Below are 141,629 nucleotides of genomic sequence, written 5' to 3' on the forward strand. Positions count from 1 at the left end.
AGCCTCTGCTCCCAGCCCTGAGTTCATCAAGAACTTCCAAGTCACTTAGCAGGGCAACAGAACACAGTGAGTTCCTTGGTGACTTGTCAAAGTTTAAAGCTATTCATTGTCTACCTAGAGGTTCTTTGTTTTCCAGACGCTGTCTAAGTAAAAGGGACTAAAGGAATGCACTGAACTATGCATGAAAACTCCGGCTTCTGGCAGCATGAGTAGGAAACCAGAACAAGGCTTTCATCTGAACAAGAACTGCTTGGGAGGAGGGACAGATATCTTGCCATTTCAGTTACTGGAAGTTCATGAACAAGAGCACTTGCTACCTTGATTTAGGGCTAACTAAGCCAGCAGTGCACAAATGTCTGCGCACTTTTTAAAAAGGAAGTGGGACCAGACAAAGGCACCTTGACGGGTTACAGCGATGGGTGGACAAGGGCGCAAGCATCAGTGCTCAGCAAGAATCCCCAGACACTGTCAAGATTCACAAGACCTTTCCCTGCTGCTGCTGCTAGTAAGCAGCTCTAGGTCCTGCACCATACTTCACCAGAGTTAGCTCAGAAGACTCTCAAGATTTTCAGCATGACCCTCCAGCTTCACCAAAGGGTCAGCACCCTACTCACAGCAATCACATATAAGAGCATTGAATTCTGAAAATACCATGTAAACTACTTGGCAAGGAAAGATTGATGTTCACGTGCACTGAAGGAGAAACCAAAACCAGATAGAAACTTCCATTTCAGCAAACATCTGCATGGTTTCCCTGGTATTCAATTCAGTGCCAAGTTGCATTTGCCATAGGAATGTGCAAAGGGTCCCAAGCAGGCTCCCAAGAAGAGCTTTGAGAGCTTGAGCTGTCAGAAAAATAACATTCAGGTATTTTTCTCATTGTTTCATTTTTCTCATGTCTCTCCACGTCTCTGTCAGAGAAACATCCGGAGAGCACACAGGAGGCAATCAATCCTGATAGAACGCTTACCACCTTTGTAATTACAGACCTTCAATAATGCCTCATCCAGATTCTCCTCCCTGCCTTTACCTGGTCTCTACCAGCTGCTTGGAAAGGCCTCGTAGCTTCCGCTCCGTGCCTGGCAGCTGGGCTTCCAGGGCAGCCTTCTCTTGTGCCAGCACCGTTTCCTCTCTGCACACCTGGGACAGCGTGTCCCCTTGGCGAGAGGACTCCTGGAGCAGCCTCTCCAGAACCCTGGGGGACGGCCCCTGTGGGCGGCAAACCTGGAAGCAAGGGGGGCACCATTTTCCAAGAGGAACAACAACAACAACAACACAGTCTCGGTCTTAGCTTGCTGCCAGCAGCAGCATTTGGGGTGGTCTTGCTAGGGCGGCAGTCCCCTCTCCCACAAGTGCTGCCTAGGAATAAGGTGAGCGTACCTTTGGCACCGCCAGAGGAACCTCTTCCTTCAGCAGATCCCTGTGAGGCTGCAATTCCTCCGCTGTCTCTGCTGACGTTTCAAAGGCCCGGGCTAGCGAGGAGTGGTGCTTTCTCTCAAGGGCAGACAACTGCTCCCATCTACGCCAAGGGACAGACAAATAAGCCTTTAATAGCAACACAGTCTCCTTGCAAAAACCACAGCTTCATACCATGTCCCACATAGGGCAGGCTCAGGGGCTTCCAACAGCCCTCTAGTTCCACCTCAAGAGAATGCTGCAATGCCCTCCCTAGACCAGCATGTCTCTTTGTCATTTGTGCAGGTGAAAGAGTCTGTAGCAATGAGAAAGTAAAACCAGCTTCCAGAAGCCAAAAGCCAGGTACTTCCAGAAAGCTTAACAGCTTCCTGCCTGCTAGGTCTTATGCTGCTCTCTGATACAGTGGACTGATACTGGACTTGTAAAAGTTGTCTTTGGCTAAGACACGCTTGGCAAGTCCAGATGAGTGCTCTCACAACTACTCTTGCTTTCACTAGGGGAACAAGGAAAGAGCCTGCAAGCTACAGCTTGAGGAGGAGATGGGTACACATTTGCAATCCAATAATGAAGAGATCCCAAGATGGTTTAGGCCGGCAGGGACCCCAGGAAGCCTCTAGCCCAGTCTTCAGCTCCAAGCACTTGGTGTCAGCTATGGCATCTGGACAGGCTGCTCAAGGCTCTATCCAGCTGGGGCTTCCAAATTTCCAGGGCTGGGATCTGCACAAGCTCTCTGAGGTGCTTCTTCTGCTGCACGATTGCCTTTGCAGTTCAATTGCCTTTGCTGCCCTCAAGCCCAGCCTGGACCTCCCCTGCTTTTACTCTGGTCCAGTTCTCAGTGCTTTTTGTCAAGGTTCCAGGAGCCAGTCCCAGGAGGCAGCAATGCTCTAGGTGGCTCAGCAGCCGGACCTGCCCACGGGCTGCCCTACCCCGACTGTGCTGAGCAAGTCAAATGATGAGAAGCCAATTTGTTCTTTGACACGGGGACTCCTAAAGCCCAGCAATGCCCACCCCTGCCCAGAGATAGTGAGAAAGCTTAGCACACACCTGAAATCCCGGGCTTCGCACACTCTATCCATGCTCTCCTGCTGCTCCGCCTCTCCTGCCTGGGCCCAGCAGTCCTGACTGGCAAGAATCTCTCCTGCTGGGGCCTGCAAGGAATGGGCAGGGAAAAAGCACAAACAAACAGTAGGGAGTAGGGATGTTGGCTCCTGAGAGCTTTGAGAAGCAGAGACACAGCTCACGTGAAGACAAAAGCTGGTGTGTGGGGGTGTTGATGTGGGTAAGCGACTAAGCCTTGGCTTGCTCTGTAAGCGTCTGAAGAGAAGCAAGGAACATTTCCCTGCTTGCCTGTGGTCAACTGGCTTCCCCTCAGGATTTCAGGCCTTACAGAGCAGCCAAGAGGAACTGCATTGCAGACCTTCAGAGACAGACCTTGTCTCTGCCATGCACAGCTGCTCAGGATTCTTCTCAGCAAACTTGGGTCATGTCAAGGTTAAGGCTGTCCTGGAAGCAGTGACTGTGGCTGCCTAGCTAGGGCAGGGAGAGGGGCAGGTCCCTGCAGGCAACGGTGCCTCCTCCCTACCCCACAAGGCTGTGAACTGCGCCTTGGGACCACTCTGTGCGCTGACAACAGGAGCCTGCACAGACACTGTGCACAAAGGGGCTCACTTTCACACCAGTAGCACTAAAGGACATCCTGCTGCCGCTTATCTGACACCAAGGGAAGTTCACAGTGCCTGTCACAATGCCAGGAAAATGATGCCTGCGTGTGGAAGTTCAGATCCCGTTTCCCACCTGTCAGTGGACGGGCTGAAGAGCCAGGTCATGGCAGCACTCCAGCCCTCAGCATCTTCAGCCACAAAGGGCAAGTGCTGCCTGATCACAGACCTGCAGCTCTGCGCTGCACCAAAGCTTGGCACTGTACCAACCAAAGCTGCCACTTACTGGTTCCAGATGCTCCGGCCCTGGACTGACAGCACGTGCAGGTAAGTTGTCCTTTGCCTCTTCTTTAGCCTCTGGAGGAAGAGAGCGAGCCAGAGGAGGTTCTTCTGCTGGTGCTGTGGTGCTCTGCAGACAGACAGCAGCGTGAGGGACAGAGAATAACCTGGCGTTTAGAACCTTCTTTGTCCTGAGCTCTATCCCCAGCTGTGGTAAGGACAAGTCATGGATTTGGATACAAGTGGGGTCCTCAGTCATTAAAACTGAATTCAAGGGGGCTGATGACACTAATGTTTGGATGGGACTGCATATGCTTCCGAAGGAGATATTTCAGCCTGGCTACAATCAACGTACAGCCTCCTGTCTGCAAAACTTGACTTTCATTAGTTAAAAGCTCTTCAGCGGAAAAGGAGGAAACTGATGGAATGCTTTTGGTAGTGCTCATGCAGACATTGACGCGTGCTTCCTTTCAACCTGCCAGGCTGGCTCTCAACTACAACAGACCAAGCCCACAGCTTGCTCCACAATCCTCAGACACCAGGAATGTCAAGGGTGCCCATCCCACTCACCGAACCACGGCCTTGACTCCTTCCACCTCTGAGGCGACCTGCAGGTGGAAGGGAAAATGAACCAGGTGATGTTACAAAACTGTCTGTGCTGAGGAAGCCCACAGAATAAGATCACCCAAGCAGAGGGCATTTTCCTTTCACAGCATCCCTCCCAGAGCAACACTTCTTTAGCACAGCAAGCAAGACTGCAGGCCAATACCCTAGGCTGTGTCAACCTCTTGCCGGCCAAGTTTCTGTTAAGAAATTTGGCCGGGAAAATGCAAATTGTTCCTCAGCACTCAGGGCCTACATTGTAGCTCATTGTCCACGCTACAGCTAAAGTGGCTTGTTTCTCCTCTCTTTCCTGGGCTTTAATTTTCTTTTTGTAAAATGCATGCAGCATGTCCCTTGTGGTTGCTGTGAACAATTCCCCACAAAAGCTTTCTCCAAATGCCTCTTAGTGCTTGCAGTTCTGTTCAGACACAGCACAAGCCCAGCTGTGGGCTTCAGGCGCACACACAAGACGGCTTGGCACTCGGCCCTTCAGCCCAAAGCCAATGGCTCTTGTAGCACACAGAGAGGGTCCAGTTCAACAGGCGCATCCTTTAAGGATGGAGCACAGAAAAAAGCTGCTTTCCCTCAGTTCTGGAGAGAACCGCACAGTTTTTAGAAGGACACCTGCAAAGCTCTCCTAGCCTGAATTTTGGAAGTTGTCCACAGCCTGCTGGGCAAGAGACACCCTCTTTTTAGCCGAAGCTGTTGGCAGAAGCTCTACCAACACAATGGCACCTTTATGGCACTTTGCTCTCAATGTGCTGCCCCAAGGGATAAACTTCGACTTACGTCTCAGACCATTCAAAAATCTGCGGGATGACACTGATGAAAAAGCCCTGCTGACTGCTCTACGGACTCGCTCCATCGTTTCAGCAGGGCTGCTCCAGTCCGTGGGTCAGAAAACAAAAACGGAAAAAAAAACCCACTTGCACAAGTCCCCAGACTGCGCAAGGAAAAAGGGACACAAAAGGACACCCGTTGTAATCCACGGACTGTCCAAGAAAGAGGTGAAAACAAAAGACACCTTCCCAAGTCCCCAGACTGTTCAAAAAACAACGAAAATAAAAAAGGACACCGGCACGTGTCCGTACACCCTACAACCGCAGGGGAAAAAAAAAAAACAATGCCTACACAAGTCCACAGACTTGTGCAACAGCAGGCAAAAGAAACAGACTCCCTTGTCAGGGCACAAACTGTTGCCTGAGAACAGCTCCGTCAAGGCAATCCTCCTGCAACGAGCACGCCAAGAGCTGCTCTGGGCGCTGATGCCTTGCGTGCACCAGGGCAACCTCGTCTTGACAGCACTGTGATGTGGCAGCCCTCCACTGACATCACAATAGCAGCTTCTATGGGTTGCTCTGTGAACTTATGCATAGCAACCCAACCTCCTCTGATGCAAAAGAAAGCCCAGAAAGTTCTCCTCTGTCCCAAAGGAGCACAAAACCCCCTTGCAGTCCGTCACCCATAGCTCAGAGGATTGTTGCCCTGAGATTTCCTAATTTGCTGAGCGTACATATTAAAGTGGAAGTGTGCAGCTTCTCACACTCGTAAATGTAAACACAAGATCGTGTTTTGTAAATACTGCCCTTGTTATGGATTCCTTCTCCAAGAGAAGGGGAGGTTGAATGACAGCCTCCTTGACCAATGTGGGTGAGAGGTGGAATAACCACCCTCCAATCCATGGTCACCTTGTGAGAGGTATGTAATAGGAAGAATAAACTAAGGGTGGGCTCTCCTGCCTGCTGCTCTGTTTGAACCCAGACCTCTGTCTCCTGAGTGTCCTTATCTAGCTAGGCTCGCGGTGACAGAGGATCAAAAGTAACACAAAACAGACACCGAGCCCATACCCCCTGTATACCAAGCTGAACACTGAAAAAGAACCGGGATGTGAGGAAACCCAAGAAAACGTGCCCTTTGGCCACCACTGCTTCTGACTAAATTCAAGAACACTTGCTTAAATTCTCAAAGGGAAACTGTGCTTTAATAATATCCTGGAAAGTTCCCTAAATTGGAATGCCTGTCATTCCTATCCATTCACTGCATGGCTAACACCAACTAGCACACTGTAAGGCGTGCTGAAGGAAGAAGGATACCTTAGTGGGGAAAAAAAGCTGAGCAACAAACCACCCATATGTGTTTGTATGACACTGAACAGCGTTTGTGTGGTCAATATGGCAGGGACATGTCCTCTGCAGGGAGCAGTGCCCATGTTCTGTCCATGGTAGGGACTGCCCTTGGAGAGACCTTCACAGTGTGGATGCATCCATGGGCACATTTGCCCATTCTCTCTGCTTCCCTCAGCTCCCAAGTCAGCCCTTCTCTTGAAAATGTTCTCTGTCCAACACTAAGGTCCCAGTGCCTTTGCCAAAACCCACTGCCTTTGGCTTGGGGGAAACCTGCAAAGTCAGATTCCTCCATGCATGTGGGTTGGAAATCTCTATCCTGCCCATGGTGGATATGACGTGCTGCATAGCACTGCATTTTTCAGTCATTTGCTGCACTCTCATTTCTGGCTTGCAGGAGCTGAGTGAATTGATCCTGGTTTTCCTGAGCTAACTTAGTCTTGTCTTTTCTGGAGCACATAGCTCACACAACTGCAAAGTCCATGTCTGCTGCGGATAGTTGCAAGCACCAAACGGGGCAAACGATACCAAGTGCAGGTTCTGTGAAATTCTCCTCTGTCATTTCATTCCATACCTCCCCACAACGTGCCATGGGAAGGAGCAGACAGGTGCCAGTCTCACGGGGAACAGGAGAAGACAGCAGGTCAAGAACAGGACTTACGCCCATGGCTAGAGGAAGCAGAGGAATTTGGAAGGCAAGTGAGTGCTTGAGATGGCAGAGGCCTGCCAAGCTGCCTGCTCTTGTCTTGCTGCTGAAACCGAGAACTTTTGTGCTCTTGAGAACAACCCTTGGGCCTGAACCCCACTGGAATCAGAATGTCTTGGAGGGATTGGCATGTGCCGAGGAATGGCTTACACTGCTCATTTTTTTGGCAATTAACCAGGCCATGTTTTAGAAAGGAGGAACCCAAGTGAGTCTTCGGAGCTTCCTGGAAGGAACAAAGCCCTTTGACAGCAAGCAGCATTCCCTGGCTGTTGTCACAGGAAAAATCCCAACAAGCCGAAGACACCTGGATAAAAGGCTGAAGACAATTTGTGCTACTTTGGCCTGCAATAGCAAGGTCCTGGAGATGCAGGTGAAGGGGCACATAGTGTCCCTGTGTCCTGTTTCTGCATCCTTCTGGGAACCAGAGGAATCCTGCCTCCACCTGTGAGGAACTCAGCCTGGGAACTAATACTTCCTTTCTGCTTTGGCCTTTGTCTTTTTTCTTTCTTTTGGACAGGATTGCTTTGTAACACCAGCTGAGCCTGCCTCCAGCCTGGCTGACTGCACCCAGTCAGCAAAGGCACTGCAGGAAGCCTGGGGAGGAGGCACCGGTGCTCGAGGAGGCTTTGTGCGCTGGCAGCCCAGCGCAGGAGCGGCAATCAGAACCCCGAAATCCTGCACTCCATGGGAAGATTGCCTTCCTCGTCAGCCCGCGCTGAAGCTGTGCAGTGCCCCTGCTGCAGCTGATCCTGACGATAAGAGAGGGACTCAGGAGACATTTTCTGGGTTGTGAGCAGATCCGAGCAGGAGGCAGGAACCCCTGCAGTTTATTTACAAAGTAACTTATATACATCTTCTATAATGTCCATCCATTGGAGGACATTTCCCACCTCCTAATCACCACTGGTCAAACTGTCCATCACCTTTCTCCTCCCATCTAGTAATATGTAAACAATGGGAGACAGTTAGCTAAACATAGCCAGTGTTTACATTAACAAGCGTGAGAGAAGCTGCACATGCTCTTTCAATATGAGCACTTGACATACAGGAAAAAACCTCATGGCAACAGTGCCCCTGTTGCGAGAAAGGAGCAGAGCATCCTTTCAAACAGGCATCAATATGATTAGCTTTGATCTCTGCTGTTTATTCCTGGTATACTCCTTTTATCAGGTTACAGAGAGGAAAGCAAGCACAGCTAAACAGTTGGTGATTGGCTAAAAGTACATATACATATACATTAAATGATTGTTCATTGGTCCATGTTTTTTGGCATCTAGTTTACCTTTTGTTCTACCTTATGAATAGCATTCTGTTTTCTACATCCATGAGAAGGCCTAGCAAGTTGTTACACGTATTCAGCATCCGTGAGGAAGCATCCGTGCAAAGGCACACTAAATTATTACAATTGCTACTTTCTTACTAATTCAAGGTTTACGAGACCAGCACAGGAACAGTACAGACTCTCATACTGTTCCCTGGTAGCAGGGATTGTTCAAACCCCCTATCAATAAATCATGACCTCGCTCTTCTAAAAATTCTTCTACATGCCCCGGCGCTGTGCCTCACGCACGGACAGTCCCGTCACGACAGATTTTGTGTGTGAGGAGTAGGTTACCGTGGTTTCCCCAGCCACTTTTTTCATCACTAGTGCTCTATTTTCACTCATCAATGCTAGTTGTCACACCAAACACCAACATCAACCGTAAAAATTTAGTACACCACATGTGTTCCAGTGGGATTAACAGTGTCAGCTCCTTGCTGCAGAGCAGATCTATGAGGGGTTTTGCATGCTGAATTTCTATTCCCACAGACGTAAAATTTTCCATGTCAAAATCCCACGTGCCAAGCAAGCTTGGTGCTTTTTATGAGATAAGGTAAAAGGAAAGCTTGGTATGAGCACCCAGCTGAGATAGCAATCAATGGTTTGAGAGATGGCATACAGTAATATTTGCTTCTTGGTTCATTGTTCCAGCTAAACCTCACTCCTATGTCTGCCATGTGTGTACAAACATGCAGCAGCCCGGAGCAGGGCTGCAGTTCCCCAGCACTGCTGTCTGGCCTTTTCCTGGCACATGTGGCCCTGCAGCTCATGCAGCTGTGCTATCCCTCCCTACTGCTCCCATCACCAGCAGCTGGAGTGGGAAGCCAAGGTGCGGGAGGAATTCAGTGGCTTAAAAGTGGCTGGGAAAGAACGGAAATAGGCCAATATCTGCCAAAATGAAAACAACCAGAGTTCAACTTAACTCTCTGTGTGGAGAATCTGTCATTAAGGCCCAACCCAACATGCAAGCCAAAATCTTTTCTGATTTAATTTTGTTTATTCAGTTAGGCAGCTACTTTTCTAACAGGTTTCTTCAACCCATCTGAGATTCCATTTGCAAATTATTTTTGTGCTCCTCAGACTGTATTGCTTGGTCTGTAATACTTTTATTCTACTGAAAAGGTAATTTAAGAAACAAAAGGAAAATACTTGCACTAACTTACTACTTAAATTAAAAAGTGACATTTTGTGTGCAAGTCTCAAATCAGACAGGACAAAATGAGCAGGCAATTGATAGTCCAGGACCAGAATGTCCACATGCCAAAAAATTCCCAGGGTTGTTGTGCCACCTTTGCCCATGCACACATACAAACATAAACGTGGAAAGACACCGCCACAGCGCATCGCAAAAAGAATATTTCTCACCATTTCACCTCAGTCCTTCATGAAAGCATTCTGAAGCACCACAGCTTCGATCTGGTGAAGAGACCTAATGCCACAGGCAGCTAAGAGGGCTTACTGAAGTCATGACAAACTAATACCCTGTTTGGGTCTCTGGAATTCATTCTGACTTCCTGGACAGCAGAGAAAGATTCATCACTTGACAGAACAGCACTGATAGCAGTAGAGCAAAAAGGATGTGATAGGGAAAGTGTACTGACTAAATGAATTAGCAAGTTCAGAATATAAAATGGATTGTTGGAATCAAAAAAGGGTCAGGTGCACTTTGGATTTCATGCCTCTGTAGGAATGCACAAGGAATGGAAACAAATTCCTTGCTCAAAGTGAGTGAGAGAGGAATGTTTTCTTTTTAAGCACACACCCCACATGCACAGGGATATTGTACAAGCTGAAAATAACTGCACTTGGTGCGGTGGATTAGGTTTTGATAGTCCAGACACAGAGAAACCTACTTCTGGAATCAAAGAATTAGAAAACCAGAGAATCATTAAGTTTGGAAAAGATCTCCAAGATTGTTGAGTCCAACCTTTGACTGATCACCAACTTGTCAACTAAACCACAGCCACATCCAGTTGTTTCCTGAACACTTCCAGGGATGGTGACTCCACCAGTGCCCTGGGAAGCCCATTGCAATGCTTGACAACCCTTCTGAGGAAGAAATTCTTCCTGCCATCCAAACCTGAATGTCTGCAGGTGCAGCTTGAGGCTGTGTGCACTTGTCCTGTCACTGCCTCGGAGAAGAGGCCAAGCTCCAGCTGGCTACAACCGCCTTTCAGGTAGCTGATGTTGCCACTGTCATAGTCTCTGGCATTGCAATAATCACAACAGGAGAAAAGTTGGCATATGCCTTTTGAAGACTTTAAAGGATGGCAAAATGGATGGTCATGCTGACAAAATATTGGCAGTTCCCCTTCAAGTCTTTTCTGTCTGTTCCTTAGCACAAATGGGCTTGCTGCTGGTGGCAGTCAGCATGTTGGAAGGGGTTAACACAAATAGATTGAGACACCAGAAGGCTCTTGCCCCACCAGACCAGCAGGAAATATGTAATCTGTCCTCTGGGCTCTCATAACTGCTCATATCCAAAATAATATTATTTTGTCCAAAGTTGCTGGAAGATCTAATGTAAACCCTTCTGTGGGCTTTTTTTAGCAACATAAGGAAGGGATAGCAAATCAAAAAGGTTGGAAACGACATATCTATAGGTCCCACCAAACAAAAAGATATGTCCCTGCTGTCAAGAATTGCCAGAGTGGTTTTCCTTATTCCCTGGAAGCAAACTGTAAGCCAGCATCATGCACTGCAGAAAGTCTGTAGGATGTTCCCTGGGAAAACTGAGGACAAGCAGTTCATCTGAAAGAAAAAGTTAAAAGGGACCTTTTTCTCTAGGACCAGTTTTACTGGTCGGTACCGTGCTTCTCTCTTACACATGTAAGTGATGCAGAGTATTACAGAATAAAAATCCTGATACATAAAAGTGTCTCAGTTCCCTTCTCTCAGTTCACTTCTCTAGTTGTGCTCAGTGAAATGTTACTTTACTCTGCTAATTATTGGGGATGACTGAGAGACAGGAAGACTGATTCGGTGATCAGAGTTCGATTTTACTCAGGTTTCCCAAAAGCTTATATACTATTTCAAACAGGTTAATAATTTTTACTACAATAATCAGATTTAAAATCACACACAGAAAACTCACGCATTTTACAACAATCCTTTGCTTGCAGAAGTTGATTAAATCTTCTCTCTTCCCGTAAGCAGGTGTAATCCCATCTCCTGTAATTTTCACAGTTCTGTTGGTTCCTGCCATGGCACCTTGGTCATCAAACCAGCTATGCTAATCAAGTCTGTTTGACTCTCTGTCTTGTGTATTCCTAGATCTCCCCCTTCTGTATCAACCAAGAACACCCCCTTGATGGCTTTATTAATTAATCTCTGCACACATTGAAGCAAGCAAGGTATCATAACTAATACAATTATTATTACAATCATTACATGCATTCCTATCCTAAGAAAGTCTTTTAGCCAAGATGTCAGACCTTAGCCACTAAACAGGTTATCTAGCCAAGATCCAAATTTTACTTTTAGTTTAAATACACAGTAAAATATACGGAATAATTATAACAATACATAATATAATGCTTAATACATATAAGCTTGTTTCAACTAAATTTCTAATCTATTTATGGAGTCTTTAGCTTCTTAGGCGTTTATTCAGCAATTCAAATCTATCATCTGTTTCCAGGTTTTTTACACTTTTTTTCAGGGCTGAGGCCTCACAATTTTGCAACATAAACTGAATCTCTTACTAGATTAAAAAGAACAGAAAAATTTTGAAAAGCTCTGACAACAGTAGCAAGTTCAATAACTTGAGGGGATTTAAGTCTGCCACTGAACAATTCAAGACATTAAAAACATACAGGTCTTTGCATAATCTTTCAGCAGGAGTGTCCCCAGCTCCCCCCTTTTGTTGTACCAGAAGACGTTTGAGAACGCCATGGGCGCCGGGTCCGTTCTATAATTGATTGTCCTGTGGGTGAGTGAGGTATGCCCCTTTGGTGAGTGATAGCCCATAAGGAGAAGAAGTTTGCAGTTCTACAGGAAATGTATGTGGGCCATTATCTGTCTTAATCTGTTGTGGAATTCCTAAGGTGGCAAAGGCAGCAGCAAAATGACATCAAGTGTCTCTCCCTGTCTCTCCCGTGGGAGCTGAGGCAAACAGAGCACCTGAAAAGGCATCAATAGAAGCATGCACAAATTTCAAGCGGCCAGATTCAGGAATGTGTGTCACATCTGTTTGCCAAATCTGTAGGCTTTGTAGACCTCTTGGAATGACCCCTGTGTTCACATTAGGAAGGGAGCAATACTGGCAGTCAGGGCATATAGAAATGATATTAGAGGCTTGTGCTGGAGTTAATCTGAAAAGTCTTACCAAGGCCCCAGCATTTTGGTGAAAAAGGAGTGACTCAGTTTAGCTTGTTCTAGTTTGTTAGGCAAAACATGCTGCAATGATGTGTTGTGGTGTGGGTTTTTGCTTTGAGTTTTCAGGCTAGCTTTCTATTTCATTTGTGTGTTATGATTTAAATTATACATGCCATTGTGTGTCAATTCTCTGTATCCCTGCCTCTGTTGCTAGTATTTTCCTTGCCAATCTTCCCTCGCTCAATATATCATTTGCTGTTTTGTATCGTTACACTGCTTTTGCTATTCCCATTGGATTTCGTTCTGTATCCCTGCCTTGGACTCCTCCCTGAGTGCATTCTCATTGGTTGTTTGCTTTGTATTGCCCTGTCTATAAAATCCACGGCAAGACATGTGCTCCCGGTCCTTGGGGTTCAGCTTTTAGTTTTTATTCTTCAGTTGTACCTTTAATAAATCTCCTCAGTTTACCCCAAGACCCGTCTCGCCTCTGCTTCATCTCTGCACCCCAAAAGCAACCGCTGAGACCGTCGGAGTTCCTGAGCGGGGAGAAAGAGTCTCCCCGGGGGGAATGTGACGCACCCCAATGCTGGCAGCGCATCCTGGGAAACGCACACCGCAACAGATAAGGTGACCAAGGGGGCAATCCAAACCCCTCCAACAGAGCTTGGGGGTTTCTAGGATTTTTATTCTGAGTCCATCTCCAAGCTGGCATTGGAGAAGGAAATCCCGAACTGCTCCTGGTCATCTCCTCTTCCTCAGTTGCTTCACTGCAGCTTTCCTTTGTTTTAATTTGAAAAGCACCTGGAGTGGAGACTTACATGGCAGGGGTCCATGTGATCTGTAGAAGGAATAGTACAAGTACTACCAATCATAAAAACAACACCAGTATGAAAGCAGCCCCACAGCCAATTTCTCTGAAAGATTTTGTCTCCACTGGTTGGAGAATTTGAAAGGGGATCCAGGAAGCCAACTGTGCTGATCACTTTGGCCACACTAGCACACACACTGTGTTCACTGGGTCATTTGCTAGGTCACAGCCTTCTGTGGTTTGGGAAATCATCCCTGCTTTTGCCTTTCCTGCACAGGGAAGCTCAGGCAAAGCCCACCCACTCCCAGCTGCCCTCAGAGGCAAAAGGAATGCCCCACGAGCTCCCCGGCTGCACAACAACGGCTTCTGTAAGGAGTCCAAAATGTCTGTGTGAGACCACAGTAGTGACATTAATAGTGACTTTGTGACCCCCAGCAATGCTGTCCTAAGCAGAAATTTAGAAGGAGGATGAGCAAGTGGGAGAAAAGGAGATGCCACCTTTCCTTTCCCGCTCTGATGGCTGCCTGTTTCCTGGCCCCTCTCTCCTCAAGATTTCTTCCTGTCCTCAGAGGCTCTTTTCTCCAACTCATGAGGTGTCCTTGTGCTGCCTGCACTACTTTGCTGCAGGGATGACAGCAATCAGGCTGCCAGAAGAGGCTGAAGAGAGGCTCCGCTAATTTGAGAAATGGATGCTGTCCAAAGGGAAAAAACAAAAGAAATTGAAAGTAAAGAGCCAAAGGAGAAAGGAAAGCATCCTTTTCCAAACTGAGCTTCTATCAGGGTCAAGCTGGATTCCTCTAGCACCCAGAAACACAGACAGACACAAACGGCAGAGCGCAGATGGACTCAGCTCTGGCTTGCAGGCAGAGCAATGTCTTCCTTGGCATGCCCTTCCCCTCCTGTGCTGGCTGGCATCTTCCTTCACAGCTGGGACAGCCAAGGAAGTGGCCCGTTCACCAGCTCCTTGTCTGCCACAAAAACTGGCAGCAAAGCCGCAGAGGTTCTCATCTACTTGACCGGGCCAGGCAGCACATGCGGCTGGCACAAATCCTGCTCAGCTGTCCCTGTTTGGCTGGCAGGAACCTCTAAGAGTGGGCCAGGAGCGACAAGCTGGGTGCACTCTGAGGCTCACAGGCAGCTACACACAGCCCTTGCCTTGCCACAGACCAGTGTAGAACCGCTTGGCAGGGACTGCTTTCCTTGAGTTCTTCAAGCCCCACTGCAGGCCTCCACCCCCAGCACTGCAATAGTTCACTGCCTTGGCTAGCAGCTAAACCTGAACACAGCAGCCAAGAGCAAAAGGGGGCCTCAGAAATGACCACAAGTTGCGAGCTCTCCTCTGAGGATTACCTAAGACACTTGGGCTTGTTTAGCCTGCAGAAGGGCAAGCCCCAAGGAGACCTTTCAATCTTGGAAGGGGCTTAGAAGAAAGATAGGGACACATCTGTTAGCAGGGCCAATTGCAAGAGGACAAAGGGGACTGCTTTTAAGCTCAAAGAGAGTGGATTCAGATTGGCTCTGAAGGTGGAAACTGTTTTCCAGGGGAGTGCTGAAACAGGGGCACAGGCTGCCCAGAGAGCTGGCAGGTGCTCCACCCCTGGCAACATTCAAGGTCGGGTTGGATGGGGCTCTGAGCAACCTGATCTCCTTGAGCATGTCCTTGCCAGTGGCAGGCAGTTTGGACTAGATGACCTTCACTGGTCCCATCTAACCTCAGTCAGTCTTGGATCCCACTTGGTTTCCATTTGAAAAGCACCCAGAGCAGAGATCACTACAGGGGGCCCATCTGATGTCCTGGAGTTTGTGCGAGGGAAGAGCTGGTGGGCCTGCAGCCGCTTTGCATCGTACCTGCAGAAGTTCCTTGGCAGAGCCTCGCCTGTCCACATCCATCTGCAGGCAGCAGCACAGAAAGTCACGCAAGGCAGCGGGCAGCCTGAGCGTGTGCACATCTGGTGCCCCCTGCGTGCTTATCAGATACATAGCCTGAAGGAAAGGAAACATGAGAGCCTTCCTGTTTCTTCCATATCCTTAAATGCTCACCTAGACGCCGTATTTCAAGCTCCAGTCTGCAGTGGCAATTTTTTGCCTAGCAGACCATTAGAGATGAGCCTGCTCTCCCAAAAGACAAAAGGCTCTGGTGCAGCCCCAGTTATTGCAACCTGCAAGAGGCCTTGCCTTGACAGCTCATGAGAGCCCCAGGGACCTTTTTTCAAAGTGGGCCTTGGTGGAACCAGTTGAAGCTGTGGGCATGGGATTTTGTCTAATGGAGACAGACCAGAAGGACACCGGTACCTGAGCGTACTTGCACCTTACCCTGGCACTGTTTAGACGAATGTAAGGAGTCTCTCTTTTGGCCATGTGTATTCCTACGATGCCAAGGGACCAGATGTCCACTTTGGGGCCGTATGGCTCTCCTCTCACCACCTCGGGTGCCATCCAGCGAGGGGTGCCGACCACGGACTTCCGTTTACTGTGCTCAGGGGTGAGCCAAGTACAGAGGCCAAAATCAGCTGAGGAGAAAAACAAACACTGCTTCAAAGAGGAAACCAAGGAAAAGGGTTTCTCACTCCAAGTCTCACAATGCAGTGCTCAATCTTGCTGGAAAAGCAGCTGTGCTCTCTTTCCTCAGGACTGCAGCCAAGAAAATTGAGAGTTGTCCCCTTAACAAACCTGCCACGATTCCCACCTTGGCTTTTCCTCATTCACATGAAGGTTTACACTGTAACTCTCTCCCTTTGGAAGGAGCACACACAAACCAAAGTTACTCTGGACACCTTGTTCCTCTCAGCCCCACTCAGCACCTTCCAGCTGCACCCTGAGCTCGCAGCAGTGATCCCTGCACTCTCAGCAGCTCCACTGCTGGCACCTGGCAGCCAAACAAAAGCAGCCCCAGCCCAGCTCCTCCCCGGAGTGCTGCGCCTGACCAAGAACACTCACCCAACTTGACGGCGCCATCCCGGCTCAGAAGGATGTTGTCACTTTTGATGTCCCTGTGGATCACCTGGTTGGCATGAAGGAAAGCCAGGCCTTGCAGGCACTGAGAGAGAAAAAAGAAAGAGGAGGCCAAAAGTTAGCCTGATCTGAATTCATCACACACAAAAGGAAACTGCTCATGAAGATTCACAGATCCCACAGGAACACTGAGTGCTGGCAAGAGGAAGAGCTTGCTGCTGCAACCCCAGGAGAGCAGGATCTTTCCAAGGGAAGGCATCTTTGTTTCTGAGGGGCAAACATCCGTCGTTGCAGGAGTCTGTCCCCTGCAAAGCCAGTCACAATACCGCTGCTCCGGTGGATATGTTCTCCCCATCCCAAGGACAAAGGAGGGTTTTCCAAAAGAGGAAAAGTCCCTGCCTTAGGTACCAAGGGGATCACTGTCGGGCGGGAGACTGGAGGACAAGCGTTTGATGGCTGCCTCCACAGCAGATTTGGAAGTAGCTGATGAGTCAGTTTTCAGCAGCAAGCACCATGGGGGTGCCATGCCATCCCTTGAAGCTGAGACCTGTGAGAGATGAGTCTCCCTTTGGCTTTGCCGTTGGTCTCAAACTCGGACACCTTTGCATTTACAGGCAAAGAAGTCAGTGCAGAAAGATTGTGGGCAAAGGCTTGGAGAGGCAAAGCACAGAAGAGAAAATACAAAGGAAAAGGAGACAGAGAGTTCAACAATGGTAGAGAAGCGTAAAGAACAGACTATAGTAAGGGCAGGGACACTGGCAGACAGTTCCATCCAGATGCTCTTGCTTCTCTGAAGCATAAGAGCAAGACAGAAAGAAAGCTCTGAACATGGAATCACTCAGCAGAGCTTTCAAAGGACAAGCCCATCCAAGCCATCCCAAGCACAAGCAGGATTCCTTACCTCGCGACAGACTGTTGCTATGTGTCCTACATCCATCCTTTTCTTTCTGACAACCTCAGCTAAAGAGCCTCCGTCCATGTACTCCAGCACCAGCAGGACAGCCCCATTGACAAGGTAGCTGGAAGAGGAAAACAACAGCGTGGAGCTGAATGTGCAAAGCTAAATTGCCGTACGGAAGAAAAGCCTACAGTTGAGTTTTGCTTCCAGGTCACTGCTAAATGAAGATGGAATGAAATGAAGACACGCTCCACCTAGGCTATCCAGTGCTTGCAATCTGTGCTGTCTAAATGGGGAAGACACGTCCACAAAAAAGGAGACGGTTCAGGTGGCAAGCAGGCAAAAAAGGCTGTTTTGGGAGGCAAAGATAAATCTGGAAGCAGACACATCCCAGCAGCTGCTTCATCATCTTCATACACAAATTGCACCCTTAATTCCAGCAACAAGGAGACACAAGTGTTCAGAGCTTTTGCCTTGGGCAAGTGGGTGTGCAGCACTGTGGACACCCTTTGGGAATTCTTGAATAAAGGACAGTCAAAAACAGGAAAACCAATTTCAAACCTGGCAAATTCTGTGTCTCCTAGTCTAGTCTTTTGGCATGCATAGCAATGGAAAAGAGTGGGAACATGGCAAGGCAAATCATTGCTGTGATGCTTTGTCAGCACTTCTCCTCTGACACTTGGAAAAATTCATGCCCCAAAACAGCAAAAGAACATGCAGCCAGTGAACATACAGGCTGCTGGCTTAGTAAGAGAGCCAGATTTCTAAGAACAGTCTCCAAGCTCTTTATGCCAGGAACCATTCCTGGGGACAAAATGCAATCTCCTCCCACGTCTCTTACAGGAGTGGATTGCTGCAATAGAAAGATCGCTTTTGAGCCAGTGAGGAAAGAGCTTTGCAATCTGTGCCTTGCATGTATGCAAACGAACATTCCCAGAACAACACCAGAACTATTTACCTTTGTAGGTAGGTGACAATATTGGGGTTTCTTTTTTCTTTCAAGACCAGGATTTCTTTTAACACTTCCTCGACACCCTGGTGCTGGAGATTAAGTTCTTTTATGGCCACCTACAATGATGTTGAAAGCTGTTAGGAGCACACATTACATGAGCCTCTTTCTCCCGTGCGCTCATGAGCCTGGACGCCTTGTCACCTGGGTAAAAAGGGAATCCAAACCATCAACCACAAAATGCTAACAACACTCTCTGCACCCACAGACTTCTCAAATAGACTTTGTTTATCGCTTACACACCTTTTGCTAGCCAAAAGCAATGTTGCTGCTGTGAAAAGAAATTGAAACCGCAGATAACACGTTAGCATTTCTAGGGGCTTTGACCAGCACTTCAGAAACTGCTGCCATTCTTGATTGTGCGCCAAAGTAAATACAGACAGACATGAAGGAGAAAATGCTGTCCAGAAAAGAACTCCAAGGCGACTCAAAGCAAAGTTGCAATTCTAGCACATCCCAACTTCTTCAGTTTGGATTTTGCATCTCTGAAGAACGTTCTTCACCACGCTCTAGACTTGTAATTATGTAGTGGGTTTAAAAATGAAGAATCCTTTCTGTGGTACATTATGGATACACACCAGGTTGAAATGGGCTTTAGGGCTTACAGAATGCCTTGTAGTGCAGTGCCTCCAAGTGCAGTTCTTGAGCGCAGCACTGCAGGTGGATCAGGAACTACTCCAGGACAATGGAGTAGTATTTGCTGAGAGCCACCAATGAGAATTCAGGACTCTGAACTTTTAGCCCCAAAGAACAGTGGGACTCTCCAAGACACCATCGTGTCTGTTCAGTACAAGCAGCAGCTCTGTAATGGCATGTCACTGACACAGGACCAACACAAGGTTGTATTATTCAAAGCTCTTCATCAACTTCTTCACACTGATGTCTTTGTCTGTGTGTGTGTGTATGTATATGTGTGGGTGTGTGTACCAGGTTACCTAGGACTGAAATGCCAAACTGCACTCCAGACGAGATCTTTCCTTCTTTAGGTCTTGCATTATATTTTCAAACTGCACCACGTGATGGAAAACAATGGGAAATCCTATCTGTGTCTGAACCTGGGCTTAAGAGGAATTGGTCCAAAAATGAGGGCTGTTGCCATCAGCTAATCTATGCATATTTAGCCAGTAAGTCCAAGCCAGTGTGTCCTCAGAAAAACACCACTGCTGTCCTTGCATCCATTCAGCTAGGTAAGAAGGACAAAGCCTGTCCAAGATGCATTTTGCAGCCTGCTTCTGCGGGACAGCCTTTGTAGCATAGACAGGCGGCCCAAAGCTCTGGCCACAGATCCCATCCCAGGGGAAATGAGATGCAAAATCTGCATGGGCTGTTGGCACTTACCTGTTGTCCCCTGGCAGCATCCAAGGCCTTAGAAACGGTGCCAAAAGCCCTACAAAAAGGACAGCGGTGAGAACAGAGAAGCTGTTCAGTGCTGAGAAGCAAAAGGCAGCCCAGGAGGGAGCTCTCTGCTGCCTGAAGCATCTCTAAAACACCAGAGGTCATCTACTCTTCAGCCAATGGCACAGCAGCCCAGCAGCCCTCTGCCGTGCAGCGTGTGCAAGAGAAAAGAGGCGTCCAACAGGAAAAAAAAGGGCTGCTACAAATCTCCAAAGGACACACTAGAATATGGATGTGGGGGTTTTCTTTGCCTTTTCCTTTCTGTGTCTGTGCGTGTGGTGTGCCTTTCCAGGCAATGAAACACGTAGGCCTGTTGGGCCTTCTCACCTCTCTCTTGATTCTATCCGTTAAACTCAGGCAACACCACACAGCCCTTCTTAGTGTCCTGACCACTGAATATTGTTTTCAGCAAGATTTTGGAAAGAAAACAGCTGTTATCTGACAGCTATCAGGAGGGAAGCTCTCTCTCAGGTTTTGCTTCCTTCCTTAGTGTGGCCGTCTTACTTTGACTCATACAAAACCAAGTTTCCTAGGAAAACAAGCAAACTGGTGCCACACGCTTGAGGGACAGGAGGGCTTCCAGGTGCTGCTCCCTAAAGCAGGCAAGACTTTGGCAGCATCCAGTTATCTTTGATGATGCCATGTGATCAGTACTGAGACAGGGACAATCTAAAGCCGGGCTCTGAAGATGCTTGCAGCTTGCCTGACTTCCCACTTGATACTGCACCACCAAAATACCTGGCCCATAGTTGTGTAGAAGGAAGTGTGGCTGCACTCACCCACTGCCAATATGTTGCCAGCCAGTGTATTTCTCTGCTGGATCTGCCATGCTCACAATGCTCCCTGAAAGAAACAAAATGCAAGAAGCAAACTTCAAAAGAGAGATACTGACTTCTAGGAGCTCTGAAACTCAGCTCCACTCTGTGAGGCTCTGAGCAATTCATGGTCGGTTGCCTTACAGTGACATCAACAAGAACAACAACAGCAGCAGCCCCAGCAAGCCAGGCAGCTCTGAAACACACACGGCCTGCACACAGTCTGATTCTCCATACTCCTTTGCAGGTTTACCTTGAGAGCAAACTAAGCCCAGGGAGAAACCTTCAGAGCACACAGAGATCAGAAAGGAACAGGCACCAAGGCAAGTGATTGCAATCTACAAAGGGAAGGAGGGCTGAAAAATCATGACCCTTCCTTTTCTTGGGGAGAAACACTCTCTTGTGAGATTCCACAAAAGGTTTCATACTTTCAGAGTTTAAATGCCCCCTGGGATCTGGGGTGAATTTTTATCAACAGCTGCTTTTTGCAGAGCAGAAAGAATATTGCAAAGTGAATTCCAGGAGAGGAGGGCACTTCTCTACCTCTCAGCAGTTTGCCTAAAGAATGCCTTGCCAGTTTTAGAGAACAGCAGCTCATGCCATCACCAAGAACAATGGCTGTAAGAATTAGGACTCTCTTCCTTTATGAGCAGCCTAAGTTCCAAAGATGACTTTGCCCATTCCCATTTAGTGAAGAACTACAACTCCTTGTCTTCAGCCTGGGAGGCAGCAGGCACCAGCACTGGGCTCGGCCTCCTGAACACGGCCCACGTGCCCCATCTTCCCAAACGGGCACGGCCGAGACGGGTCACAAGGACAGCGCCGCTCCTCAGGCGCTGCCGTGACACACACAGCTGCCCAAAGGAGGCGCTGATCCTTTCACGAGTCCAGGCAAAGCTGCAGCACCGTGGCGGCAGCTGAAACCTCCCAGCTAAGGAAGGCTCCAGCCTCTGCAGACACATCAGCCGTCAGCGGCAGGGCAGGTATGACTAAAAGCTTGGCAAAGCCCATGAATGGCCACTGACAACCACTGTGAAGAAGCCACAGCCAGACCGAGCTCCATCACAAGCTTGTTGACACCACTCGAGACAGAAGATGGTTGTCTCAGAGTTCAGACCCACGGAGGAGTAGATCAATCCACCCTCTGTCCCAAGAGTTGATGGCAGACACTGAGTAAAGCAGGCTCTCTTTACCTCACCGGTTATTCTCTGACAGCCCTGCACTGCCAGCCCTTGCCAGTTAAAAGAACCAGCTGAGTTTTACTGCAGAGTCGCCAAGGCCTTGGTGTGCTTTCCTAGAGTATTGAGGCCGATGCTTAGTATTCCAAGAGTATTCACTGGCTGGGCATTAACCGTGACAAAGTGCCCCGTACTGGAGGAATGTGCTGCAGAGGGGCTGCAGGCTTCCTCCTGAGAATTGCCTGCAGGGCAGTTTTGTCTGACCGTGCCACATTGATGTGACTTTTCAAGATGTACCTGATGTTCTTTTCAAGGAGGTTGGGTTAACCAAACTGTAGAATTCTCATCACAACCAAGAAGGAATCGTAGAAGTAATACCAGTCCTAAAAACAACCCCAGTATGAAACCAGCCCCACAGCCAATCAACTTCTCAGAAGGATTTGGTCTCCAAGGACCAGTGACAAGTCAGGAGTCTAAAGGGAATCCAGGAAGCCAACTGTGCTGATCACTTTGGCCACACTAGCACACACACTGTGTTCACTGGGTCATTTGCTAGGTCACAGCCTTCTGTGGTTTGGGAAACAATCCCTGCTTTTGCCTTTCCCGCACAGGGAAGCTCAGGCAAAGCCCACCCACTCCCAGCTGCCCTCAGAGGCAAAAGGAATGCCCCACGAGCTCCCCGGCTGCATCCAAGCACAACAATGGCTTCTGTAGGGAGTCCAGAATGTCGATGTGACACTGGGGTGAGGAGGAAGATGTGGTACAGCTGATGCTGAGGCACACACACAACACACTGCTCCATTGCACAGGAAATCCACAGGACGTACTCAGCATCTTCAGGCATTGCTTCTCTCTCTCCTGGCTTGACCAGCATGAACTGTCCATGCTCGAGTTTTCAGGCTGCAGAGGGGAGACTCCTTCTTTGGAGGACGCTGCTGCAGAGCCTGTGTCCATCTGGGACAAGAAATTAATTTGTGTCAGAAAGGTGGCTGGCAGAGATTCCCCAGACAGCCCATTTCAAAGGGAAGCCCTTTGGAACAACACTGGTGTAAGGCTGCAAGCTGAGCTGTCAACTCTTCCACCTCAAATCCAACCCAAACAAGCAGTCAGAGACTACAGCTTGGCACAGCCAGCCATAGTAGAGACTGTGAAAGGGAAAAAGCAACTTGAAATTTCACCCTCTTCTCAGCACTGCATTCACCATGGACAGGGACAACTTGTTCGGAATCTGTGTGGGTCACCACGTTCACCTGAACAGACCTCTCAAAATACAAAGCCAGCACTTTGTGGACAGCAGAAATACATTCACAGCATTGCCGGCCCACTGGCCAAAGCATTAGCCCTGCTGCCCACGGCAGCCGCTGAGATTCAGTGGCCCAGTAAGAGTCCTTGTGACCAGCTGCCGTGGAGAACACAGAGTATTGCCTCCATCTACCTGCTGCTGTGCAGGGGAAAGGTGAGAAGAGGAGAGACCCCTTGTTGCATGAGTGCAGTGCCTACTGCTCTTCCACTCACCTGCTTTTGTTCACACAGCCTGTACTGCAGCTGGATCCTGCGCATCCTTTCCATTTCTTCTTTGTGTCTCTTCTCCATTGCCTTGATCTCCCTCTGAGCTTGCTGTAGCTTGTCCTTGATATTGTGTCAGGAAAAATCTTACTAGCACCTGCCTCTGTGCATCCAGTGCCTGCAGTAGTCCTTGCCTTCCCTCGCCTGAGATCTATAGTCCATGGCGCCATTCCTGCCCTTCCCTCTGCTACCTGGCTGGTCAGGCTCACCTGCCCATTCTCCCGCTCCTTACTCAGCTCCAGCCTCAGCTGCTCGACTTGCTGCTGGCTTCGGATTAGCTTTCTCTCCATCTGGTGCATTCTGGTTAAGACAGCAGCCTTCTGATGCTGGAGCTGCACAGAAAGGAAGAGAAGACCGCGTTAAACTTCCCACACACCACTTGTGTGGCAAGCAACATTGATGTGCTCATGCTCTCCAAGAGTATTCTGTTCTCATTCTTGAGTTTACCAAGGCCTAGCTAAGACACAATCCCACCCAGACAGACATTGTGCAGAGAAGCAGAGCCATTAAGGAGCTCACAGGAGTCCAATACAACACACAAACTCTCTTTTCACACTCTTTGCCTTTTGACTGGCTCTGTTTCGTATGATTGCTTATTCTGCTTCTATGATGACAGCTTCCTGCTTCATGTCAAGCAGCCTTTTCTCCTGCTCCCCCTGTACCTCTGCCACGAGGTTTGCCTGTTCCTCCAGCTGCTGCTGCGCCTCCAAACGCTGTTGTTCCAGCTGTCTCTCCTGCCGAGGGGAAGAGACATATCCAGATGAAGTCCCAGCTATGCTCTCCAAAGAAAAAAATGGAAGCCTCATCCCTTCCACAACCCCCGACCTGAAGAGTTCACAGTACTGTCTTTGTGCCCTCCAGCACTCCTGTCTTAACCAGAAACTTAGCAGGAGGGTCAGCAAGTGAAAGGAAAGGAGATGCCACCTTCCTTCCCTGTTCTGATGGCTGCCTGTTTCCTGGCCCCTCTCTCCTCAGCATTTCGGCCTATTTTCTGAGCCTCTCTTCTCAAAGTTCCTCTGCCTTTTGATCAAGGAAAAGCTGCAGGTGGACTGCAGGACAAGGAGGGGGCCAGCACCCCAACGCCCTAGTCACAAGACAGGCCAGCAACAGGGACCTGTGGCATATGTTTCAAGCCCAAAGGGAAGATGTGCGTCCACTGTGGAAGGACAGAAAGCAGGGAACCCCGCTGCTGGGACCGCAGTTGGCAGCGAGGTCAGCAGCAGTTGGCTGCATGGCACGAGGCTGTGGGGAAGATCCTGCTCCTTTGCTGCCATGCCTTGGGTGGTGACCACCCAGCCTCCTGGGGAACTTGACTTTTGCCCATCCTGAAGCTGTAGCTGCATTTACTGTCCCAGCACCATCCTCTACGTCTTCACAGGCCTTCAGGTATGATTCCTTGAAGCCCTCTGCTGCCTGGCCCAGCAACATGTAGCCTACAGCACATGCTTGCAGCCATGTCCCATCCTCAGGCTGCTCTTCTGCTAAGCCTGCCCACCCAGCTAGCCTGAAAACTTCAGGTGCGTATTGTTTCTTACCAAGTTTTCCTGGAGCTTCCTTTTTTCCTCTTCCTGAGCAGATTGCCAGAGTCTGAGAGCCTTGATGTACTGCTCTTCCATCCTGCGGAGCTGTTGGGCCATTTCTTCACATTGCTGCTTGCTGAGAGATCTTACAGCTTGCAGCTCACGACCAAGGCCCCTCACATCCTCTGCAAAGATGGCAAAGGGCAAGTCAGAGACTCCCCAAGCAGAGCACTCTACTGACCTTAAGCCCTTTCAGTTTCAGGCAAGGAGGGACCTGCGCCCAGCTCCTTCACTCCTCAGAAGCGCTGCAGACAGAGCTGGCTACAAAGCAATTGCTCTAGGCAGGGCAATCACCAGAAACAAAGCGCACGAGGCTCTCACCAAGTATCACCTCCTTGGCCTGCGTGGCTGTGCGAACTTGGCCTTCCAGACAGCTCCTGGCCATCTCCAGCTCCGAGATGCGCCGCTGAGCCGCCTGCAGGCTGCTTTGCAGGCTCTCCTTCACTGACCTACAAGTTGTGAAGATGAAGAGAAATTGTTCCTGACGCCCAGGGGCACTTTTTCCAGTAAGATGTACCTTCAGATCCCTATACCTGATGATGGAAAATGGCTTACATGGAAACTCAGATACAGCAAGACTATTTCTGCCACTCAAAATAGCAAAGCAGGCGCCACCAGGTGATTGGGTAGCCTTTCCTCATGACCTTGCCCAGGACAGAAAGCCCAGCTGAGTTTGATCTCAGCAGCCAAAGCTCAAATTGCTGTTGCGTGACGTATCCCACATGGGACGTATCCACCACATGGGTGGCTGTGCCCACAAAGTCTCGGCCAATGAGCAAAAGCCCAGCCTCTGCTCCCAGCCCTGAGTTCATCAAGAACTTCCAAGTCACTTAGCAGGGCAACAGAACACAGTGAGTTCCTTGGTGACTTGTCAAAGTTTAAAGCTATTCATTGTCTACCTAGAGGTTCTTTGTTTTCCAGACGCTGTCTAAGTAAAAGGGACTAAAGGAATGCACTGAACTATGCATGAAAACTCCGGCTTCTGGCAGCATGAGTAGGAAACCAGAACAAGGCTTTCATCTGAACAAGAACTGCTTGGGAGGAGGGACAGATATCTTGCCATTTCAGTTACTGGAAGTTCATGAACAAGAGCACTTGCTACCTTGATTTAGGGCTAACTAAGCCAGCAGTGCACAAATGTCTGCGCACTTTTTAAAAAGGAAGTGGGACCAGACAAAGGCACCTTGACGGGTTACAGCGATGGGTGGACAAGGGCGCAAGCATCAGTGCTCAGCAAGAATCCCCAGACACTGTCAAGATTCACAAGACCTTTCCCTGCTGCTGCTGCTAGTAAGCAGCTCTAGGTCCTGCACCATACTTCACCAGAGTTAGCTCAGAAGACTCTCAAGATTTTCAGCATGACCCTCCAGCTTCACCAAAGGGTCAGCACCCTACTCACAGCAATCACATATAAGAGCATTGAATTCTGAAAATACCATGTAAACTACTTGGCAAGGAAAGATTGATGTTCACGTGCACTGAAGGAGAAACCAAAACCAGATAGAAACTTCCATTTCAGCAAACATCTGCATGGTTTCCCTGGTATTCAATTCAGTGCCAAGTTGCATTTGCCATAGGAATGTGCAAAGGGTCCCAAGCAGGCTCCCAAGAAGAGCTTTGAGAGCTTGAGCTGTCAGAAAAATAACATTCAGGTATTTTTCTCATTGTTTCATTTTTCTCATGTCTCTCCACGTCTCTGTCAGAGAAACATCCGGAGAGCACACAGGAGGCAATCAATCCTGATAGAACGCTTACCACCTTTGTAATTACAGACCTTCAATAATGCCTCATCCAGATTCTCCTCCCTGCCTTTACCTGGTCTCTACCAGCTGCTTGGAAAGGCCTCGTAGCTTCCGCTCCGTGCCTGGCAGCTGGGCTTCCAGGGCAGCCTTCTCTTGTGCCAGCACCGTTTCCTCTCTGCACACCTGGGACAGCGTGTCCCCTTGGCGAGAGGACTCCTGGAGCAGCCTCTCCAGAACCCTGGGGGACGGCCCCTGTGGGCGGCAAACCTGGAAGCAAGGGGGGCACCATTTTCCAAGAGGAACAACAACAACAACAACACAGTCTCGGTCTTAGCTTGCTGCCAGCAGCAGCATTTGGGGTGGTCTTGCTAGGGCGGCAGTCCCCTCTCCCACAAGTGCTGCCTAGGAATAAGGTGAGCGTACCTTTGGCACCGCCAGAGGAACCTCTTCCTTCAGCAGATCCCTGTGAGGCTGCAATTCCTCCGCTGTCTCTGCTGACGTTTCAAAGGCCCGGGCTAGCGAGGAGTGGTGCTTTCTCTCAAGGGCAGACAACTGCTCCCATCTACGCCAAGGGACAGACAAATAAGCCTTTAATAGCAACACAGTCTCCTTGCAAAAACCACAGCTTCATACCATGTCCCACATAGGGCAGGCTCAGGGGCTTCCAACAGCCCTCTAGTTCCACCTCAAGAGAATGCTGCAATGCCCTCCCTAGACCAGCATGTCTCTTTGTCATTTGTGCAGGTGAAAGAGTCTGTAGCAATGAGAAAGTAAAACCAGCTTCCAGAAGCCAAAAGCCAGGTACTTCCAGAAAGCTTAACAGCTTCCTGCCTGCTAGGTCTTATGCTGCTCTCTGATACAGTGGACTGATACTGGACTTGTAAAAGTTGTCTTTGGCTAAGACACGCTTGGCAAGTCCAGATGAGTGCTCTCACAACTACTCTTGCTTTCACTAGGGGAACAAGGAAAGAGCCTGCAAGCTACAGCTTGAGGAGGAGATGGGTACACATTTGCAATCCAATAATGAAGAGATCCCAAGATGGTTTAGGCCGGCAGGGACCCCAGGAAGCCTCTAGCCCAGTCTTCAGCTCCAAGCACTTGGTGTCAGCTATGGCATCTGGACAGGCTGCTCAAGGCTCTATCCAGCTGGGGCTTCCAAATTTCCAGGGCTGGGATCTGCACAAGCTCTCTGAGGTGCTTCTTCTGCTGCACGATTGCCTTTGCAGTTCAATTGCCTTTGCTGCCCTCAAGCCCAGCCTGGACCTCCCCTGCTTTTACTCTGGTCCAGTTCTCAGTGCTTTTTGTCAAGGTTCCAGGAGCCAGTCCCAGGAGGCAGCAATGCTCTAGGTGGCTCAGCAGCCGGACCTGCCCACGGGCTGCCCTACCCCGACTGTGCTGAGCAAGTCAAATGATGAGAAGCCAATTTGTTCTTTGACACGGGGACTCCTAAAGCCCAGCAATGCCCACCCCTGCCCAGAGATAGTGAGAAAGCTTAGCACACACCTGAAATCCCGGGCTTCGCACACTCTATCCATGCTCTCCTGCTGCTCCGCCTCTCCTGCCTGGGCCCAGCAGTCCTGACTGGCAAGAATCTCTCCTGCTGGGGCCTGCAAGGAATGGGCAGGGAAAAAGCACAAACAAACAGTAGGGAGTAGGGATGTTGGCTCCTGAGAGCTTTGAGAAGCAGAGACACAGCTCACGTGAAGACAAAAGCTGGTGTGTGGGGGTGTTGATGTGGGTAAGCGACTAAGCCTTGGCTTGCTCTGTAAGCGTCTGAAGAGAAGCAAGGAACATTTCCCTGCTTGCCTGTGGTCAACTGGCTTCCCCTCAGGATTTCAGGCCTTACAGAGCAGCCAAGAGGAACTGCATTGCAGACCTTCAGAGACAGACCTTGTCTCTGCCATGCACAGCTGCTCAGGATTCTTCTCAGCAAACTTGGGTCATGTCAAGGTTAAGGCTGTCCTGGAAGCAGTGACTGTGGCTGCCTAGCTAGGGCAGGGAGAGGGGCAGGTCCCTGCAGGCAACGGTGCCTCCTCCCTACCCCACAAGGCTGTGAACTGCGCCTTGGGACCACTCTGTGCGCTGACAACAGGAGCCTGCACAGACACTGTGCACAAAGGGGCTCACTTTCACACCAGTAGCACTAAAGGACATCCTGCTGCCGCTTATCTGACACCAAGGGAAGTTCACAGTGCCTGTCACAATGCCAGGAAAATGATGCCTGCGTGTGGAAGTTCAGATCCCGTTTCCCACCTGTCAGTGGACGGGCTGAAGAGCCAGGTCATGGCAGCACTCCAGCCCTCAGCATCTTCAGCCACAAAGGGCAAGTGCTGCCTGATCACAGACCTGCAGCTCTGCGCTGCACCAAAGCTTGGCACTGTACCAACCAAAGCTGCCACTTACTGGTTCCAGATGCTCCGGCCCTGGACTGACAGCACGTGCAGGTAAGTTGTCCTTTGCCTCTTCTTTAGCCTCTGGAGGAAGAGAGCGAGCCAGAGGAGGTTCTTCTGCTGGTGCTGTGGTGCTCTGCAGACAGACAGCAGCGTGAGGGACAGAGAATAACCTGGCGTTTAGAACCTTCTTTGTCCTGAGCTCTATCCCCAGCTGTGGTAAGGACAAGTCATGGATTTGGATACAAGTGGGGTCCTCAGTCATTAAAACTGAATTCAAGGGGGCTGATGACACTAATGTTTGGATGGGACTGCATATGCTTCCGAAGGAGATATTTCAGCCTGGCTACAATCAACGTACAGCCTCCTGTCTGCAAAACTTGACTTTCATTAGTTAAAAGCTCTTCAGCGGAAAAGGAGGAAACTGATGGAATGCTTTTGGTAGTGCTCATGCAGACATTGACGCGTGCTTCCTTTCAACCTGCCAGGCTGGCTCTCAACTACAACAGACCAAGCCCACAGCTTGCTCCACAATCCTCAGACACCAGGAATGTCAAGGGTGCCCATCCCACTCACCGAACCACGGCCTTGACTCCTTCCACCTCTGAGGCGACCTGCAGGTGGAAGGGAAAATGAACCAGGTGATGTTACAAAACTGTCTGTGCTGAGGAAGCCCACAGAATAAGATCACCCAAGCAGAGGGCATTTTCCTTTCACAGCATCCCTCCCAGAGCAACACTTCTTTAGCACAGCAAGCAAGACTGCAGGCCAATACCCTAGGCTGTGTCAACCTCTTGCCGGCCAAGTTTCTGTTAAGAAATTTGGCCGGGAAAATGCAAATTGTTCCTCAGCACTCAGGGCCTACATTGTAGCTCATTGTCCACGCTACAGCTAAAGTGGCTTGTTTCTCCTCTCTTTCCTGGGCTTTAATTTTCTTTTTGTAAAATGCATGCAGCATGTCCCTTGTGGTTGCTGTGAACAATTCCCCACAAAAGCTTTCTCCAAATGCCTCTTAGTGCTTGCAGTTCTGTTCAGACACAGCACAAGCCCAGCTGTGGGCTTCAGGCGCACACACAAGACGGCTTGGCACTCGGCCCTTCAGCCCAAAGCCAATGGCTCTTGTAGCACACAGAGAGGGTCCAGTTCAACAGGCGCATCCTTTAAGGATGGAGCACAGAAAAAAGCTGCTTTCCCTCAGTTCTGGAGAGAACCGCACAGTTTTTAGAAGGACACCTGCAAAGCTCTCCTAGCCTGAATTTTGGAAGTTGTCCACAGCCTGCTGGGCAAGAGACACCCTCTTTTTAGCCGAAGCTGTTGGCAGAAGCTCTACCAACACAATGGCACCTTTATGGCACTTTGCTCTCAATGTGCTGCCCCAAGGGATAAACTTCGACTTACGTCTCAGACCATTCAAAAATCTGCGGGATGACACTGATGAAAAAGCCCTGCTGACTGCTCTACGGACTCGCTCCATCGTTTCAGCAGGGCTGCTCCAGTCCGTGGGTCAGAAAACAAAAACGGAAAAAAAAACCCACTTGCACAAGTCCCCAGACTGCGCAAGGAAAAAGGGACACAAAAGGACACCCGTTGTAATCCACGGACTGTCCAAGAAAGAGGTGAAAACAAAAGACACCTTCCCAAGTCCCCAGACTGTTCAAAAAACAACGAAAATAAAAAAGGACACCGGCACGTGTCCGTACACCCTACAACCGCAGGGGAAAAAAAAAAAACAATGCCTACACAAGTCCACAGACTTGTGCAACAGCAGGCAAAAGAAACAGACTCCCTTGTCAGGGCACAAACTGTTGCCTGAGAACAGCTCCGTCAAGGCAATCCTCCTGCAACGAGCACGCCAAGAGCTGCTCTGGGCGCTGATGCCTTGCGTGCACCAGGGCAACCTCGTCTTGACAGCACTGTGATGTGGCAGCCCTCCACTGACATCACAATAGCAGCTTCTATGGGTTGCTCTGTGAACTTATGCATAGCAACCCAACCTCCTCTGATGCAAAAGAAAGCCCAGAAAGTTCTCCTCTGTCCCAAAGGAGCACAAAACCCCCTTGCAGTCCGTCACCCATAGCTCAGAGGATTGTTGCCCTGAGATTTCCTAATTTGCTGAGCGTACATATTAAAGTGGAAGTGTGCAGCTTCTCACACTCGTAAATGTAAACACAAGATCGTGTTTTGTAAATACTGCCCTTGTTATGGATTCCTTCTCCAAGAGAAGGGGAGGTTGAATGACAGCCTCCTTGACCAATGTGGGTGAGAGGTGGAATAACCACCCTCCAATCCATGGTCACCTTGTGAGAGGTATGTAATAGGAAGAATAAACTAAGGGTGGGCTCTCCTGCCTGCTGCTCTGTTTGAACCCAGACCTCTGTCTCCTGAGTGTCCTTATCTAGCTAGGCTCGCGGTGACAGAGGATCAAAAGTAACACAAAACAGACACCGAGCCCATACCCCCTGTATACCAAGCTGAACACTGAAAAAGAACCGGGATGTGAGGAAACCCAAGAAAACGTGCCCTTTGGCCACCACTGCTTCTGACTAAATTCAAGAACACTTGCTTAAATTCTCAAAGGGAAACTGTGCTTTAATAATATCCTGGAAAGTTCCCTAAATTGGAATGCCTGTCATTCCTATCCATTCACTGCATGGCTAACACCAACTAGCACACTGTAAGGCGTGCTGAAGGAAGAAGGATACCTTAGTGGGGAAAAAAAGCTGAGCAACAAACCACCCATATGTGTTTGTATGACACTGAACAGCGTTTGTGTGGTCAATATGGCAGGGACATGTCCTCTGCAGGGAGCAGTGCCCATGTTCTGTCCATGGTAGGGACTGCCCTTGGAGAGACCTTCACAGTGTGGATGCATCCATGGGCACATTTGCCCATTCTCTCTGCTTCCCTCAGCTCCCAAGTCAGCCCTTCTCTTGAAAATGTTCTCTGTCCAACACTAAGGTCCCAGTGCCTTTGCCAAAACCCACTGCCTTTGGCTTGGGGGAAACCTGCAAAGTCAGATTCCTCCATGCATGTGGGTTGGAAATCTCTATCCTGCCCATGGTGGATACGACGTGCTGCATAGCACTGCATTTTTCAGTCATTTGCTGCACTCTCATTTCTGGCTTGCAGGAGCTGAGTGAATTGATCCTGGTTTTCCTGAGCTAACTTAGTCTTGTCTTTTCTGGAGCACATAGCTCACACAACTGCAAAGTCCATGTCTGCTGCGGATAGTTGCAAGCACCAAACGGGGCAAACGATACCAAGTGCAGGTTCTGTGAAATTCTCCTCTGTCATTTCATTCCATACCTCCCCACAACGTGCCACGGGAAGGAGCAGACAGGTGCCAGTCTCACGGGGAACAGGAGAAGACAGCAGGTCAAGAACAGGACTTACGCCCATGGCTAGAGGAAGCAGAGGAATTTGGAAGGCAAGTGAGTGCTTGAGATGGCAGAGGCCTGCCAAGCTGCCTGCTCTTGTCTTGCTGCTGAAACCGAGAACTTTTGTGCTCTTGAGAACAACCCTTGGGCCTGAACCCCACTGGAATCAGAATGTCTTGGAGGGATTGGCATGTGCCGAGGAATGGCTTACACTGCTCATTTTTTTGGCAATTAACCAGGCCATGTTTTAGAAAGGAGGAACCCAAGTGAGTCTTCGGAGCTTCCTGGAAGGAACAAAGCCCTTTGACAGCAAGCAGCATTCCCTGGCTGTTGTCACAGGAAAAATCCCAACAAGCCGAAGACACCTGGATAAAAGGCTGAAGACAATTTGTGCTACTTTGGCCTGCAATAGCAAGGTCCTGGAGATGCAGGTGAAGGGGCACATAGTGTCCCTGTGTCCTGTTTCTGCATCCTTCTGGGAACCAGAGGAATCCTGCCTCCACCTGTGAGGAACTCAGCCTGGGAACTAATACTTCCTTTCTGCTTTGGCCTTTGTCTTTTTTCTTTCTTTTGGACAGGATTGCTTTGTAACACCAGCTGAGCCTGCCTCCAGCCTGGCTGACTGCACCCAGTCAGCAAAGGCACTGCAGGAAGCCTGGGGAGGAGGCACCGGTGCTCGAGGAGGCTTTGTGCGCTGGCAGCCCAGCGCAGGAGCGGCAATCAGAACCCCGAAATCCTGCACTCCATGGGAAGATTGCCTTCCTCGTCAGCCCGCGCTGAAGCTGTGCAGTGCCCCTGCTGCAGCTGATCCTGACGATAAGAGAGGGACTCAGGAGACATTTTCTGGGTTGTGAGCAGATCCGAGCAGGAGGCAGGAACCCCTGCAGTTTATTTACAAAGTAACTTATATACATCTTCTATAATGTCCATCCATTGGAGGACATTTCCCACCTCCTAATCACCACTGGTCAAACTGTCCATCACCTTTCTCCTCCCATCTAGTAATATGTAAACAATGGGAGACAGTTAGCTAAACATAGCCAGTGTTTACATTAACAAGCGTGAGAGAAGCTGCACATGCTCTTTCAATATGAGCACTTGACATACAGGAAAAAACCTCATGGCAACAGTGCCCCTGTTGCGAGAAAGGAGCAGAGCATCCTTTCAAACAGGCATCAATATGATTAGCTTTGATCTCTGCTGTTTATTCCTGGTATACTCCTTTTATCAGGTTACAGAGAGGAAAGCAAGCACAGCTAAACAGTTGGTGATTGGCTAAAAGTACATATACATATACATTAAATGATTGTTCATTGGTCCATGTTTTTTGGCATCTAGTTTACCTTTTGTTCTACCTTATGAATAGCATTCTGTTTTCTACATCCATGAGAAGGCCTAGCAAGTTGTTACACGTATTCAGCATCCGTGAGGAAGCATCCGTGCAAAGGCACACTAAATTATTACAATTGCTACTTTCTTACTAATTCAAGGTTTACGAGACCAGCACAGGAACAGTACAGACTCTCATACTGTTCCCTGGTAGCAGGGATTGTTCAAACCCCCTATCAATAAATCATGACCTCGCTCTTCTAAAAATTCTTCTACATGCCCCGGCGCTGTGCCTCACGCACGGACAGTCCCGTCACGACAGATTTTGTGTGTGAGGAGTAGGTTACCGTGGTTTCCCCAGCCACTTTTTTCATCACTAGTGCTCTATTTTCACTCATCAATGCTAGTTGTCACACCAAACACCAACATCAACCGTAAAAATTTAGTACACCACATGTGTTCCAGTGGGATTAACAGTGTCAGCTCCTTGCTGCAGAGCAGATCTATGAGGGGTTTTGCATGCTGAATTTCTATTCCCACAGACGTAAAATTTTCCATGTCAAAATCCCACGTGCCAAGCAAGCTTGGTGCTTTTTATGAGATAAGGTAAAAGGAAAGCTTGGTATGAGCACCCAGCTGAGATAGCAATCAATGGTTTGAGAGATGGCATACAGTAATATTTGCTTCTTGGTTCATTGTTCCAGCTAAACCTCACTCCTATGTCTGCCATGTGTGTACAAACATGCAGCAGCCCGGAGCAGGGCTGCAGTTCCCCAGCACTGCTGTCTGGCCTTTTCCTGGCACATGTGGCCCTGCAGCTCATGCAGCTGTGCTATCCCTCCCTACTGCTCCCATCACCAGCAGCTGGAGTGGGAAGCCAAGGTGCGGGAGGAATTCAGTGGCTTAAAAGTGGCTGGGAAAGAACGGAAATAGGCCAATATCTGCCAAAATGAAAACAACCAGAGTTCAACTTAACTCTCTGTGTGGAGAATCTGTCATTAAGGCCCAACCCAACATGCAAGCCAAAATCTTTTCTGATTTAATTTTGTTTATTCAGTTAGGCAGCTACTTTTCTAACAGGTTTCTTCAACCCATCTGAGATTCCATTTGCAAATTATTTTTGTGCTCCTCAGACTGTATTGCTTGGTCTGTAATACTTTTATTCTACTGAAAAGGTAATTTAAGAAACAAAAGGAAAATACTTGCACTAACTTACTACTTAAATTAAAAAGTGACATTTTGTGTGCAAGTCTCAAATCAGACAGGACAAAATGAGCAGGCAATTGATAGTCCAGGACCAGAATGTCCACATGCCAAAAAATTCCCAGGGTTGTTGTGCCACCTTTGCCCATGCACACATACAAACATAAACGTGGAAAGACACCGCCACAGCGCATCGCAAAAAGAATATTTCTCACCATTTCACCTCAGTCCTTCATGAAAGCATTCTGAAGCACCACAGCTTCGATCTGGTGAAGAGACCTAATGCCACAGGCAGCTAAGAGGGCTTACTGAAGTCATGACAAACTAATACCCTGTTTGGGTCTCTGGAATTCATTCTGACTTCCTGGACAGCAGAGAAAGATTCATCACTTGACAGAACAGCACTGATAGCAGTAGAGCAAAAAGGATGTGATAGGGAAAGTGTACTGACTAAATGAATTAGCAAGTTCAGAATATAAAATGGATTGTTGGAATCAAAAAAGGGTCAGGTGCACTTTGGATTTCATGCCTCTGTAGGAATGCACAAGGAATGGAAACAAATTCCTTGCTCAAAGTGAGTGAGAGAGGAATGTTTTCTTTTTAAGCACACACCCCACATGCACAGGGATATTGTACAAGCTGAAAATAACTGCACTTGGTGCGGTGGATTAGGTTTTAAGGTAGCATTCCATAGCTGGAAATCATATATTCCTCAAATTTGGACCAAAAAACCTTAAACACAAATTAAATTTGCATTACCAAATTAGGCATTCTCCCCAAATATCCTTGCCTCTCAGGAAATTCAAGGTGTCTGTTCCTGTTTTGGTGTAAAATATGTGTGTGGCTTTGAACTGCAGAATCAAATGTCATTTTTTGCTTAGATGAGAACAGATGTTTCCCACAGTAGTCTGAATCACGAGACGATTTGATGGTTTGGTCTGCTCTTGGGATAACCTCTCAGACACTCCTTGTCGATTGGTTCAGATAGTACTAAAAAAGCATAATACAGCATAGTAGGCTCCAAAACTCTTAACATTTTTACTAAAAGAATTTAAGACCTGCTAAGAGACCTTAAAATAGGAATACCCAAGACTGGCTGAAGGGAATTCCAGGTTTTGCCTGTTCTAGAGCTTCTGTTTGTTGCAGATAAGAATGATTCCAGGCATATTCAAGTATTAAGCCTGCTTTTGGTCACACATGTTCCTTTTGCCCACTGGTTGTGACGCTACAAGACGTTGACTTCTGCTGTAGCAGAACACTTGGACACGTATGTGCCTGTGCCACATTGTCTGGTTGACTGGCAGAGTGAGGGATGTCATACAGTAGCATTTGGCACTGCAGTCAAGCAGTATTTTCAAGCAGAGATTAGATCAAAGAGCAAGGAGATACTCCTCATCACTCAGGCTGTTCACAGTTTATAGATATAGCTCATGCTATATCACCATCATGCTATATATCATTACATGAGTAGACTTTGTACAAGAGTAGCACAACTTCTACCTGGTTATAGCTAGCAGAAGTTTACAAGTTAGAGGAATAATCATTTGCGTTATTTATTAAGTATTTGTTACAAGTGGCAAGGATACTCAAAATTTATAAAAAATAACTTGGAAGTTATTGAAACGTCTTAACTAAGCAAGGAGGGAACTTTAACAAAGAATGTTTTTATCTTTGTGGTAACTTTGATGCAGGTAACAGGAATATGGGATCTCATTTGCCAGAACTGATAGCATTCAGATGGAAAATACCCTAAACCAGAATGGCATGCATATGGGTTCTCAGTCATATAGTTAAGAACAAAGCTTATAAACAGTGCATGGAAAATGGAAACAATGCAGCAAAGAATTTTGAGGTCTTAATCCTCTTAGCCTGATGTATTTTCAAAAACACTTCTTTCTTTCCTTTTGCTTTTCTTTTTCTTTCCCACTTTCTTCCACCTGTGCTTTTATTTTCCCTTTCTAAAACCACCTGTGCAATATTTTTTCATTAATTGCCGATGTTAAATAATAGAATTCAGCATGTTTATTAAACAGACCAGCTTAATTTTTATGCCACTTCATTTTCCTCACCTGTGGTTACTGGTGTTTACTGCAGAAGTTCAGCCTAATTCCCAACCTTGACTAGACAGCATCAATTCAGTAATTTTTTCCATAGTTGGTTGATGTAACCAATGGAAAGCCATCTAAATTGGCTTCAAACAAACAAACAAACTGAAAATGGACAGGCAGTGACCAGAAAGTATTTTGAATGAGTGTGAAAGTAATGGCTTACATCAAGCTGAATCGAATTAAGAATATTAGCAAAAGTTTTGAACCACTTTGGCTGAATTCTTTTTGGTTGTATCTTCTACCTGACATTAGTGACACAATCTTTAATTTAGATGAGGCCTCAGGTGGTCTAATGACAGTAAAACTTACATAACAATACCTCCAAAGTTCTGCTGTAAATGATGCATAACATTCCTTATATTTCTGAATATTTAAACCAAAGCATAATATAAACACCAGTGATTTAATTTTAATGTAAAATAGAAGACTATAGAATTCTACTCTCATATGGCATTAAAAAGATATTCTGTAGATTTTTTTCCATTCCTGATTTGCCAGAACAATGGTCAGGGGTCTTGCCTTAGACTCAGTTCAAGGGTATAACTGGGTAGACATCAATTATCGCCTGCTGTGGATAGGGGTCTCAGTGTGCAGATTCTTTGCCTTTAGTACAGCAAATCTCAAGCACATGCCCTTAATTAGTAGTGGGTCTAAGAGCTTGCTAAATGCCAATGCACCCACTAGAATTATTTACTCATTTTCTACTGTGAGATAGGATTTAGAGAACAGCAAAACAGGCATAAACTTTAAGGGGTATAAAGAACACTTTATTACAAAACTACAGGGAAAATAATAAAAATATTAGTAAGAATCAAAATAAAGCTTTCAAAACATTCCTCCTCCCCCCACAATCTTCTTTTCTTTCCTACTGACAACATACAGAAACAAAACTTTAGGACTTAGGTCAGTTGACTGACACAGTGCCTTGGAGTGGCCGCCTCCTGACCACTACAGGTCAGGACAGCAGTAGAGCAGGGCCCCCGCTCTTCCTATCAGCAGCAAGCTGCTCTGAAAGGAAAGGTGCCTTGGATGTAAATTGCCAAGGATCGAGGTGAAAGAAAAGAGAGGGGTCTTTGGTGTCAATCCAATAGTGTTTATTCCCATGGGAGTCAGGGACCAAACGCACAGCACAGGCAATTACCCTGGCTTTTGAGGGGGGTGGAACTAGGGGAGGGTACAATGCAAAAACCAATCAGGGACAAACAGGGGAGGAGCTCAAGGAGGGACTTATAAAACAATGACCAATGATAGAACAGAGGGGGAGGGTACAGCATGGACAAACCAATGGGGCCTCAAATAACTCAGAACCTTCTAGAACTAGGGGAAGGGATAAGCATAGACTGACACCTAGGTAGGTGGGGTAACAGGCAGGGTGTTGGTTCAAGGGAAGATGGACACAGGGCTTTCTGGAAGAAGGGGCAGGGTTTGAGAATGACTAATAACTAGGAGAGGGAGGAGATAACTAGGGTGAAATCACTCATTTTGTGGGAAATAGGGACCAACTGTTCAAAAGAACTCATTAATGAAGAAACATATTACCACAGTTGGCCAGTACAACACACAACTAACATTCCACAAATTTAACTGCAATATGCAAACAGGGATTTTATTATTTCTAAAGTTCAGTAACAAATTATGGGTTTATTGAATTGTATAGCAACACATTTCATAACGTACTAAAAAGAAAACTAGCTAAATGCAGAGTAATTGTTATAAAACTTACAAATATATGCATTGGAAAAAGTTGGAAATTCTCCCTTCTTCCCACTGCTACAATTTGCCAAGGATAGGTGTTTTCTCATGTAGATACATATCCTAAACTACATGCTTCTTTGTGTATTAGACACAGAATAATCTTTCCCAAACTCATTTATAATCCAATCTCTAGAATATTCATGTACACAGTTTGATAGTGTACTTTATAGTAATGAAAGTGTAGGCTCATTATCTTGCCTAGAGGGAGAAGGCTGAGCCCTAATTCACTCTGGGAGTAGAGGTATGTGATCAGCATCTCTCTGTAGGAAGGCACAGCACTGAGTGGAAAGAAACAGAAGCATCCCTTTGGAGGAATAGCCAGTCCTGCCGAGCCTTAAACAGAAACAACAAGCCAAGAAGACTATATTGTGCCTGTGAGGTATTGTGGTGGTGTTGAGACGTGTGAAACAGAAGCAGTGATGAAACTGAACCTTCTTTTCTCCTCCACGTGAATAGTTCTGTTGTACATCTGGATTCTGGCAAGAAGGACATGGAACAATTTAAAATTTATACTAACAGTTTTTGGGTTTTTTTTGTTCAGTTGGTTGGGGGTTTTTTATGTCAAAGCACAAAGTGGCAATAGAGACCCCTTCTTTTTCCCCTTCAACTGTGTATATGTTCTCTTTCAGCTTTGCTAAAGTAAGTTAGTAACTAGAAGTGTGGCATTTTTCATTGACAATCTCCCAAAAACTTTTAAGAAATCAAATGCATAGCATATAACAAGGCTGTTAGTTACAATACCATTCAGATGCTCTCAGACAGCAAAATTCCTTTGTCTTAACCATAACAGTTTGAGGTCGCAGATGCTGAAATTATGTTAGAATACAGAGAAAACAGAACAACAATTTAAACCACTGGCACACCACTGCAACAGCTACAGCTGTAAACAAATATCTCACACTTGAAATGGGGGTAGAGGTAGAATATGTTCCTGAAGAACAGTTAATGCAGTAAAAATACGATGGTTTACAGCTATCTGACATAGTTCTGTGTGTTCTCCACTCTTCAAATGGTCTACTGACAATTGCATAAGCATTAGGAAATAATACGCTTACATTTAGTGGATGACAGTAATTATTCAGATGACTCTCCAAGAAGGCCCTTCAGTTTCTTTTTCAGCTCTCTGCTGGTTTTCTTATAGAAAAATAAATCTTTTTCCAGTTGCTGGATTTTTACTTCATATCCTTTCAGGGTTTCTGCAGCACCTTCACTGTTTTGTTCTAGGAGAAATAAAACTAGTTTAAGAACCAAATATCTGTGTCAAAAATCAAGGTGCCCAACTAGACAGAGTATCTTGATGGCATTTTGCTTGCAATGTACTTGTTTTAACTAACATGAAATAAGATTGAAAAGGCTGTTCAAATCTCACCTTTTAGTTGTTATAGTATTTAGAAGATCAAAGTCAACAGAACCAGTATCTTATGACTTTTCAATATCAGTAAATTCAGTATGAAAATACAACAATTCTGATGATACTGCTTTAAAAAGTATTCCATTTTGCATTCGTACAGACACCATGTGTCTGTTCCTTGACATCTTACATAGAGATAGAACTAGCAATAGCCAAAATATATCTCTGAATTTTATTCTTTTTTTCAGTTGGAATACAGTATTTCTCTATTAATAACCAAAGAAAATACTTGGTGTATAATCCCTGCCCAAGAAGAAAATACCTTTGAAATGATTCAATATAAACTGTATTTTTTTCTCATGCTCTTGGCGCTGGTGAGTCAGCTGCCTGTCACACTGCAACTTGATGTGTTCAAGTGCAGATTCTAATTCACGCATCATGTTTTTCTGCTGTATGGACTTCATTTCCTGTTCTTCAATCTGCACTTGTAATTTTCGTTCAGACTCACGTAGGCCAACAATCTTGGAAAGAAACACACTTATTTTGTTTTATCAAACCAATTTAAGAAAATCTTTTACCCTTCAGCCTAATAGATTTAAACATACAAAAGCACTGGATCTCTACAAGTAATTAAGCTTATACTGGAAATAGACTTGCCACTGCCACAAGTTGACACTTCAGAACTGGACTGCATACATTTTGATCACATGGACTAGTGGATATTTTTAATACCCTGTGCAAAGTTTAAACTGAAAGAACATTGCTTTCTGGATTCTGGAAAACTTCCAGCTTGCATCCCACAGACAACTTTTTTACAAAATTACCAAAGGTTCACCCAAGGTCAAAAAGACACCATGCCATAATGCATTTAATATTTATGTTTCCAGATGTCAGTATGATTACTAAACGTGTAGCTACAGACATTGCAGAATGTATGCAAAATCAGTTTATACTGGTGTCGTGGTTTGACACTGGCTAAAAGCCAGGCACTCACGAAAAACTATACACTCATTTTCCCCTTCTATAGTCTAGCAGAGGAGGGGGAAAGAAAAACTAAAGGGCTCATCAGTTGAGATAAAGACTGGGAGTTGAGATAAAGACTCTAAGGGCAAAACAGGCTCAAATTTAAATGGTATAAGGAAATATTTATTAACAGAATTAAAAGGGGAGAATGAGAACTAAATTAAGACCTTTGGAACACCCTTTTTCTGCACCTCCAGCCCCTCCTTCCTTCCCACCGACAGTGCAGGGAGGCAGGGAGTGACAGCTTCGCTCAGTTTTTTTCACTTGAAATCTTTCTTCAGTTAACTTTGGGAGAGGATTTTCTTTTGCTATGCTGTGGGGTCCTTCCCACGGGGGGCAATTCTCTGTGAACTTTTATAGCATGGTTCTAATTTACACGAGTAGCAGTCCCACCTGACGCACTGTAATGTGAGTTGCTCCCACGGACAATGCAGTCTTCTCAAAACTGCCTAGCGTGGGTCATTCTGTTCATGGGGTGTAGTCTTTTAAGGATGAGCTGTTCTAGTTTGGAAGTAAGGCTCTCTATCTTCTCTCTCTGTTTGAATATCCCACTAAATTACAGCTTTTCAGTATCCACTGACTCCAGAATGAGGACCTTTTCTCATGGGCTGTGGGGGATCTCTGCATCCCCTTATGCAGTTCATGAATTACAGGGAAACAGTTTATTGTATTATACTCCTCGCCATGGCTTGTAGAATAATCTCAGCTCCGACATTTGGAGCACCTCCGCTCCCTTTCCATCACTGACCTTAATGTCGCCATGTTATTCTCCTTACATATCTCCACCTCCTTTTTCTGACTCAGAAAAAAATTGCTATCCATAAGTCATTTGTTCTCAAGTTCAGTCAATTGAAAAGTTCTTAAAGGGTTTTGCAGCACTAAAAGGTTGACCTCGTCTGGGCTCTGTATTGGGGAAATGCTCGCCATCCCCTTGGTGTTGGCCACATTGTTGCCGCCAGTACCACATGGGCAGTGCCAGCCACCACGGTGCTGCCACCGTTCGCACCCCTCTTCCTGCGGGGCGCCTGTAGGAGCAGCCACCGCCGCCGTCCCTGCCTTTCTGTCTGCGGCACGGCCAGCTGGAAGCGGCCAGGCAGGCACAGATCACCGCGGGCTGTGCCAGGATGGCTGCGGCTGCTGGGAAAGAGCAGCTATCACTGTCCCTGCCTTTCTGTCTGTGGCACGGCCAGCTGGAAGCGGCCAGGCAGGCACAGTTCACTGTTGGCCATGCTGAGATGGCAGCAGCCTTGTGGCCACAGCAGCCATGTGGCCACTGCAGCACAACCCCCAGCCCTCAGAAAAGAACAACTGTGGACGATATTTTTCCTTCTTAAATACATCATACCAGAGGCATTACCCACTTCCCTAATTAGGCCAGAAACATGTGCATTGTCAGAGCCCTCAGAGATTGGCTCTGCTGGATATAGTAGAAGCTTTGAGCAGCGTTCTCTCAGAAGCTGCTTCTGTGGCTTCCTCCACCCCCAATATAAGCCAGGCTGTGTTAAACCAACGCAACCGAATTTAGGAAAAAGACAATAGGAATAGCAGCCTGAGCTTTATGAAGCTTTCTGAAAGCCTGCAATCAGGAAGAATTTGAAAACAACACCACTACTTAAACATGTTGTTTCTCTGCAAATTAGCAACACAGAGCACTGCAAAGGGGCAAGGTAATTTCCAGATTTGCTGCACCTTTCTAGCTAATGACAGCAAAACAAAATATACAAAGTTAACCCACAAGTAGCCTGTTCAAGTTAACATAAAAAATGAAAACAATTTAATAGCAGATCTATGTAACCTGAAGATATATTTACCAAAAGCTTCTTAAATTTATTTTTATTTCTTGCCACCATTTCAATATCTAGAATAGTAATAGAAAATGGGATAAAATATTATTCATTAGTGAAAACAAACCTTGTTGAAATAACTGATGATGATACCTCTGAGCTCAGCAGCAGACAGCGAAACTAGTTTCCCCAGTACATTATGCTTGCTCTGTGAAAGACTCTGAGAAGATGATCTAAGTAAGTGCTGGCGATTATGAATACTTTCATTCTTGTAATCAATTGCAGCTACAAGGGCTTCAATTCCTTCTTCCAGCTGGAAAAGAATATGTTCTTCCTACAGAGAAACACATGGGTGATATCTTTTAAAAAGAAAAGAGCTCATAATTAATCTTTCAAGACATCTTTAACTTCATTCCCAAGAGAAAACCTAAACTTAATGGTAAGATGAACTAGCTGTCGCACAGAGAGTGGAGTGGAGAAAATAAGAGGCAGCATGTCTTTCCCTGCTACAGCCCTCTTACCACAATACAGAGGTTGATCTAGTGGCTCATCACAAAACCAGAAGTCATGTTTCTCTTTATCCTTCTCTCATCGTCACCACAGTTTGACTTCTGCTATTATTTTTTTTTTTTTTTTGGATGTACTAGTTTTCTGTTGGATTAATGAATTAATCAATCAGTCAGTAAGGAGTTTGGTGACCATAACTTGTGTATGGAAGTGGCAGAAATGCCTGGCCTGGAGCAGATTTTGATGAGTGAGGCAAGTAGCAATCTTTCTGGAACATTATCACTTCAGCTATAGTCTCATAGTTCTTCTCAAGACCTAAAAGTAATCTGTGCATTTTATGTGAATTTATCTTCAATATAATGATACTAATAATCTCCAAGTAATGGGCCACCCATGTAATATGGCTTATTTTCACTGTAAAAATATGTAGTCTTTCAGGTAAAGTTTGCTTTTTTGTAAGATTCTATGAAAAAATTCAAGTGGCATCACTATGTGAATACATTGTTAGTTAGGTATCCTGACATTAAAATACCTGCCTGTGATAAGCTCATTAATTTCAAGTTTCCTTACTTCTCATTATATGACTCTTAGACCAATAGAGTTTGGCAAAGCACTGACTTAGGTTCTTCTGATCTTAAACTTCATTTACCAGTACATAATTAGTGCTATAATAGCAGTATTCTAAAATTGATATTTACAAAAGTATCCAACTTCTCCTCATTTCTAGCTTACCTGGTATTTGGACACATTTAGGTTCTGACTGGAATTCTTTATTATTAAACAATACTTAAAACCTGTGTCTATCTCAGAGGTTCTTACTTACTTCAGTTGACAACACTTTACCATCTTTCAGTTTCTCATCCATACTATTTCTCCTTCTGAGCAGCTGATCCCTTTCCATTTGGAGAGCCTGAATTTTTTCCAAAATGTCTGACTTGTCTTCAGTGGTGCTGCCCTGAAGCTGCATACTTTTATCACATAGCTCCTGATCCAGCAAACTTAAGCGGGTAGACAATTTCATACTATCATTGTTTAAAGCCTAAAAAAAACCAAAAACCACAGCAACCACAGATTTAAAAATGAGATCTTCCTTTCCAATAAGAGAAAAGTAGGTGACACTGTCAAATTCTGAAGTGAAAAAATTGCTTGCTTCTTGCAATGGGAACTCATTTACTTTGAGTGGACAGATATGATTGAAAAAAAAAGCAAAACAAAAATGCTCAATGCGCAGTTTTCTATGTAATAAAAATTAAACGTGCTAGTCATTATATGTAACAATGATACTTTGTTCTCACTCTTTCTACTGAAAAGTAAATATTGCAATATATTTCCCTGTTGTGTTTTCTAGATTGCAGAAGGAATTAGTTATATTTCTAAATAATATATCAGAGATACCATATCATTCAATGCTCTGAAATAACAGAATTCCACAGTTCAGAATTGTTTTGGTTTTTGTTTTGTGGCTGCAATTTTGGGGAGAAAAAGTAAATAAAAATTATTGTGTTAATTACATTTTAAATGTCTGTTGGTCAAGCTACATAATATCTACATCACAGTGGTATAGACACAGCAGAGCCCTTGAGCCTCCTGTGCTATCTTATCTGCCCTCCCCCCCCACCAGTCTTTCAATTAGCCTTATGACTGTGGTGAATTTTGTGGTTTTTTCTTGAATCACCTGGCTAGACCTCAGTTTCTTCATTTCCAGGTGGCTTTTCTCTTGCAATAATGCTTCTTTCTTTGCTACAATAGCTTCTCTTTTCTTTAAATCTTCTTCTAGTTCTGCTAATTGTTGGTGCTGTTGAAGAATTCTTTCCATTTCTTCATCCAGCCACTTCTTCTGCCCTTCTAATTTCTAAAGTTTCAAGAGAGACCCAGAGAGCATTAGCCAGGACATTTTGAGTCAGGTGATGTTTTAACTTTCTTCAGAATTACTGATAAAACTGTAGAAGACATTAACTTTTCTAATGTCAGTATTCTTCTTCTCAGAATCCTTACTCAGAATAAGGCAGAAACTGGACTGACGTAAAAGGGGCCTTAGCAATGTTACATTGCTACATCTCATATAAACAAACTTGTGTTGGATGTAGTATCTTTTCTAAGAATATCTTTTTTAAAACTAGTTATATAAATAGATGTCATCTACCCAAGCACAGCAACTAAGTTTACATAGGTTTAGAACCATGAGAATTCAGCTAGCCCATCCTCATTGCTTTTTAGCTGCCCAAAAATAGCTCTTTGTGGAAAAACACTTAAGTGACAAGAAATAATGATATTGAAAAAATAAAAGACAGTAAATGACAGCTCTGATCCTGCAAGCATGGTCCATTATAAACTTATTCTGAAGCCAGTTTATCAGTGGATATATTCCTGTTAAGGCTAAAATGTTTCCTTTCTTTAACTTTTAAAATTTTTCACCTTTAAAGACTTAGGGCAATTCATATTCCAGTGTCCACATCTGAAATAATATAGGTGGTATTGCTACATAGGATACATACTTTTCTAACCCTGTTATCAACAACCAAAACCAGAAACCACTGTAATCTATAAGAGTATAAACAAAAACAAAATTACAACACCTGAACAACCCACGGAACACTTAAAACACAGCACATCAATATCACTCTCAAACCTACCAGACAACCAAACCTGCTGAATTCAGAAGTTTGTGAATCAGTATTTTTGACAAATTATAAGGGGGGAAAAAATATTAGAACACACTAAAGGCCCTCCTTTCTTTCACTCAAAAAGAGTAGAGTACTTCTAGGCTCTACTCCCAGTTTTTGCTACAGCAAAAAAAAGAAGACAAAACTATGATGGAATACTGCTTTTCCAAACAGTTTACAAAAATAGATGACTAGGGATGAAGAAAGGCTTTTTTATTTCAGAGGTCACACATATTTGGAATAGATTAACTACCTGTAGTTTCTGTGGAGTTCCCACTGAGTTATTTTTCTTCTTTTTAAAAGCAGCAATTTCTTTATCCTTGAGTTTAAGGATCTTCTGTTGTTCCTCCATCTTAAGTTGAAGTTCCTATGAACAAACAAAAAGCACCATTCTTCCTACATTAGTCAGTGAAATACATTTTGTGTGAGAGTCCCCACAAGCTATAATCTGAAATACTGACCCTTAATTTATTTATAAACTGCAATTCAGAACTAGACATCAGGTAATAAAATGAAAGGGAAAAAAAAAAGCTGAAAGAGAAAGGCAAAATGGAGATCATTGTAAAATGTTTATAGACAATTTCTTTGGTGCATTTATCACGAAATTCATTAAGTCATTATTGAAAATTAGGGAAAGCCTGATAGCGTAATTTATTGGGGAAGCAGGGGCAAAAATTATTCATCCTAATCTTTGTCATAGGGAAACAGGAAGAATCCTACTTTAATTTGTTGCTGGTCCTGCTGAAGCTCTGCTTCCAGTTGCTTCTTCTTTTCACTCTCCTCACACAGTCTCTTCTGTATCTGGGATTGCTGATGCTTCATCTGAGCTACTTTCTGCTCAAGTTCTCTTGCATCTCTCTCACTTTGGTTAGATAATGAAGCCAAGTTCTTGGTGTCTTGCTGCTTCTTCTGTAAGGTCTGGATGGTCATGTCAAATTTCAGTTTAAGAGCAGGCAAACTTGTAACAAACAAGTTGTAACTATATGACTTAACCTCATTCTTCATTTCACGGAATACCTAGGGTCAGCAAGATTTACTAACTTCTGCCCAATCACTTGTTATTCCTGTAGTTTCTGAGCTATCTGGTAAAGTTGGAATAGGCAGAATTAAACACGAAAAGGTACGGTTCATGTTTGGCAATATAGTGAAAGTACTAAAATCTAGCAGAAACCACAGTTCTGGAAAATTTGTAGAGACCCAAGGATGTCAGAATGCTGGCACCAGAATGCTGGTGCCTGAATGCTGGTCCTGAGCTCAAGTCAATAAGCAAACTACCTCTTTCTGTATGGAACTTTTCTGACCTGCCATTCTAGGATTGAGAGGCACAGAGCACCTAAGCTGGCCCTATATAGAATTCTAACTTAGGTGTAGCAGAACTTAGAAGGTCAGTGTCAAACAAATACGCCTGTATTGGGCCTGATCTTGCAAAGTATCACAGGGATTTGGTTAGAGCTAGAATTTATATAGTATTTTCATAAAACATCAATTTTATTTACAGCAGGTAATAAATTTGGAATACCCGCTCTTGGTCTTCTGTTGGACTATATATAATGATGTATGGACAGCTCACATCTCCCAATAATTTCTTAGCTTCTTACATACCAAGAAGTTATTTTGTGTATCTAACCAAGTAGATATTAACCAGTGCATTGAGTATAATAGTATTAAGTTTCTCACTAGCTACTTCAATCCAACCAGCTCCCAGTGTGTAAGAATTTTAAAAGCAAAATGCTAAGGTTCAGACAGTGAGACAGAGATTTGCAATAATCAGATCAGAAATACCTGCACTTTCAACTTAGCTGCTTCCATCTTCTTCTGGCACTCTTTCTGTAACATGACTTTCTCAGGAATTTCTCTCAGCTCTTTAGTGTTCAGCTCCTGAAGCTGCTTTTGCGTTTCAGCCAGTTCTCTTTTGGCCTGCTCAATTTCTTGCTCAAGTTTACTTATCTTCAAAGAATACTGCCTGCTTGCAGAGTGAGCATCCTGACCTTAAAGACAGCATATACAAATAGTTTAAAACCAACATGATAATCAGTTGAAGTATAATACTCACTTTTGGAGTTGAAACATTACTTGCTTTTTTCTGGCTAAGTCAGTAATTTCTGACACATTTTCCAATACTAAAGGAACCTACAGTTCCCTTCTGAAATGGAGATAAAGAGAGTGCTAAATCCAAACAGTTCATGAATTACCTCATGCCACAAAATATAGTGCCATCTGAGTGCCAGAATTAAATTCTTCTGCCACTGTAGATTTTGGCAAATTGGCTATCCTCTATTTAATAATTGTGTTTGTTTTTCTCAGAAGAATATGCCATTTATTTATTACTCAATCTCAAGGTTGCTGTTTCCTTGAGATTCTCCTTGGGGTTGCTGACCCCCAAGGTAATAAGGGTTCTCCCAAGGTTGCTGTTCTCTGGGAGTTTCCTCTGGGTTGCTGTTCCCAGAGGTAATAAGGTTTTTCGTCTTCTCTTTGCCCTAAGTGTTACACACCAGAGGTAGAGACGACAAGCGGAGTCTGCCAGTGCACATTTCCAAGGTTGTTTATTCTTCATTATCTCAGTCCTTTTTCAGCTCTGCCAGGCACTTCCCTGGCAGGGTACCTTATCTTAGTTCTTTCTCAGCTCTGCAAGGTGTCTCCGCAGAGCAGGACAGGCCCAGCAGACTGGGCGGATCAGAGAGCCCCGTACCTTATGTACAGTACCCCTGACCCAACCACAGTCTGAGATGTATTTTTTATTTACGAAATTTCACCAATACCTACTACCTATGCTAACATGTCATTTCTACTCTAAACCAATCTCTAAAACCCAACTCCACACAAGATGGGGGACGAGAGCAAGAACAAGGAAGACAAGGGCCACTCCCCAATTCCTCCATCTTGTCTCTTCAGCCCCATATGCTAAGAATCCTAATTTCTATATTTATACTCTATAATAAACCATCCACTACTTATTTTAAATTTTAGGATTTGTGATTCTTCCCGCATGTGAGTGTTCACTCCCATGGACAGGAATCAGAGTCAGTGTCCTCCTGGGATCTGTGTGGGTCTAACTGACCCCCCTGTACAGATCCCAGACCCCCCTGTCTGGTCTCCAAACCCTCCAGGGTGGCCAGAGGGATGTTCTAGACTCCAACACTCAACTTTCAGCTTAATAATTATTAAATCATCTTGGATTGTGTTCCTACTCTGTGACTTGTCCTGTTCAGGCAATCTGGGATGGCACAGAATCTTTCTCAGACCACCTCAAGAGAAGGTAAGCAAAGGAGAAGAGTGTGATTGAAGGGGCTGAGGAAAGAGATCCTTCCTGTCATCACAAGGCTAGTTTCTGTATCAGGACAGATGTGTAAGGAATGTGGGGTCCCAGGGACACTGACTTTTTCCTTTATCCACTTCTGACTCCCATTTCTCTACTGTTATAGAACATAGAAGATACAGTGATGTATCTTTTTTCCTATCCCAGACACTATGTCACCAATACATGGCTACAAAGAGATCAGTAGCACTGAACATATATTACATTACGTTTTCATGCAATGAAAAATTACACTGCTGTTGGATAAAAGCAATAATCAACAAAGAACAAAAAATATTAAAAAAATAATCTTCTTATCATAGTAGGCTGTAATCAAAATGTTCAGTGCAATCATAGCAAGTAATTAGCACAATTTATGGATTTTTAGGTTGTTAAAAGTATTCTTGTCTAAGATAGTTATGTAGAAACTAAGACATACAGGAGTTCAGGTTTTCTGTGCCTTTTCATTTGTTTCTGATTGTTTTCATTCCTTACAGTATCCAGTATCCCTACAGCAGTCAGTTATCTGTTCTTACTAACTCCTTAGTAAGTTTCTCTTTCCTTTTGATATTAAGTGCAAGTTCTCTTATTTTTTGCTCACCCTCAGTGAGTGTCAACTCTGAATTCTTAAACTCCTGCATGTTAAAAACATGGATTTTCTGGAGGCTGTCAGTCTCTTCACCTTGAGAAAAGAAACCAAAGCAAAATAGAGTTATAAAGTCTGGAATAGGTTCTGTAGTCAAAAGGTAGTGCTTTGCAATATTGCCTGTGTGCAGTTCTTCCATCTGAAGTACAAGAATCAAAAGAAGAGAAGGGAGCAGGGTATTTTTCCCCACCGTGTGTCTAAACAGAAAAAAAAAGGATGGTATGCACTTGAATTTCAAGACACTAAGTCTGAAAAATATTCCAGAAACCATTTCAGTATTTCTGGTAAGATAATAGCATACATTTTCTTTCATTGAAACAATACTAAAGATTTATATCTGACTAGCTTTTTGATACGTGAACTACTTTCTTGCTAGTAGGTATCACTTAGAGGTTACTAACATCAGTTTCAGAATGGGAAAGAAAAACAGAAACTGGAAAACCTACATTCAGTTATAACCAAAAATATTTGCAACAAATACACGTATTTTGCTGGGAAAACTAATTACGTGTGCTAAAGCCATTATTGCATATTCTGATATTGTAGTAAGATTTGCTCTAATGACTTCCGTTATACCTGTGGTTGTGTCAGCTTGTAGCACAGATTTATTGGACACACCAGACTTGTCTATATGACACTTCATGTCATTTACATCAGGAAGGAAGCATAGAGAATTGTGATTTTGTGTCCATGTTCGGTTTATGGAATGCCTGTGGAAGAATGATAAACATGCTACTCTGCAAACACAGGGACTTTTTTTTCTTTAAGCATCATGCAAAGTAGATGATCTTAACAGAGAAGAATCTCAGACTTACAAAAGCATTTATACTTTCTTTCTCATCCACACCACTTCCCAGATACCATCACCCAATCCCCCAATCTTCGAGATAGATTCTGACCCTCAAGCTAGGATTATGCAATCTTTGGTAAACCTACATATATTAAACTTATTTTGCAGTATGCCCAGTTGGTCCCGTAGGTTTACTGTAAGTATCATTACAGGTGGTCTCATATCATGAAAGGATTAGGCAGTAATACTACCTTTGCTACACCTTTTTCTGTAACAAAAGTTAAAGAACAAAAAATTACTTATATGAGGTTTTCTCTTCACTCCCTGTATTGTCGTCTTCTTCATCACTCTGATCAGAGAGGTGGTGGTGAAGGACTTTATCTTGATCTTCTAACTTGCTCAGTATAATTTGTCTGCGAACATGGAATTCTGCCATTATCTGGGCCAGGGACAAGACAGGGGGGCTGGTATACCCCTGTCAAAAAGCACATGAAAATAGTGATGTAAAAATACTTGCAACAATTTAGTAATTCATTACTCATATTTTAAAAAATATTTCACCACCTGAGCTTATAAGCAAAATTACACAGGTTTTCTGTAATAACTCTGAATACCTTTTGTAACAAAAGATTTTGCAAGAGCCTAGAGGAGTTGTTCCAAATGTCAAAGAGGGCACTGTTAGCAATTCATTATCCCATGTACTCAACATATTGGTAAGAATAATAATTCATTTTTTTTAATGTCTCATACTTGAACCCTCAGAACCTCCAGAAATACAGCTGAGGGGTGAAAAACCTGAGAGCCGTAGCACTTGTAGGTAGGAATTTCAAGCCTAAATATTTTGGATAATTGTAACATAAATAAATGTTAGAAAACTAATTTTTCAGAGTCTTCAGTGGTGTCCTGGTTTGAGGGGAAGTGTTTTTTCAAGAGGCTGTGGTCAAACCAATCAGTGGTCAGGTTTGAACGTTGGTATTTTAGTGGCCACTGAGGGGTTGGACACACCTCCGAGGACACAAGGGGTTAAAAGCAAAGACTCTCAGAAGGTCTGCCTCTTTTGGGTTCGGGTTTCAGCAGGGAAACACCTGCTCTCCCCTGCTCAGCTTTGGGCTGGGTGGGGGAGGGGAGCCACGCGGCTGGGCTGAGGAGAACCACGTGGCAGAGCTGAAGTAAGCTGGGGCCCTGGGGGAGAAGAGAGTGGACAGGACTGGAGTTGAGCTGGCCCCGTCCAGGATGGAGGGGTGGAAAACTGTGGAGGTGCCTTACGTGTGTCCCCTCCCCCCACCCTCCGGGAGAAGGTGGGAGTTGCCGAGTGTGGGAGTGCCTGAGCCTGCAGCCCCGCCGGGAGCTGTTAACCCTTGCTTGGCAGAAGGAAATTTTTTTTTCCCAGACATTGATTCTCATGGCTAGTGGTCTGCTAGTGGCAGAAGAGAAAGAAAACCAGCCTGGAACCGAGATGATAAAGCATGATTGGAAAGAACCCTATGGGCAGGGAATTGAAGAAGATTGACTTCTGAGCTGGACTTTTCTTGCATAATGTCAGCCATAGACTGAACTCAAGTCTCTTTTGAACATAAACTGCATTTGGGTGGATACGGCTGCCCTGCTTTTGCTACAGTGACTGGCACTGTAAGAGTGGAGAGAACAGAGAAGAGAGGGGGAGGGTGTGGTGGCGCCCTCTGCCCTCAAGGGAGACCTGCTCTTGGAACCCTCAGCCCCAGGGGAAAAATGGGGAGAGCTCGGCATGCAAGCATCCTTAAAAGAGAGAGCCCTGTATGCAGTTTTGGCCCATGGACAGTGGTGAGAGCACTAGACATGGAAAAGAGAGTGTCACCATGGCAGACTTCTCCGGGCGGTGCCATGGGTGACATGGAAAGGGGTAGACCTGTGTTTTCTGAGGAGTAGTCTGTGGTGCGAGAGAGGCTCCTCTCTCCCTTGCTGAGTTGAAGATTAGTTTTTTTGAGTGGTGATTGTTTGATTTAAAACCCAAGGGTTTGGTCCATGGAGAGTAACGTGTAGGGGGTGGAAACGGGGGGAGGAGAAGAAATGTTCTGGTAAGGTTTCATTTCTGTTTTGTGTGTGTGTTTAGAGTTTTCCTTTCTATTTCTGTTCCTATGTAATGTAATAAAATTTTGTTCTCTGTTTTCAAGTTTTGGGCCTGCTCTGCTCTGTTCTTGACCACATCTCACAGTAGCTCATTAGGAAAAACATACACTCATGGGTGCATTAACATCTGGCCAGTGCTAACCCATGACAAGTGGGAAGTTAAGCAGCAGTATCTGAGAAAGCCGCCATATGTTATCATGTCGTGTTTAATCATTGGCCTGTAATCATTACAAAGTAGAAGGGGGAAAATTTGGGTAGACCTTACCTTTTGGATCTCTGTCCTTGAAGGCAGGTGAAGGGGGTGCAGCAGGTTTTTTGTGACTGGGACACTGTAGGGCCTCCTAGCAAATGCCATGACAGCTGGCCTATCTTCATAAGCACTTGGGCAATCTAAAGTTTTCACATCTGTAAACTTCTCTAACTTCAATTTTAACTGATCAATGAGCATTTGCTGTTCCACCATTTTCTCAGTCTCACGGGAAAAAAAAAAACAAAAGCAAAATTGAGCTCTGTATCATATTCATGACTTCTAATTCCTCACAAAGGTCATGAATCTTGTAATCACCCACTGACCTTAAATTATGCTGCAGGGCAATGAACTGAGAATTCTATGACATATCATCAGTCTCAGATTTACCCCCCCCGCAAGTCCAGTAAAATTTAGACACATTTTTGTTCAGAAAGACCTACCCCTGGTGTCCTGGGTTACAGAAAGTCTGCCAATTTAGGGTGTAACCAAACTGAGTATTCTAGGCCATTCTGACAACTGATAATTGTGTGTTGCAGAAGATTCCTGATGCACACCTGGCACCTCAGGCTACAAGTTGTGTCTTAAATGAGGTAAGGGAGAAGAGCCAAACCCTGTGAGAAAGGGAGTATTTCTTTTTCTTCACAAGTGACTCTGCAGTGCTAACTCCTCCTGGGGAAGCACCAGCACAGTCCCAGCAATCCTAAGGGGGTCATCTCTGCCAATGGCCATAATGGATTCAATAGCACCACCATAATGGGTAACAACTTAGACCACCAAGGATTCCCAAAAATATCCTATGACTCACAGGGTTACAGCATTCCCACTGTGCAACTGTGTGCCCCGGGAGAGATGCTGAATACTCTCCCCTGAACCTGACTATATACATCTGGAGACTTGGGACCCCTACTACACCTGGATGGATCCAGGGGAGGACCACAACTTTTGACTGCAACCATCACTTCAACAGGACTGCAACCACAGGTTTATGGGTCTAGGCCAGTTTTAATATGTATCATTAGATTTATTTTAACCTTTCTATTAAATTGTAACTTTGACTTGAAATCTCTCTCGAGGTAATTGTGTGGGTTTCACTTTTCCCACTGGCTTACTTTCAAGCCAGCTCACCCAGTTTAGTTACATTAGCCTATCTAGGCATCTAGTGAGAAGTGGATGACATAATTAGGAGCTCATGCTTGCTTTATATGTGTGTTTATGGAGAAATGAGAATTAAACAAACATTTTCAAATTTAACTTATGGTTGAGTTTTATTAATTAAAAATGTATATGGGTTTCCTCTTCCACTTTGAACAGTTGTACTTTAGAGATTACTTGTATTAATGAACTAAACATATACATGATCCCAGGATCACTTGCTGCATTTCTTCCACCCAGTCTCAGGTTTGTTGATAATGCTGGTTTGGAGACCTTACCTATTTCTGCTACAGCATTCTCCATATATTGTTCAAAATACTTATGTTATCTAAACTGATTCACCCATAAGGCCAAGATTATATCCATTTTCAGCTCACTCTATTGTTTTTGATTCATTTTGAAGTATGGTTAAAAATTGGCCTAGCAACAACAGGGAAGTTCAAAAATAGCTCATGATACATTCTGCATTCTTCTACTTCAAGTACATGCTTTTATTCATTCATTGTGTTGTTATCTTAGATTGAAAGTTCCTTCCAAACACAAATATACACATACTACAAGTTGACATTGTGTTGGAATACAATATATATTATTCCTATGTCATAGAAATAAGAATATATATATATAAATATCCTATTAGTTATCTTTTTGGAAGAAGTGCCAACTGATCCATCTTAAAGCTATTTGTATAACACAATTGCACATACAACTCCACAGTGTAACACCCATCTCATAAATACGTATGTGTATAAACATTTATTACCTCCTACCTCATACTTGCTACTCTAAAAGCCCTTATTCTGTCATGTATCATTAAATTACATATGCCTGTGAATACAGTGTAAAATATTTGACAGAAGCACTTGCTTTTCCTTATCTGACCTACATTGTAAGTTTTTAAATAGAAGTGGCAGTCTAGTGAACTAAATGCCAAAATGCTGCCTGAAAGCTCTCAAGCTTTCTTCCTGTCTCTGATACTTAAATAACCTTCTATCTACACTGTGACAGCTACATTATATCCTCCAAAATTTATATAAGCATCATCAGAGTAAAAGTTGATGCTATGGTGTGCAGGCTAAAAAAACATCTAGCCAGAAGTGACAGAAAAGAAAGAAAGTGACAGAAAAAGGAAAGAGATCATGACTAGTTTACTTACCTTTCATGTACTGACTCCCCAAGCCATCGGCAAAGAAAAGGAAAAAGGAGAAAAATTATAATAAGGAGAAGAGCACTAGCTCTCCATGTTTATGCTTTTCTCTTTAAGAATCCTTATAATAACTTATCTGCCATCCACATCAGTTAACATCAGCAGAATATTAGCTATTCTATTTGCAGCCTTCTCAACTTTGAAATGTTATGCACATACTAGCCACCATAATTTTATTAGCAATCTGAAGATCTACAGAAGGAAAGAGGCAACCAGCCTCTTTGTCACTACCTCCCTTTCCACTGTGTCACTCAATTTTCTCTAACGATAAATTACCATAAAGTTAGGATGGAATTCTGTCTTATAAAGTCAAAAGGGGACAATACTCTAATTCTTAATAAAGCTATAACAAAATAAGTTCCTATACAGCTTTCAATGAAAGCATTCTGTAGGATCTTTTTTTTTGTATAGTCTTTTTTAAATTCTAAAGAATCTTTCAAAGTTTTTCAAATCCTAATCTATTAATTGTCCTGAAACTCCTTAACAATGATAGATATCTGGGGAGAGGGTTGTGTGTTATGCTTCAGGAAGCAAGGAGAGCATGAATAGTTCACTTCAAGTTACGCAGCAGGCTTCTGGCACAGCTAGGCTCATATACAGTCTCCAGGAATCACATTACTGTGATTAACCCACCTCATTCAGTGAAATAGCTCTAATTACAACAAAATGTCCCTAATATTGACTGGTAATTAAATAAAAAAAAAAAATCTGAGGGACCTGTTGAATGCATTCACATGCTAGAAGAATTGTTCAATACAGATAAAAGTGTACCAGTGGAAAAATACCTGTAATCTTTGTGTTTCTTGAGCATCCTTTAAAAATTCCTGTTGTTCTTCCTTTTCCTGCAGTAATGTCTTTATCTGATTCTGCAGTGTCTGCACTTCACGATTCTTCTGGCTAAATAGTTCTTCATCCATAACTAGTACCTGCTAGATAATAAAAGTTCAGCTGGGCAAAAGGGACATTATTATTCCTACAACTGGAGTATGAATCAAAATAAAACCTCATTTGTTGTTAAAAGACATGACCATAACTGCAAAGTCTTGAGATATATATAGCAAATTATCTAAGTGGTTATCTGCAGTTTCTAGCACCTATTTCTTCACTTCTGTTACATCTGTTGATTTTGTTCGGACAAGTTTCATTCTTCCAAAGGAAATAATATACTCACAACCAAAGGTAATTTATCGAAGTATATATTAAATTCAATTATTCTCTTTAGTATGCTGTTACATGTAGCAGCAAGATCACAGCTTCTTGTGATTAATACACTTCTCAAATGAAAAAAATAGATCAGTTGTCCTCAATCTACAACTTGGATAATAGTCTAAAGATTAAAGAAATCACAAGAGTGCTTCTTCATATGTACTTGTGAATGAACTGATACTTATTGATGGAGACTTCCAAATGTTGTTACTCTTCCAAAAAGCCTGCTGAAGCCAAATACAAAGTATTGAAACATTACATCAACCCACAAACCTTCTCATTCCTGCTCTTCCTATTTTTTTCTCTCCAAGACTAGAGAGAAAGTGGAGATAGCTGGTGGTGGAGATATGAATGAGTTTGGGTGTTAGGTACAGACAGCCCACTATGCCAGTATTTTAATATCATGTAAGACAGCATTATTCAGGCAATAATAGTTACTAGCAAACAAATGTATATGTACAGACAAGAACAGGTCCACTAGTAGTTATTAAATCTATCCATATGCAAACCCTGCTCTAGAGTCTGTAGTGTCTCATTTATTTTAGCCTTTCTCTAACCATCTCTTCCTGGCTGTAGATGGAATACTCACCTGGGGAAATGAGTTTAAAGTAAATTAAGTTTAAGCTCAGCTTTTACACTGTTTTGAACCTGGGAAACAGAGGTTTAAAACAAGCCACAGAAGAAAATCAAGAAGGAAAAAAACAAGCTGTGATTTAGATTGCTTGAGAACAAAGAAAAGACAAAATTTGTTTATGCAATTGCCTGATAACAATCTATAGGTTTATCAGTTTGGTTGCAAACTAAAAATGTGTCGACATTACAAAATTTTAACTTACTGGAGCACTGCCTCCTTCCACACATGACAAACTCAAATTACTTTCTCTTAGCTGGTCATCTGGCATCAGAAATTCACTCAGTTTCCAATTAGTGTACAGTTGTTTTAAGTCATAAAATTAATTTTGATTGGAGATTATTTTCACTGTACAATAATCTGCATTTTTTTTCTTTTTATGTTCACAGTCAACATTTTAACTCAGCACATCAAATATATGTACTTCCTAAATGTATATGGGGATGTTTCCAAAAGGAATTATTTATTTGATCATGTGTCAGTTGTGTTAGGAGACGTGCTCTCAGAAGGCTGAGAGCTCTTCTCCCCATCTCTAGGACTATTATCTGCTATAACAGAAACAGCTTCTCGGCACTACCAGTATGACAGGATCCTCAGGGGACATCTGCATGCTGAGACTCCCAGATGCTGTTTTGAAATTTTCACTTCATTTGGAAAACCACAAAGAAGTGTGATGTCATCAAAAAGCAAAAGTTGATGTTTAGCACAAAAGCAAATGTTGAAAGCGGTTAGACAAAGAAATCCACAAATAGTTTAGAAACTCAGACAGCTAAAGGCATAGCAATGGCAAAAGAAATACAGGAGGTTTTGAGAGACCATAGCTGAAGAAATACAGTTAAGGAAATCACTAAAAGATAAGAGATGAGTCTGAAACTTCATAATATTAGACAGACTAGCATATTACATACATTGTATTAGATAATATTAGACAAAAATTGCAAAACTTCGTCCCTGGGTTATCTGTGAGTTCACAGATATCTTTGAAAATATCTGTATTGTAATTATATCTGTAATACTTCCGACAGTAATATATTTGCAGGATTCAAAACAATTTCTGGGTTCACAGGACAACTGCTGAGGGTATGCAACTAAGTACACACTTCCAAGAGAAGAGAAAGTTCTCTTTCTCTCTTTCCCTCTTCCTCTTCTTTTCCCCCCAACTAAGTAGACTCCCTCACTTCCAAGCCCCCAATGCCAAGGAAGAGTAAAAGAAAAAAAACTTGTCAGTCAAGACAGAAATTGTTCAGTAAGTGAAGGTGAAGTGAAAGAACAGAGAAAACACAAGTAATGCAAAGGTAGTTAGTTAACACAAAACAAATCACTTTCTGCCTCAAAAGGGTATCCTGATCCAATTAACTCCTATGCAAAAAGACAGCTAACATAACTAAATCCCCCTCCTCCCCCTTACAGTTTCTGAGTACATCATATGATGTGAAGTATCTCTTTGGTTGACTGGGACCATCTACCTGGTTGTACTCCTCCTGTCCCTGGGTGCAGTCGCCTATTTATTCACTGGTTTCACAGACAAAGATAGTCAGTCCCCTGATGCTGTGCAAATACTCTGCAGCAAAACCTAAAACACTGGTGGTTATCAGATTGTACTACAGAAATGTAAAACATGGCACCCTGAAAGCATTTATGAGGAAAGTTAACTCCATCCCAGTCAGATTTAGTACAACCTCTGCTTCATATTCCACATCATTTATGTCATGGTCAAGCCACACACTATCCAATGCAACATTATAAACCATCCTTCCTTCCCTTCTCATGCTTTGACTTATGCAGAGATATCATTCCTTTAGTCTATAGGCTACTCCTGTAAAATACCCATAAAATGTGCACTGACATGGTGTGGGTTCTGTCTGATTACAGTAGCCACTCAGGACAGGAGCCCAGGCTAAAAGAATTGTATGATCCTACAGCAGACCAGCACAGTCCCTCCATGGTGTCAGAGACGGAAATGTTATCACTCATGGTTCAAACATTGTCATAAGGATTTTTGCATGTTATGGCAAAACTGCACAATGAAGCTGCACCACCAAAACCCACAGAATGAGTGTCCTGACTGAAACTCTGAACTGTGAGTTAAACTGACTAAGGTTATTCGAGATAAAAGTGACACTATTGGACTAAGCATCTCGGGCACAGCAAGTAACGGATCAGGCTGGGTCAGCATTCACAGAAGAGCCAAGCCCAGCAGATTCAGAGTGGAGGCCATAGCCCCAGGCTTACCTGTTGCCAGGTTTGCACAAACTCCCCCTCCACCAAAGGGTGGGGGAGGAGAGGTTTGGGTCCATGTGAAAACCTCTGGTCAGAGGCAGTGAACACCCATCCTCCACTGTGCAGACTAGCTCAGCTGCAGGACCCCTCACTCCAGGAAATTCACATCCACAGAACATTTACATGAGGGGCAGCTAAGGGGGTGTCAAGGCCCAGCAAAATGCCTCCCTGAAGGGTTCCCCAGACCATGCACCTGCCACCACACACCAGAGGACTGTACATGGCACAAAATATGCAACTGACCCAAAGTCTTTCAAGGGACAGTGTCAAATGCTTCCCCAGGGGAGGCACCTGGGCCTCCTGGCCCAAATGCATATTAATCCATTGAATACTATGTTTTTGGTGGGAGACCCTCACCACCAAGAAGACCAGATGATCAGTAAGACATCATTAAGATCCATGGAGGGGTGGTATGTTTCTACTTAATCTGTCTCTGTGACTCTTCCTGTCCCTCCGTTCCTCCCTTCCAAACCTTCTGCACCTTCCTACCTTCCGCACCTTCCTTCCGCACCTTCCTTCCTTCCCTCACTCCCTCTCTCCCTCCCTCCTTCCTTCCTTCCTTTGTTCCTCCCCCCTTCCTTCCTTTCTTCCTTCCTTTCTTTCTTCCTTCCTTCCCTTTCTTTCTCTTTGCCTCTTTTACTGTTAAATAAAATATGTCAATTTATTGACATATCAACATAAATTGACGTATCAACATATAATCTCATTTGATTTTAATCTCATTTCAGGGAATACTCAAACCTCAGAGTTCTTTCCATTTTATTCACATTTTATTCCATTTATTCGCTTTGCCCCTTTGTGATTAGAGCAGATTGTAATACACAGTAGAAGCATGGGGTTCAAACCCACAGGGCCAGAAGTCCACTGAATCAGTATCAGAAAGAGGAAGGGGTCTACTGCATCCCAGGAATTTGTTGGCAGCAACTGGAACAGTAGTTTTTCTGGAAGATTCCTTTTAACCACTGCCTCCCCCCTTTTTTACAGACTGCTTTACCTGCAAAGTTCCAGGACCAAAATAGGTCCACTGCCCCACTTCTCATATCCTTTTCACAGTCATGCAGGTAGAACTGTAGGATGGGATGTGTCATGGGCCCATGGTTCCCTTTCCCTTAAGCAAAGGAATTCCTGCTCATGGTAGCCAATATGCTGGCCTGCCCAAGCAAGGAGGTGAAGAGATTATCCCCATTATCTTTTGAATTTCTAGACCTTGTGTAAGAATCTTTCCACAGCTGAGATGCAGGCCCTTAGCAAGGAGAGCTTTTGAGTAAATTAATAGGACTAGCAAACTGTTCCATAAAAAGCTGGTGCCACACAGTCAGCCTAATTCAGCATTACTAGGTTGCTGTCATATGACGTCTGTGTGTTCTGTACAGACTTCTGCCATTCAGATTGTGTGCAGTTATATTGTTTGGATCTTTTGAGGCCTGATTATTGTCCATGTCACTGAAGACCACCTCCACCACCTCTAATTCTCTCAAACATTAAACATATTTCTCTGTGGCAGTCCGCACGCCTCACCAGATGATAATATCTTCCTTAACAGAGTATGTTGTCTTCATGTTCAATAGGAGTCACCTTTGCAACCTGGAGGTGGCTGACCTTCTTCCAATCCCTCTGTCAATCCCACAATCCCTAGCAAAGAATCCCAGCTTTTAGTTCCAGACTGTTAGCCCTACTATTCCACCTCTGAAGCAACCAGGTAGCAATTAGCTCATCTTGTCAGGCAAAATCTTTACACATTATCTAGCAGCTAGGTCATGGATAGGGACCAAGTTGCTTCTATCTCTTATGATTTCTGTCTCTTTCCTTTCCTATCTTTCTGTGGAACAGGCTGCCTGTTCTGATTCTTCCTCTCTCCTCATATGAGCAGGAGCTGCTTCTTCTCTTATTAACTTGATCTCTGCTTCCACTGTTTCTTCTTTACTACAAGATCAGCTATTACAGTTGAGGGTTCAGTCTCTGGTTTAGTGTCTCTGTGGCCTCAAACCAAGAGACCTTCTCAGTCTCAGACCACCACAATCCTGTTTATGGGTGTTTAGACCAGAACCTTTTGCATTTCTAAGGGCACTGGACACTGACTCTATAGGCATGGGGCAGATCCAACACAGCTATAGAAGTCACTGTGTTTCACCTTCACTCCTTCAAATGACCTATTAGTTTGATGGGTTAATGAGCCTGTTCAGATATGAAATCACAAGCTGTCAGAGCCAACAATACAATACCCCTGTGCTACTGACACCCCAGATCACCTTAGAGCATGTTCCTGTGTGGCAATCTGAAATGGCTCTTTAACTTTACGAACAATAATGGAAGTTGGGATCATAACACATCAGAATGAACAGTCTGATTAGAACCAGATTAGGCTGATGGTCAGTGTTTTGTCATAGCTCTCCCAAGCAAAGGAAACCAAAGTGATAAAAAGGAAACAAAGCAGCAAAATCTGAAAATAGTAATTAATGATTCTTGGAGGCTGTTGTACGGCTAGAAAGGAATCAAGTATCTAAATATTCCAGGACACATACAAATCAGCACCCAGAGCAAATATGTAGTTTCATGACCTGCAACAGTCTTTCAACATCTTAACTAAACATGTATTAGCAGCTACAAGTTTAGTCTAGCACAATATAATCAAATCTGTTATTATCTTGAAAGCCTTGATCCACAGGCTGAGTTCCAAAATAGACTGTTGTGGGTTACCCCAGTAGGCAGCTAAGCACACAGAGCTATTGATTCACTTCCCCCTACCCCCATCTCCTAGTAGGAGAGAGGAAGGGCAAAGGGAAAGTGAAAGCAAGAAAATTTGTGGGTCAAGATAGATGATCCCTAAGTGATGATGAAGTGGAAGAGTGAAAGAAAATACAACAAAACAGATGATGCAAAAGCTATCACCCACCACCTCCCAGGGTGACTAATGCCCAGACAGTTCTGAGCAAAATACAGCTAATCTCCCTAAACCTCCTCCTTTCCCTTTTTATTCCTGAGCATCACGTTATGTAGTATGAAATCTCTCTTTGATTAGTTCAGATCATCTGCTTTGTTGCAAGTTTGTGTCTCCAACTATTCATGCACCCTCCAATCTATTTACTGGGGGGCACAGACAGAAAAACAGAAGGCCTGTCACTGTACAAAATACTGTTCAGCAAGAGCAAAAACATTACTGTGTTATGGTCATAAATCTAAAACACAATACCCTCAGAGATGCTATACAGAAAACTAACTCCATCCCAGCCAGATCTAGCATACTAGCACAGCTAAAACCAAAAATCTAACAGATAAAACAGCTCAGCCTCAAAAGTCATCTTGAAATTGACTAGAGGAAATATTACATTACTTCACGTATCTCCGTTGTCACGGATTGTGTATTCAAACATCCATTAAAATAAACCTAAATCCCAGGGATTAGCCAAATCAAATTATATAGAACTGTAAATTAAATTTAATTGTCAAATTAAATACAGGTGACAATTTTTCCATGTTTCAAAATTGAGTTCAAATTTTGGCAGATTGCTTTTTTTACTTAGTCATTTAAATAAAGAGCTTATAATTAAATACCTGGTATTTCTTTAGTTCCCTCTTCAGCTCAAGAATTGTGATGTGATGTGGTACTGGGCTGGTCTCAGTCCCTGTGTCAGTTTCCTCAATGGTGAGAGCTTCCTTCCTTACTTTCTGTACCATAGTGATCCAGCTCTGCAACCTGTCCCGCTGACTTCTCCGTAAGCTAACATCATCATTCAAATCAACCAGAAAGGGGAAGGCTTCATCTACACAATTTCTGTAACTGAAATATTGAACCTGAAGGCGAGTGAGCTGCTCCTCAAGTGAACTGATACGGGCTTTTTCTTCATTTAAGTCGTGTAAATGCTGATTATTGGCCTGCTGGCTCTGCAAAGCTTCCCGAAGCAATCTGATTTCAAGTTCCATTTCATCAATTCGGTCTTTTTCTGGGTTGTAATTTACAACTGGTTTATTTCTAATGTTTTTGGCTCTGTTGGCATATTTGAGGGAATTTAAAGATTCATCAAAGTCCAGTGAGGATGGACTTATACATGTTATCATAACAGTCTTGGCATTTCCTCCAAGGGAGTCTTTCAGAATACGAGTGATTTTAGCATCCCTGTATGGAATATGTACACTTTTCCTTTTTGGGTCTCCAAGGGCACTGATGACATTTCCCAAGGCCAAGAGGCCACTATTGATCTGAATTGATTCTTTGAAGCGTTCACCAGTATTTCCTGTCTTTGCTACCCTCTCTGATCCTGCCAAATCCACAAAATGAAACTTTGAAGCAATCAAATCCTGTGCAACATCAGTATTTTTCTGATACTCTGCAGACTGCTTCTGACGAATACTGATGGTAAAAATGGCATGAGATCGACTAGAGTGCTCATTCTTCTGTGTTGTGCCTGTGTGACGAGCTGCATTGCCACTTTCCAGCAGGCTTATCACTTCATCTGCACATTCTACTTGGAATTCCTTAGCACCGACAATCACTTCAAACACCAACACATGTGAAAGTAAGAATAGTTTAATTCATTCTAAACTCTTCAGCAAAAGTTTACAACAATAACTATAAACATGTATTAGAGAAACATACAAGCCTGTGTTATTATGAGGTCATAGCATATAGCTATAGAAATAGAAGATACAATATGTGAAAAGCATGAAGTACAACACATCCGAAACCTGCAGATATTTAATGTATGGGTATATTGTACCATAACATTTGAAACAATATCTTAGACACAAGACACAACTCATTTATACATTACACACTACATATTACCTTTACAATTTACAGTGTAGTGCTAGCTAGAAAAAGTATGAGCAAAGCCACCTCAAAGGATATTTTCCCAGTTAAAAAAAAAAGACTAAAACTATGAAGTTTTTAGAAAAATTAGTCCCAGACTGTACTAAGAAAACTTCCTTTTTTGAATAGTGCAGATAGTTGGGCCTTTGGGACAGGTATCTGTTAGTAATCTAATAAAGTGTAATTATACTTCTATCAAGTGATCTTACTAATCATATTTTTAGTTGTATTTTTCTTTTAATGAGAGATGGAAAATGTCCTAGCACAATTTATTAAAGCTGACTCTAACTGTACTGAAGAAAAGAAATAATTTAAAATATATTGTGGGATCCTTTTACAGCAATTATATTGATACCAAAATTTGTGCTAAACTAGTGCTTTCTCCCAGCTACAGACAAAAACTCATGACAGCTTAATATAACAGTATAATAATACTACAGTAAGCACAACAATTAGAGTATAAAGAAAAAAAAGCCAAACCTAAAACAGATTAGATACTTTCAAAATAAAATACCTCTGATGTGGATTCTTCTAGCATTTTCATGAGGTGAACAGGATACCTATAGGGCAAGTGTTAATCTCGAAGCCTCTCAAAATATCTACTCTCCCTCTTCTTAATGAAGTGGTCTCTTCCACTCATTTCATTGTAAAAGGGGAGCAGATATTTATCATATTGAATTAATGATAGTAATTTTGAAGAAGCAATGGTTTAATCTTAAAATATTTATTGAAGTGAAGAATCACACACTGTTTTGTTTCTACACAGAACTTGCAGAAACAATAATTGTGTATTTACCATTTGTTCCCCTTTCTATCCATATAGTAGAACATCTATACTGCTCACAGGCATCTAAATCTCAAACTGTTTCCAAACAGCTAAACTGAGTTTATATTCTGAAACTTTAACTTTTTTTCCCCTTTTATTCATTAGTAGTGAACAAGCACTTTCAAGAGAAAGCAAGAATAATTTGGACACAAACTGAAACCCAAAACTCTAAGAGAGCTGGAATCCTACCTGTGTTTCCCTTCTCATCTTCTCGGATATGTAGTTCTTTTACAGAGGTCTCCAAATCCAACAAATCTCGAAGTTCTTCCTTGTAAACCTCTATATAGGATACCTTCACACAGAAGTTAATATTACGATGTTCAGAAATATGATGAAATAATTCCTGAATAGCCCGTGGGATTATGCCCCTTTCATCCACTGCAATTGATGCTGAAATATAAGCACAAATGTCAAAGAGACTTACAGTCATTCTGTCACATAAATTACAAAGACTGAAATTTGAGAGAAGCCTGCGATATTTAGTGCAACACACTAAGGAATCTGAAGAGCTCGTTGTTCACAAGGATTTTTGTAATTTTTTGTGTGTGTGTGTGTCAGAATTGTTTGCATCCAGTACTAGGATTCAAATCTAAGTTCTAAATTATATAATTTTATAGTCATGAAAGTTATTAAAAATATGGAATCTGCTTTAAAACTATACTCTTCAGAGTACAGATTTCTTCTTTATCCATATTCAATATGGTTAACAATGAAATCTCAAGGGTCTGAGAAACTATAAATTCTACTTATATAAAGCAAAAATATCAGTTACCTAGTGAAATAAGATTTATGACCAACATTAACAGTAATTTCCTATTTTTTCATAGGCATAGAGCACTAGTGCCAAACTCTACTTTTTTTTTTTTAATATTCAGCACAGGACAATGCTTCTGTTAATAATCTGTGTTCTTTATCTAGGGCTATGGAAGCTGTTTGCCTGTGAAACAATATCAAGAATCTTTTTTAGCAAAAAACTAATGGGTTCTTCCTATCTAACAATAATTTAGTAAATATATTCATTAAATTAAAGGTTTTACAATTACAATTGCAGAACTATGATCAGCCTTAGACTGTGACATCAAAACAACTTAGCTAGCAATGGTACTTATAGGAACATAAAATAACTACTAGTGAAGGGAATAGAAGTGAAGCTACAACAATAAGCAGTAGAGGCTTATGTTGAGGTATGAGGTTCAACAAAGCTAAGTGTGTGGTCCTGCCCTTGAGTCACAACAGTCCCCCTAAGCACAACAGGTTGGGTGGGGGCAGGATGGCTGGAAAGATGCTCAGCCAGAAAGGATCCGTGGGTGCTGGTGACAGCAGCTGAACATGATCCAGCTGTGCCCAGGTGGCCAAGAAGGCCAAGGGCATCCTGGCCTGTATCAGCAGTAGTGTGGCCAGCAGGAGCAGGGCAGTGACTGTCCCCCTGTACTCGGCACTGGTGAGGCCACACCTCGAATGATGTGTTCAGCTCTGGGCCCATCACTGTAAGAAAGACACCGAGGGGCATTGAGGAGCTGGGCCTGTTTAGGCTGGAGAAAAGCAGGCTCAGGACAGACCATATACAGACAGACACAGACAGACGTACCACCTGACAGGACGGTGTAACGGGGAGCAGGGGGGGTGTCAGTCTCCTGTCCCAGGTAAAAAGCGACAGGACAAGAAAAAATTACCTCAGGTTGCATCTGGGGAGGTTTAGATTGGATATTAGGAAAAATTTCTTCACTGGTGGTCAACTAATGGAATGGGCTTAGTTATGGACCTGGAAATGCAGGGTTAACGGTTGGACTTTATGACCTTAGGGGTCTTTTCCAACCTAAACGATTCTGGTATCCTATGATTCCAAATAAAAGGAAGACTCTATCAAGATATTTACAATACTCTATTTATATTCATATGGAAGAATTAAATCATAAATTTCTTTGATGTCACAGAAATTTCTCTCAAAAGCCCCCAAAAAAGCAAACAAAACACAAAATGAGCAAGCACACAATTAAGTGCCTAATTTTCAAGATAAGATAAATGTAGCAAAAATTTTCAAAACCACTACATTTCAGAAAAAAAATTCTAATATAAGTTGCATGTTAAAATGTGGAATGTGAAGGAACACTTAACAAATTGTATTTTCCTTAGATATTTTTGGTATAGTTTAATTTATGGAAAAGTTTTTAGAGCTTTAATCATCAAATAAATTTTGGAAGTTTGGGGTTTTTTTACTACAGGTTTTTTCCTTGTCTTTAACATTCTGCAGCATCATCTGCTATGTAATAAATATTTATAGCGATTAAAAAAAAAAACCCCAAAACCAAAAATCTTTCTGTAACCTACCAATGTGGTCACCGCCAATGGTGTAAGTCTTCCCAGAGCCAGTCTGTCCATAGGCAAACACTGTAGCATTGTATCCTTCAGTCAGAGACACTAGGAGAGGCTTAATGCAAACAGCGTACACTTCTTCTTGGGTTGAGTTTTTGCCAAATACGAAATCAAAAGTGAAGACATGGTCCTTTCCAATGACAACTTGTTTAGCATTTGGAACTAATCTGACACATGCTTGGTGGTTATGAAGTATTTCTTTGGAAAGCAGAGGCCTGACTCGGACTGCAACTTTAACTGGGATCTCCTCCATGCCAGACTCCACCCTTGTGATTACCACTCAGTATTCATAAAGTCAAGGAGAAATCTGTTACCACTGCTCTGTTCACCTCATTCACCTTAGTTGTCTGCAACTAAGAAAAAAAAGTTTTCCATGTTATATAATACATAATAAAAGAATGAATCTCCTGAAGTGGAAAGCTGAGATTTTCTAGGGAACATGTAAGCACCATTACAATCTTGAAAAGTACCTGATATAAATGCATCTCTACTAATAACTATATAATCAATTCATAAATTAATTTTGCATCTGTTAATTTCCAAGCTAGCAGACTTAAGTCTGAAAGTTGCCTGATTTCCTATTTGAATATAACACAGTCATACAAAGCAACAATATTGTAAGAGCTTCTTAATAAACACGGTTGATAAAGCACAGGCTTACAATGGATCCTCTTATTTTCCTATTCTTGCATTGATATTGCATAGGCAACACCAATCAGTCACACAAAACCTTTTTCTCCAGAAGTTGTATATACATACGTTTCAATACCCTCTTCCGCTTATCAAGCACCGAACACTTCTAACTAAACAAGCACATAGAAGTATGGTTTTAAATGTATCTATTTACTACCTGTAAAGCATTCCTCTGAATTTTATCTGAAACTTTAAGTACATATGTAATTATTTTTTAGTAATCATAATTTTAGCATCCTGGTTCTTTATACTGCCTGGTGTATACTCATTCTTACAGCATAAGCACCGCACAGTAGCACACTTGTAAATATTAAGGAATTGCCTTTTCTTACAGCTACTTTTCACTAGAATTTAAAAATCTGCATGGAATTCCACACACATCTTTTCTGTTGTTGTTGCAAATTCTGAGAAACGTTGTCATGCACGGTAAAGTTTGCTGAACTTCCTGCTCTAACACACATTGTCTTCAAGAAAGCTGTGTTACTAAACTGACAGAAATCAGCTAAGCCCCCAAAATTCAAGATTGTCAAAAACTAATAGCTTAAAACAGTGCTGTCTCACAGCTGCAAAGAGAAGAGCTTTTGAATTTCATTTTATTCCTTTTAGTTTGAGGACGTGGTTATCCACAGCTGAAATTTGAAAACAGAAAAGCCCCGTTTTATTGACTGTGCATAAGAAGTAAGCAAAGCATGAGAATGAGACAAAACTTGTATCATAAGGGTCATAGCAATCAGAAACAGATGCATAAACATACTAATAAAAACACATGGTGGTTAAAACCACATTTTGATCGATAACTGAGTTTAGTTACTTGGGTACATTATTGTTTTACCCCCTAGCTGTGCCGCTCTGAAGTGCCAACATTTGCTCCTCTCTTTTTAAAGTTATATAATACACAAACAAACAAATCAACACAAATTAACAAACCATGTCCCGGGTGTGAGAGCGAAGCCCTGTTTCCCGAGGATCTATTTGGTAAATAGAGAACGTGGGAATATGGACTATTCCCAGTACGTCAAGGCTAGAGCGATACTTGGGTGTCGACGCCCGCGGCTGCCGTCAGGCAGAGGCAGACATACTGCCAACCTTTTCGCCTGCAGCGATGCTGTGAGGGCGGCCCGGCAGATTTTCCGCGTCTGCAGCGTCTCCAAACCCGAGGAGCAGCCGGGATCTTATCACGCGTGAGTGTCGGGAGCCGCAGGGGCCGCGGAGGCCGCAGGGTGCGGCGGGCCCGGGCCGGCGGAGGGCAGCCGGCGGCGGCGGCGGGCCGGGCGCTGTTTGCGGCCCGCGCTAGGCAACGGCCGCCATGCCGGCCGCGGCCGCGCGCGCCGCGCCCCCGCGGCGGGACCGCGCGCGCTCCCGGCGCCCCTTCCGCTCTGCCCCGGTCCCGGCGCGCCGCCCGGGAGGCGCGGCGAGGCGCCGGAGCGTGTCCGGAGAGGCGCCACGGAGCTGCAAGGCTCTGGGGCACGAGTCGTGTGAGGAGCGGCCGAGGGAGCTGCGGGTGTTCACCCTGGAGGAGGCTCGAGGGGACCTTACTGCTCTCTACATCTGCCTGAGAGGAAGGAGTAGCAAGATGGCGTTCGTCTCGTCTCACAGGCAACAGTAGGTTGCCAGTAGAAAAGGAAATAGCCTCAAGCTGTGATAGGGAATGTTCAGGTCGGACATCAGAAAAAATGTCTTCTCAGAAAGGCTGATTATATATTGGAACAGGCTGCCCAGTCAGGTGTGGAATCACAGTCCCTGGAGGTGTTTAAGGAAAGACTGGATGTGGCACTCAGTGCCACGGTCTAGGTGACAAGGTGGGGTTGGGTCATAGGTTGCACTCACTCAGTACTGTGGTCTAGTAGACAAAGTCATCCTCAGTCACAGGTTGAACACGATCTCAGAGACCTTTTCGAACCTAGATGATTCTGTGGTTCCTCTCTTCCCTTCCTACCTCCCTCCCTTGCATGGACTGAGCTCCCCCCTCCCACACCTAGCAGTAAAAACACAGATATACTCCCATGGCACGTCTGTCACTGCACTGTTTATTGGACAAATGGACAGGTTACACTTCCATCTCTGAGCAGTAAAGCATCTCTCAGGCACCTGCCTCCTCTGTGCAGGTGTGAGAGGGGGACAGGTAGGAGCAGGGAGGGGCTGAGGAGCAAGGTACACCACCGGATCTGCACACACCTGGCTATACGCACAGGCAGCCACGTACACCAATATAAAGGTCAAAGAGCAGGAGTAATAAACCCTACCTTTATACAGAGTAACAAACCCAAAGGTAGAGTTAATTATTGCCCGCAATTAATTCCAATTAATAATTAATTAATAATGGATTGCTGTTAATTCCAGTCAGGGCAAGCAAATGATTAAAAGAAAAGGGAATAAAACAATGGGGGAAAAAAAAGGCACGTTGTGACTAAATCAGCAGGAAACAAGCATTTGATTTAACAGTTCCAAATTACTGCATGACAAATCACCATATGAAAAGCAAAACTGCAGTTCAAAAGATAAGGCAGCAATAAAAGCGCTGTTGGAGTGGACTTAATAATATATACACCGTACTCGGTGGAATGGGATATCTTTCATATCCTCCCTGTGATCCCTGGCATAGTCCCAAAGATAATAATCGAGTAAAACCGCATTGATCTTATCATGCATGTCCTGACCCTTCTTCTGATAGAGCTCCTGCAGGTGCTTACAAATCAATGCACAACACCAAATAGAACAGCCACGGATCTCCACCTCTTCTTTGTCTCCAGATTGGAAAAGTTTTCCTGCAGACACAAGAGACAGCAATCCATTTACAATCAACAGACAGAAGGCCAAGGACTGCCTGAATTTGGTATTTTTTCCCATTCACATTTATTCTGTTGTAGGATTCCCATTCTCATGGCTTACCCTGCAACACTTAACAATGTTGCTACACATTTTCTATAGTTACTTTAATTTTACCATGTTGCCCTTAGAAGCTTCACTACCATTCAATTCAAAACATTCTGTATCCTAAAGAACTGCTTTAGGAGCAGGATGTACTGCAAATCATATGATCATTTCTTTGTTTGTAGAGATAAAAAAGATAGTCTTTTATTATAGTATACTTTTTAGTATATAATTATTATACTTCATAGTATATTTTCTGCCAGGATGACTGAAGTCTAAGATTTTAATACTAAAAACAAACAGTCCCCCAAAAGAACTGAATGTAAAGAAAAAAAAGTGGAATTATTTAAATGGGAATGTTCTCATTAGGATTCATGAAAGGACAAAATGTCTATGACGTCTGTTTAATATATAGATATGCATAAAGCCATAAACACACACAGAGCCATTCTTTTAAAATTCATGGGCAACTGCATTAATCTGTTTATCTTCCTGAGTATTTCTGAAATTCCATAAGAGCAACTCTACATCTAAATATAGTCATTTTACAAAAGAGATTGGCTTATTTTTATTCATCAAAATTCATGGTTAGTAAGCATTGGGAAGATGAAACCATGCTTTAAAAATGAGATCCTAGTCATATGCAATTAATTTCATTTAAAGCAATATTTTTTAATATATGCTTATAATATTACTTTACTTATTAACTATTTACTTGATATTAGCAAGGACAGAACAAACCTTCACGTAGTTTCTTCATTAATTCTTCAGAATACTTCATTGCTTTTAAGTGAACAAGAACTTGTGGAATTCTGTAGTCAGCAAATATTGTCAGACTGGAAATATCATCAAAAGAGCCATCTCCTTTGCCTTCTAAAACACTCCATGTATCAGCCACAAGTATTTGTGCCCGCTTGTAGAAAGAAACCTTCTTTTTCTGAAGAAAGAAATTTACTGATTATTTAAGTGCCTGATCAATAAATACAGCAAATAACACATTAAGCATATCACATTTTTAAGCAAACATTAGTTAACTAGAACAGAATAAAACTACAATACTCATAATTATCTTAAAATCTAAACAATATCAAACATGGATTATGTGGAATGCTCATAAATAAACTGAAATAAAAGAATAACATAATAAAAGTTATTGCAGCAAATAAAATTTTTTCAGAATATGCCTGGATCTCAGAACACATTCATAGTTGTTTACTGCAACTTGGCAAACACTGTAGTTGAACGTCCAGCAACATTAATTTTCAGAAACTCTACAGTACATCCAAATTTTTAATTTGGCAAGAGAATCATAACAGGCATGTATTGTACTAGACAATTAAAACATTCTGTTAATCCATTTATCTGTACTGCTAAAGAAATAGAATTCTGGTGAAAACTTTAATGAATGCTCCTCTTTGTTTACTGCCAAGATGCTGTAACTATTCCTGGCAACAAATTACATTTTTTGTCCTTGAATAATATTCCCCCAAACCACTAAGAAGTTCAACTACATTTCAAAGAACAACTTCTGCAAACATCCTCAAAACTCCTGCCTTCCCTGTGCATCATTCTATACTTGATACAGATGCACAGACTTACTTCTGAACATACGTGATTTTGTATGTTAAATAACAAAGCATCACGTTAAACAACACATAAGAACTGGTAACAAGAAGTAAATAATTAACAGCCTAAATTTTATCATACTACTTTCTCAAAGCAAGGGCGTCATTCTTTCATAGCATTAAGAATTTTCCGGTAGTAAAGAACTGATTTATCTCCAGCACCACACCATTTCACAAGAGCAGAGGAAGGCAGAATTAGAATGGAACTTTTCATTTCATGCTGCAGTTTAACTAGGAAGAAAAATATTGTCTGGGACTCATCACTGAGCAGATAAATTTATAATTTCATTGTTTCAATTGTTAACTTTTATGTTGCACAGAACTTATTAAGTTTATACAAAAATCTCGATATGAAAAAGACTACAAAGCATTTTGAGTAAATTTTCTTACTATTTATCAGAAAGCAAGGGAAGCACTGGGTGGATACTACATGTCAAAGAGGAAGAACTTTTTACTGTGCAAGTGACTGCACTGGCACAGGTTGTCTAGAGAGGTTGTGGAGTCTCCCTCATGGAATATACTCAAGAACTGTCTGGACCTAGTCCGGTGCTGTGTGCTCTGGGATGACCCTGCTCGAGCAGGGAGATTGGACCCTCTTATGGTATGGCCCCCTAAACCCTTACCCAGTCTCTGACTCTGTCTGTGAAAGACAGTAAAGATAGTACAATTTACCAAAAAAATGGAACTTTTTTCAACATGGCAATACAACTATACTTCTTTTATCTTTTTTTCTGCAACACCTTGCCTTTTCCAGGAAACAGTACCATACACAGGAATATTTGCATCTTCTCTGCAGTACAATATGCTAATATTAAGGAATATATCTAATTGCAACCTACTGACATTAAAAGAAAGGAGGAGTATTGTGTTGGCAAATGGCAAAATGTGATAACACAGCCATTAAAAAAAAACAGCAAAGAATAGGATCATGAGAATTTTACAACCTCAGTCCCAGGCGATGGATTGTAAGTAAAAGATTGTGAAATACAAAGTTATGTTTCGTGTCAGGGAAATGAAGAAAATCTGTGTAATCATAGTGATGGAACACAGCCATGGGACAGTTATAAAGATGAGTTCTAATAAACAGCTGAGAAAAGCATGGAAGGAAGTTTTTGAATAAATCTTTTGCTTGCAATTATCTATTATAAGTCTCAAGCTATTCTGCAATTAGTGTCCTTTAATTATAACTTTAGAAGCTTGCTTTGTATTAAAGAATTTTAAACTGTAGTTTTAGAGTGCAAAAAGGTTTTCTTTTAGACAAAAGAAGGAAAAAGGAGGGTGCTCAGGCCTCACACAAGGTGGGAAAACATCCTGGACATGAAGATATGACTTCAGCTCACTGATTTATGACTCCTGGAGAGGGAAACGGGACATCAGCCTTGGAGATTGATGGACTTGAAAATAGAGATGGGACCCCCACATCTGGAAGCCAGATCCCACCACCTGGAAAAACATATCCTGGAAGTACATCCTGGAGTATTGAAATATCAGAATAGATCACAATGGTCCATAGAATTATACAGGACAATCTATAGATTTATGGCTGTTAGGTATTGAATTGTGACGTTAAAACTAGAAATGGAAACTGCTGAGAAAGCTTATGAATATGTATAAAATACCATCAAAACCAGCAATGGGTGTGCAGTTGGAAGGGAAAACCCCTACCACTGTACCCAGCGCTGCCTCTTTGCTCACACTTTACCATGTTAATTAATTAATTATTAAATTGCTGCTTGATATATTGGCCGTGTCAAGCGTCTTATTTTTAACAAGATGAATACATGCAATATATAGGAAGATCCAAAAGGACTCCACTAAGTCTCTGTCAGAACACAAAACCCCTGATATTTGAGTACAATATAATCTAAAACTTCAATTTCTGTTGGGAATCAAATGCAGCACAGCATCTAAATATGAATTATCCACCAAGGAAAAAAAAAGTTTTGGAGATTTTGATCTTGGTTTGCATTTTCTTTTTCAGAAAAACTAACACTGGCAATTTCTGTGATTACATGTGTAATTATCATTTTGTCTATGTATTCGGAAAAACATACAGTCAAATAATTGTGCCTTAGAAGGTCAGCTGTAGCAATCTGTGACAATATGATTCTAATGTAGGACTTATATATATTCCTCCTTTGGAGAGTTACTGAAAAGCACTGTTTTGCAGTTGGATATTTCACCATCTTTCCAGTTCCCTCCTAACCCTTTAGAAGTCTTACTTGTGAGAGCTCAACCTGCCGCCATAAAAATAATGTGATTCATGTCACCACCTTCAAAATACACATCTTGCTTAGTGAAAGCAGAAAAAAAGCTTCCATATTCATGCAACAGGCTTTATTACTAAGTCAGTGCTTACGGTCTTGGATCATTTTTGCAACACCTTTTCATTCTGTAGTCTGCTGCTGGTTTTAAGGAGGCTTGCTTTATAAAGCACTCATCATCATCTCATGAAAGATAAAACGTCAATGAGTACAGTCACTATAAAGATAAGAAAATATCACTTTACTTTGAAAATATTCCCTTTTTGATCATAAAAATTGTCAAAGTATTACTTTATAGGTTAAAAAAAACCCCAAATAAATAAAACCAGTAGCTTGAAAGATTAATTCAAAAGAACCTCTGAATTTTTTTGTGAATATATTTGCTTCACAGCAGGAGACAAAGGACAATAAACACCTCCTACTCAAGGGCAATAAATGCAATAAGTTCAAAGCTTCAGTGACTGGTATTCCAAGAAGTTGAAAAGACTGCACAGACTAGTAGTATAGGCTGTACTTTCACTAACATAAAGTCTTATGGATTTAAGGATGTAACAGCTGAGTACTAGTGCACATGCAACTGAGCACAAGAGCTGCTACATAAGGCACAGGTGGTAAATGAAAATCATGCCTGTACAGCTGAAAACAGAGACAAAAAAACCCCAGATGATCATTGTTTAATTCTTATCAGTTTCTTCCAGTAAAAGCTTCAGTATACTGTCAACGTTTGTTAAAGTGTGGGTTACTTCTAATCTGTAGCCATTTGAGTAATGCCTGTTGAATCAACAGCTATTAAAGGGTGGAGTCCCAGTAGCTGTGCATTAATGCTATCAGAGTTTCACTTCCCTCATTAGCAGCAGAGAGCCTCAAGGTAAAAGAAAAAGAAGATGGCAGGAGGAGGTTTGTCAGCAATTCAAGGGAAGCAAAACAAAAAGGAAAAAGGATTCCCATTTTACAGACAGGGATTATCTCAAATACTATGCATTTTTAAGGATTACAAAGGAGGTGTGATCTAATTGGGAACTCAGAGTAGACCAAGTGATGAAGAGACAGCTCATGAAAAAAAAGTACTCCTCTGGTGGGAAAAAGAAAGTGACTCTCGTCCTGACTAGCTGTGGACTATCAAGAGTCTTCTATTGTTACTAAATAGCAGGATTTTTTTTTCAGAGCTTTAAAATTAGGTTACCTCAAATACAGCTTCATCTCTGTAGGAAGGAAAATTTTCCAGTACGAGATGTAGCAGTTTCTGAGCACTCTTCTCACTCATTTTAACACAGGTGAGGAAAGACCCGCCAAACTTCTCTAACAGAATTATTCCACTTTCGTTCAGCACCCGATGTCTTTCTTCAATCAAAGGCAAAGGCACTTCTGTGTCAGAGCGAAACACGTGCCTAACTTGGTCAAGCGTCATGGTGGCAAAATAGGATGCACTGGTGATAGGTATTCCTTGAGAAAAGTGAAAATAAGGTATTTAGGCTATCACATCACATAACATACAGACCTAATACAGTGGAATGCTAAAGGAAAGCACTTCTATAGGAAGATGTAACAACCCACCTTTGTTTTCAGCGATAACCGCATCCACAGAGCTGCTCACAACTAAATTTTTGCGTGCATACAATGTTTTTCTCTACAGCAAGTTTCCAACATACAATCATGGAACCGTTGTTACTTTTTGTATGTCGTTTTCCCCAACTGCTCAGTCTTTGTATTTTAAGTGTGACGTTTATATAGCACACTGGCAAATACAGTCAGTATATAACTAGTTTAGTCAGAATAGGCCTGTTTTCCCATGGATCCTAATCATGCTGTGCATTCACAAAGTGCCTTAATGCAAATTTACAAATGCTAATTTAATTTACAAATAACTATGCAGAAAATTAACTAAAACTTTAATGTATACCTACTAACAGTTGGGGGATTTTTTTCTGAGAACAGCAGAAAGAGTGAGTGCTAAAGTACTGGGTTTAAACACGAAACTTTAAAATACTAGTTTAAAAGACTGGTTTGAGGGGCATATACCCATATGTATTTTCAGACTTACTTCAGACGCTCTGGTATCTGATTAGTCAAGAGGATTCTTGCTTTGTGACTCATTTTTTTTATTTGCCATGGAAATATGCAACTTATCTTAAGAATACATGTGAAATAACCCAAGTCACGAACAGCTGACTACTGGCAATCCTTAAAGTCTTTCGAATGAAAGAGATAATCCAGTTGGAGGCACGAGATAGGTAGCTTCAGTACAAGGCTATTTTGAAAGCACTACCAGTTCCCTTCCCCGAGCTCTAAGGGACGCCTGCACATATACAGCTACTGACACCGGGAGCAGCAGTTCCCACTTGCAAGGCGCCGCCTTTATTTAATGCGCGACGCTCGCCTCCGACGGCCCTCGCCCGCAGCCCCGGCCCGACCCCGCTTCCCCGGCGCTCACTGACCGTCGTCCAGGGCCCTGTTGACGGCGGCACACAGCGACCAGAAGCCGCTGTAAGTTTTATTCTTGTACTTCACAAGGTACTTGCGATCCTCCTGCTCGGACCAGAAGGAGAAGTTGAGGGTGTCCACCAGGAACACCCAGTCTACAGCCGCCTTGTCGGCAGCCCGGGGGTTCAGCTCGTGGAGGCTTTTCCACCCCGCCAGCCCGAACTCCGCCGCCGAGGCTTTGTCGAACAGGCTCTCCGCCACCCGCCGCGCCCCCTCCTCGTCCACGGAGACATCTTTGCTGTGCTCGGCTATGAACTTGGCGGACTCCAGGGGGGACGGGAACACCTCCATGCTTGGCAGGAAACACGCACGCTGCCGAGGCCGAGCTCCGCCGCGCTTCCCGCCGGGCGCGCAAGGGAAATAGCCCAGGCTGCCCGCCCCGCCCCGCGGCGCTGTCGCTGCGCGCAGGCGCGGGGGCCGGGCGGCGGCGGCGGCGCGCAGCCCTCAGGCTCGGGCAGCGCCGGGGCCGGCACGTTCGGACTGCGGCACCCCGCAAATGCCGCCGGGCTGCAGCAGGGCGCAGGCTCACCTTCGCGGCAGCGGAGCTTTCCAGAAGATCCCCGTCATTGAGAGGGGGACAAAAAAACAACAAAAACACGCGTGTTCAGTTGCTGAGCTCTTTTCCCCAGTCAAAACAGAAAAGAACCAAACGAAAGACTGTCAAAACCGCTTTTGTATACATACTGAACGTGGAAGCACAGAGAGAAATTCAGATCCAGCACTTGTTTTAGTTCACTTTCATTTTGCCCAAAACCTTAGCCACGACTGCAGACTTCTCTAATTTAGGTACTCTTTGAACAAAGACAGCTGCCTTCCAACCGACTTGAGAGCGATGGCACTCTTCTACAGAATGCACTACCCCTCAGCCAAGGGAGCCAGCCTTGTGCATGTTTCAGGTCCCATGCCATTTTAAAGAGCAGCTCCATTAAAAAGGCCAAGCTCATGTGCCACAAATCAAAGGGGGGATGGGATGTAACAAACCAACCAACCACCACCACAAAAAAAAGAATAAACACTTAGTCTGGATCCATCATCTGTATGTGCCACACACCTTTACACTTTTTAATCTGTTTTTATTCAGGAAGTGAAATTAAAACTTTCAACTATAAATACAAATGCCAAGGTATTACATGAGATATCCAGAGGCTTTATATTTCTTTTAATTTCTCACAAATAATTCTTACGGAACTCAACATACATCTGGGAAACAAGTTGAAGTTTTGCATACAGTGAAAAACAAGTTACATAGTTATATTGTCAACTTGCCAATTTGCAATTCCTACCTCATACAAACAAAAGCTCAGGAAACAGGTGTAATTGATTCAGTAATGGTAGAGCAACTCTGCATTAAGCAAGCTGTCTAAAACCAGGTGTACTTTACCACTGTTTACTCAGTGACATCACAAAGTTTTAAAATATTTTATTCATATACTGTCACCAATATATATATGTATTGCAAAGAGGGCCAAACACTTGCAAAAATGTCAAGTTCTACACAACATTTCCGTGAGTATTTTCATCTCTTTTTTCCGTCCAAACAGCAAAGCAGTCATTGTTCTCACACAATCTCTTTAATTTGTCAAAAAACCCCACATAACTCCGTCTATATATCAAAGAAACTGAAGAGCAACCTTAACAGCAACTTTTAATTTATATGGGGGAAAAAAACCCAACAAACTAGATGAACTCATTTTAGTTATGACCTTATGTAGACCTGAAGAAAAATGACCACCAAGAATAGGTTCACTAAATTTATTTAAAAATCCTAAAATGTTTCTTACAAAAAAGCATTACATTCTGCACACTGCTCTCAACAAATGTCAGGGATGTGTGGCCTACCATATTCTCCCCCTTCAAAGTAAGATACAGTGTACATAAAGCAGAGTGTTCACAACAATTACAGAAAAACAGTACAATTTACCACCAACAATGAACAAAAATAGAATTCACTCTCTCTGCCGCTTCAAAATTTCAATGTTAGTCTTGTGCGCCCTTTTCCCCCCCATGTATCTGTAAGGAACTAAAACATTACATCTGGTGTACAGCAAAGATTCCACTACACCTCAAATGCAGAACACCTATGAAGCAGAGGAATGTTGGCTTTTTTTAACAGAAGCAGATAAAAAAAAAAAAAGGGGTGCAGGACTCCTTCAGTTCTTCACTAGTCTTAGAAAAACTTTCCAGAATACTGCTTCACACTATAAAAAAGAAAAAATAATCTTGCATTAGAATCCTTCAACATCTGCATACTGCTTCACACTATAAAAGAAAAAGAAAAAAGCATGTATTAGAATGATGGACCATACATCTTGCATCAACATTCATAAAGCATACTAAATTACAAATTCCTAACACATTTAAAAGTATGTAATTTTAAAATGTCAATGGCTAACAATTACATTAGTGTATTTCAGGCACAGTTAAATATTAGTAATCTAAACCCAAACATTCCAGTTAAGACATTAAAATCTGCTATAGCAGACAGAATGTTAATACAGCAATTGCTATGTGTAGCTGTTAATATTTGGCAGAAAAGGCAAAGTACTGTCAGCAAGGTGTGAAATGCTGCATAACAGCCCCAAATCGATTCAACTTGTCCTGTAGAGGCATGGTCTGTGCCATATGGCAGACTGTGATTTGTTGTCAATTTAGTTATCTAAAAACAACAAAATCACTAGTCTTCCACACAGAACTAGGCCAACATCCACTGAAATCTTCTATATTTTCTACAGGCTCTATGTAATTTATTACAAGTAGTTTTTTGCAGCAGTTTTCACCAGAGAAAGGAGAGGACTGCTTGGTTAAGATGTCTTCCAGCAAGATTAGTTTTGAGGGTGTCTTCATTTTAATTAGAATGGAGAACAGAAGAGAATCAAGGCAAAACTACCACTAGAGAAGTTAGGTTCAAATCATTACTTAAAACCTGCCTTCTTAAAAAACTGATTCACAGAGGAGAGCAGTTTTATAATACATGTTAATTTGACAGTAGGGACAATGATAAACTTTAACTTGCCTGTTCTGCAGCAAATACTGTGCATTTTGTATCTGGTCCTGTGTTCCTGTAATAGTTATTATCCGATCTTCTGAGCCTTCTAGTGGTTCATCAATTTTGATCGAAGCTCCTGACTCATGACGTATTTGTTTGATTCTCTGGCCTCCCTTTCCAATAATAGATCCTGCCAACTAGGGAAGGAAGCAAAAACATTAATTTCCTGATACAACAGTCTTTCCAAAACATTACAAAGTTACAACAGCACTTGAGTAGTTTCCACAAATTCAGTTTTAGGTCTTGAAATGGGAGCTTATGTCTTTATAGCCTAAAGATATCCCCTGCACTATTAATTGTATAAACACAGGTAAGACAAAGCTGGGAGAGCCAGCTCTCACTTGCAAAACACGAGTTACAAGGACCATCTATATTACTGAGTATTAACCACAAGTAAAATTGTTTAATGTATCCCTGAAGACAGAAACCAAACAGTCAAACAATACACTGTTGGTGATTTAGAAACACTTGTTTTGTACTTATCAAGCACTTTAAGTATTTCTGATTTACTTAAACAGTCTGAGAAATGGCTGTGACCTTTTTTTTTTTTTTAAGACAAAGCGTGAGTTGAAAGCAAATCAACTTTACTTACATCTTTGGGAATCGTTACTTGTGTTGTGATGATGGGTCCACCAAGATCTCCATATGATCCACGACCCCCTGCATAAGAATAATCTGATTTAAGTGTATGTATCAAGCCCTTAAGTAACTACATAATGAACTACATGCAAAGGTTCTATATGAACACTTACCATAACCAGAGCCACCCTCGAACTGTAAGAGAAAGAGAAAAAGACATTAATGTGAACAGCCATGCTTCATTAACACATTTTTATCTTAAGCACTATACTGTTAACTTCGAGCCGATTTAATCAAACATCACAAGCCTGAATCCTGATATAACAGTGTTGTGCCGTCAAAAGGTTAGAGGGAAGAGTAGAAACAAAAGAGGTGTGTGAGCAAGATCTCCTTAACTCTGTTCATTTGCACCAGAGGCCATCTTGTGCAGGACCACAAGCTGATGAGATGATTTTTGTACATTCCATCCAACTCCAGATATTCAGTGATTGTTATCCTGCCCTATCAAAACCTCTATGAATGACGCATAAAATGACAAAGAATTCAGCCATGCCGGTTTACCAAGGCAGTCTCTCTATCTCAGGTTCTTGCAGACAGCTGTTGATGCTGATCTACTTGTGACCTCTGTACTAAACATTAGAATTACAAAATCAGAATAGAGCCTTACTAATAGTACCAAGACAGCTCAAGAGAGACTCCAGTCTCCAGTTCCGGGACAGAAGTCTGCCCAGTAAATCATCCTACTACATCTACACCTTTGATTCTGACTATGCTACAACCCCTTTACATCCTTGAATAAACAGTCATTATATGAGTTGCTTCTGTTACACTTAAACCATCATATACCAAATGCAAATCACTGCAATGAGCACTCCTGGCCCTTTCTAGGATTTGTCAACTTGCATTTGATATCAAGTTCTCACTTCATCTAATGTGTTCTAAGTGTGCAAGACCCCATATTTATACTTTCCTACAGAAGCAGAGAATAAATATACATGGTTCTCTCAAATTCAACTTCTCAACAGACTCCTGGGTCTGTCTATGAGACGAGGCTGGAGGGTGCCCAAGGCTGAAACTGTCAGCCAAGCTGGTGGCATTTCAGTGATAATATTAAGAGAAAGAGTAAAAATTCCCAACGTGCACTGACTGTAAGAGTGAGCAAGGACAAAAAAAGTGCTCCAGGCACTGGAATGGAGCCCTGCAGTCAATGGAGAGAACCACACTGCAGCAGATCACTACACTACAGCCCACTGAGAGATGCTATGCTGAGAACAGGTAGATATGCCCTGAAGGAAGCTGCACAGACAGACAGACACCTGTGGCCTGTGAGGGGACCAACACCAAATTAGTCTGCTCTTGAAGGACTGTGCTCCATGAAGGGGACCCACACTGGAACAGCTCTTAAGAACTGCAGTCCACTGGAAACTGATAATTTGAGCAGTTCACAAACAGCTGTATCACCCCATGGAAGGGACCCGACACTGGAGCAGGGGAACAGTGCAGGGAGGAAGGCGCAGTGACAAGTGTGATGAACTGACTTGGAATTTGCTGCTCCCTATCACCCCTGCCCCATTCATGGCAGCAGAAGCAGAAGAGTAAGGAATGAAGGAGCAGACATCGAGTCTGTGAAGAAACAGAAGATGTGGAAAGGTGTTTTTATGTGTCTCACCATGCTACTCAAAGTGGCAGTAAACTTACCCCAAGCAAACTCTATTTTGCCTATGATGTTAATTACTAAGTGATCTGCCTGTCTTAATCATGAGCCACAGACTTTTCTGTCTTACCTCCTCCCATCACTTTATTAAAGACGCGGTGTGAGAACAGCTGGGTGGGGCTCCTGACAGCCACTCAAGTTCAACCACTCATAGTTACTGGCCCACAGAAGTTACAATGTAACAAGCTTCCCAAAAATACTCCTTATCTTTCTTTTTACATCAAAATGGAAGCTATTCAGATCAAACTGTTGATCTTATCCTCTATGTCTCTAAGCAACCTGTACTGTCTAATCATGTTACTAAGCAATACATATTATAAGACAACATAATAGAGCTCACAGTGGATTCCAAAATAAAAGACAATGAAGAACTCCACTTAAGGTTTGAGAAGCTGATCACACAGCATACTGCATACACAGACATATTGCTGTTGGTGTTTCTCACAGGATTCCTTTTTGAACTAATTTCTTTTAAAGAAAAAACCTTTCCTTGATCACATCTGCCTCTCCAGACTACAAAATGCAATTTTACGGCAGTTGCTGTGTATTTAAACTAAGAACTGACTTTTCACATATTAATTTGGCAGCATTTTGCCATCTTCAAGACATTGCCAACACCTGATGTACTCCATAATTTCTACAACAGAGTGACTAGATCAGTGAACAAGAGAAGGGCTAGAGGGACTATGTACCTGAACTTCTGTACAGGCTTTGACATAGTCCCCACATCCTTCCCTCCAAACTGGAGAGGGATGGATTCCATGGGTAGACTATTGAACAGGGATAGTTGCATCCAGAGGGCAGTAACAATGGATGTCAGAGTTTAAAGGGACATGAAGTGTCCCTCAAGGGTTGGCCTTCACTGGGAACAGTACTATTCAACGTCTTCATCAAGGACACAAACAGATTAGGTGCACCTGCAGCAAGTTTGAAGCTGAGTGGTGCAGCTGACAGAACTGAAGGACTGGATGCCATCCAGAGGAACCTGGACAAGCTCAAAAAGTGAGCCCATGGATATCTCATTTAATTTAACAAGAGCAAGGTGCTGCACCTGAGCTGATGCAATCCCCAGTATCAACACAGGCTGGGGGATGAACAGAGAGAGAGCAGCCCTGCCGTGAAGAACCTGGGGGTGCTGGTGGGTGAGGTGGGACATGACCAAGCAATGAGTACTTGAAGCCCAGAGTGGCAACCGTGTCCCTGTGCTGCATCGGAAGGTCAAGGGAGGTGATTCTGCCCTGCTAGTCTACTTCTCTGAGACCCCAGCACGAGTACTGCATCCAGCTCTCGGGCCACCAACATTAAGGACTTGAACCTACTGGATTTTGTCTGGCGAAGAACCACAAAGATTATTAGAGGGATGCAATACATCTCCTGTAAAAAGCCTGAGAGCTGGGATTATTCAGCTTGGAAAACAGAAGGCTCCATGGCTTTCCATCTCCAGATGGCAGTCTACAGGAAGGCAGGAGAGGAGTTTTCACACAGACATGCAGAGCAAGAACAAGGAGCAAGAGCTTTAAATTGAAAGAGGGTTGGACTAGTTCAGGTATTAGAAAGAAATTCTTCACTGTGAGGGTGGTGAGGCACTGCAACAGGTTGCCCAGAAAAGCTGGGGATGCCCAATTACTGGAAATGTTCAATGCCAGGTTCAACGGAACCCTGAGCATCCTGTCTAATTCAAAGTTCTCTACCCATGGCAGGTTGGACCTAGATGATCTTTAAGTTTACTTCCAACCAAAACTATTCCATGATTCTGTGATAACATCCCAAAATCTATCTGATCAAATGATGTATTTTCAAATAGACTGATAGGTGAATATAGTTATTCACAAATAAAAGTGAAAAGCTACTTTTAGTATTTGCTGTTTCAAATAAAACCCACATTAAGAAAGTAACACAAAATATAAATTGTAAATACATGCATCTACAGTGCATCAGTTATAAAGAAAGTTACCATTTATCAAAATGGTAATAGTGTGTAAAAGAGGCAAGAGAAAAGCTCCTCTATTTTTTATGCAGGCTGCTGCATAATTCTACATTTCTACCAATATTAGTTGCCTTCAAAGGACACACCATTGAGTCTGCCACTAAATTCAGAGTCAGAAGAATGGCTTTATAAATTTTGATAGGTGCAAGTTGCCATGGACTACACTCAAGACCTCCTAAAAAATCTGCTTTATCATTTAAGCTACTCAATAAAGCAGTTTCCAAAAAACAGGCTGAAAACACTTACCAGCTCTGGTGGCTGCATGTCATCACAGGCATCCACATGACACTGCATCATCTTCCAGACGTAATGTAAGAGGAAGAAAGGAAGTCCAGGTCACACAGACTTTTAGAGAATGTCACAACCAAATAAAATGCATAGTGGTACAAAGAACATTTATACTATTAGCAAAGACTTAAAATTATGTGATTTACACTACTTTCAAGACTCACTGAGGTAACTCTAAATGGGCAACTTAAGTTTTCCTTCTCTTTCTGTGGTATTAGCAGATTTTTCCTCTAAGCTCAGAAACTAATGGCAAGGCAAGACTTAAACGACCCTTCTGATTTCTTCTAAAAAATCTTTTTATGTTTTTACATGTAAAAGTATTATATCAATCTTTCATTTCTGTCATCTGCTAGAAAAAAAGAGGTTTAGTAAGACTGAAATAAGTAACAGCACGTGATTACATCGACTGCAGGTTAAGCAGGAAGAACACTGCTTCTTATGTTCTACTATCCAAATACCTCATCTAGCCAATAGGTAGACTAATAATCTACCACTGCCTAATTTTATTAGAAACTTAATTATGTTTCTAAAACATGATATATGGCATTTTTTCTTTCAGAATTTTACAACTTCAGCAGTTGATATTTGTGCAAAATGGGTTTCTGAAACAGGGTGTCTTAGCATCCATAACGTTTTATACTGCAGGCTGATTTTTGCTAGTCACTACTCAGAACTGTAACAGAAATCAGATGACAGACCGGCTGGATAAGGCAAAGAGCTTAACTTTTACATCTTATAAAAAACCCTGTCTGCAGTCCTAACTGATGTCAAATTCTTTTGCAGTACGTTTTTCTGGTTTTTAAGAGTTTCCTAGGAAAGTGAAATTTTGTTACTTCCTTTTAGCACAGTTATCATACATTCTTCCTTTACTAATTTTTTAACATGCCCCTGAGAATGAGTGTGTTAAGAAACACAGAAAACAGGATTCTTCAGATCATAATAGCCCTTATGGTCCCCAGAATTTGATCTGGAGTAGTTACACTGAAATATATAGTTCTATATGCAGATAAACAGATCTGTATTTTGGATAAAAAGCTTCAGAACAGACTGTAAGTCAAATGAGCATTTAAAGAGCAGTACATATTTATTCTACAACTTTAAGCCTGGCTAATAGACAAGTATCATCTTAAGTGATTAACTCTGTACAGCCAAGAGGAATTTATTCATCTTTTAAAATAAAAATGGGTTTTTCTCATCTCAGCATCTACAGGCTGTCAATATTGTCCTATCTCTGGAATTTTGGAAAAACCACAGTTCAGCACCCAATCTTAAAGGCTGTCAACTGTTTGATCTTTCTGCCTTTAACGAAAAAGAGAACTGGCAAAAAATTGTTTCTGTACATTCAATTTTTCCACTATTTTTGAGGTGCTCATCAACTGTTGCCTTTTATTACACTTATGTAGGATAGAATCCCTGTGAAAAGAGCACTTCTACTCTCTAATAGAAGTTTTTCCATAATTAGATCACAAAGCACAGTAATACTGGTTTAATTAAAACTTCTAGCTATACAGGAGTTTCTAATTGAAACAAAGGGTAGCAGAGGAAGTCTTTACCTTTTGGCATGATACTTGAGGCTGTAATGTCTCAAGTGAAATCACTCACTGTGATTTCCTTTCTGCTTACACAATTTAGAACACTAGGATCATAATTAACTAAAACTAGAAATGAAATACTATCTTTGTTAGGAAGTATTTCTCACTTTAACCAGGCTATAATATTTAGTCACAAAGGAGCCAAAGTCATGAGCAGCTTCACCATGAAAAAGATATGAAATTGCTTTTTGTTCCATGAAAGAAACCAAACTAGCAGAAATTACTCCACTAGTGTGTAGAAATTCATGTCAATAAAGTGAAGGTCAACCTGACAGGCTAAACCTAAGTCAAAATGGATTTTCTATTCTAGCTGGACTGGAATAAAAATAGAACAAAATTAGAACACACTACTGCTCAAGAGTCGAGCAAAGTAAGACTGTGCTCAACCAAATACCCAAAGAAGGGCAGGCCGCTCTAGAGTTTATATACTCTAGCACAGGCTTTATAAGCTGCAAATAGAAGAACACAAAACCTAAGCTCTGATAACACAGATAAGGAATCTTGGAGGTGTACTTCTTCCTTCTTCCAGCTTCTTAGCATGAGAGCAGCTCCATAGAGTAGCACAGGAAACAAGTTTTTTTTGTAACTGCAAACATTTGTAACTGCAAATATTTCCTTTTATTTCTAATAAGCTCATGACATTCATGCAATTTTTAGTTCCAGTAACTCTTATTGCCAAGGAGAACATGTGAAGCCCATTTAGGTAGCCCATTTCATAGCTCTTTTTCATGTCTATCTTTTACATTAATTTAGAAGTAAAGGAAGTGTCAACTGTCATCTTAAAGAAGGTGCCAAACAAAGCCAGAGGAGAAAAGTTTGTTACTATAGAGATCCACCGATGTTGTGGTTTAAGACCAGCTGGCAACTAAGAGCTACACAGCCGCTTGCTCGCATCTCCCCACCCAACCGCCAGTGGAACTGGAATGAGCATCAGAAGTAAAACTTAAAGGTTGAGATAAGAACAGTTTAGTAACTGAGAAAAAAGTTAAAAACAAACCAAAGAAAACCAAACAAAAATTAAGCAACCATCACCATCATGCCCCAAAACAATAAAAAAACAGTAATACGATCAAGGGTCCATGATACAACTGCTCATACTTTGCTGATCACTGTCAGGCCCCATCCTCAAACTCTTATGGATCCTCCTTTCTGGGTAAGTGCCCCAGTTTATATACTGGGTATGATGTTCTATGGTGTGGAATATCTCTTTGGCCAGTTCAGCCAGTCACTTGTACTGATTATGACCCCTCCCAGCTTCTTTGGTGTACCTACTCACTGTCAGGGCATGAGACACTAGGTGCTTGACTTAGGATACACACTACATAGGAAAACCAAAAACATTAGCATGCTATCAACATTACTCTCATACTGAATTCAGAACACAGCACCGGACCAGCTCCCGAGAAGAAAGTAACTATCCCAGCTGAAACCAGGACAACCTGCTGGATTTTCTACTTCGGAAGAAGTAGCTTGTCTCAGAGCAGCAGATGACTAATGGGGTGTCACAGTTCAGAAGGCAACATAGAAGACTATTTTAAGACCTTTGTTTTAAGCTTCCACATACTATGAGATTTTTTTTCTCCCTCCAGAAAAAAACTGATGTAGGATTCAACTAAGGAGGGTTCTACCTCCAAAACAATTGGAATTAACAGTGGACTTTCTGCAGAGAAACTAAAAAACACAGAACTGATTCAAAAGAGCCATCACCTTCCATTAATTAGAGCTCTTCTCAGATACTGTACCAAAATCTGTACTACTGTATCAATGGTCATGTTTTCCAACCTTTAGTGTTAATGCTTGTGTAACTCCTCAGAGAACATTGTCCTGACATGCTTTCTCTATCTGAAAATTTAGCAATTGCTATTTCTGTCATGCTGATTAAAAATATCTGAAAGAGGGCAAAGGCAAGAAAACCTACAGAGCTGAGCACAGTCAAATTCTCTGAATCTTAATGATCACAGAGAGAAAGAAAGAAAACAGAGAAGTACCATTTACACCTCAAATATTCATCCACAGGAGGCCTACTTGTATGGACAAAACATTTTGGTTTTGCTATCAGAGCCATGTATGTCCCACATGAAGGTACATGTGGTTCAGCAACAGGAAGTCAGCATGCTAACTGTGCTTAGGGACACAACAGAGCAAATTTTAAAAGCATACCATGCCATCGTAACGGTCTCCCGGTCTGCCCCTTCGGTCATAGGACATCAGATCTCTAAAACAAAAAAGGCAGCAGCAGTTAATTGTGTTATGTGTATTATGACCTAGCTTGTTTATTCGAATCTGGATTTCCTCATTCATGGTTCACATATAACTTAGTATCAAACTACTCTACCCAAGTACTGAATATCAAAAGTTCCACAACTACTGAACATAGTCCTTGCAATTCACTACAGCGCAACAGGTAATTAAATTTCAGTAAATTTCATAATACTCTTGTCTAATGCAGGCTCAATCTTGCACAATCACTACCAATATGGAAGCATGGAAAAATCACTGGAAACATGAAGATGACTCAGATGTACAACATGAGTTTTTATATAATGCATTTATACAACGACTCACCCGCCACGAGGAGGTGGTGGGGGAGGAAGAGGAAGGTTACGAGCTCTGCTGCCACCTCTACCACCACGACCTGGTGGAGGTGGTGGAGGTCCTCTGCGAGGGCTCATATCATCATAATCTCTTCTGGAGGGAGGCATAGGTCGTCCACCACGAGGCATTCGATCAAAACCTCCTCTTCCACGCATCGGAAAGCCCACTGGCCGTCCCCTTCTATCATCAAACATCATTGTGAAGCCACCGTAGTCATATGTTTCATCATAGAAATTCGGATCATAAGGCTGGGCCCGTCCTTTAATTGGAGACTAGTACAAACAAACAGAACAATTCCCCAAATCAGACAGTTCTATTACAACTGGTATACTTAATTAACACATATATGCATTTGGAACATGTTCTTGATTTCACAAGGCTGCCAAGAAAGGAGATGTTGATGCGCTTCCTGCGAACTTAACCATGGCAGTAAAACTACTTAGATGTGGCAGATACATTTTGTTTCCCTTCCTCTTTGAATTTTCCATTCTGTTGACACGGAAAGCACAAATGGCCCACTTGTACCAAAAACTGCTTTCCTCCCTCATAAGGTGTACCCCAATTCTAAGCAACAGAAACAGTTCCCAAGATTCATAACTGTCCATCACCTTGCTGTTGGGAAAGTAGGAGGTACTGAATTTAGAAACTGAAAGACAACATTTTTCATCCAACTATTGCCTGAAACATTCACGAATGCCAATGAAAGAATAAAATAAATTTAATAAACCTTACCTCAGAGATAAGATCCAAGATAATCTTGATGCACTCAACAACTCTATCAGGTTTTCCACCAATAAGCACCACTCTGTCAGTTGAATGAGGACAACACTCTTGAAAGAGCTTAATGGTCGTCTGAGTGTTCTGTAGAAGGAAAAAAAATCTAATATTACCAAATATATTTTAAACAAGTTTATAAAACCATTAAAGTATTTTAAAAATAGATTCAAAAGATAATTACGTTCCACCGTCTTAAATCTGCATGCTTGCTCTGGAGTTATCACACAGAATTAGATTATATATTTTAAAAATCTTGCTGCTTTAAGTTTTGTAGGAAGGTGAAAAAAAATTTAGTTTTCTCCCATTTCATTTGTGACTCATCTACAACACATCATTTAATTAAGTATTAGAAAAACGACCACATAACCATTGTGAGCTTACAGGCTGTATTAGCTTTAAATTAAACATGCTTCGGATGCCTAGATGGCAACATTGCAAGGATTATGTCTAGTTATCTTGCCTTTCTTAATCCATACAAACACGTATTGGCTTATACCTGAACTGACCTGAAGCTGCCTTCAACACAACACCAAGAAACTCAGTCCTGTGTTTTCAGTTCATAGAGACCATCAAATTTTTAAAATCTCACTCTTTCACTTTAAAAAAAATGCTCTTCCAGGTGTTAAAATTAAAAAATACAAAACCAAACGTGAAGTCTTTTCACAGTACATCTACTGTGGATATGCCTTCATTCTAGACTGTTTTGTGTGTCCAACCACATAAATAATTCTGCACTATGCAACAGTCTGTTCTAAAAGGCGAAATTAATACAATTTTAATAAAATGAAGTAAAAATATTTTCTTTAAAACAGTGTTCTACCACAAGTAATGTTTAACCAAGTCCTGGCTCTGCCACAGATATTACTTCTGAGGGTGTGCAAGAAAGGTACAACTCCCAGCTCCATCTCACAATATCAAAAGCATGTATGCAGCACGTTCAGAAGGAGTTACTGCACAGCAGATACTTACAGATACCCCTTATGAACAGAAAACACTGCTTATTGAACAAAATCAAATCTCTGAAGAACAGAAAGCAAGTACCTCTCTGAGTTCTTTAATTTTAGCACCCTTGACACCAATAATGCCTCCTGCCAAACTCTGGTGAATAAGAAGTCGAAGTTCGCAGTCGAAGTCGCTGCCTTTGTAGTGTTGATACTGCAAATATGATGCATATAGGGAGAAGCAATAAAGATTAATCACAAGAGTTCAAAATATTTGGGGTTTTAACCTTTTTCTTCAAACACAATGAGGCAATTTAATTTATTGCTGAATTGCAGTCCTGTATTTCTTTTGATACAACTGCAACAATTTAAACACTTCACCTGAACATGAACTAGCAGTTTTCGCTATTTATATTACTTACTAAAATTACTGCACCACTTGCTATAAAGATTTAGGAAGGTACTAAATGGTGCAACACTTACTATTTGGAAAATAGGAAGGCTATTCAAAATGTTAATTTCATAAACAATGACAGACTCTGCCCTCTACCCAAAAAATGCCAACATGTAGTGTGACAGCCATAATCCTTGTTTAAAAGGCTTTTGGGATTTTTCACTTTAATTTCCTGTATTTAAAAAGTAGCAAATACTCTAGAACCATCTCATTCAAAAGCTGATCTTTTCATTCTAAGCAGAAGAAAATTTCAAGATAAATACCTCTTCTAAAGTAGGGATAATCTTCTTCAAGATTTCTCCAATTGTCTCTATATCTGCACTTATACTCAAGATGCTGTTGGAAGCCAGGATGACAGACAATATGAAGAAGGTAGAAAAGAAAAAGCAGAAGTAAATTTTTTTTATCATCACACAAAATTTTAACAAGATTGACTACAAAGAGGAGTTTACAAATATTCCCCCTTTAAAGTAAACCTGTTTGCTCAATTTACAACACATGCATCTTTGTTTATGCCCAGTATATATGCATGAGAAATTAAAGATTAGGCAGATCTTGCAGAGAGAGAGAAAGACAGAATGGGCTTTTGGAAGGGCTCAAATTAAGTGGGCAAGAAATTGACGCAGAACTGAAAGTAGAAGTGGATATTCATGTTCCCCGCCACCACTAATTAGGATACCCTCGCTATTACATTCGTAGAACTGGCACACCTTCTCATTTTAAAAGTGAGGATATGCAAGTGGTGAACGTTGTATCTGGAATAAGGTTATGAAACTCAGATTACTAATGGGCTCTCTGAGAAAACAAATACAAATGCAAGACAAAAAAAAAGACGAAACAAATGAGAAGTGAAGGAAAGCGAACCGGAATTAGCATTTCATCAGAAATAATTATGAACAGGCAATGTTGAGGGGAGCAAGGTGGGCCACAAAGACAGAGCGAGAGACTATTTTGAACCAATTTGATTTACAATGCAGCAAATATGCAACACTTGAAGCTGTGCTCCTTCCATTGAAATAAAATTAGTGGATTGTTTGGGTGGGCAACTCACGTAAAAGTTCAGTGACAAAAAGACTTAATGGGGAAAATAAGACAGAAAACTTGAAAAAAAACAATACACCGTCTATAAGGGGATACTATTTAATTATATCAAAGGCAGGTAATAAAATACATTTCTCTCTTTCTATTCAGGCAGTGAGGCATAAACTGTTGGGACATACCGCTCGGGGCCACTGCTGTCTGGGACTGAAACACTGGCATTGTACTGCATTGGTCATTGGCGTTCGTGGATGTTGGCATTGGGCATGGGTATTCAATCGGAAGTTGTCAAGTATGGTACCCGTTTGGCAACGAGCACATTTTTGGGCATAGCCAACCAGGGTTTTCACATGGGCGTTCAGGGGCGGATGGGCCAACGTCATGGTGGGCAACGCAGGGGCAAGTCGATCCAGTACATGGGCAACGGAGATATATGGCCAAAAAAACAAGGAGAGGGAAAAGGGGGAAAAGCAATAAATTTTAATTTAATACAAACTATACTCATTACTCTCAATTAATGAAACAAGCTTAAGTTGTTCTGAAGACTAACACAGTAACTGATTGCTACACCAACTGTGGCTTAACAGTATGGACTTTAAAAATGAGTCACTCGATCTGACTAAACTACTTTTTACTTTTGACAAATGATGTTTCAGTAGCAGGCTGGCTCATGAGGGTAGACGCAAAACCTGTCAAGACTGATAGCTCTAGAACCTTGGGCAAATTGGGAAAGTTCATGTTCCAAAAGAATCTGAATTATCTGGACTTAGGTGACATACTGATTTACTCAAAAAATAAATTAAAAAAACCAACAAAAAAAACCAACATAAAAAAAAAAACCTAATAAAAAAACCCTAAAAAAAAGGAACAACTAGCTGCCAAAGTTAGTGACCATATGTATGATTCCTGACCATTTCAACTAAAATTTCAACTCTAGTTGAGGTAGTTTATGAACTTAGTTGGAACTGATTTGTAATTGCAAAATCTTGTGCTGAACAGAGTCTTGATTGGAAAAACCACTGAAATTGTAGCTGATGTTAAGTACAGAAGTGTAAACAAATGGAATTTAAGAAGCGTTGCCAAGTTTTATAAATACACAACATTAAGGCTGAGCATGTGTCTAATCACCAGAGTCAACCCCCTGTAAAATGTGAACAGGCATTAAGTCATGACCATTTAAAAATGCTTCCAAGTACCAGAACAGAAAGTTCCTTCGGTGTTTTACACTCATATTTAAAGCAAGAAACCTTAATAGTGATGCTTTTGTGCTTCATTTGCAAGCTGTTAAAGAACAGATGGATGATTTCATTTTTCTTTTTTAAAGGAAGTTAAAGAATTCCTCTATCACTGGATTAAGCCAGCCACCTGCAAGGGTTTCAGCAGTACTATAATTGATGCACACATATGAGGAATGGTACTATTAAGGGATTTAAGCTTTGTCAATATTTTCAATTAGGATGGTAACTCACTTCAAGTGTGTAATTTAGCAGAATCCTATTAAAAAGTGAAGAGATTTAATATAAACCTCTCCTCCCATGCCTCAAGCTGGGTTTTAACTGAAATAGAAATTGAAGAACTGTTATCTACTCTGACAGTCAATACAAATGGCTTGTAACTTGGATGTCTATAGAGTTGAATTGCTCCCATTTCTAGAAATGCACGCAATCAAGTTTTCGATGTAGTGCTCTGAAAGAAGTGGTGTTAAATTAGTTCAAACTCATATATACTCACGTCTGTACGAAGTGCTTTAATATTTTTGCCACCTTTTCCAATCACTGCTCCAGCATTCTGGAAAATAGTTTTCAGAAGTTACATTATGACAAGCACAGATTAAATTTTTGAACTCTAGACTAAAAATAGTAGATCTATTTTTGCTAGCCCAGGAGGTGGGGGCAGGCACTACTTTGGAAAGGTTCAAACCGAACTGAAACCAACTGAAAGTCTGGCCACATAAAGCTCTTATAATCACAAGACGCAGCATAGAGAGAACGATAACTCAGTTTTGCCACTAATATTTTAATTCCAATGAGAGTTTTCTAGGCAATTCTGCCCATATTGAACTTCTCATAGACTAGATCTATTTAAAAAAACAAACTAAATGAATGTAATGTGGATGAATTATTCCTCTATTTTCTGAACAGCTTCTTCCTTATAGAATATGTTTACAAATTCCACTTTTGTTCTTCAAACTTTTGGTAATTTCAAGTGACAGTATTGTTTTGCACATCTGTAAAGTAACTAATTTCTCAGAGCAATATAAACTGAAAAAGGCTGAAATGAATGTAAATAGCCACCAACTTCATTAAAGCCACTAACATCAAAAGGAATAAACTGATGAACAGTAAACAATAGTAATTGCAAAGCAACATTTTTACCAGGTTCTTTCAAGAATTCTATAAAGTATTAATTTTACTACACACATACATTACGCTAACAGCATGCAAAACGTTTCATGGTACTCCATGTAACTTGGCTACTGGTCAGAAATGCCACACAGAGTTACAGCAACGTTCTTTCACAACAACACAAAAGACTGAGATACTTCAGAAAGTATAAATCATCTGTAGCAACTGGAAACACCAGAGGAGACGCATATACAGCAACTCCAACTATTTACACTTGTCAACAAAATCACTGCAATCCCTGAAGCTACTCCCACACTTCTTCCTGTTGATACAGTTGAACAAGTTTAGTAAATCTATTTGGGAGAGTTATTAAAATCCTAAGTTCTTGTCTCGCATATTTATTTAAAATCAGTAATTTATAATCCTCTAAACACTTTCTTTTCCAGAGTCTCACATACACTCATTCCCCTCAAAATAGCTACCTTCCATTCAAATGTAAAAAAAATCTTAGACTCTTTATTGCTCTACTTCTCAGCAAGTATGTATTTTTAATAAACCCTGTATTGATCGTTCAGGACCTATCCTTTTAAGAGAAGCCCAAGGACAATTCCATTGCAATACACCTACAACTACCATTCCTTCATACTGAAAATTACTCCAGTAAGTTATCTCATTTCAAAAAACGCACATAATCTCTCTACACTTACACCCCAACATACACTTTGTCACCAACATCTTGAACAATGCTACACACAAAACCAGTAAAAACAAAAAAGCGTACTTTGCTCTGAAGCAAGATGCGCAGTTCCACCATCTCATCAGTGTTCCGAGATCTTTTGAAGGCCTGCTCTTCCTCCATATCTTCTGCAGGACGTTTGCCTGTAGAGAGGTCCATAGGGGGGAAACATAAACATTTATTTAACTTTCTAAGTCATAATAAATTGGAACGTGCCAAATTTATGCTCTGTACTATTAATACATTCTTTCTTATTAGCACAAAACCAATTACAGATTCTGAGCATCCACAGCACAGAAACAAGTCCTCATTTTAACAGCTTTCTTACTGATTAACAACTGAAAATGCATTTAAAAATCTATGAACTATGGCTTAAATGAGAATGTTGCATTCAGCCAGTAAGAAACTCATGACACTAAAGGAGTGCAGCATCACCCACTTAGTATTTATTTATAATTTACATTTGGGAAAAACTTTTCAGGCATAAAGCTCAAATGCAGTTTGTCCACACTGAAATACTGGTGAAGTAATAGTAAAGTATTCAGATGCTATTCAGAAAAAGCTGGCATGAATCAACAAGAGTAATGCCCAAATTTCCCTGGTAATTATACCTAAGAAATTTTCCATTAAGCTCTTTAGCAATATTTCGCATATTCATATGCCTGCACGTAACAATGGCAATGAACGAAGAGCAATTAACAGATATGCCCTATAGAATTCATACACATATTCACATTCTCCATACAGCCACAAAATATTTTTCAATATCTGGTCATAAATATTTCAGTTCTCATGTCTAAATCATGCCAACAGAAAGATTATGTGTTTATGCCTTAAAGTCTATGTAATAACACATTAATTAAAACTGACGATATTTAATGCAGAACACAAAATTACTACTGATGCAAACATATGGTAAATTTAACTCATTAGAAAATTCTTTGAAATACTAAAATTTTAAAGATGTTCTTTCTAAAAGGAATAGTCCTTTAAAAAATTTACCATTTGTCTCCGTGTTGGTAAAGGTCTCCTCCTGTTGTTCAGTCTCCATTGCCTTTTTTTCTTATATGGACAAGCAAAACCTGTTGAAAAATAAAGACGGTACATTTTTTTGTCAACAGACAAACTGCACCTCATGCTAAAGTGAAGAAACAACAAAAATAAATGCCTGCTGCTAGAACTTACCGCTATTATATATCCTTGCTGACAAAACTCAAGTATTTTGGGCGGGATCAAAATCCAACAGCCTATTGCTTCAAGAGCCTATGAAAACAGCATACATCAGTTGTGAGTCTCCCCACGGTGTGAGTCTGTCACTACAGCCAGAAACCAAAGGTTTGACCTCAGCTGTCACTTCAAATTTTTTCTTTATAAAAGAAAAAGCGTAGCCAAACCAATACACCACCAAGAGAAGATAAAGGCTAAGTCTGTAGACTTACATAAACTCTAAATGTCTGAATCACAGTTTTTGGGCACATGCTAGTTTTAAGTAACCACATAACCTCAACATTATATGGTATGTGCCTTGGTTTCACTTTCTAAAGGGCACTACACCAGAATCTGGTCCTGCTATTTAGGTCAACACTATTTACATTTAAAAAACATTCCTTTTAGGGGAATTATCAGTACTTGTTCTAAAAATTCTTTACCACTGTACTAGCACACATTTGAGCATGTGCTCCTCTCAACTATAATTGATAAATAAAACTAAACTTCATTACTCCACCTGTATTAAAATAATCTTTTTAAAAATACTATCCTCTGTAGTTACATACAATCCACTGCATGCACACATCCCCAAAACCTCCAAAAGAAGCTTTACTTCACCGCAATTTTCTGAAATAGATTGTGACTTTTTTAGCTACTGAGACACATTAGCGAGAAGTGTAGATAAAAGAAACAATTTTGCAACTATCATTAAAAATGTTATTTATAAACACAGCCAAACAATCACGTATTTCCCCTTGCATCGCTTCAACTTCCATTGCCTAAACAAAAGGTAGGCACTCACTTTTGTATCCAGTATCGCGGGTGGGGAAGAAGCTGATTCTAACTTATTAAACGTAGTTTCAGACAGCTGTGTAACTGTTGCCCCCTTCTAGGGGCTAAGAGGTGGCTCTGCCTTCCCAACACATGCCAGTTTTTCCAGGCACTTGAAGTGGGCTAACGGGCATGCACAAGTTTAGTAATAGCGGGATCGCAGGCAGATATTGCCAAAACTGTGCTACTGCGCGGACGCGCAGCAAGGAAGACACCGACCAAGTGCAATAGCCCTTTCAGACACTGGTTAATCTATTTTCAACTATCCCAAGAATTTTAAGGCAGCAGAGAGCAAACTGTTATCAGTTACAGTTACAATTCACAGCTCAGTCTCCCCTAGTCAAACCTCCCCAATATGCCATGTGTTCTCAGTAACCTCGCTCTGCTAGGTAAATCGAGGACATTCACATCACTAATAAAGTGAGGTGCACTATGAACACCGAAGGGCTAAAGCGGACACGAGAGGTGCGACCAGCGACCAGACTCAAGTGCTGAGAAACGCCAGTGCGCCTACAGGGCGCAGCAACACTTCTCGCCTGCCTCTCTTTTCTCCGCGTACCCCTCCCTGTCTCCAGCCACCCGCCCACCGCGGCGGGGACAGGCGAGCGGCGGCGCTGCGGCATCCCCGCGGAGCCAAAGAAATGGCGCCCTCCGAAATGGCGCCCGCCCGCCCGCCCGCTGCGAGGCGGAGCCGGCAGCGCAAAGGCCGCCGCCACCACCACGCGGCCGCGGGGCGCGTTACCCGGCTCTGCCCGGGCCGACACAAAGGAGGTGCCTGGCGGCTCGAAGCCCGGCGCAGCGGGCGGAGCAGGTCAGCCCTAGAGGCACGGGCAGTCCGCCCGTCCCCGAAAGCGGCGCGGCCGCGATGCGAAACGTCCGTCCCCCGATCGGCCTCTGCGGCTGCTTCCGCACAGGCCGCGGCCCGGAGCGCCCTCTCTGCGCCCGCCATAATCCTCCGCAGAAGGTCGCCCTGGGCAGTTACCACAGGCAGGCGCGGGAAGAAGGCGGCGGCGGCCGCCGCGTCCCCGCCCTTGGAGCGCACCCGCTGGCGCTGCGGAACGTGCGCTGTCCCCACGGGGCAACGGGGCCACTGGCCATCTAAAGGCCCTCAGCAACAGCCGAGGCGGCCACACACCAATGTCCTCGACGCAGCGCTCTCCCCGTTCTACCGCCAAACGTTCGGGGCCTCCAAGGAAGCCCTGGGGCACACGGCAGCACTCGGCGGCTGAGGCCCCACGATAGGAGACACAGGCCCTCTGGCACCGCTGTGTCACGCAGCGTGGCCGAGCCGGGTACAGCGGCAGCTCTGCCGGGCCATGCGAGGCCTGGACCCGCCTGTGCCTTTCGCCCACCCCACTCCCCTCCTCGCCGTCCCCCTCCGCACGGCGCTGCGGGCTGCGCGTACCTGCGCCCACCGCCGGCCCCACCGCGTACGGGAGAGAAAGGGGAGCAGCCCGGGCCTCCGACGCGCACATCCACCAGCGCCAGCCGCGATTGGCCCCGCCGCCACCCCCCTCGCGGCGCCGCTGCCGTCTCGTTGGGTGAGGCCGCTGCCCGTCAGCACAGGAGGCGGCGCTGCAATCCGCACCGCCTTCCGTGAGGGAAGGGTCGAGACGGACCCGGGGAAAGGGCGGCGCCGTAAGGCCCGTGCCGCGGCCAGCCGGCCCGTCTTCCTTACCTGGGCTGTGGGAGCCGCGCTGGGAGCGGCGCGGGCAGCGAGGGGGCGGCCCAGGAAAGCGAGAGCGGCTGCGGCAGGCAGGAGAGAAAATGGCGACCGCTAAAACCCCGCCTTGTGCGTGCAGCCCGGCGCCGGCCGTGGCGAGATTCTCGCGATGATTCGACGCGCGCCTCCCATTGGCCGGTGTGTGCGCGCGGCGGTTTCGGGAGCGCGGGCTCGGGCGGCGCCCCGTCCCTCAGGCCGGCGGAGCCGGGCAGCGCTCGCCTGCCCCGGTGAGTTGGCGCTCTCGGCCCCTCTGAGGGGCTGCGAGGTGCGGCCTCTCCTCTCTCAGGTCTTCTGTCTCTCCCAGTCTCTGCCCATCCCTCAACCCTTTCACTTCCCCTGTTGAAAGCTGGCGCTTTACTTGGGTTAAGTAACTACGCGGTATCTTCCGAGTGGTGTATCTTTGGGGAGAGCTTGGAGGCAGGGTGTTCTCTTATTTGCTCTGAAAATTATAATGCCAAAAAAAAAATATCAAGCCCAGCAAAACGCACATCTGCTGTTTCTTAAATATTCTTACTGCAGGTTTTGTTTTCGTTCTGTAGAGAGACTGAGCTCTTCGGTCTTCCTTTCTAAGGGATTGAACATGATCCATGTACAGTTAGGCAGCCTAATATTTTTTCAATGTTTGTAGAGTGACGTGGATGCGGGAGTTGAATGCACCATTAGCAGGTGTGCTACCGATACCAGATCTGCATGTGCTGCTGACTCTTGGCGGACAAGAACCTTGCAGAGGGATCTGAAATAGATTGGAGCACTGGGCACTTATCAGTGGCATGAAACTGAACAAGAACAAATACAGATTCTCCCCCTGGGATGCAGTGAAGCTGGGCACAAGTTAAAGCCGGCAGAGGAGTGTGTGTAGAGCAGCCCTGCAGAAAGGGATCTGGGGGTGCTGGTGGCAGCAGCTCAGGGTGGGTCAGCAGTGTGTGCCCGGGCAGCCAGGAGGGCAAACCCCACCCCGGGCTGCAGCAGACACAGCAGCACCGCTGTGCTTGGGATCATCCTGCTGCACTCAGCCGAGATGGGCCTCACCCTGAGCCCTGTGTGCAGGGCTGCCCCACGGGCTGAGAAGGGTGGGAAGGGCCTTGAATGGTCCAGAGGAGCACAGCAGAGCTGGTGGAAGGGCTGGAAGGCACATCCTGTGAGGAGCGGCTGAGGGCTCTGGGTTTGTCTGCTTTGGAGAGAAGGAGGCTCAGGAGTGACCTCACTGCTCTGTACAGCTTCCTTAGGGGACCTGGGGAGGGAGTGCTGGTCTGTTCCTGGCATCCATCAACATGGAATGGGAATGGTTCAAAGCCTTATCAGGAGAGGTTCAGACTTAAAATAAGAGCAATTCTTTTACCAAGTACAACAAAGCTGGTGAAATGCCTAGAGAGTAAGTGGTGTTAGGTGTGGTTGAGGGAGCAGGGCTGGAGAAAAGGAGGCTCAGGGGAGACATTTTTGCTCTCCGCATCTACTTGAACAGAAATTGTTGCTAGATGGGGTTCAATCTCTGAGACTGACCTCAAGATGTACTGACAGAGGTTCAGGTTGGACATCAAGAATTTTTTACACAAAGGGTGTTTAAGCAATGAACAGGCTGCCCAGGGAGAGAATGGAGACTGTTCCATCCCTGGAATAGTTCAAGAAGTGATTGGACATGGCTCTTGGTGCTGTGATCTAGTTGTCATGGTAGTGTTCAGTCAAAGCTTGGACTCAATGATCCTGTAAGTCTCTTCCAACCTGAATTATTCTAATTCTAAGAGCATGATCAAACACTGAAACAGGCTTCCTGCAGAGGTGGCTGTCGCTGTGAGCCTCGCTCGAAAAGACACAGGGAGCCACAAACTCGCCCCTTTTTCCTGCTTCGCTCACCAACGTGTCCTCGTGTAGTTCTTCTCATGTCATCTGTGACAGGTGGCTGATGCCCTAAACCTGTTAGTGTTTAAGATGTATCTGGACAATATCCATAGTCATGTGATTTTACTTTTGATCTGCCCTGAGTTGGTTAGGTAGTTGGACTACATGATCATTCAAAGTCCCTTCCAACTGAAATATTTCTCTTCTATGCTCTGTTTGTGCAGAGCTACTTCCTAAACTAACAACAAATTAAGTTTTTTACTGACTGATGCCCTTGAAATGATAGCTGCCAAGACTTGATGCTATTGCAGCCAAGTCCTGCACTGGGTCTGTAGATAATAATGTTTTAAGCCAGTTTTCTGTTGTTAGGTACAAAGCTTTCAGTCACAGACTGAAAGTCAGCCCTCTAATATAAGTGTTGATAGACCACAGCTTGGTACTGTAGATCCTCTTACTTCTGTTCCTGGCAGTGCAGTGGGAAGTGGGAGAGCAACATCTCAGGTCAATTTCTAAAGTAAACTGGATGTTAACAGAATGAAAACCATAAAAAAAGAGAAAATATATTTTAAAACCTACTGCTGTTTTGGTTTGGGTTTTTTATTCATTCACTTTCAACCTATAAGAAAAGGGTTTCAGTTACAGGTTTCTAATTAAATCAAAAGAAGAAAAAATGTCATTGCTTGTGTAAATCTCCATACTTTTCTTATATTTTGCACATACCTTTTATGCTGATTGAAACGTTAACTGTTGCAAGTGCCTGTGAATTTTATTGTCTGTAGAAATGTTTTTAATTTTTTTTAATATAATATGAATGTGAAACTTGTAATAATTTCAGTTTTTGTCAGAATATTAAATATATCTTTTTCAACTCCATTTTAGGGAATCCAGTCTCTTACCATAAAAGAAAATGTCTACATCTAGCATTGTAGCAAGAGTGGAAACCTGGCTATCATCCACATGGCACGTTAAAGTTCCTTTAACATGGCTGGAAGCATGTATTAATTGGATCCGGGAAGAAAACAGTGGTAGCAATTTAAGTCAAGCTCAGATTAACAAGCAGGTATTTGAGCAATGGCTTCTTACTGATCTGAGAGACTTGGAATATCCCATTTTGCCTAACTGCATCTTAGATACTCCCAAGGGAGAGTTATCAGGCTGCTATTCCATACAGATTGATTCACTGGTGGATGTTAGCCAGCCAGCATATTCTCAGTTGCAGAAGCTAAGAGGGAAAAGCACTGTAAATGAAGAAGTTACAGCCAGTACTCAGGCATTTCAGAAGCCCTGGGAAGCAAAGCCTACTCGAATGCTGATGCTACAACTAACAGATGGCATACATCAAATTCAGGGCATGGAGTATCTACCGGTGCCTGTTCTCTGCAGTAATCTCCCTCCTGGAACAAAAATCACTGTACAGGGCAATATTGCATATCGTCTTGGAGTTCTTCTGCTTAAACCAGAAAATGTGAAACTGTTGGGGGGTGAAGTTGATGTTCTTCTTGAGGATTATCGTCAGGAAAGAGTCCTTGCTAGATTGATTGGAGAAAATGAAAGCCCTAATTCTGTTGGACAAGCTGGACATGAACAGATTTTTTCAAGGCCTGCAGATGAATTAGAACAAACTCTTGGCCCTTCAGATGAAGAGCTTTTAGCCAGCCTTGATGAAAATAGTGAATTTACTTTAAACAACAGAACATCCTCAGAAAGTGGATACTGTAGTAGAAGCAACAATTTTAATACAGCCTCAGGTTCACTGAATGCACATGATGGAAATGTTTTGCTGCAAAAATCTGGAAGTTCTTTCCCTCACTCAGATGAACAAGTTTCTCCTCCCATAGAATATGCTGATGGCTTTTTAAATGACTTTCCTATAGAAGATGACTTTCTTCTGGAAGAAGAGATGCAAAGACAGATGGAAGAAGTGCCATCAGTGGACATGAACAGAAACACAGGTTTAATTACTGGCAGTCTTCCACATACATCTAAAAGCTCCTGCAATTCATCTTTAAATGGCACTGGTGAAGAAGATAACGTGAATGAAAGAGGTAAGTCAAGGGAAACTATCAGCAAGGAAAAGAACGTGAGAAGAACAATATTTGATGAAGATGGAAATGGCATGAGTAACTTTTTGCAGCACGAGGGCTTACGTCAGACCTGCAGTTCATCAGATTTTTCTTTGGCAAATCCTCCTGAGGAAGGGCAGAATTATACAGACCTAGATGAGAGCAGATGTAAACACCAAAACACTTCTGACAGCAGGGTATTAAACAATGATGCTGTATTTTCCTTAAAAATGGATCCAGAAGGAGGTCAGCAGAAATGTGATTCACAGATCTTTCCTTGCAAGGTGGTAGAGACACATTTAGATTTAGATTCTCCACCTTTCACATATATTTCCCTTCTCCTTGCAAAAAAACCGGAAACTGTTACAATTCTGAAAGTTAAATGTTTTATTGTCACTCTCACTGGAAACCTCACAAAAGACAATGGATCATGGGGTATAAAGGCTAAAATTTCTGATGGCTCTGCTTATCTTGAAGTAGATTTTGCTGATGATATTCTAACAAGTTTGATTGGCTTTTCAGTGCCTGAAATGAATAAGATGAAAAAGGATCCAGCTTTACGTCTAAAACTTAAGGATGGTTTAGAGAAATGTCAAAAACAGCTGATAGATCTCTGTTGTTTGATGACTATTGAGTTTAATCCATTTCAGTCTAAAGCTACTGTAGTAATTCTTGAGGATGCTGATGCTAGGCATCTAGAACAATTGAAGAAACGTTTGAATAAATAACATGTACAAATTTGCAGATTATATATTAGGAAACGTTTAAGTCAGATTTCCCTTGAAGAACTCTTGCAAGTTAAAGTTAAGTGATTTGTCTTTTATCAGGAATTATAATGTAAAAATGAGACAAGTGCAGAAAAACTGGGCAATTTGTTTCAGTATTGAAATAAGATTTCAAATATTTGTATCTTGATTTTTTCATTCTGCAAAATCCTGCGTATTCTAGACTGGTAATCCTGAGTAGCACAGATTTTCAGGGAATGTATAAAAATGAACAAATCATCTTTTATTTTACTTTTTCCGGTACTTACGTGATTTTTAAAAGAAAGATACATGAGATTCTCAGTTTTTTTCTTTGAGAAAATCAATTCAATAAATTTAAATAACAAATTATTGTTCAAATGCAGTAGTCCCTGCTGACTGTGCCAATCTGAAGACTCAAATCTCTATTCACTGTGCAAGAACCTAAAGTATAAAAAAATGAAAGATTGTCTTCTAAATATTCAGGTCTGAGAAAAAAAAATCCAATCCTATACAAAAAAGAGATTTAAAAATTCCTCTATATTTTTACAAATAATTTAAAAGAAAACCAAATGTTTTAAAGTGTTTATTAGAAGAAAATTATTATAACATATGAGGATTCTAATTTTTTGCCACATTAATGTTAATAATTGCTAGTAGTTTTTAAATGAGAGAGGTAAACTCATTCATTAACTCTAATGACTAATTTGACTAACCTTATTACAGAATAGTCAAGAACCTGTGCTGCACATGTTATATAGTATATTTAATGTTGGTCCTAATTTTGTTTGGTTTTTTTTATAATTTCTGCTTCTAAATTAATAAAGTTTTCATTTGAATTTTGGTGGTTGCTGCTTAGTCACTTTGACAGAAAAATATATCTTTTGATGAGTGTATAGAGTATGAAATTATTTGATTAGGTTTTTTGTTTTTTCTTTTTCACATCATTTCCCCTTCGCTTTGATTTTGTTTTGGTTTTGATTTTTGCTTTGTTTTGGTTTTTTTGTTTGTTTTTTCCTGTGGTTGATTGGTTTGAGTTGTTTTGTTTCCCTGTGAATTTTGAAGGATTAATATTCTGGCAGGAGTGGAGGAACCAGTGACAGGAGCAGTCTGCCCAGTGTTGGTAGTGTTTGCAAAGAATGTAAAATTGGTGGCTAGGAGAGGAGTTTTTTTAAATTGACCAGCCAGTATCTTTCTTCAAAGCCTTTTCTTTCTCTGAACAATGTCTGTTAGGCAATTGAGATTTGCTGTGACAGATTGTCAGTATAAATACTCAATGTCAGTATTGAGAACCATGCTTGAAGGAAAACTAGAGGTAATTTCCCAAGTAAAGTAAAAACGGAGGAAGGTGGAGCATGGGACATCTTGAGGGTTTTTATGCTTGAGGTGTGAAGGGTTTTAGACTTTATTTTGTACAGTTTATAAACACAAACCTCCCCGTGTCCCTTACTTTCCTTGCCCCTCCCACTGTGAAGAGAACTTGAGGAAATTATAACCCCGTGAGCCACCTCTGGGTTTATTTATGGCTTTTGGGAACAGTACATTTTTTAGAACTGTAACAGCAAAAGCTTTTGCCTGTCTGGAACCTACATTACTGGTCTTGAGTTACAGTTTCAGAAAAAATTGCTTGTTAGTAGGAAACTGACCAAGCCTCTTTTCATGTAATCCTTGTAGAAGTTAATAGAGCTGACTGTAAACCTTCAGCGCCTTTTTATGGAAATATTTCTCCCATAATGAGTTAGGAAACTTCCCTTGAAGTTTTTGCCTTAGCATGTAAAAGGATAGGAACCTTTAAACTTCAAACGGTGTGAATAATCCACAGATTTTATTCTGCTTGTGCAGAGCAGGAGTCATGTTATTCAAACTGCAAAACCAAATTAAGTGTTATGTTTGGTTTAGATGATGAATGAAGTCACACCTGCCCCTCCTTTTTTGTATTTGCGTTAATGTTTAGCCATCTCTGCTACAATAATTGCATGTGTCTCCTGTTCTCTTCCTCCCTCCCCCCCTTCCCACCTCCAAGGCAATGCTGCTTGTCTGACGGTCTGACGTCTTCTTCTGCCCCACCCCCCATTGTCCTGGTCTTCATTTTCAACATGTGCTCTCTGGAAAGCCACTCACATGCCTGTGGTCCAGTGCAGGCAAAAAGATCTCAAAAAAAACCATTTACAGCATGACTGCTCTGCAGATATTTCAGTGTAATTTTCTGGTGTATAAGGTTTCCAGATCTATGTTCAAGCTTTTAGAATTAATGAGAAATATTGCATAGGTTTTCCAACAAGAAAAGGAGTGAAATCGGTGATATTGGGAAAGCATGCTTAGTTAAGAGGTGATGTCAAACAGAAAATACTTTATGTGGCTATGTGTACCAGCCATTGGTTCTTGCCTTACCCACTTTGTTTGCTCTTTAAAATCGTAATGTTTTGGTACTCTGTGTAAGCATGCTCTGCATATATTGGCTCACTGTGCCTGGCAGTGGTGTGTGTCAGAGCCCTTCAGATAACCGCTGTTTCTATAGGCTGAGCTCACAACACTGGCTGCAGCCCCAGCAGAGGTATGGCCACATTTCTGGAGGGTGCAACAGCACTCCTGTAGCAGCTGCTCAAGGCACTTGTCACGGCAGCTGCTCTCACACCTTACATGTAGCCTTCTGGCAGAAAGCAGCTTTTGCACTTTCTGTCAGCTCTTGTCTACAGTATATCACAAACTAACTTCTTGTTGTTATGTTTGTTTCAGGTGCTAAGTAGATTTCTGCACTTGCGGTGTATCTGACTGCAGTTTCAGAATCTGTGTTCTTCAAGAATGTTTTCCTATGAATGGGGAAAATAAGCTGGGGGGCGTTTTTTATTGCTGGTCACAGTGAAAACTTCCAATTAATTCAATGTCAATATATTAAACCTACAATATTGTCACACAGGAACATGGATGTTATTCTGTTAACAATGAAAGTCAGTTCTTGCTTTATGATTATCCAAGAAAATGAAACCAATTTATGTGCTATGGCAGTGCCAGGTACCTGCATCAGAATATCCTTTAAAAGCTCTGTCACTAAGGCAAACTACCAGAAAACAAGGCTGTCAGAAACTTTACTGTGCCCTAGTACTTTTCACTCAAACTGTAGAACAAGGCCATGGCCAGTCCAAGAAATATGTCAGGTTTCCAAATAGACTAGGCTGGCAAGAAGAGCTTGAGGAGAGTCTAACCCTACCGGATATTAGTTTTGCCACAAATACGCGTGTCATAACCCAGCAACCTCCTTCTCATTGAACGTAGGCAGTGTCCTCAGGAAGAAAGTTGAGATAATATAATTTAAAAGTATGGGTGAAGAATGTTAAGGGATTTACTAAAAGGTATTCTGGACTGCTCAGTAATGCAAGTTCACTGTAGAAGAATTATGTATTTCAGGTCATATCAAAAGCAGAAATTTTCATGTAATGGAACATGATTAGATGGAACAGTAAACATTTGGTTATAAATGTAAAGACCTGTTTCTTAATGTCTTGCTGTAATAATGTCAAACATTTCTGTTTTGAATAAAAAGGTGATAACTTCAAGCTTATTGTTACAGGGAAGAAAGAATGATTTATAGTACAGTGTTTCTGAATTCTCTGGTGGCAAGGAAAATTAAATGTACTTACCTAAGAGGAAAAAGCAGAAGGGACTTTAAAATGTAAGTAACACCTCTCATTTCAGATCCAGTTCTCTGGTGTTATGGTCCTAGAAGGAACAGAATGCCAACAGTTTTAACAGCATATGAGAGGATAAAGGTAAACTGGGATTGCAACTCCAAGTTCGACAGAAGAGGCGAGTTTTTTAAAAATCAGCAGCTCATATAAATGTGTATGGATGACAGACTTTTTACTCTTTTCCTTAAGGACTTCTTTTCCTTATTGTACTGGGTTTTCTAACAGGGTGAAATTGCAGTGTGTGGCTGTTAGAATTTGTCCAGCTTCTGAGCCTTTTCTTAAGGCTAAAAAACCTGGTTCTCTCATCCTTTCCAGCAAATGGCACGTGCTCCATCTCTCTGGCTGCCTTGGCAGTGTCTGCTGGCCACGTACTTCACTGTCAGTGGCTTTCTTGTGCTAGGAAGTCCTAAATAGCACACAACACTCCACATGCAGTCTCACAAGTGCTGGAAGCAGAAGGCAGCCTGCTCTCTGGGACCTGCTTGCTGGCTCTGGTGGTCACTGCCACCACAATGTCACATGGCTGACTTCTGTTAAGCTGCACACAAGTGCACACGGCTCTTACTCTGAAATTTCCTAAGCAGCTGGTTCCCAATCCATGCTGTTGCATGGAGTTATTTCTACAGGGATGAAGGAATTTGCATTTGTCTTTGTTGAAATTATGTTTCTACAAGTCCACATGTCCAACTTGTGCTGTACTCTGTCTCTAATTGCTTTCCTTTCATTTCTTGCCTCTCCCTGCCATATGTGTAAGCTTCTGTGCCACTTGCCCCTTATCTACACAATCAGACACCTCTTTCTAGAGGGAATTAGGTTGGGCAGATGTGACTTGACATTGTAGGCCTGTGCTGGCTGTTTCAAACTACTGTCACTTTCATGTGTTTAGGTATGGACTCAGAGGATTTGCTCTAACCTCTGGGACTGAGGTCAGACTGTCAAGTCAGTAATTCCCTGTATCCTCCTCCTGGAACACGAGTGTGGCACTTGCCTTTTACCATTAATCAAGTACTGCTGTAGCCTTTCCAGTGTCATGGAGAATGTCCTTGGGACATGAGCCAGCACCCTCTCCGGTCCCATGTGGAGTTGTATGTGGTTTGCAGTGTAAAGTACTCTGTTGCTACAAGGAGGTGCTGGTACATATGATCTCAGTAAGAAAGACACTCTGACTCAAAAATACCATTTAAAACTCTAGTTATTAGAGCTAACACTGTCAGATAAAGGTAAGGCCATGCAGGTGTTTTGGTACAACTGTCAGCTGCCTGCTGGCTCCTCCAACACTGTGTGCTGCACGAGCTTGTCCCACCACCAAGAGATGTGCACATCCCAACACAACCTGAAGGCCACACTGGCTGTGCACAGCACAGACCTGTGCCTGCTGAGGTTAGCCATGACAAGATGTGGGTCACTGAGCCCCCAGCATCTTCTGGTCAGCACCTCTGCATTTCCTGTGCCATTACTTGCAGCAGGCTGTGCTGCCTTTCTACAGACACTGTTAGTAGGCTTGGGAAAGTTAGTAGGCTTCTTGTCATCTTCTCATGGATCACCTGCTTCTTCAGGTATCTGTGTTGTCTGTGTAAGCTGTAAGTTATTTAGGCTTACAGTTAAAAGTCACAGTTAATGCTAGCTTTAAAATAGTTTTCCTGTAAGGACAATGCAGATGGTGGAAGGACACTTTCAGCAAAGTTCTGTTAATATAAAAAGGGGCAAAATGCAGGCTTCACAAATACCGTCAGAACTGGTAATACAGCATAAAGCAGAGAGGTCAGCTGAGTTGGATAAACTGAGAGATTTTCACAGAAGGAGTTACAGATTAGAGGCCTTTCAGGATAAGGGTATTTCCCTATTTATCAAGGGAGCTCTCACAGAGTCACTGTGGCAAAGAAAATTTGCCTCAATTCTGTGGTTATTCAAAAAGCAGTAGGAATTCCAATCCAGTTGACTGAGAGAGAGCATCTACAGCCCTGTTGAGCACCTTTATGGGTAGGTGGAGATTGGAGCTGAGAGGTGTTGCGTACTTACTGCTTCTTAGTAGCTAAATGAGCATCTCCCTGTGCACTGACTTACATTTTTTAGTTGAATTCCCTGTATAAACTTCGAAGATACCCAATACAGTTAATTTAGCTGATAGAGACCTGTTTAACTGTGACATGTTAAACAACTTTTTGTTTGCATACTTGGTAGGTTGGAATTTTCTTCTAGGATGAGAAGAGTATTTTCCATAGGAGGGAAAAAATAAAAAGGGTCTACAGAGATACCTGGAGAGAATCAGTGGGCTAAGGACAGCTTCATGAGACTCAATAAAGCAAAGTGCTGGGCCATGTACTTGATTTACAACCACCCCATGCAGTGCTACAGGCTGGGAAAGGAGTGGCTGGAGAGCTCTTCAGCAGAAGGGCACTTGGGTGTGCTGGCTGAAGCCAGCTCAATATAAGCCAACAGTGTGCCCAGGTGGCCAAGAAGGCCAATGGCACCCTGGCCTGTATCAGCAGTAGTGTGGCCAGCAGGACCAGGGCAGGGATTGTCCCCCTGCACTTGGCACTGGTGAGGCCACACTTCGAATCCTGTGTTCAGTTCTGGGCCCCTCACTTTAAAAAGGACTTTGATGTGCTGGAGAGTGTCCAGAGAAGGGCAACAAGGCTCATGAAAGGACTAGAAAGCACGTCAGTCATATGAGGAATGGCTGAGGGGTCTGGGTTTGTTTAGTCTGGAGAAGGGGAGGCTCGGGGGGACCTTATTGCTCTCCACAACTCCCTGGAAGGAGGGTGCAGTGAGGTGGGGGCTGGAAATGGCCTTAAGATGAGACAGGAGAGATTCAGATTAGATATTAGAAAAATTCTTTTTGACTGCTAGGTCAGCAAATCAGTTTCCCTGGGAGCTGGTAGACTCATCATCCCTGGAGGTGCCCAAGAGGAGTCTGAATCTGCTGCTAGGTGATGTGATTTAGTGATCTAGTGTTACAGTGGTAATGCTGGACAGTGGGACTGGATGATCTTAAAGGTTTCTTGCAACCTTGACAATTCTGTGATTATTCTATGAAAAGCATATTAATATTTCTGCTTAAAGGGTCAAGGATTTCTTTTATTGATGTTGATAATCACAGTCCAAGAATGAGGCAATGGTAGCACTAACTGCAAAAGATTCAGGTCTGACCTCACTTTTAAAGTATTGCCATAATAACGACCTTCACAGAGCATTCTTTCAATTTAAAAAAACATTAAAATGCTACGGTGAAAATAAACCTATGTTGAACACAAAGAATCTGTGATGGAAAAGACTGCGATTGGTGCTAATTATGAGGAAGTGTTGTGCTCCACTACCAGTGTTTAGGAAATAAATGTAATTTCAACCTAAATATTCACAATGATTTTCTGCTCCTAGGACAATCTCTTTTTATATTTACAATTACAGCACAATCATAATTTAACAGATATGTACTATATATAAAATTTGGGCAAGTATTATTGCTATTAAACAACAAATCTATCATTTATCGTAAAGAAAAACAGCAGCCTCTGATGCTTCTGGCTGCCTAAGCACATGCTTAAGTAATTTAGTCCCTTGGACTGTTAGTGTAATTCCCTCATACAGTTTCTTTAAACTAGAAAATGCCATTAAGTAGAAAGTGTAAATAAGGATATACTTGTAACTTAAAATATTCAAATTATCTTTCATTAGATACCTTTTTATGCAAACATGTCATTTGTCTTAGAGCTCTTATTTACAAATGGGTAACTCAAATGCAAATCTTGGAAAATTAGTTTGAGCTGCGAAGAGTATTCAGCCAAGCATATGTGCAGTAAGGGCCTGTATAAATATTATATTACTTTAAAATAAATGTTAGCATATGGAAGAGCACTGAAAGAGATTTTAGGTGTTTTTTAGAGGTGGTCAGATACAAAGGCAAGCATCAGCTATTAAGTGCTATGGAATCACACTGGATAGTGCAGGCAAAGATGAAATAGGAGAAAAGTAGATGTCTTCCTTATGGGGCCTGTTGCTATTCATGAAAGAACATGAGGCTAATTCTCATGATATTTTTAAAATCAACATTATCTCTTATATATGGCCTTCTTATTTTTTAATACCAGTGTTGTAATAGATGAGTTATAATCTTTTAATGTAAAATAAGAAAGGACAGTGTGAATAATCCTCTATCTCTAGCCAAGTACTACTGTCTAATATTGGTGATGGTTGATGACTAATCAAAAGACCAAAAAACCCTAAAAGTCTGGTTTTCTTCTATCAGGTGACACTGGTTGGGTCACTGTTGTTTTCCCAATTGCATTTAAAACTCCTGCTTTAGTGACCATTCTTCCATTTATATTATTTGAAAATAAGATTGGGAGTTGATTTGATCTAATGATATCTTCATAATGACCTTTATAATATTCAGTAAATTAGGCTCTTGTTACGTGTACAAAAATAAAGATGTAGCATAACTGTGAATATTGACAGCTCAGTACTCTTTCTCCTTATATGAGTATTGATTTTTAATCACTCTGCAAAGACAAGTATTAGAAACAAGTATACAAAATGCAGCATGTCTACTTTTCCATATTTTTAGTAGTAATTTATCCATGTGACAGAATCTGATGTGTTTCAACTGTATGCTATATATTGATGGAGCTTCTACCAAACCATTATCTTGTAGATAGAAATTAAATATTAAGGCCTCTGCTGCTGCTTCTTTGTAGAGGGAAGCTTTCTTTATAGAAGTTTTTTTCTCATCTGAAGATACATGAAAATGTGTGCTAAGGAAAAAGATTAATGTTCTGATAATCTTAACAAACTGATTTAAATCCACAGTTTATGTTATTTACGAAGACTCATTATTTCGTGAATAGTTTTGAATCTAAGAATCCATTTATATGTCTTCAGTGTAACTTACAACTTTACATCTTCCTGAGAAATAATTCCAATACTTTCATATTGCGTTGTACCAAGGATTTAAATGTTTAAGAAATATATTTTGTGATGGAAGTAGGCAAAACAAATTTTTATCATGACAGAAGTATTTTCTAATATTGGAAGATGGTGTGTTTGTTTCATTTTGGAAGTATAAAGGATTGTTATAGGAGGAAATTTTTTTACTGGAAAAGGAAAGGGTTGTTGTATAGAAAGTCAGGTATCTTAAAGGCAGTGTATTCTAGCAAGATGTTTCCTTTCTTGATTGGAAGGGGGGAAAAGCAAACGCTTAAATAAAACAACTTTTAAAAAGCCTCAAGCATTGTATACTGGTTTTAATTTAATTTGGTTTCTGTAGAAAAGTCTATTTAAATAAACTAAGGTTGCTGTCTTTGGCAAAGAAGCAATGTGCTTTACACATATGGTTGCTTGATGTTGCTCTAGTGGTATGCACAGACCAATCAGTGGCAAAACTTTTATTGGGCACTCTCACAACAGAACTCATATGCCAAAAGCTTCACTCTGCTCTATGGTTTTTTTACCATTCTGTCTCATTTGGAATGTTGTTGAAAGCAAAAACTTGTATATTAATTCTAAAGAAGAAGCCTGCAAACCTCTCAGATGTCTCAGGGTAACCTCATGTATTTTCAAGCAGAGGAAGTGAATTTGTTTGGGTTTATGGGGAACAGGTTCAGTGCAATTAATTATTTGTGGTATGATTGACACAGACTGACAATTGTTGGACATTGTGATATTGGTATAAAGATGTGTAAGCTGAAATATTTTGTGTCATTTTGCAGAAACTTTTGTAATAACCCCAGTTAATAAAAGAATGCCCATGTTGCATTTAAAATTTTAGGTGGGATTTGGCTAACTGAAAAAAGATTAAGGACCTGATCACTTTGTAGCTTAGATTTGCCTTAGATCTGTATAAACCATACTACACTAAAGAAACGTATTAAACCTTTCCTGACCCTATTTTCATGCTTGCATACTGGCTGTGTTGAAAACAATCAAAACCATCACCATTAGCCTTTGGGTTAAAAATTCTCTGTAGTTATTGGTCTAGATTTTAGCTTCAATCAGTTCCCTGAGGTACAAAGGAGGAAATGCTGCAGGGATGGAAAGAAGCAGGGAGAGGGACATGGAGAGTGCATATGCCAGTTTATTGTGTGTGGAGCCATAGCCACTGTTGTGCTGAAGGATAGCAACAGGCATCCTTTGGAGTCAGCAGGAGGAAAATAGGATGAAAATATAAGAAGAGGGAAGTCAGGAACAGAGGGGAAGGAAGCTAAGAGGTAGAGCTATGAATATCAAAATGAAAAAAAGTTTACTGTATCCCTTGTTTTCTTTCATGAACCACACAATATCTTTATTAGGAGCAGTAAAGAATAATAAAAAAAGAAGGATGGAAAAAGGGAAAATCAAAGCTTTTTGTGATGTTGAAAACAATATGTGATTGTAGGAAGCCCAGTTCAACTGCAGAAGCAGCAGAAAATTAAAATCATACATATTAACAGTGATAAAATCTACCAGTAAAGATACACAAAATAATTGGAACAAATTGCTTAATTTGAGGGGGCTTCGTATCTACAGTATGTTTCTTGTTGAAATTTTCCTGTCAAAAGAGAAAGGAAGGCACAGTGAATCATTTTCTCATAAATATTCCACTGAACTCTAATTTCTTACATCTGGAAGTGTTAAAGTATATACTGTACTTCTGTGAATGAGTACAAAAATAATATAACAATAATAACAACAAGTTTGTTTTTTTGAGAGGTGGTAACACAGAATCATTGAATTGTTTAGGTTGGAAAACGTTTCTAAGTCATCAGTCCAGCTGTTAACATAATAAAGCATTACCTTTAAACAGTCTTGAACCTTTCCATTGGTTAGGAGCATAGCTTTCCTCTAGGTACTAATTCCTAATTCCTCTAAACTCCATATGTAAAGCACAAACTGGTTCTAATTAGAATATAAAAACCATGCTGAATTTCATAGCACCATTTACAACAGTGAAGGGGAGCGTGGGTGAAGGTTGAGGAAGGATTCTCGATGCTGACTTTTCCCCTGATGTTTTTTAAACAGTGCATTTATCTTTTCTTTATTTCTCAAAGTACCTTCTCCAGCTGTGCACTTGTAATTCAGCAGTGTCATGTGTTGTCATTTCTGCATTAGTGGTCTACCTATTGGTAGGACCTATTTACTGAGTAATTATGAAATAACCTCATAATGAAATGCAGGAAAGGGTTCTAATTAAATTTTAAAGTTGCTAAACAACTATTCAACTTCAAATGAGAATTTTCAATCCATGTATCTTAATGAGCTCTCAGAATACATTACTAAAGTATATAAATGATATGGTAAACACAAAATGTGATTTTCCACATTTCCAGTCTATAAAAAAACATTTGTAAACAAAATATACACAAGAATACAAATATTAACTTATGATGGAATACTAGGGCAACCACATGAAATTTTTAACACTTTTTTAATATATAACCAACAATAAAGGAAGCCTGTAAAGACTGATATCAATAAGCCATGTAGTCCAGTATTTTGTCTGAAAATGTCTAGTACTAGATGTGGAGGCAAGGGTAAAATGTTACCTCCTGTATTCTTTCAGCAATCTTAGGCTTGTGGACATCCTCAGCCAAGGGCTGTATCTTTGCATTTAATAGTCCCTCGTTGGAAATAAAGAAAATGAGATAATCAGACTATGCCGGATAATCGGAAGTTTTAGCAAACATAAAACATTGTTAAAATTTAGTTCTTGTCTACCATCTCTGATTCAGGTACTGCAACACTTATGTGCAAAGAAAAACTATTTTTTGGTTATAAGATCTGTCCCTAGTTTCCTTAAATTCTTACCTCTTTCTGTTAGCACACAAACCTTAGTCAGGTTAATCTGTTTTTAAAAAATCTGATATGTGCACAGTCTCCTACACTAAGTACAGTTAATGCTGTAATCCATGTATCATTAGTATTACTTAAACTTCAAAAACAACACAAAAAACCCCAGCCAACAAAAATCTCCACACAAGTAAATCTAAGTATGAAAACTGATTTAAAATGCTAACTGAACATTTGTAAGTAGCGTTAATCATCACAATATAAATTAAAAATCATTTGGAATTTGTAGCAAAGCTACATGAAGTGGCAATTATAGTATTGTTTGAAAGATCTTTTTGATAACTGATAAATTCAGTGAGGATGGATAGACCTAGTCTAAAGAAAGTCTTCATTAGGTTAGAGAAATAAATACACAGAACTAGTTATGTTGCTAAGAACCAGTATCTCAATCACACAGAAGCCTTACTAACAATGTAATCCTATCTTCCAGTTTCTGTCTTTACCGTTGTGTGTGCTGCTCATACTACTTTTTCTCATATTCTTTCTGATTTTTGTTCTTGAATTGTAAGCTCATTATCATTTGTACTATTTTGGTAACTGCATTTTTTTAACTGAAGTGTTTTATACTGTTTCTCTACACTCATTTGGAACTTTTAAGTAGGTAATGGTAAAAACATAAAACATAATACAAGGAAACCTAAATCAACCCTAATAACCCTAAATACTAAAGTGTAACATCCTAAACCAAACTCCATAATCCCTAACCCTTAATCTTAACCCTCAGATATGAAATAATGCTTTACTTAGACTCATAGACTCATCCCACTTGGAAAAGATCATTAGGATCTTTGGGTCCAACCATTCATCCAGCATTGCCAAGTCCACCGCTAAACCATGTCCCGCAGTTCCACATCTACACATGTTTTAAATGCCTCCAAGGATGGTGAGTCAACAATTTCTTTGGGTAACCTGTTCCACTGCTTGACAACCCCTTCAGTGAAGGAATTTTTACTGAGAGCCAATCTAAACTTCTCCTGGAGCAATTTGAGGCCGTTACCTCTGGTCCTGTCACTGTTTGCTTGGGAGAAGAGGCCAACCCTGACCTGGCTGCAACCTCCTGTCAGGGAGTTTGTACAGAGGGATAAGGTCACCCCTGAGCTTCCTCTTCTCCAGGTTAAACACCCCCAGCTCCCTCAGAACTCCTCAAGTTCTGCACTTGTGTTCCACACCCTTCTCCAGCTACATTGCCCTTCTCTGGACACACTCCAGCCCCTCAATGTCCTTCTTGTTGTAAGTGGCCCAAAACAAAGCCATTCTGCAAAGTTTTTTTAGGGTCAAAATGCAGAATGTTTTCCTTTTGAAGAATATCAACACTTGAGACATTCCAAAAGCTATCCCTGAAAGGATGCAGTTAGACCTTCAAAAATGGGTTTATTTGAAAGGCTTTTTTACCCTGCAAAAGCTTCATCAGGACAAAATACAGGAGGCTGATCCCTTTCCTAGTCCTGCTGACCACACTGTTGCTGATACAGGCCAGGATACCACTGACCTTGGGCACCTGGGCACAGCTGGCGTGTGTTCATTTCTATCAACCAGCACCCCCAGGTCTTCTGCGCCAAGCAGCTTTCCAGCTGCTCTGCCCCAAGTCTGTAAGGCGGCCTGGGGCTGTTGTGACTCAAGACTGTTGCAGGACCCCACATTTGTCTTGTTGAACCTCATACTGCTGTTCTCAGCCTCAGTCCAGATCCCTCTGCAGGGCCTTCCTACACTTCCTACACAGCAGATCAGCACTCCCACCCAACTTTGTGTCACCTGCAGACTTACTGAATGCGCTCAATCCCCACATCCAGATCCTTGATCAAGATATTAAAGAGCATGGTCCCAGTACTGATCCCTGGGGAACCTGTAGTTACTGGCCACCAACTGGATGTAACTCCATTCACCAGTACTCTCAGCCCAGTCATCCAGCCAATTTTTAACCCAAGGAACAGTGAACCCATCCAAGACATGAGCTCCCAGATTCTTCAGCAGAATGCTGTAAGAAATGTCCCAGTAAACAATGTTCAGAGCCTTTTCCCTGACTGTTAAGAGGATCACCCAGTTCACAGGGTGATCACAGGACGAGATCAGGTTGTTTGAGCAGGGCCTACCTTCCACAAACCCCTCCTGGCGGGGCTGTCCTGCAAATGGCATGCGATGACACTCAGGTTGATCTGCTGTGTGACTTTTCCTGATACCAAGGTCAGACTGACTCCCCATGGTCCCCAGACTGACCAAAGGGTAGGATGGACATCACATTGGCCAACCTTCAGGCATCTAAGATCCCTGACAAGGGCTGATGATACATGATGGAATGGGGCTCAGACAGCTCTTTCAAGACCTCCCTCAGTACGCTCAGGTGGATTCCATCTGGCCACATAGACTTGTGTGGGTCTAAGCGATCTAGTAAGTCACTGACCATTTCTTCTTGGACTGTAGGAGGTTCATTCTGCTCCCCATCCCTATCTTCCACCTCAAGGGGGTGGGTACCCCAGTAACTTATTGCTGTCTCCAGCTTATTGCCCTTTCAGATACAGGAAATCAAGTAGAAAAAATTCTTTGTCCAGAAAAATCTGGTTTTCTAGTTTTTGGTTTACAATCCTGGACACAATTTTGGGTGATTATTTTACAACATGAAGATTATCAGGACGCAGCAGTTTTCCATCATGTTTCCTTCTTGTTCTAGTATTTTAAGTGATGAATAAGAAGTCAATGGGGAAACAATAGCAGGACTAGAGCAGGTTTCTCTGCTCCAAGAAGCAGGAGACTTGTGTAACTACTTTTTTGTATTACATCTCAAAAATACTGAGTTTTTTGTTTACTTACTGATATTCAAGCCTGAGGATGCATACTCTCAAAATTTTTCTTCACACTCACTTTCCTGTAGAGTCAAGGATTCTGGGTTTTATTTTATTTCAGGTAACCACATAACAGCTGGAAGAGAGGCAGCACTACCATCTTGCTCTGGTATACACTATGTTATAGATACTCTGCTGAAAGTAGGGTCTGTGTTGGTAACCACTTTACACACACAACCCCTCCCTGTAAAGGCACCCTGCTTTAACTGGGCTGCATGATGCGTGCTGCCACTTAAACTGAAATGACTGCTGAGGACTCCTTATAATTGCTATCACTGGCACCAGTGGCACTCTGGCACTTAGCACAACAGCTAAGAGGAGAGGAAATTTTCCTGCACCACAGACCTCAAGTTCTGAAAGAGAGAAATGGGCAAATGAAGTGGAGACAACTGAGTTTTCAAGGACAGAAAGTAAGGAAAAGGCAGAGGCTAGAGGAAAAGCATGAAAGCTACAACAAATCTCTTTTTTTTTTTGTCAAGGGTTGTCCAGATGCAGAGGACAGTCCTGAATTTCTGAGTACCTGGACAGGACACCAGGAAGTAAAAACTGGAGATGTAAGAGGCAAGCAAAACCCAGATAGACAGAGAAAAGGAAATGTGGAAGCCTGCAGAAGAAAAAGAGAAGAACAACTAAGGTGAGAAACTTGAGCAGCTATAGGAAAGGGCTTGCACATGAACTGTAAGATGGTGGTAAATGGGCAGATGCTAAATGTTGGAAGACTAGAAACTGTCAGGGCTGGAAATAAATAGAAGTTTGGTGGTATAGCAGAAAAGGACAGGCAGCCAGGCTGGAAGTGCAGTGCCTATGAACATAGAGATTAGAGAGAAAGAATATAAAAAAGGTAGATCCCTTCAAATACATTTCCCATGTCTGTAAAATTATAAGCAGCTGTAAAGTTTTTTTAGGGTCAAAATACAGAATGTTTTCCTTTTGAAGAATATCAACACCTGAGATATTCCGAAAGCTACCCCTGAGAGGATGCAGTTAGACCTACAAAAAGTGGGTTTATTAGAAAGGCTTTTTTACCCTACAAAGTGGGCTATGACCTACAAAAGTGCCATTTTTGCTTATCCACAGCTGTATAATTTCTGTATTTATTATGTAGAATCACCAAGGCACCTTTTGCCAGTGGAGTCTTATTTGTGCTGGGAAACTCTTCTGACCCATCTTCTGTCCCTTAGCAATCATATTTTAAGGCATCTCTGATATAAAATGGGCTTCTTTGGATGGTTCTAATTTTAGGTCTGCAGCCTGTGCAATTCATAAGCAAGAAATGGAAAAGAAAAGATGGTCATAGTAGCAGAAAGGGAAACCTTTAAGAAATCCAGAACTGAATCCACATTAAGTGCTGATGACTACCTCCAGTACTAAAAAACCTGAGGTTTTCTGGTCTTCAAATTTACCATCTACTTTTAAAATACAATCTCTCTTAGTTTGCAAAAGTTGCTTCCTTAGTAAATTTGCTTTAAATATCAGTATAGATTGATCTATATCTATCTCTACCTATGTACACATTTACATTGTCTAAATCTGAAACCTTGCTTATCAGACTCTCTTTTGACATTAAAATTCAAGTTCGTTCTTGCGTTACAAGAATTTTGCTAATCCAGTTCCTGCTGTTCAAATAGGATATCATAGCCTGTTTTTCACTTGTTCCTTGGTTTTCCTGGAGTAGGTGATGAGCTCAGTGCGGTTTGGAGAAGTCTTGTTCCTTTCAAGGGTGATTTACTTAGCTCGTTTTATCTAAGTCGTCAGTAAATCCTTTATATGTAGTGGGATTGCCATCACATGCAGCAGGCAGATCAAAACTACTGACATGTTTTTGAGATACTAATTATTTTTTAAAAATTATGCCCTGTGTTTATGTATGTGTAATATGGTAATTAAAATGTGCCTTTGTAAAATTTATATTTACTAACATCTTTCTTTTCCCCTAACACCCACCCCAACCACGTAATTGTGAGGCCTGTTTTAAAACCCTAGGCACTGCTGAAATATCTGTAAATACAACAACACTGATGTATCAGTTATATCTATCAATCTAGCCTTGCTCTTACGGTATCTAAATAATGCATTCAAATCAGTATTTAGACAAGCAGGTGGTATTTAGCATTGCTTTTGAATTACTGCAGTTAAGATTGATACAGATTTCAGGAAGCTGCAGATTTCTCTGATGTTTTAAAGCAGAGCATTGTGCAATGACAATATTGTTAGCTATATTTATGTTTTATAAGTAAAGCTGTTGTAATTAAAAGAAATAAGCTGGCATTTTCAGTTCTTCTATTGTCTCTGTACAGATCTTAATTATCCTACTGTAAAAGCTATAACAGTTTTTCACATTTTGGGGGGCCTTTGTATGTGTAATGTAGAATTCAAGCAGTTATTCCTGAATAAATTCTTTAATTTGGTCTTGCTATAACATAAAAAATATTTTAAAGTGTCACAACACATTGCATTTATTGCCTACATTCATCAGAAGATCAGAAAACAATGTATAAAAGTATTTCAGCTTCCTAGGGAACGTGACACATCTAGTGATGTTTGTTTTCAGTATGAAATAATGAAGAATACCTACTTCAAATATGTTTGCATTTTCCTTCTGGGTATTTTTTGAAATGCCTTTTAAAACAAGTTCATATTTCAATTAAAAAAAAAAACAAAACTTTAAAGCACTGCACAGAATCAACTTCTGCTCCCAGGGTTGTTTTTACTGATGTTATTCTTTTTAATGCAGTTCCAGCAATTAATAGAAATGGTCCTGAGTGGAGACATCTGGAACATAAAGATAATTATTTTGTGCACTGTGACTTGCTGCAATGAGTGGAGCTAAGGATATACCTTCTATCTCTCTAGCAACAAAAAGCTATCTATTATAACATGAACAGTCCTAAAAGAAAAGAAATCCCATCTTGATTTAAATAGAACTCTATTTCCTCTTACAAAACCCCAAACCCTCAAACAGTACTAATAAGAAAATTTGCAGATTCCAGGACAATGACGAAATAAGTAATCATAAGAGAATAGTATCTAGTTTTTGTTCCAAAAGAAATACAGGAAATGTTCTTTCCTGCTCCTAAAGATGAGAATTTATTAGACCTCTTAGCAAATAATTTAGTTTTGCAGTAGATCACCAGGAATTAATGAGATTGGTTATGTCCCTAATTATGGAGGGTTTTAAAATGTCCTTAGTCTACTTTGAAAAATTCTGAAGTGGAACTTTATTATGCTTACAGAATTGTTTAAAGGGGCATAGCACTCTCAAAATAAGCACTCCCAAATTACACAGGTGGAATGTAGCAAAGCTAATATAAAAGGTAATGGAAAAACCCACTACTTCTCTTCACTGCTTAAATTGTGTGATTGCATAAGTGGATTTCTCTACATTCTAGGTGTGTGATTCTACATTAGTCTAGGAGCCATTAGAGAGAAGAGGTTGCTCTGCAAATTGTCTCCATAAATCCTGCAGTTCATCTTTTTTATTGTGTAAAACATAAAAAATTGCTCCTAATCAATCCACCTCAATTTTCCATCTCAAAATCATTTATCATCCCTTTAGCCTAGAGTTCTTCTGAGATGTTTTCCTGAAATTAAGTAAAAGGATGTGGTATTTGTATCAGTGAGCAGATTAAGGCTATATGAGGTGAATCTTACTATGGCAACAACAAAGATTCTATATTTTTACCTAAAAGTTCTTAACAAATTGATCAATGCTTTTAGAATAATTACTCCACCTTTCAGATATAATAGTGGTCTCTTATATAATAAATAAAAGATGCATCTCTTGATTACAATAATAGACTCATAGAATAGAACCATAAAACATCCAGAGCTGGAAGGGACCCAGAAGGTTCATCAAATTCAGTTCCCATCCCTGCACAGCACCATCCCCAAGAGTCACACCATGTGCCTGAGAGCACTGTCTGAATTCTTGAACTCTGTCAGGCTGGTGCTATGACCAGTTCCCTGGGGAGCTGTTCCAGTGTTCAACCACCATCACGGTAAAAAAACTTTCCTAATATCCAGCCTAAACCTCCTCTTACACAGCTTCAGGCCATTCCCTCAGGTCCTCAAAATGATGACCACAGAAGAGAGATCTGTGCCTGTCCCTCCTCTTCCCATCATGAGAAAGGTGTAACAGTGATGAGGTCTGTCCTCAGACTCCTCCAGCCTGAGCAGACCACGTGCCCTCACCTGCTGCTCACACAGCTTCCCTCAAGGCCATTCACAATCTTTGTTGCCCTCTTTTGGACACAGTCTAATAGATTTAGATCCTTCTCGTGTTGTGACACCCAAAACTGCCCCAGCACTGGAGGTGAGGCTGCCCCAGCTCAGAGCAGAGCAGGACAATCCCCTCCCTTGCCTGGCTGTGATGCTGTGCCTGATGCCTCCCAGGACAGGGTTGTCCCTCCTGGCTGCCAGGGCACTGCTGACTCAAGTTCAACTTGCCAGGACCCCCAGGTCCCTTTCCATGGCCCTGCTTTCCATGTCTCATTCCCATGTCTGTCCATACACACAGGGTTGCCCTATCCCAGATGCAGAATCCAGCAATCCAGCACTTTCCCCTGTTGAAGTTCATAGGGCTGGGGATTGTCCAGAGCCCTGATTTGTCAAGGTCTCTCTGCAGGGCCCCCCTCCCCTTGGAGGAGTCAACAGCTCCTCCCAGTTTTGTATCATCTGCAAACCTGCTCAGTGTCCCCTCCAGTCCTGCGTCCAGGTCATTTATGAGGATGTTGAAGAGCAGAGGGCCGAGGATGGGGCCCTGTGGAGCCCCTCCAGGGACAGATTCCCATTCTGATGTCACCCCATTCTCTGTAACCCTTTGTGCCCAACCTGTGACCCAGGTGCTCACCCATTCCATGATGTGTTTGTCCAGCTGTGGGCTGCACATTAGGTCCAGAAGGATCCCATGAGATTTACTGAAATCCAGAAACATCACAACAACTGGCTTCCCTTGGTCAATTCCCGTACTCTTCAGAGGAGATGCTTGAAAGGTGACCAGCACTGATGGATCCCAGCACCTTCAAAAACATTTTCCCCACGGGACCTTTCTCATTATTACTCTGAGCCACCTCATATCTGCTCTGCCCCATCCAGGGATGAAGTTTTGCTGGCACTTTTCCAATTGACAACAGAGATTTTAAACTTGATCACTTTAGGGTCACTGTGACCAAGACAGCACCAGTCTGTGCTTCACTCATGAGACCTTCTCTGTTAACAAGCAACATATCAAGGAGCATTGATCAGCTCCTTTAGTATATGTACTAAAGTGAAGTTATCATGGTAGCAGGACTTCTGCCCCCGCCACAGGAGAGCTTATCTATTGTTTGTTAGCTGGTGCAGTAACTCAGAGCACTTTCTCTCATATAAGCCTTAGATGAGGCTTGGTGAAGTAACTCAATCAGGACAGTTTGCCTTGCTGTGAGTTATTTCAGTGCCACATGATTGATGCTTTCAACTGACTGTAAACATCTTGCTGTGGAAGCAGATGTGGAAAGATAAGCTTGAATTTCTGACAGACACTTCAATTCAAAAATTACAAAAGCTACACCATACTTGCACAAAGCAAAAGTCTGCACATTCCCTAAAATGTGTGGAATTTTCTCCCTGAAATCAGGATGCCTAGTAAACAATTATTCCCCTGGGGGCTGAGAGAAAGGACTATTGTCACTATCATACACTGTCATCAGTGGTAAGTTACATTGACTTCTAATCTATACTATTTCTTTGCTAGCTATAATATAGGTACCTTTATGTCATGCACTATTTTATGTAGTCTACTAGTAGTTCCTTCTGTTTTATCCTGTCTAGTAAATAACTCTGTTTAAGTCTTTTTGTCTGTTAATCTCCTTTCTATTCAGTAAATAACTTGTTTGATAATAGACCTGATTGGATATCCTTCAGAACTTGCAAAACAGGGTGATTTAGGTGCAGGGATTTAGAGCTGCTGCCAAAAATCTGGTCCTAAGGCAGGGCTTGTCTAAAGTTCTCCCTCAACCCATAACAATCATTCAGGTGTTTAGGAATCTTCTAGACCTGTTGTGCCCATCTTTGTGGCTTCCCCAGTTAACATCTGGCAAGCTGAAGTCCCCTGTCAGGACAGTTGATTTACAGGTGTCTGTTAGTTCCTAGAAAAATAATTCATTGGCATTATCATCCTGGCTAGGAGGTCTATAGTAGAACCTCACGCTGACATCCACATTATTTGTTTGTTCCCCAATCCTTCCTCAAAGGCTCTCAGCTGTGCTAGTGACAATTGCAAGCTCCTTTTAAAACCTCCTGTCAGAAATACATTCCAGTCCTTCATTACATACAATGTCACCCACCTACCTCACCTGCCTATTCCTCCCAAAGATCCTGTAACCATCCAACATGGCACAACACTCACAGGGCTCATCCCACTAGGATTCACTTATTCCAGTGATGTCATGTCTCTGGCACTGGACCAAGGCTTTGAGCTCCTTTTGCTCGCTCTTTATGCTGCATATGTTTGTGTAGAAACATTTCAAGTGTGGTTGACTGTAGTTAACACCTTCTGGGGCAGACTGAAGGATGCCTCCAGCAGTCAGTTCCTCAAGGTTTGGCATGCCATGCCATTCCTTATCACTGGCAAGCCTGATTTTGTCCCTTCCCTGCTTCAAAACTTGTTTAAAGGTCTACCAATGAGTACTGCTAGCTCCTGTGCTAGAACCCTTTTCCTTCTCTGAGAAGGGTACATACCATCAGATGTTTCTAGACCAGGTGTTAAATACACCATCCCACAGTCAAAATCCCAAAATTTGTCAAGTTACATCAGACTTGTATCCATGTGTTGGACTGATCAGTCTGCCTGTTCCTTTTGTTATTCTTTCTTGCTACTGGAATGACCAAGAGAATGACCAAGAAAAGCACTATCTGTGCTTCTGATCCTTGAACCAATCATCCAAGGTGATGATTCAATACTGAACTGTCTTATTTTTTTAAAAAAGAAACTAAATTATTTTGAAATTTCCCACTTACAGATAGCTCAGATAAGATACTTACAGATAAGTCACTTACTAAATAAGGGCTCTTTTTTGGCTTATATTCCTCTGAGACTTACAGAGACTCCTTTTGAAGGGTTCTTTTTGGCTTATATTCCTCTGAGACTTACAGAGACTCCTTTTGTGAACAATAATATTTTCTATTGGTTTACTGATAGTCATTAGCTCCTAGAATCTGATATTCGTTATGTTCAGGTTAAAGAACAGTTAGGAGATATAGTGGTAGGCTACTAGTTTGTCAGGAAATTAATAAATCTCTCTCTTTTCTATAGTATGAAGGTGTGATGTTCCTGGCTGGAATACTGCAAAGCTTAATCAATTGCTCTTGACATGTCCTACCAGAAGATGTTCTAAAAAGTACTGTTGTCTGAATAAATATTTTGAGTCTAGCTTTGTAATAATCTGGAAAACAATGATATTATTACAGCTGTAAAAAGCTAGAATTCCATTTCATTGTAACAGTCAAACTTCTCAAGTTTGTTTCTCATCTGTGCTGGAGTAAAACCAAAACTTTTAAAGAATTTTCACAAGGAAAATTGCAATGTAATAGCATTTTATAAATAAATTATTCAGATTTTCAATTTCATCTTCTCTCAGCAGAAATAACTGCCTGACTTAGGATGTTTGAAACCTTTCCAACAAAAAAAACTCCAAAGAGCTAAGTGTCTTAGTGTCTTATATATACTTCAGCTTGGACAATCAAAGTTTTCTCTCAAAAATGTGTTTTTTGAAAATGCTGCAACCAGATTTACTGATTTAAATATTATCTGATCAATTAGATCTTACTTGTGATATACCTATATACAGAAATTATGATCTAAGTTTATTCAAATTTGACTTCCATATCCATTTTTGATTTTGCTGAAAGTAGTGACACCACAAATAAATCATATTCAGAATGTTATAATGTTCCTATTGGTATGTAATAATGATACTTTAAAGTTCATTAAGATAGCTAGAAGCCTTCTCTAATTGTCTGACTTAATCAGTGCAATCATTCTGTACAGTGTGTGTGAAACTTTAATACCCACAGCATATTATGGCACCTGGCACCAAAGGTTGGGCAATGATCAGGTTCAATTCTGCCTCACAGATACATATGTGCATCCAAAATTCAGGTTTCAGTGTATTCTGATTCGTGGATGGCTATGTGCAGACCAAAGTTCACATGGTTTACTTGGCCAACTGCATGCAAAAAAACATTCAAATTCATAAATTCAAGGTTGAATTTTTAAGGCTAAAAGATAGACAGGAAGCCTCTTGGACCCCATCAAAGTTTGTGCTGGAAATTTTCTGGATCAAATTTCGAATTAGAGTGTTACTTCATGGTGAGTTAATCTTTTTAGGTGAAGGTGTCCCAGGACAACAGCAGGAATTTCTATATGCTTAAAAATTACCTTCAAAGACAGTGGAAGCTGTTTTGGAAATTCAGAAAATAAATTCTTATCTCTGGAGACCTAATATCTACCACTGATAAAAGTATAATTACTAGCTCTCAACAGGATTCTCAAGATTTGCTGTGGCCAGCGAATGTGTCTGTCTGTTTCTTCAGAACACTGGGAGGAGGGGTGCAGGCTGTACTACAAAAAAACTTCTCATGGTGGTTGCTTGTTGTATCACACAGCCTCTGAATTTGTTTTTCAAGGAACAGATGGGAAATACCATTTATTGTCCTTCAATGAGTGTACACACAGTTCCAGATAGGATATTATGTTGCCTGTAAGTGTGGGAAGAAACTTTTCAGAAATATTTGGAAAAATTTGGTGCTTCTGAGTGCAGACGAAGGGTTGGTTGGAACAGAAACAGAACTTAGAATGCAAACAATAAAGTGATAAAGCCATTACTGGCAGTGAGGTGGAAGATTGCAGGTTCATGTGATCTTGAAGCTGCTTATTATAAGCTATTTCCAGAAAGGAAAATAGGTAGGTGTAAGAAATTAGAACTTGGTTCCAGTATTACAGGCATGTTGAAGGATATTACTACATCTTTTAAAACCTCCTGTCAGAAACACGGACTTAGCTTAGCTGCCACCATGCTTATAATCATGAAAGTGTGCTTATCATCATGAAAGTTTCTGTACATGAAAATGTGAAAGTGTATAGGTGTAGAGATTTTTATATAAATACAGATATGTACTTTTTTTCTTTCATCTGTTTCCAGAAAACCAGGAAAGGTATGGAACTGAGTTATTTACCTATTTGTTGACATGTGACTGAGAAGTGTGACACATTTTGTTTCTTAAAGACTTCAGGCACAACCCCAAGTAAATATCACCTTGTAAACAAAATCAACAGCTTTTTCCCATGCCCTTCAATATACTGTCCCTGAGACCAAGCTACAGCCCATGTAGCTTCCACTTAGAAGTGACTGCAAATGTGATTCTGTGTCTATTTACCTACTTCCAAAAGCCCAAAATTAACTAGGGCTTGGCTGGAGATTCAAGCTTGCAGGTGCTAATTTTTGAACTGCTGGCACACACTTCTACACACTCCTAGTCTTCTTCACTGGTCTCTCAGGCAGAAGTATTGCAATCCTTGGCAGATTTACATCTTCCTAGGGATTCCTGAAAAAGTAGGAATTGAAAAGGACTGTATTTCCTCTTTCTTATGCAGAAGAGCAGAGGGGGAGCATATTGGTGAACTCTGCCCTCAGGAAATTATTATTCCAAATAATTAAGTTAACAGACTTTAACAAACCTTTTCTTTTCTGAGAAAAGGTCTGGAATCCCCTGTGAGCTACTCTTGTACCCTAAAGAAGATAAATAATTCAGCTTATGGTCAGGCAGCAGAAGTCTCTGGCAGATCTGTGACAAAGAACTCAGATGCTGATTGATGGAAAATAGGAATGGAAATCAAAGGTGGTCAGAATGCGATCATGTGATTTTTCTGTGCAAATAAACCTTAATATGGCATCAGGATCTTCCTCTATGGTGTGATCGTCAACATGGGGCTAGGTACAGAGGTATTGGGGTGCAGGACAATAAGACTCTTATGGTTTAGGTATGGTATCCCCCAATTTAGTAACTGTGCTAAAACCACCTCTCCCTTCCCCTCCCTACACCCCAATGGAATGCACAAAAGGCAGCGATCATGGGTTGAGATAAGAACAATTTACTGGAAAGAACAATGAACAGCAACAACAATAATAGAAAAAGAGTACAAAGAGAGGCTGATTTACATGTAAAATGCTCACAAAGTCCAAGCCAGTGAAACATCTGCTGATGAAACACCTGCTTCCCTCCATCTGCCATATTTGTTCAACTGGAAAACATGCCCTTCTTCCCAGAGGGTCCCCTAGCCCCACTCACAGCAATGATGTGAGATGGTACAGAACAACCTTCTAGCCATGCCAACAGGGCTCCACTCCCTCATGGCTATGGCAAAAATTAACTCCATCGTTGCTGGAACTAGGGCTATATCCACCCTGTATTCTATACCGTTTACATCATGCCCAGATCCTACACCTTCCAATATACACTTGGTGTATACTTACATAAATGTGTGTATATATACACATATTTATGTAAGTATACACCAAGTCAGAAATAATTCACCCCTATGTTGCCAGCCAGATCCGTCTGAGACATTTTAACCTTGGCAGCTCGATCCACCCATCCCTTGTTGCAATGTTTTCAGCAGCCCAACTCTTGGGTACATGTGCATCTCATCATGCACTTGTACAGCCAGCTTCCCTATCCAGTTATAGTTTAATCCCTCTCTATCATGTGATACAGAACAAGGATGATTTAATTCTATTTCTATTTAATTCTATTTTATTCTATTAAAGAATATTTCATATTCTTTAGATGTCTTTCTTTTTTCTTCCTCAGTAGTCTCTAATAAGAGTTTCTTTTTATTTCCTTCTCTGTCCACTCCTTTTTAAAAAGCATTCTGGATTACTTGGACATATGTGGGTCTGATGCCTTGAGAGGCTACCTGGAACAGAGGCTAGACAGTGTTAAAAGAATAAGGTAGGTATTTATTAAAAAGGCCTTCAAAGGATACACAATGGGCAGTGCAAGAGCCCGGCCAAGGCTACACTCAAGATGGACTCTGAGCCACAAGTTCTCACACTTTTGTATCTTCTGGACCATTTACATATTGGAGTTAATTGTCCAATTACAACTTCAGGTTATGAAATCCCATCCTCCCAGATTGCTGTCCTCAATTCACTGTTGTTTATTCTTTTTGGGCCTGAGGTTGCAACAGTGTCCTTGGTTCTCAGCTGGAAAAGGATTGTTTTGTCTAACTAAACTGTGGCGAGATCTTGCTAACACTTCATATGAAGTTGAGAGTTATGTACCAATACAGTACAAAATCTGGAAAATATGAAAGCTAAAACTTAAGGCATCAGGTCAAAACTTCAATGTTCTTGATAAATATACTCTTTGGTATGTAAAAGTTGCAACTTTTACATGCTCCTTGTATGTAAAAGCTTTTAGTAAACCATCCAGAAGCTCCTTCAATGCTGAGAAAAACACACCCCTGCACATATTAATGCAAAATACTCCAGAAATTTGTGCATAATCTTCCTTTATTCCATGAATACTAGTCTAACTAATCTTTACTAATTAGTATTTTCAACTGTGCCACTTGTTTTATTTGCAGTCTTAGATGTGAATTTATGGAGGTTCTTATGGCTGTTCTTAACAAGTAATCTATTCCTCTTAATTTTGTTCAACACTTAATTTCTCTGTAAGTTACTGGTGATTTGCAACCATGATATATCCATATGTTTCTTTCAAATCTCTAGTCTGCACATTAAAATGGAAATGTGTTAAATTCGGAGGCCAAAGACATAGAACAAATCAACAGCCAACAGAGGTCAAACAAACATTATCAGGCTTTCATAACTGCAATTTACAGAAGAGGCTGTTTTGTTGGTTTTTTTCTAACTATATTGGAAAATCAGCATGATTCAGCTCTACTGGATAAGATCAGCTAGACAAAACAAAATTATTTTTATCTAGCTATACTCTCCAGCAGGGCTATACCTCTCTACCTTGTTATTCTGTAAACTCGAAATAAGCTGACCTTTCACAATCCTTGTTAGTATTGTTTCAAGTGCATAACGAAATCTCATATAAACTATACATTGAGAATAGGTATATTTACTTTAAAGATAACATTTAAATCTCTTAATAGTAGCTCTTAATACTAGTTAAATTAATTTTGTTCCACACTTGCCTCCTTTAAACAGGTGAAAGTGGCATGCTCGCTGTTGCTTGCTGGAAATCAACATTAATACAGATGGTAAGTAAATAGGCATCTTATCTTCCCCATGCCAGATGTTCACTAATTGTAGAACTGAATAATGGATAATAACACATCCTAATGTATTTATCAATCCACGCATCTTTTTTACAATGCAAAAGAGGTAATCTGAGACTTTTGTAGTTTTTTCAGCTCTTACTTTGCACTAATGAGGAGCTGCCTGAAAAGGCTGCCATGTGAAAGAGAGGCCACATTACCTAGAAACAATAACAGAGCGTGATACCACATGAAATAGAAATTCACTTTGACCATGGCTGGGATACTGTTCCTATCATCAGTATCACTCAGAATTAAAGTTACACTTACAAAAGGATACAAGGTGAGTTTGATTTAACAGTGACCATGCTAGCTTGTTTCCCACGAACTCCAAACCTTTGAAAGAAGAAGAGAGAAAAAAACAGTGAGATGATCACCATATTGTTAACACCATAGTCGACAGCCTTATTGAGTGAAAAAAATGCACTTCCATTTTGGTTAACTCTAAAGGGAACAATAACAGAATAACTATCTTCAGAACACATAAGATCACTGTATTGCTCACTAGGACTTCGAGGTTAAAACCAAAGTTAAAACACTAAGAACATTTTTTTAACCCCTCCAATAACTTCACAGAGAAAACCAGAATAATTCCTGTGAAAAGATGACCCTAATTCAGAAAGAACTACAGTGCAGTGTTACAAAATCAAATAGGGGAGAGACTTTGGTGTGAAAGCAGTTAACAGACAGAAAAGCAGTTAAGCTACCCAGCTTTGCCATGGCAAACTAGCTGTCCGTCATTGCTTGAAGACTTTGTGTTGCTTCTTGTCCCTGATTTTCTGCTAAAGCAATAAAAATGTTCCTGTTTTCAGTGGTAGAAAACCAGCTATTCAACATATCCCAGAGTAAGCACTGTGCATATTTTTAAAGATTCCTAATTAGAAACAGTAGACTCTTGAAATTTCTGGTGGAAGGCTAACAGAGACAAGAAAATGAAACATATTTTAGAGGAACTAGTGTATCAAGTGTTATCATATTACACCTGGCATCTGTTTGTCTCTTTTCTTTCTCTTTTCCAATCTCCTTGCCAAGTGACTGCTAATAAATAGATTTAAGCTGTGCCATCTGTTGTTTTACTGTAGACCTATGTGCTGCAGCCTCCTGTTTACTATAGCATTAAATTTAATCAATTTTTTTGCCAACAGCATTTAAAATATACGCATATCTAGGTTAACCAGACAACCACTGTCAAGAAGCAAAGAGAACCTCCTCAGGCATATGTTATACAACATTCTCTTTCATTAACAAGACCCATTTAGTCCTGGAGTGCACTTGGAGTGCATCTCAGTTGTGTTTGTTTAAAGATTGCTATTTATTAATGCATCACACTGGAAAGGGCAGGGGAATCCCCGTATGGTATATTGTATAGCTGATCAAGTAACTAAGGAATTGATCATTATGTGTTGACCCTTTGGTTCTTTTCCATGATTAGATTTCTTTCTTGGTTTGCAGCATTTTTCTTTGGAAGGGGCAAGGTACTGCTGTCACTTCAGTTCCTGATAAAATAATTCTGACTTTCACAAGAAGAGGAGCTGGTAGCACTGCAGTTTCTTTGGCTGAGCAGAACAGTAGATTGTAACTCTGCCTTTCTGTCCTCATCATAGGAGCAGGAACCAAAAGAAGTCCACCAAAAGTGGTGTGCAAGCACTGAAAACGGATCTATCTTGTTGTCATATACAAAGGGATTAGGCACAAATGAGTAAATACTCAAAAATTCAAAAATCATACTTTTTCCTTTTCCAAAGATTTTTGGAGCTATACCCACCTGTGTCATGAAACACAGCTATGTTCCTGTCTGGTAAAAAAGATTAAACACTACAGATAGGCCATTTGTGCAAGGTGTTTCCATTATGACATGAAAAACTTTTTAATCATTTTAGTGTGGTCAACAACTTCCAACCTGGGTGTCTGGAGAGTGCTCAAATAGTTGGTGTTTTTTCCCTTCTGTAAAAGACTAAGTAAAGGTGGCCTACGTTTAAGAAGTTCTAAATATGTGGAGGTATTGTATGAGTGAACTGAAAGGGAGTTGCAAGTACTAAGTGCTATTAAAGAATGAAAATCAAGAGATGAAGCTGCAAACACTGATTTCCCCACCTTTTAAATGAAAGTCCTTTGAGGAAGTGATGCTTCTTAATTCTTGCTCATTTCAGGGCTCAAAACTGATCATAAAGAGATTTGGCGAAGGATCATTAAAGCAGGTGGCCAGTATGAGTAATGCCCTTATGCAACAGCAGATTTTTCTGTGGTATTTCTGAGCTCATGGAAGCAGAGAGCTTAGCAAATCCCAATGCTACTTAATTTTAAATAATTACCTTCCTAATGTAAAATGTAGGCTCCTCTTAAAGATTTTGTTGTTCTTCAGATGTTCTTCAAAATGGTGCTTCCAAAGGTAATAGTGTCAATTCAACGTGCGAGTTTTACTTACACAACAACAACAACAACAAAGAGTAAATTGATAGTTAACGATACCTCAAAAATATAGTTACATCATTAAATATTGGTTTAGATTAAAAGTTCCACATATTATCTTTCCCTGTTTACAATTCTTTCAATATCATAGTGTCCTAGTATTTAAATTCAATTAGGAGTGACATAAAAACTTCATCTATCTCTCCATTTCTTGTTCTTTTATTTGACACTGCATCATGAATCATAGAATTGTTAAAGCTGGAAAAGACCTCTAAGTCCAGCTGGCAACCTAGCAGCACCACCATGTTTGCTGCTAAACTGTGTCCTCAAATGCAATAATCACACGTCTTTTAAACATTTTCAGGTATGGTAACTCAACACTTCCTTGAGCAGTCTGTTCCAATGCTTGACAACATTTTCCTAATATTCAATCTAAACCTCTATTGATGCAATTTCCACTTGTTCTATCCCTCTTACCTGGGAGAAGAAAGCAACCTCAACCTGGCTACACCCTCCTTTCAGGCAGTTGTGGAGAATTGAAACATTTAATTTAATTTCTTTCCAGATCACAGAATATTCTTAGTTGGAGTGATAAGGTCTCCCCTGAACCTCCTTTCTCCAGGCTAAAACACTCCCAGCTCCCTCAGCTGTTCTTCCTCACAGCACTTGTACTCCAGACCTTTTACCAGCCTTGTTGCCCTTCCCTGGACTCATTCCACTGTTTCAACAACCTTCCTGAAGTGATGGGCCCAGAACTGGATACAGTACTCGAGGTGCAGCCTCACCAGTGGGAGTACAGGGCAATAGCCCCTTCTCTGGTCTTGCTGGTCACACTATTGCTGGTGCTGTTGGCCTTTCTGGCCACCTGGGCACACACAGGATCAGGTTCAGCCATGGCTGATCAGCAGCCCCAGGTCCTTTTCCACTGGGCACTGTCCAGCCACCCTGCCCCAAGCCTGCAGCACTGTCTGGGGCTGTTGTGACCCAAGGACAGGACCCGTCACTTCGCCCTGTAGATACCCAAACCATTGACCTCAGCCCATTGACCCAGCCTGTCCAGGTCCCTCTGCATAGCCTTCCTGCCCTCCAGCAGATCAACACTCCCATACAGCTTGGTGTCACTTTTAAACTGGCTGAGGGTACACTTGACCCTCTCACCCATGTGGTTGATGAGGGTACTAAACAGGGTTGGTCCAAGACTGAGCCCTGGGGAAAACCAGGCTCAGGAAGGAAACTTTTTATTTACTTATTGCTTGATTAATGTATTTTGCTAGTAAATGGTGACCTTACAAGGTTCAAAATACTGCACAAACTTAAAAGATAAAATCTTTCAATCTTTAAATTTAAAAAAAATGTGTAAAAATGTTAAGCTAAGAACAGTCAAGACTGCATCATGTAAAAAAACAAAACCAAAACCAAACCAAACCAAAAAACCAAAATCAAACCCTGAAACGCACTCTTTTTTTTTTTTTTTTCCTGTTTTGATAGAGATGTGGATTGTAATTTTGCTGGTGTTCAAATGCCATGACCATTTTCTATTTTTTCCTTTATTTAAAATTAAAAACCCTAATGCCTATAATGAAGACTAACTATGTGCTTGGTAACTACAGCAGCTAAATGTACAAGAATGGAATTAGGAAAACCAAAACCCTCTTGTTCCTTGGCTTTGGTCTTTGCTGGGAGAGCTCATCTTCAGGAATGCCAGGCCCTGAGACCTGTGCAAAAATCTGAAGTGAGGAAGACTTACCCTCAGTGCAGAGGATCATCTTAGAGAGTGTTTGAACAGAGTAGACACATGCAAGCTCATGAGGCCTGATGGGTTGCAACCACAAGTGTGAGAGCTGGCAGATGTCATTATGAGACCACTCTCAATTCTCTTTAAAAGAGTGTGGCAACTGGGAGAGGTTACTGGGGACTAGAAAAGAGAAAGTGTAACTCCTGCCTTGGGGAAGGGCAAGATGGAGGACCCAGGGAGGATACAGAGGACCTGATGGAGGACATAATCCTGGAAAAAATTTCTATGTGTATGAAGGACAAAAAAGTGACTTGCAGCAGTCAGCAAGGACTTGTGAAGGGGAATCATGTGTGACCAGCCTGCTAGCCTTCTAAACCAAAATGACTAGCTCAATGGGCAAAGGAGGGCCAAAGAAGATTAGGGAGCCGTCTCCCCAGTGATGCCCAGCAAAAGGACATTGTGCATCTATTTAAATACAGAAAGTTCCTTTTAAACAAAAGAAAATGCTGCCTTTTTTTTTTTCCTTTTTTTTACAGTAAGGGTAGTCAGCACTAGAAGAGGTTTTGAGAAATGTTGTAGCATTTGCGTCCCTGGTGTCATTCAAATCTCAGCTGGACAGAAATGTTGGGCAATGTGCTCTGGCAGTCCGGCTGCCCTCTTTCAGCAGGGTGTTAGACTGCACAGTCTGCTGGGCTGCCTGACAGCCCCCCTGCTATGCTGTGGTACTGTGATTATTAAATCTACATATCCCTTGCAGCATAACCTGCATTAAGACCAATGCAAGAGGAAACAACAGCAAGGTGTGGTATTGGTGATGCCTTGTGGTATGGAATGGCAACACCTGTTTGCAGACCAGATCGTCTATTGATGGCAATTTGCTGCCTCCTGGGACCTAAATTAGGGATGTCACCACAAGGCTGAAGAACACTGCACAGCTTTCAGAAAGGGATCTGAAATAGATTGGAGCACTTGGTGGCATGAAATTGAACAAGAACCAATACAGATTCTGCCCCTGGGATGCAGTGAAGCTGGGCACAAGTTAAAGCCAGGAGAGGAGTGTGTGTAGAGCAGCCCTGCAGAAAGGGATCTGGGGGTGCTGGTGGCAGCAGCTCAGGGTGGGTCAGCAGTGTGTGCCCGGGCAGCCAGGAGGGCAAACCCCACCCCGGGCTGCAGCAGACACAGCAGCACCAGGCAGCCAAAAAAACAGGCTGGAAGTGGAAAGGCTGGAATGTCCTGTGAGGAGCAGCCGAGGACTCTGTGTTTGGAGAGAAGGAGGCTGAGGGGATGTGGAGATCTGTACAGCTTCTTAATGAGGGGCTGTGGAGAGGCTGACCTTTTCTGCCTGGGATCTGGTGACAAGATTCATGGGAAGCCATGTCAGTGTAGGTTCAGTCTGGACATTAGAAAGTGTTTATTTACCAAGAAGGTAGTCAAACATTGAAACAGGCTTGTAAAGAGGTGGCTGATGCCCCCGAACTCTCAGAATTTAGGAGTGTCTTGGTTTGAAAGACAGGTGTCTGTTAAGCAAGGCAAGAGCCTCCCTTGGAAGGGAAAATGTAAAACCCCTTCCTCTGAATTATTATAATTTTGAAACTAAGGGACTGTCAAACAAAGATATGAGAACAGGAATAACAGTTCTTTACTAGTATGTATAATTAAAAAGGAAAGAAGAACTACAACTCAATAGGAAAATTAAAAATAAAATGCAGTAGTACAAAAACACTGACAGAGTCAGAATACAACCTGGCACCATTGGTCAGGGTGTTGGTAGCTGTCCAGGGCTGCAGCCCTCCTGGCGTGACAGACATGGTTCTGTGTGGAATTGCATTTTATGGAAATGGTTTGCTCTCGTTCACCCCTGGAAAATGTATGGTTTATCACAAGTCTGTACCCTCCCTGCAGTATCGTGTATCTGTAACCTCATTGGCTGGAGAATGTTACCGCGCCCACCTTGAATCTCTGTGTTAAGAATGCAAACGCAGGGGTCTCGCTCTTTTTGCCCCTCTTCCCCTGGAGGCCTCCAGATGCTCCCCTTCCCTTCCCCCTTTCCCCCTCTTCCCTTCCCTTCTCCCACTCCCGCAGGACCATGCTCCCTGCCTGGAGTGGGACTCTGAATAAACCCTCACCTCATCAGCACCTCACCGGCGTCTGAGTCTCTTTGCCTGCCAGCACAAGAACACCCACGACCCCAAGGACCTGAGGGTCTCCCGGGGGGCACTCCCCGGGGACCCCCCAAAATTTAAACTACAGTTCTGTTGAAGCAACCATCCTGTAGAAGTGTGTAGTTTTCCTCTGAAGGTCCAGTGGTGGTGTAGATGGGTCTGGTCTTCCTCTGGGAATCCAGTGGAAAAGGCTGTCCTGGTGTTCTGAATCTCAGATTACATCCAGGTAGGAATGCTTGGCTCCCCCCCCTGGGTGGAGCATCTCACAGTGGGCTGATGTAATTTCATCAGTCATGCAGTGAGACTCAGTGGGCCATGAACAGAAGAGATCCCCCTGGAGGGAGGGTGGGCCATGGAAGAGATAAAGAATTTTGCTCCACCTGGTTTTAACAGATGGTGATAGAATACATATTTTGAATACACATCTTGCATTGCAGCCTGAGACAAGGAGGCATTTGGACAATGTCCTTAACCATGTGTTTTAATTTTAACTGTTGGTCAGCCCTGTTGGTCAGCCTGTTGGTCAGGCAAGAGGACTAGATGATAGCTGTAGATCTCTTCCAACATAAATATTCTATTGCATTTTATTGACAGATTTTGGTTGCTGTAAAATTAGCAAATCCTATACTGTAAGATAGCTGTGCCTTCAAATTTCAAACTAAAGCAAATTTCCAGCTCAAACACGAGTCTAGGAAATTGTGTCTGCAAGAGTGATGTGTTCTTAGTGTACTCATTTGTGTGGCCCCAAGGACCTGATAAAAAGATACTTTACAGAAAACCTATTTTTCTGAGAACACAGAGTCCAACAAACCCATATTTAGCTTTGTTTTGATGGCTTTCTCTATAATGTCCACATTGTGCCAGCTGAAGAACAATCTGAAAATAACAATAGCTATAAACTGCTTTCTGGCTTCTAGCTTCAGAATACCACTTCATCAGATGCTATGCAAGGAAAGCTTTTTCCCCCAGCTTTGGGGTTGGAATTTCATAATTTCTTGCATATGTAAATGCTAAGCTTCTAAAGAAAAGCACTGTTAATGTTGTTGCTCAAGTATTTCAGAGCTCAGTTCAGGAAAGTCAGTACTTAGCCATCTGAAGTACCTGAACTAGAAATGGCTGCTGAGCTGGTTTCCACCGTACCCTGGCACCTTCCAAATAAATTACTTAAATGAATGACAGTAAAGCAAGAGAGCCCGTGAAAATGTAGAAGACAAAATTCATTTTGGGTCCCCTTTTCTGAGGATGTGGTCTTTTCAATATTAACAGTATTTAGCATTTAAACATGCCACTAAACATGACGATCTATTTCTGCATGCATTTGAATGTATACAGATTTACTGAACGAAAGACTGTTCCCAAAATATCACTGACCTCAAAAATATCACACTCCTATTTGGACAATTTCTATCCCCTTTTGCAAGCATCCAACATAGAGAGGATATAGCACATCTGGGAGCTTTGGCAGCAGGGTAATGTGTTATACTCACAAATGTTTATGTGCAAAAGAAGTGGATAGATTAAACACTTTGTGATGGGATGTTCCCCTCCACATGTGTGCTGAATCTGGTACAGCCTGTCTGGAGCTGAACTTGTGGGTGGCTGTCTAATGGGGAAAACTGAGGTGGTCTTATTTGAAGTTCTAATGACAAACACACCTTTTAGAAATAGCAAGCTCTCTTCTCCAGAGATATTGGCTGCCTATGCCAGGAGTTGTTCTGCACAAGGGGTGGAAAGTGGAGTGAGGTGAGAGTGAGCCAGTGAAGAGATATTTCTGAATCTCAGTGAGAAAAGCCCAACAAGTGGCTTAACAAGGCATCTTCTTTAATAAGACACAGTAAGAAGAGGATTATAGGTAGTGAGAAGCATCTTACATCCCCTCAGATGCTGGGCACTCCATGTTTGTGCAGCATCAGGCAGGGTCCTGTGGGTTTTCCCGAGGCTAGAGCAGATCCTATCCCTGGGCACAAACTCTCCTTTTCTGTCATTCATGGTCATGTATAACTTCCTTACGAGTACAAAATTCTGGGAATAATGATAAAATTATTTAGCTGCATTATGGATTCTGTCTATCCTGCTGTTATCAAGCTTTCCCTGGTGGGCGATATGACAGAAAAAAATCTTATTTTTTTATTCCAAAGCTATACCACAACACTGTTAGACACTCTGGAACACAATGACATGTCCCAAGGCAGAAAAAGAGGGTTGTTGTTGTTGTTGTAAATAACCAAGATGTAATTGCTAAACACTGTCAGCAATAAATATGTGGCTTTTCCACTTTAGGTAAACTCTAATTAATTTCTAATAATGATTCATGCTGAAAGACCACTGTGTTGACTTTCAAATTTTCATCTCTCATACAGGTAATAGATTTGTAATGTACTTGGGGTAATATATTATAGCCAAAAGAAATGAAAATCAAGCTGGCTGGGAATCTTGTGCTTGAATTTGTAAGAATAAAACAGAGTTCTTATTATATTCCAGGAAAAATTTACATACAGGGTAAAAGAAAATAATAATTTTTAATTCTGACTGACACACAGAGAATGAGAATTTTGTAATTAAATTACAAATCCTGCAATCGAAGGCCTTTCTTAAAGAGAGAAGTCACATTGGTCATCTTCCAAACTGATCTTTTATATTAAAAAATAGCTGGGAATAGTAAATGCCAAAATGATATCTAGTTGGTTATATATATAGTTATTATATATATGGTTAGTTATAGATGAAATATAGTCCTGTAACTTCAGATTTCTGAAGGTTCTGAGTTTTTTCTTTTTTTTTTTTTTTTAGGCTACAAACTGTAATCCTGCCAGGCCCAGCAGTCCCTACACAAAGGGTGATTTGCAGGGACACCACAGGCATGTCCTGTGGGTGAAGGTCGGGATGGAGAAAGCTGACTTCTCTCTATAGAAAAAGAGGGTCAAGGATCCTTGTGAGGAGTAGTAGAGGAGAGGAAGAATTAAAGTTACACAGTCTAGTGAGGTACTGCATGGCCCCATTTTTCAGCCGCTTTGCAGGAACCACTTTAAACTGGCATCAGGCCACTCTCTGCTGGGCACAGCAGATTTGCTAGGTCACTCATGCCACAGAGGAATGATTAGGATAGTTCACAAGAATAATGCTAGATTTCCTGTCAGTTTTTTGGGCAAGAAGTATGTGGCAGAACTGACATATCAGAATTTTTCTTACACCTCTGCAGTGATTGAAGGACATGGACCATGCTATGCAAGCAAAAGTCACTTTATTACACTAATCATGCATTTTTATAGTCTCTAAATTCCCTACAAAATTTTCCACTCAGACCTCTTTGCCCTTGTTCCCTTAGCAACACAATCTTTTTGGTTATCAAGTCCCTGTTACATTCTTTTGCGCCAGCAGTGCCCTTGTTTCATCTCCTCTCCCCAGAGCGGTCAGAGTGACCAGACACGATAGTTTCACTTTTGCTCTTGCCTTGAGTTTATCTCTCCCACACCTTCCACTGTACCAGGACCAAGAGGTCCATGGCGCTACCCAGCTCAGCTTCTGTGGCTGTCTGATCCTCCATGCACCTCTCAATTCTTAGTGGCCCCATTCTGTGAAACAATCTGTTTCCTTCTCGCACAAGTAAAATTGTAAGATTTGCAATAGTTAAAAGAAACATGATGAGAACCCCATCTTTCTCCCTTCATGCACTCCTTCTGTGAGCATGCCCCTCTCTCTGGGGCAAAGTGTGGGCTCTAGCCCTTGAAAAGTCTCCCAGTCTCCACTTAGTTGCCGTGATTGTGCTGGTCTTTATCGTCCTTCCTTCCCTCAGTTTCCCCTTCTCCCACAACATGTTGCAACTCAGAGATGAGCTCTTGCTCTTTGGTAGCCATCACTGCATCCGGCTCTCCTGTCACCAGGAAGTCCTGGTGATGACCCTGCTTTGCACAGCCTTATGTGATCTCTGCCCTTCTTTGTCTCACCCCAAAAGAAGTGGCCCAGCAGGGTTAAAGGTCAGTCACCAAGGACAGCTAATGCTCCAGCTTTCTCTCCCTGTGATGCCTTCTGTGGCGGCTGTTAAGTCACTCTGGATTGTTTTCATAACAGAATCACATGGCTGTCGCTATAGGACACGCAATGAATCATCCAGAATCAATCACCAGAAGGCTAGAGAGAGATTTATTCAAAATATGATTTCTTTATATATTATTTACAGAGACCAGAATGATTGGATGGCAAAGTTAACACCTCTTCAACCACATTGGTCAAGCCAGAGAGCCATCAAGAAGTCCCTCTTCTAAAAGGAATGAATAACAAAGATCTAGTAAAGAAAACATCTCTTTTTGTTTACAGCAAATTGCCTGGGAAAGAAATTTCACAAACCAAAACACCTCAGGCATGAAATCAAGGCTACACGTGGTGTCTCCTCATAGCTATTTTCTTGAAAGGCTCAGTCCCAGGCATCTCTAAAGCCACTATCAGTTATTCCCACCCTTGACTGAAAGAGCCACAAGGAGATACCAGGGTTTTCTTGATTACCAGCATTTGGAGAAGAAAGGGTCTGAGCTGCCAAAGGTTGCAGAGCTACACTCTCTAACCTCCTTTGTAAAAACTGGCTTTGAAGTCACAGACAGAAGGAGAAAGCATGGAGAGATGTATACCCTAGAAACTCTTTCAAGAGCCAGCTTGAACACTCGTTGAGTTGTGCTTCAATGTACTCAGTTACCATTGTATTATTACCATTTCTTTTTGCACCAGTGAAATAAAGTAAGCTACCTGTAAAACTGCTTTGCTAGAATTAATTTCCCTAATTTTCCCCATGTTACAGTCCTGC

At 42.1% G+C, this 141,629-nt stretch overlaps 7 protein-coding genes across 23 annotated transcripts in view; 1 reads left to right on the forward strand and 6 right to left on the reverse strand.

Annotated features, from left to right (window-relative positions):
- The window catches only part of LOC134564433 (ciliary rootlet coiled-coil protein 2-like), a 12,177-nt gene extending 5,791 nt beyond the window's left edge, over positions 1-6,386 (reverse strand). Inside the window, exons 1-5 of the mRNA XM_063423286.1 lie at positions 3,924-6,386; positions 3,361-3,483; positions 2,461-2,564; positions 1,381-1,519; positions 1,031-1,224 (exon numbers count right to left, since the gene is read on the reverse strand). Coding sequence (XP_063279356.1) covers positions 1,031-1,224; positions 1,381-1,519; positions 2,461-2,492 — 365 coding nt within the window. The 5' untranslated portion in view covers positions 2,493-2,564; positions 3,361-3,483; positions 3,924-6,386. The remainder of the gene's footprint in view (positions 1-1,030; positions 1,225-1,380; positions 1,520-2,460; positions 2,565-3,360; positions 3,484-3,923) is intronic.
- A 5,283-nt stretch (positions 6,387-11,669) lies between these two features.
- On the reverse strand, positions 11,670-18,339 carry LOC134563675 (serine/threonine-protein kinase PAK 1-like). 2 transcript variants are annotated; one of them, XM_063421839.1, is made up of 7 exons: positions 18,040-18,333; positions 17,085-17,202; positions 16,169-16,268; positions 15,545-15,741; positions 15,080-15,214; positions 13,730-13,923; positions 11,670-13,261 (listed from the first exon to the last, which is right to left on the reverse strand). In XM_063421839.1, the coding sequence occupies exons 2-7, from the start codon at positions 17,160-17,162 to the stop codon at positions 13,165-13,167; spliced, it is 801 nt and encodes a 266-aa protein (XP_063277909.1). In that variant the 5' UTR covers positions 17,163-17,202; positions 18,040-18,333; the 3' UTR covers positions 11,670-13,164. The 2 variants fall into 2 exon arrangements, with proteins under 2 accessions (XP_063277909.1, XP_063277910.1); XM_063421840.1 differs by lacking the exon at positions 13,730-13,923 and having other exon boundaries at positions 18,040-18,339.
- A 1,388-nt stretch (positions 18,340-19,727) lies between these two features.
- LOC134564519 (trichohyalin-like) lies at positions 19,728-30,230 on the reverse strand. The gene is made up of 12 exons (XM_063423414.1): positions 30,155-30,230; positions 29,333-29,370; positions 28,770-28,892; positions 27,870-27,973; positions 26,790-26,928; positions 26,440-26,633; positions 24,946-25,073; positions 24,580-24,749; positions 23,707-23,778; positions 23,254-23,376; positions 22,306-22,432; positions 19,728-20,328 (listed from the first exon to the last, which is right to left on the reverse strand). Exons 1-12 carry the CDS (start codon positions 30,228-30,230, stop codon positions 20,261-20,263), a joined length of 1,362 nt encoding a protein of 453 aa, XP_063279484.1. The 3' UTR covers positions 19,728-20,260.
- KIF27 (kinesin family member 27) lies at positions 28,986-69,454 on the reverse strand. 3 transcript variants are annotated; one of them, XM_063421837.1, is made up of 18 exons: positions 69,205-69,454; positions 67,381-67,778; positions 65,242-65,442; positions 62,972-63,909; positions 56,088-56,231; positions 52,959-53,165; positions 50,887-51,062; positions 50,374-50,507; positions 49,753-49,833; positions 47,639-47,844; positions 46,577-46,774; positions 46,110-46,223; positions 44,869-45,045; positions 44,017-44,232; positions 42,814-43,020; positions 40,202-40,400; positions 39,584-39,748; positions 28,986-29,370 (listed from the first exon to the last, which is right to left on the reverse strand). In XM_063421837.1, exons 2-17 carry the CDS (start codon positions 67,676-67,678, stop codon positions 39,603-39,605), a joined length of 3,642 nt encoding a protein of 1,213 aa, XP_063277907.1. In that variant the 5' UTR covers positions 67,679-67,778; positions 69,205-69,454; the 3' UTR covers positions 28,986-29,370; positions 39,584-39,602. The 3 variants fall into 3 exon arrangements, with proteins under 3 accessions (XP_063277907.1, XP_063277906.1, XP_063277908.1); XM_063421836.1 differs by lacking the exon at positions 28,986-29,370 and adding an exon at positions 38,353-39,004; XM_063421838.1 differs by lacking the exons at positions 28,986-29,370; positions 44,017-44,232 and adding an exon at positions 38,353-39,004.
- Positions 69,455-70,122: 668 nt separating this feature from the next.
- Positions 70,123-77,739, reverse strand: QNG1 (Q-nucleotide N-glycosylase 1). The gene is made up of 4 exons (XM_063423886.1): positions 77,314-77,739; positions 76,062-76,321; positions 71,731-71,926; positions 70,123-70,883 (listed from the first exon to the last, which is right to left on the reverse strand). The coding sequence occupies exons 1-4, from the start codon at positions 77,648-77,650 to the stop codon at positions 70,651-70,653; spliced, it is 1,026 nt and encodes a 341-aa protein (XP_063279956.1). The 5' UTR covers positions 77,651-77,739; the 3' UTR covers positions 70,123-70,650.
- A 672-nt stretch (positions 77,740-78,411) lies between these two features.
- On the reverse strand, positions 78,412-99,305 carry HNRNPK (heterogeneous nuclear ribonucleoprotein K). 11 transcript variants are annotated; one of them, XM_063423875.1, is made up of 16 exons: positions 99,170-99,302; positions 96,637-96,714; positions 96,454-96,533; positions 95,497-95,606; positions 94,102-94,158; positions 92,553-92,596; positions 91,595-91,668; positions 90,979-91,106; positions 89,893-90,021; positions 89,131-89,432; positions 88,726-88,780; positions 84,932-84,982; positions 81,158-81,179; positions 80,998-81,080; positions 80,373-80,542; positions 78,412-79,618 (listed from the first exon to the last, which is right to left on the reverse strand). In XM_063423875.1, exons 3-16 carry the CDS (start codon positions 96,500-96,502, stop codon positions 79,585-79,587), a joined length of 1,308 nt encoding a protein of 435 aa, XP_063279945.1. In that variant the 5' UTR covers positions 96,503-96,533; positions 96,637-96,714; positions 99,170-99,302; the 3' UTR covers positions 78,412-79,584. The 11 variants fall into 11 exon arrangements, with proteins under 11 accessions (XP_063279945.1, XP_063279949.1, XP_063279955.1 ...); XM_063423879.1 differs by lacking the exon at positions 99,170-99,302 and adding an exon at positions 98,897-99,035 and having other exon boundaries at positions 78,412-79,557; XM_063423885.1 differs by lacking the exon at positions 99,170-99,302 and adding an exon at positions 98,897-99,034 and having other exon boundaries at positions 78,412-79,557; positions 90,979-91,092; positions 91,596-91,668; positions 95,497-95,594.
- On the forward strand, positions 99,304-120,374 carry RMI1 (RecQ mediated genome instability 1). 4 transcript variants are annotated; one of them, XM_063423872.1, is made up of 5 exons: positions 99,304-99,441; positions 101,930-103,095; positions 107,550-107,623; positions 118,680-118,834; positions 119,443-120,374. In XM_063423872.1, exons 2-5 carry the CDS (start codon positions 101,958-101,960, stop codon positions 119,495-119,497), a joined length of 1,422 nt encoding a protein of 473 aa, XP_063279942.1. In that variant the 5' UTR covers positions 99,304-99,441; positions 101,930-101,957; the 3' UTR covers positions 119,498-120,374. The 4 variants fall into 4 exon arrangements, with proteins under 4 accessions (XP_063279942.1, XP_063279943.1, XP_063279940.1 ...); XM_063423873.1 differs by lacking the exons at positions 107,550-107,623; positions 118,680-118,834; positions 119,443-120,374 and adding an exon at positions 106,593-107,412; XM_063423870.1 differs by lacking the exons at positions 107,550-107,623; positions 118,680-118,834; positions 119,443-120,374 and having other exon boundaries at positions 101,930-106,583.
- Positions 120,375-141,629: the final 21,255 nt, after the last annotated feature.

The sequence above is a fragment of the Prinia subflava genome, chromosome Z, assembly GCF_021018805.1.
Source record: "Prinia subflava isolate CZ2003 ecotype Zambia chromosome Z, Cam_Psub_1.2, whole genome shotgun sequence".
NCBI lineage: Eukaryota > Metazoa > Chordata > Aves > Passeriformes > Cisticolidae > Prinia > Prinia subflava.

What these genes read in the sequence shown, in the direction of transcription:
- LOC134563675 (XM_063421839.1), bottom strand. Translation starts at nt 17,162, where the DNA reads ATGGACGGAGGCTCTTTAGCTGAGGTTGTCAGAAAGAAAAGGATGGAT. An exon ending in TAGCAACAGTCTGTCGCGAG is followed by an intron (nt 16,269 to 17,084) that starts GTAAGGAATCCT and finishes TTTCTCTCTCAG; the next exon opens with TGCCTGCAAGGCCTGGCTTT. An exon ending in ATCAGAGCGGGAAAGGAAAG is followed by an intron (nt 13,262 to 13,729) that starts GTGGCATCTCCT and finishes TTCCTTCTACAG; the next exon opens with ATCACATGGACCCCTGCCAT.
- LOC134564519 (XM_063423414.1), bottom strand. Translation starts at nt 30,230, where the DNA reads ATGGAGCGAGTCCGTAGAGCAGTCAGCAGGGCTTTTTCATCAGTGTCA. An exon ending in GGCCAAGGAGGTGATACTTG is followed by an intron (nt 24,750 to 24,945) that starts GTGAGAGCCTCG and finishes CCATCTTTGCAG; the next exon opens with AGGATGTGAGGGGCCTTGGT. An exon ending in GCAATGCCTGAAGATGCTGA is followed by an intron (nt 20,329 to 22,305) that starts GTACGTCCTGTG and finishes TGTTTCTTTCAG; the next exon opens with GGAGCATTGTGAGCATGGCA.
- KIF27 (XM_063421837.1), bottom strand. Translation starts at nt 67,678, where the DNA reads ATGGAGGAGATCCCAGTTAAAGTTGCAGTCCGAGTCAGGCCTCTGCTT. An exon ending in GGGAACTAAAGAAATACCAG is followed by an intron (nt 56,232 to 62,971) that starts GTATTTAATTAT and finishes TTTATTATCTAG; the next exon opens with CAGGTACTAGTTATGGATGA. An exon ending in AGAGTTGACACTCACTGAGG is followed by an intron (nt 47,845 to 49,752) that starts GTGAGCAAAAAA and finishes GCTGTCTTTAAG; the next exon opens with GTCAGGATGCTCACTCTGCA.
- QNG1 (XM_063423886.1), bottom strand. Translation starts at nt 77,650, where the DNA reads ATGGAGGTGTTCCCGTCCCCCCTGGAGTCCGCCAAGTTCATAGCCGAG. An exon ending in GAGATGAAGCTGTATTTGAG is followed by an intron (nt 71,927 to 76,061) that starts GTAACCTAATTT and finishes TTCTTTCTTCAG; the next exon opens with AAAAAGAAGGTTTCTTTCTA. An exon ending in AATGAAGAAACTACGTGAAG is followed by an intron (nt 70,884 to 71,730) that starts GTTTGTTCTGTC and finishes TTGTGTCTGCAG; the next exon opens with GAAAACTTTTCCAATCTGGA.
- HNRNPK (XM_063423878.1), bottom strand. Translation starts at nt 96,502, where the DNA reads ATGGAGACTGAACAACAGGAGGAGACCTTTACCAACACGGAGACAAAT. An exon ending in TACCAACACGGAGACAAATG is followed by an intron (nt 95,607 to 96,453) that starts GTAAATTTTTTA and finishes TCCCCCCTATGG; the next exon opens with ACCTCTCTACAGGCAAACGT. An exon ending in CCACCACCTCCTCGTGGCGG is followed by an intron (nt 88,781 to 89,130) that starts GTGAGTCGTTGT and finishes TTTTTGTTTTAG; the next exon opens with AGATCTGATGTCCTATGACC.
- RMI1 (XM_063423870.1), top strand. Translation starts at nt 101,958, where the DNA reads ATGTCTACATCTAGCATTGTAGCAAGAGTGGAAACCTGGCTATCATCC.